General features: G+C 36.6%; 4 protein-coding genes and 1 long non-coding RNA gene across 7 annotated transcripts; 2 read left to right on the top strand and 3 right to left on the bottom strand.

The window, feature by feature from the left end:
• Positions 1 to 24,178: 24,178 nt before the first annotated feature.
• LOC126812230 (autocrine proliferation repressor protein A) lies at positions 24,179 to 43,397 on the bottom strand. The gene is made up of 14 exons (XM_050538515.2): positions 42,892 to 43,397; positions 40,943 to 41,057; positions 37,036 to 37,147; positions 36,323 to 36,439; positions 33,680 to 33,772; positions 32,641 to 32,730; positions 31,577 to 31,706; positions 31,109 to 31,229; positions 29,481 to 29,568; positions 28,471 to 28,509; positions 27,412 to 27,500; positions 26,394 to 26,487; positions 25,651 to 25,716; positions 24,179 to 24,358 (listed from the first exon to the last, which is right to left on the bottom strand). Exons 1-14 carry the CDS (start codon positions 43,079 to 43,081, stop codon positions 24,239 to 24,241), a joined length of 1,464 nt encoding a protein of 487 aa, XP_050394472.1. The 5' UTR covers positions 43,082 to 43,397; the 3' UTR covers positions 24,179 to 24,238.
• Positions 43,398 to 51,375: 7,978 nt separating this feature from the next.
• On the bottom strand, positions 51,376 to 68,978 carry LOC126812238 (aminoacyl tRNA synthase complex-interacting multifunctional protein 2). Of its 3 annotated transcripts, none has more exons than XM_050538524.2 (4): positions 68,823 to 68,978; positions 55,572 to 55,739; positions 53,042 to 53,267; positions 51,376 to 51,866 (listed from the first exon to the last, which is right to left on the bottom strand). In XM_050538524.2, the coding sequence occupies exons 1-4, from the start codon at positions 68,949 to 68,951 to the stop codon at positions 51,469 to 51,471; spliced, it is 921 nt and encodes a 306-aa protein (XP_050394481.2). In that variant the 5' UTR covers positions 68,952 to 68,978; the 3' UTR covers positions 51,376 to 51,468. The 3 variants fall into 3 exon arrangements, with proteins under 3 accessions (XP_050394481.2, XP_050394483.1, XP_050394480.2); XM_050538526.2 differs by having other exon boundaries at positions 68,921 to 68,973; XM_050538523.2 differs by lacking the exon at positions 68,823 to 68,978 and adding an exon at positions 62,984 to 63,636.
• A 294-nt stretch (positions 68,979 to 69,272) lies between these two features.
• LOC126812213 (nucleosome-remodeling factor subunit BPTF) lies at positions 69,273 to 99,849 on the top strand. The gene is made up of 22 exons (XM_050538466.2): positions 69,273 to 70,653; positions 71,972 to 72,092; positions 72,502 to 72,623; positions 74,019 to 74,224; positions 74,750 to 74,922; positions 76,225 to 76,726; positions 78,047 to 78,265; positions 79,331 to 79,714; positions 80,685 to 80,827; positions 82,381 to 84,391; positions 85,148 to 85,286; positions 85,987 to 86,321; positions 87,308 to 87,481; positions 88,793 to 88,900; positions 89,274 to 90,209; positions 91,305 to 91,581; positions 92,713 to 92,938; positions 93,074 to 93,333; positions 94,463 to 94,636; positions 95,269 to 95,464; positions 96,360 to 96,444; positions 98,437 to 99,849. The coding sequence occupies exons 1-22, from the start codon at positions 69,632 to 69,634 to the stop codon at positions 98,628 to 98,630; spliced, it is 8,007 nt and encodes a 2,668-aa protein (XP_050394423.2). The 5' UTR covers positions 69,273 to 69,631; the 3' UTR covers positions 98,631 to 99,849.
• A 2,255-nt stretch (positions 99,850 to 102,104) lies between these two features.
• Positions 102,105 to 105,297, bottom strand: LOC126812252 (uncharacterized). The gene is made up of 3 exons (XR_007675871.2): positions 105,003 to 105,297; positions 103,762 to 103,912; positions 102,105 to 102,175 (listed from the first exon to the last, which is right to left on the bottom strand). It is a non-coding gene; the product is annotated as an uncharacterized LOC126812252 (long non-coding RNA).
• A 36-nt stretch (positions 105,298 to 105,333) lies between these two features.
• Positions 105,334 to 114,810, top strand: LOC126812248 (charged multivesicular body protein 6). Its single transcript, XM_050538540.2, has 8 exons — positions 105,334 to 105,502; positions 107,077 to 107,186; positions 108,550 to 108,637; positions 109,070 to 109,156; positions 110,040 to 110,105; positions 111,391 to 111,471; positions 112,148 to 112,220; positions 113,201 to 114,810. Exons 1-8 carry the CDS (start codon positions 105,437 to 105,439, stop codon positions 113,239 to 113,241), a joined length of 612 nt encoding a protein of 203 aa, XP_050394497.1. The 5' UTR covers positions 105,334 to 105,436; the 3' UTR covers positions 113,242 to 114,810.
• The last annotated feature ends 8,155 nt before the right edge of the window (positions 114,811 to 122,965 follow it).

Below are 122,965 nucleotides of genomic sequence, written 5' to 3' on the forward strand. Positions count from 1 at the left end.
TTGCTGGAAGAACGGCTTTACATGTTGTTGCAGGGCGTGTTACAGGCCAGTACTACCGGGACAACATCTTGGCAGTCCATGTTGTGCCGTTCGCACGATGTCATGGCCGCCGTTTCATCTTCCAGGATGACAACGCAAGATGTCACAGGGCCAGGATCGTTACAGGTTACCTCCAACAACAGAACATCACCACATTACCTTGGCCAGCACTGAGTCCCGACCTCTCCCCCATCGAGCATGTCTGGGACATGCTTGGACAGAGGTTACGTCAACGTCAACAACGTCCTGCCAATGTCCAAGAACTTGCTGCTGCGTTGCAACAGGAATGGGACAATCTGGACCAAAATGACCTTAGACGTCTCATTAGGAGTATGCCACGTCGGATCAATGCTTGTTTGGCAAACAGAGGAGGATTTACCCGTTACTGACTTGGTTGTGATGCTGTGGTAACTTTACTGTTTGACCCCGGGTATCATTTTACCCTTATAATGGTCAGTCTGTGCCTTACTTAGTCTAACGATCATTTGGAATAAATCGATGAATGTGAACTTCATTTCATTTTGTCATTTGTTTCTTCGTCAGTTTCATTAGGTGACTTTAATAACACTTAAAAATCAAATATCCCCTACTTTTTTTGAATAGTATATAATATGTAATTAAGCTATCAAGTTTTTGGGACTGGGCCTAAATTTAATGGAATTTGAATTCATTGACGTGGGCAAATTCTTGTTAAAGAGAGGATCAGAAATGGCAGTCAATGGGACAGAATCTCGAGATCTGCCTGTCAATTCCGCCTGTTTTGTGAGAGTTGACAGAACATTCGTACAGTCTGTCGTCCCACGACCCACGCACTCCTGGTACTAACTGGGCGGTTCACTATAACCGTGAACTTTTCGGCAAACACAGGGCTCGAACCAGCAATTTTCGGATTAATGCGTTTCCGCTGCTAAATAAGTACTGACCTGTCTATAGCAAATAGTATTATCTATTTCTTCATCTGTGATACAGTTTTCACCAGATTCAAATATTGAACACAGCTTGGTTTCTTTATCAAACATAAATCTTCTACAATCTTCTGTAGATGAACATAACATACTACAGTGTATCAACGAACGACTTCTATACTTCATCATCATCGCATTAAAAACATCTTTTACACAACCGCTGCCTTCCCGAAAAACATGTGTTTTGATGTAATTTGAATGAAAAGTTGCTGCGACTATCCAGAAATATGACAATAAGGTAAAAGTCGGTATTAAAACTTTCCAAACCGCCATTATTGAGAAAAGCCTTTAAGAACAGTGGTTGTGTCGCATGATTGTGGAATTAGATAAAATTATTCTCAAAAACTGATTTATTGATCGGTTAATAATTATATAGTTTAAAGGGCGTTTAGCTTTATTCTTTGGAACCTTAAAGCGGAAATTTCAAATTTTTAAGTTATATTTTTAAAATTTATTAAAATAAAGCCTGAAAATAGATGGTATCTATAAACAGTCCTACTTTGTTAAAGAATAATCCTATTAATCCCCTAATTCACTATTGCCAGCTGAGAAATTGGCAAAAATATCATTTTCAACTTCAAATTCCAACGTTGGGAGATGGCTGAACACATGTTGTCAATAGGAAAACAAGGGAGGTAATTGTGTTATTATTTCCTGTGTCAATGATTTTTGAGGGTGGGAAATAATGCCCATGATCGTATAATAGTCAGTTGATAACCTACTGAGCAAAAGACATAGAAATAATTATGTTTTGACTTTCTTAGAAAATTTGAAATTCTCGCTTTAAGAAAACGAAAATGGATCTAATACAAATATTATTATGAATGTTTATAAAGTGATTTACGTTCAATTTTAAAATTATTGTAGTTTCTAATCAATTATGTTTCGTCAAATACGCAAACCATAGAGTACACGACGTCTTGTACTGATTTTAACACGTTGGATATTGTCATGGTCCTATTTTTTCTCGGCAAGATAGCAACATAAATATTGATAGAAATGGAGCAATATTGAAATCAAATTTGTGTTTCTAATTTCAAATATATATTATGCATAATATGGCTCAATGAGCAAGACGTTGACTCGCTAACATGGAGGTCCCGTGTGCATCGAGATTTTCCGACGTGGCTCCCCCTCGTCAGTAGGTTTAACGTCCTACTGTTCTGCTTCGACTGGGCTAATGAAGACGGGCATACGCCATACAGTGTGCTATGAGGGAACTTTTGCCCGGGAAAATGGCGCTATGGCCTCTTCTTATATCGAATTCCAACTGCCAAGGTATTTTTTACGTGCACGCCAATGCGTACACAGGATCCCATCCGAACGACTAGACAGCTGTCCTTGTCGGGCCCTCCTTCCTGCACCACTGACAAGAGGAAACCACATCGAAAAATCCCGATGAACTTTCTCGGTCAATGCAGATATCGAACACGCGAGCCAGCGTCATACCCACTTAGCCACCGTGGCCCCGTGCACAGTGTAGGGTGTGGTGCACAGTGTAGGGTGTGGTGCACGGTGTAGGGCAAACATATTCGTTCTGTGATTGTACTCAAAATTAAAAGTAGTATCATTTCTTGTCGCCAAATGAAATGGAGTTTAACGTCCTACTCTGCTCCGACTGGGCTAATGAAGACAGCCAAATTTTGTATGTTTGAAAAAAAAAACCAATAGGTTTCCTCATCTTTGGACTAGTAACCAGCGGCTGTCAGGCAGGATACGCCCACATTTTCGAGAGCTGGATAGAAAACAAGCTAAAACGAAAGTGATTTTTCCTACAATCAAGGGCCATAATTCAGGAAATTACAATTCGATATGCGCAAATATCGAAAGGAACCAAGATCTTTGAGTTATAAACTTACATTTCAAGTTTCAACAAAATCGGATAAAAATTGTGACCTCTATAGGGTCCACAACTTTGATATACCATATTTTTACACTATTTGAGAACGAACGGCGGCCATTTTGTCTGTCAGTTTTGGGCCGATATTCACGAAATTCGAACTCAACCGTCCTTAGGGTTTAACAGTGATATAATAAAACGTTTTTTTTAAATCGGATAAAAATTATGAACTCTATAGGGTTCACAAGCTAAAAACGCGATATGTCATATATTAAGGGGCCATAATTCACGAAGTTACGGTCTGATATGTGCGAATATCGAAAGGAACCGAGATCTTTGTGTTATAAACTTACATTTCAAGTTTCAACAAAATCAGATAAAAATTGTGACCTCTATAGGGTCCACAACCTTGATATACCATATTTTTACGCTATTTGAGAACGAAGGGCGGCCATTTTGTCTGTCAGTTTTGGGCTGATTTTCACGAAATTCAAATTCAGCCGTCCTTAGGGTGTAACGGTTATATATTAACACGCTTCTTTAAATCGGATAAAAATTATGACCTCTATTGGGTCCAAAAGCCAAAAAACACGTTTTTGCGTACAATCAGGGGCCATAATTCATGAAGTTATGGTCCGATATACGCGAATATCGAATGGAACCGAGATCTTTGTGTTATATACTTACATTTCAAGTTTCAACAAAATCGGATAAAAATTGTGACCTCTATAGGGTCCACAACCTTGATATACCATATTTTTACGCTATTTGAGAACGAATGGCGGCCATTTTGTCTGTCAGTTTTGGGCCGATTTTCACGAAATTCGAACTCAACCGTCCTTAGGGTTTAACGGTCATATAATAATACGTTTTTTTAAATCGGATAAAAATTATGACCTCTATAGGGTCCACAAGCCAAAAAAACACGTTTTTGCGTACAATCAGAGGCCATAATTCAGGAAGTTAAGGTCCGATATGCGCGAATATCGAAAGGAACCGAGATCTTTGGGTTATTAACTTACATGTCAAGTTTCAACAAAATCGGATAAAAATTGTGACCTCTATAGGGTCCACAACCTTGATATACCATATTTTTACGCTATTTGAGAACGAACGGCGGCCATTTTGTCTGTCAGTTTTGGGCCGATTTTCACGAAATTCGAACTCAACCGTCCTTAGGGTTTAACGGTGATATAATAATACGGTTTTTTAAATCGGATAAAAATTATGACCTCTATAGGGTCCACAAGCCAAAAAACGCGTTTTTGCGTACAATCAGGGGCCATAATTCAGGAAGTTACGGTCCGAAATACGCGAATAACGAAAGGAACCGAGCTTTTTGTGTTATAAACTTACATTTCAAGTTTCAACCAAATCGGATAAAAATTGTGACCTCTATAGGGTCCACAACCTTGATATACCATATTTTTACGCTATTTGAGAACGAAGGGCGGCCATTTTGTCTGTCAGTTTTGGGCTGATTTTCACGAAATCTACAGTGTTCACAAGCCAAAAACGTGATTTTTCGTACAATCAGGGGCCATAATCCATGAAGTTATGGATGTGGGATTTATTCACCGTAGAAGGTATGATTACCGAAACGTATCACAAATACTTTATTTTATTTTCTAAAATTATTGGGGGGGGGCAAACAGAGGGCAGATCAGATTTATGGGGGGGGGGGCATGCCCCCCCCCCCCTTGGCGCCGCCCAACGGGACAACATAGATTCGTTCAAATGGGACAAAAAAACAGGGTCTCGTGTACACATGGGCGTGCACGTAAACGAACCTTTGGCAGTTCAAATTCGATAGGTCGTAGTGCCGCAAAGAACACTGCATGACTTATTCCCGTCTTCATTAGCCCAGTCGGGGCAGAAAAGTAGGACGTTAAACCCCATTTCATTAGCCCAGTCGGAGCAGAAAAGTAGGACGTTAAACTCCATTTCATTTCATTTATATAACGTCGTTGCATGGAGGTGAAAAGCCGCTCGCTAAATTGGGGATTCGGGTTCCATCCCACAGTCCATAGAGAAATTTCAAACTAGATTTACTATCATCTTTTTATAAAAATGGCGCCTTTTTATTTCTTTATCACGCCATTGTGCTCCTTTAATTAGTCGGTTATATTGCTGTTTTGGTTTTTTTGGTTGTTTTTTTTTTTAAAAAAACAAATTGACACAATTTAAACCCACCCTTTTAAAACCTAAACCATATTGAATTATTAATTTTCAAAAGTGTAAATTTATTCTTGTTTAAACTTTCCAATCGAAAACATTGATAAATATTGCGAAATGTCAATAACATAGACCTTTCAGAACTTGTGTTCCTCTCAGTCCTTCGGGACTCATTATTTCGATTGTTTGTTATGTGTAGTTTAATGGTTGCCATGAAGTAATATATTAATATTTCACAAGTGCGTTAACACGAGGGCTATATCTATATATTACGCAATGTCTTGCACGAGACCATTAAACAACTTAAAATACAGTCACTATCCAGTACGTGCATTTCAATGAAATACGTCACGCGAGTCTAATTTTTCAACTAGTATAAATTTTGTACGCTTGGCACATTGCCCGTACCATTATTTGAAATAATAGTACGCCATCATCAAAGGATGACGTCACATCTGTATTTTAAAAATGTTTACCCTTCCATGTGGGCGCCTGGTGGTCTGGATGCGTAAGTCAAAAACGGGGTTTCCTTGCAGTTTTTACCGAACACGTACAACTGTTTGTTTGCGACTCAAATCGGATCTGGACACCGCATATAAAGATAATATGATAAAGTCCTGTTGTACCATTTTAGTGCTATAGGAATCACTTGCAAACCATTCAGCCATCCAACCCCCATTGATATAGTAATCACCTGCAAACTGCATTGCTGTTGTGAAAGATGAATCTCTGATAGGAATATCAGTCCAAAAATAGTCCCATTCCGTATTTAAGAGAGATGTGGGGGATGCTGCCTCGCTATGTAATAAGTCGTCCCTAACAAAAAGTTATTATATTGGTAGGCCTTTTTTAAATCCAATTGAATCCAAGTCGAGACATTATCTAGCGTTAATTTTGTGATTTTGTTTTCTTAAACATACATCATGCAAGAATTAAATCTGCCTATTGCAGGACTTTCTTTAGGGCTTAAATTTAATGTTATCTAATTTATTAATTAGGCATTAATTAACTTATCTAGACCATAATCAAATCAAATTCAATCGCTAAATTCACGGTTCAGGGTGGATCAATTTGACTAAAATTTTCAGCATATTCCCTTTACATTATCTAGTGTTTAGCTATGATAGTGGGAACCGTCAGCTCTTTATCTTATCTCCCATAATGTATCTTTAATAAAATAGTAAATAAGCAATATGAGTACATTAAAGGCTCAATACCACTCTTGTTGTAAATGAATAATATGTCCCAATCTTTATTCTGGTCAACAAATTGTACTATTTTACAATATTCCAATTAATTGCTGGTACAAATTTCATCTTAACACACCTAATTTAAAGAATTGGAAAAATTCAACTAAATGATTTGAAAAGCCTGACGTAAAGCTTTTCAAATGTGACTTGCATTTATAAATATTTTTGAATCCTCTGGACAAGTAAAATCGGATTTGATGGATAATTTACACAACAGGTAAGACACTAACACATCTAGTACTTAGAGTAAGGCTATTTTTTATTTTCTGGAGTTCAAACCAGCAAGAGTGTTATTGTCCCTTTAAGCCGACTGGACTAATGAAGAGGGGTATGCGCCATATACAGTGTGCTTTCAGGAATGTTTTCTCCGGACCGGACAGCGTCGCTACGGCCTACTCTTATATACGAATTGCAACTGACAAGAGTTCTTTTACGTACATGCAAATGTGTACGCGGGACCTCGATTGTTCATCCCACCCGAACGACTATAATCAAGCACTCAATAAAAACATTAAATGTATTTATCAATAATGGTTTTATTCAAATAAGTGTAGTTTTGTTTTAATGTATAGACAATTTTATCAATAATGACCATAAGAATACAACAATGAATCCAAAAACAAGCCAATAGTGAGGATGGTGTATCTCGCCCGAATCCCGAAAAAAGTAGACGACACATATTAATAAATTGCATATTCTATCTTTTTAAAAGACACCGAGGGAGTCAGCGCGTGCGCGTTGTATCATAAGGTCTGCCATTGAGTCAACTGGGGTGGTTTCGATTCTCCGGTTGTACGTGACAAGGAGTAGGGTCGCCTGTCCAACCTCATGGGTTTTCTCCGGGCCCTCCGGTTTCCTCCCACTCAATAATCTAACGCTTTAAGCCCCCCCCCCCTCTCCCCAATGCAAGATATACTTTCATATAAAGGTTTTTCAGAAACGTGCGCGTGATGTTGTCACATCACAGTAAATCACAGATGCAAAAGATTCCCTCAAGCGACTTGGATATGTAATTAATCTTAATTAGATCAACGGTTAGTGCTAAATGATAAGGCCAGCTCAGTTTTTCGTCATAGGTCATGAGATGTAAACAGGGTAGTACTTATCCCAACTCTAACCCTAGACCCAATGCTTACACTAAACCTAACCTATAAACTCGCCAACAATTACGTGCCCTAACCTTATTTACATCTCAGCTACCTTGACAAAAATTGAGCTGACCTTAACAAATAGATTTAGTCTAGGAGCAACGACGTGGAGATCAGTTACCATATTGAGCGCTGCACTTTACATCCGGGGATCTTAAAATAACAAAATGATATCGCCGCCATATTCATTGCATTATGGTACCGGTAAACCTTAATACACGTAATGTGACTTCATCAAATGATGTTCTGTTTCCAAAATTATCCTGCCAGTGCCAACAGGATTCAAAACTTGTGTCCGTCCTTTTGCCATTCACGTTAGCTCGACTACAGACTGGATCATCGAGATACCACCATCCCCCTTTAAAGCGGCCTGGACAATCGTGATTACTTGAATCATTGTCATAAGTTGAGAACGGCCTGCCGTTTATATTGTACGCGCCATTTGTCAGGGAATCGCCTAGCGGGTTTGTAGAAGAACTGGAGTAAAAATTGAGCGTAATTCTGTAATGATCTAGACGATCGGATATATTAAAACCATAATAAAACCCTTGAGCCCAGGACCAATCAAATGCGAACACAACTTGGAGTGTAAAACTGGGATAATTTTGGAGAATACTGTAGACATGTTCCAAACCTAACCAATGGTTTCCATGTGGATGTCCGAATCCATTCGCATACTCATCCATGGTCCTATTGAAGTCCAGTTCCAGGCAATGATATCTTCTAGAGTGTATATACGTTATTCCTTCCCAGTTAAAGATGCATTTCACTTCAATTACTGGGCCGTCAAATGACGGATGGATGAAGGACAGCATCTCTTTTTCAGGAAATAACGATTTTGTACGTCCTTCTGAGCAATCTAGAAATTAGAAGAATTGTAATCTTAAACATGATACGGAGTGTTGTTTCACACTGCGCGTGTGTATCCAGTGCACGATGTGCGAGTGACTCCATTCGCCCGTATGACGTAGAACATGGAGGTCTGCGTAATATCTTGGTCGGTGTGCACACAACAGTCAAGTTTCAAAATATTACGAACGCAGTAAGCTTTTAGGGCGTCTAAACTGACCTTAATTCTTTACCAATCATAATAGGCAAACTATTACGTTCGTATTCAAATTATTACAATATCCCCAAAACGGACATGCTATAATGATATTGCTACCTTGTATGATATGTTGACACTGATCACCATAGTAACCAACTGGACATCTGGTACAATGTAATTCATCACATACATATTTCTGTTAAAATATATAAACAATAAAAATATATTAGCTGTTTCAGAACAAACATTTGACTTTTATATATAAGATAGCCACGTAAAGCGTGGAAATTCGCCCATAGCAACTATCCGAAAGGAGATGTTGAGCAAATATAATTGGGATCAAGGATCCTTCAAGAAATTAATCACTATCCCGTTCACAAGCTTTTCCGGGCATACAATATATCTCTGGTCCTAGGATAAGAAATGGCAGTCAATGGGACAGAATCTCGAGATCTGAATGTTAATTCCGCCTGTTTTGTGAAGTTGACAGAACATTCGTACAGTCTGTCGCCCCACGCCCCACGCACTACTGGGCCCTGTTTCTCGAAATCTTAAAGATACATTATGGGAGATTCGATAACTAGTTGGCAGTTCTCACTATAATAATTAAAACCTAGATAACGAAAAGGCAATTTGCTGAAAATGTCATTCAAATTGATCCACTATGAACCGAGAACTAAGCGAATCAAATTTCTGCCTAGCCTCGGTCATCATTACTAAAATCAGTACGATAAACAGCATAGTCTCGATTATCCATTTAATCGTTTAATGGAGAAGGAAAGTTATGCAGTAAATCGGCTCACAATCCACTTAAGATCGAAGGCTAGCGATGCCATCTAGAGTTGATTATGGTCTGGATAAGTTAATTAATGTCTAATTGATAATTTAGATAACATTTCAGGCCTAAAGAAAGACTTGTAATAAGCAGATTTTGCTCTTGCATAATGCATGTTTAAGTAAAGATAAAATCCAATTTTTGTAGATACTTCAATTTTGATTGGCTAAGCACTAAAATCCCTTTAATATTATAGAATCAAATTACTAAAATTTGGATTTTATCTTAGTTAAAATTTCGTGAAACAGGCCCCAGGTACTAACTGGGCGTTTCTCCATAACCGTGAATAAGATAGTGATAATTTAATTTGGTACTGGGTCTGAGAATATATGTTTTTTCTGTGTTTATCTGTTTGTCCTTCCGGTCAGGGAAAACTTTTCGGCAAACGCAGGGCTCGAACCAAGGATTTTCGGATTAATGAGTTTCCGCTGCTAAATAAGTACTGACCTGTCTATAGCAAATAGTATTATCTATTTCTTCATCTGTGATACAATTTTCACCAAATTCAAATATTGAACACAGTTTGGTTTCTTTATCAAACATAAATCTTCTACAATCTTCTGTAGATGAACATAACATACTACAGTGTATCAACGAACGACTTCTATACTTCATCATCATCGTATTAAAAACATCTTTTACACAACCGCTGCCTTCCCGAAAAACCTGTGTTTTGATGTAATTTGAATGAAAAGTTGCTGCGACTATCCAGAAATATGACAATAAGGTAAAAGTCGGTAGTAAAACTTTCCAAACCGCCATTATTGAGAAACGCCTTTAAGAACAGTGCTTGTGTAACATGATTGTGGAATTAGATAAAATTATTCTAAAAAATTGATTCATTGATCAATAATCATATAATTTAAAGGGCGTATACCTTTATTCTTTGGAACCTTAAATAAACGAAAATGGATCTAATACAAATAGTATTGTAATATAAGTATATACAAATTGATTTACGTTCAATTTTAAAATTATTATAGTTTCTAATCAATTATGTTTCGAGAAATACGCAAACCATAGAGTACACGACGTCTTGTACTGATTTTAACACGTTGGATATGGTCATGGACCTTTATTTTCTCGACAAGATAGCGACATAAATATTGATAGAAATGGAGCAATATTGAAATCAAATTTGTGTTTCTAATTTCAAATATTATGGATAATATGGCTCAGTGAGCAAGACTTTGGTTCGCTAACCTGGAGGTCCCGTTCGATCCCTGCGTTAGCCGAGAAAGTTCATCGGAATTTTCCGGCGTGGTGCAGGACAGAGGGCCTGACGAGGGACAACTTATAGTCGTTCGGATGGGACAAAAATCGAGTTCCCGCGTACACATTAGCGTGCACATAAAGGAACCCTTGGCAGTTGGAAAACGTAGCGCCGCTGCTCGGGCAAAATCTCCCTCAAAGAACACTAGGACGTTAAATTTCAGTTCATTTTATTTCCTATTTTTCTATTCGATTTAATCTCTTCACTTATACTGTACTATAGTGTTTATTAGTTACAAAACGAAATCACCTAATATTGTATTGGATAGCCACGGTGACTTGGGCTGGTTCATTAACAAGGAAATCCCGGATTCGATCCCGATGCAGGGCCAGATCCATGGTTACACAAAAAACAAAAAAAAACCATGTAAACAACACTTTTTATGAGAAAAGTGTAACGGTCGTGTGCTTTGTCCTTTATCATCCGATGGTGGGATGGGATGGGCATTCAAAGCGCGAGATAAGGATATAGCAATATGTGATATCACAACTAATAATTTGCGTCAATGAATTTGAATTACAATGGGGTCCCATTCATTCATTTTAAAAATTGACATCAAACGGTGTGTTGGATTTCCCTCTTTAAAAAGCTCAGTGTGTATGTATGCCTACGTAATCTGGAGACGATGATGTAATCATGCATTGTCAGCTGTCAAATTTCAAACAGGATACTGGCAAACCCACTCTTGCAAAAATTCGTGGACCCGCCCTTGCTATATGAACGGACTGAGTTCGAAGGGGTTTTGCAGTCCGGTCTAGGACTGTGGGGTTAGGTACTAATAAACGGACAATGACAGTCCTTGTCATGTATAGTCCTGCAATGTAAACAACCATACGTGAATTAAAGATACATTCCCGCGTGCAAACTTTGTGATTTGATGATATATTTGGACTACAAACATATTCAAAGTAACCAATCTATCAAAAATTTGCTTCAATTCCCTCTGAAAATTTTGCATTCGCTGGGGATACCTATAGCTATAAGTAAGCTGTTGTTAGACGCAATGTCTGTCAACGTAGCTTTATTGTGGGAGGGTCCATTTTTCAGAATGTATTTATCATTACATACTTAATTCTTATATATTTCTTTCAACTTCTTTTCCGCCGTTTAATTGCGGAGTCTTTATAAGTTGAGACCCCTCAAGAAATAACAACCGCTCCCTCACTTAAGCTGGCACACAATAAGCTGGCAGATAACAGTCGGGTTGCCAGTTAGTGATACCCTGACAATTTTGCCCAGTGCTTGCTCCATGGGCGTGTTTTGGGTAATCCAATATTTTTCTAGTAAGACTGGGTGTCTATACTTTCCATATATACCAAAAATGGCATACTTTTATTGACAATATTATAACCACCCAATAAATACTTTTCTGGGAAAGTGTCTTTAACGACAGATCATTTAGTCTAATGCTTAGTCTCATACATTGGGGAAACGAAACGACCCATTGACAAAAGGATAACGGAACATAGGTCCAAAGCCGCTACTAATAACTCAGCCATAGCTGAACATCTCCAGAATCACCCACAACACAGAGTTAAATGGAATGAGGTCCAAATACTAACCGCCAACCAACAGAACAAGAAAACCAGGAAGATCCTAGAAGCTATAAATATCAGAAGACATTCACCCGAACTCAATAGGAACTTAGGGCTCTACATCCCCAGGGCATATGATGATGTAATTAAGATGCACAACATAATTTAACTATTAAGCCATCTTTGGTGGTACTAAAATCCCCCATCACCCCATCTCATTAATAAATTTTCGATATTATAGATTCTCCCAATCTGCCCCTTATATTTTTAGAGCATTTTTGATCTTGTTTGTTTTCTTAGTACATATTGTGTATTGTAATAGTTGTACTTATATAATGCATATCTTACTTAACTTCATGGATATGGCCTCACTACCTGTGCTTTATCAACTTCCCACTATCTATACATGCCACCCTTTGAAGGGCTTCATACCTGTTAATAACCCTCTACTCATGCAGTATCAGTGTTTATTAGTAGCTAATTACCTTGTTATGTTTGTTGTTATTGTTAAATATCCTTTACACCTAGATTATTTTATTACTGTTATTCTTAATCCATGCAGATGGTTTCTTATTAATTTCATATATATTGTCCACAAGTTTACTAAATTGTCATAAGCCACCATATATGTATTATTGTATTTATTAACTCCTAATAAATTTTGATTGAATGTATATCATACTAACTTGCCATAAATGCAATTTTTGTCCCCCAACCCCAACCCCCCCCCCCCCCCCGAAGCCTTACTAGACGAAATAAACAAAACCATCACAAGACCAGCTATTCTTTTTTCTCTAGGAAGAATGGTCCAGGCCTTACACTCACCAACAAGCCCCAAGGAAGAGTTGGACCGCCCTGCCATTCAACCGAACAAATCGACCAGACCGACGAAAACGACCAATATATATATATATATATATATATATATATATATATATATATATATATATATATATATTTACATACTATGTCTAAATGTTTGTCCCTGTCCAAATGTTCGTCCAAATTCATGTCTGTTTTGTTACAAATTCGTCTGTTTTGTAAACGTCCACTGGCACCTTTTTATTTTTTGCACCTGTTATCTCATGTCTCTTTCTGTTATCTATTGTCTTCTGTACATATATATAAAAACCTAATTATCCTCTTTTCTATGGAAGACCAAATGGGACAATATTCATGATTCTTGTTTCTACATTCCAGTTTGAACATTTTAGACACGAACGCAACATTCTAAACTAATGATTCTTGTTTCTACATTCTTATGTCAACATTTCATGCACAAAATCAACATTTTAAACAAAAAATTGACTTTATGTTTCATTTTCGGCGTTTTATCAGTAACTTTTATACATCATTAAATATTAAAATTAAAAAATTTTACACGACAAAGAAATGGATTCATTGGTTTCTGAAAGTATCTAAAAAAAAAATCTGGAATTTGAACTCTTATGAAAATATTTTCTACGTTTCAAAACGTCTTGAAGTTAAAATCTTGAAATGAAAATGTCCAGAAAAATATAATGAATTATCAACATTATTACACCAGAGGGCGTTAGCGTATGTGTACAACTTTGATACAAACTATAGATTTATCATCCATTTTTGCCACATTCGAAACACGCGTTGGTCTAATTTGCAAACACTATCCTATAGTTATAGTTAATATGAAAAAGTAAACAAATAACAGTGAATAGATTCCATTTAAAACACAGCATTATCATCCATTTTTGCCATTTTCGAAACACGTGTAGGTCTAATTTGTAAACATATGAAAAAGTAAACAAATAACAGCGAATATGTAAGAAAGGCCTTTGTCCTAATTTTTCTAGTTGTTTAAATTATAGAAGTTATTTGTATTGTTATTATATCTCGAGCTTAATTTCTGTTTCGTGCAACTAATTATTGTAAATACAACAGGGGCCCACTTCCACTCGTGGAAAAGTCTACTTTTGATTTCTCATCTATAGTCTGTATCAAAGTTGTACACATATGCTAACGCCCTCTGGTGTAATAATGCTAATAATTCATTATTTTTTTTCTGGACATTTTCATTTCAAGATTTTAACTTCAAGACTTTTTGAAACGTAGAAAATATTTTCATAAGAGTTCAAATTCCAGATTTTTTTTTTAGATACTTTCAGAAACCAATGAATTGATTTCTTTGTCGTGTAAAATTAAGAAATTATTTTTTAATTTTAATATTTAATGATATATAAAAGTTACCGATAAAACGCCGAAAATGAAACATACATAAAGTCAATTTTTTGTTTAAAGTGTTGATTTTGTGCATGAAATGTTGACATAAGAATGTAGAAACAAGAATCATTAGTTTAGAATGTTGCGTTCTTGTCTAAAATGTTCAAACTGGAATGTAGAAACAAGAATCATGAATATTGTCCCATTTGGTCTTCCATACTTTTCCACTAACCACATTGTAAATTATTGCACCTTGAATACATAACATGTTATTGTCTGCGATATCACCTCGGTGGAAGCGGACGTAAAATACAATTAACTAACAACAACAACAACTAAATTGTCATTTGTGCTTGATAACGATAAGAGGATACTTGTTGAAACGTCGTGCTCTTAGAATAAACTAGTGATTGTATCCCATAAAAACTGTGTTCTGTTAATTCTTAGCCTCACCTGACAACACATGACATGAAAAGATAAATCATTTAATATAGTTAGCTATAGGCAGTGCAGGTAACGAAATGAAATGAAATGGGGTTTAACGTCCTACTGTTCTGCTCCTATGCTGGGCTAATGAAGACCGGCATACGCCATACAGTGTGCTATGAGGGAAATTTTGTCCAGGCAGCGGCGCTATGGCCTACTCTTATATCGAATTCCAACTGCCAAGGGTGTTTTTTTTTACGTGCACGCCAATGCGTACACGGGATCTCGGTTTTTCGTCCCATCCGAACGACTAGACAGCTGTCCTTGTCAGGCCCTCCTTCCTGCACCACTGACAAGAGGAAACCACATCGAAAAATCCCGATGAACTTTTTGGTCAATGCAGATATCGAACACGCGAGCCAGCGTCATACCCACTTAGCCACCGTGGCCCCGTGCACTGTGTAGGGTGTGGTGCACAGTGTAGGGTGTGGTGCACGGTGTGATTGTACTCAAAATTAAAAGTAGTATCATTTCTTGTCGCCAAATGAAATGGAGTTTAACGTCCTACTCTGCTCCGACTGGGCTAATGAAGACGGCCAAATTTTGTATGATTGAAAAAAAAACAATAGGTTTCCTCATCTTTGGACTAGTAAAAATATTTAATATACATGTACCTACTATCTCGGAAGAGTTCAAGATAATCCACTCTTTATTTAGCTCAGAATCTATAGATCGTGTTTTAGTTCAGTCCTTCGGGGCTCATTATTTTGTAATGATAGGTTTCGATTGTTTGTTATGTGTAGTTTAATGGTCGAGGGCGAGACATTAAGTAATATATTAATATTTCACAAGTGCCTTAGCACGAGGGCAATATCTATAATATATTACGCAATGTCTTGCACGCGACAATTAAACAACTTAAAATACAGTCACTATCCAGTACGTGCATTTCAATAAAATACGTCACGCGGGTCCTTCATTTCAACTAGTATAAATATTGTACACTTGGCACACTGCCCGTACCATTATTTGAAATAATGGTACGCCAACCTCAAAGGATGTATTTTGAAAATGTTTACCGTTCCATGTGGGCCTCTAAGTCAACAACGGAGTTTCCTTGCAGTCTTTACCGAATACGTACAACTGTTTGTTTCCGACTCAAATCGGATCTGGGCAAAGCATATAAAGACAATGTGATAAAGTCCTGTTGTAGCATTTTAGTGCTTTAGGAATCACTTGCAAACCATTCAGCCATCCAACCCACTTGTAAACTACATTATTGTGAAAGATGAATCTCTGATAGGAATATCAGTCCAAAAATAGTTCCATTCCGTATTTAAGAAAGATGTGGAATTCAAATATATGCTGCCTCGCTATATAATAAGCCGGTCGCCATTTTGTTGTCCTCGACAATAATTTATTATATTGGTAGCCCTTTTTTTAAATCTAATTGAAACCAAGCCGAGACATTATCTAGCGTTAATATTTTGATTTTGTTTTCTTAAACAAACATCATGCAAGAAGTAAATCTGCCTATTGCAGGTTTTTCTTCAGGGCATAAATGTTATCTCATTTATTAATTAGGCAAATTGCCTTTACTTTATGTAGTTATTAACTATTATAATGAAAACTGCCAGCTCTTTATCTTATCTCCCATAATGTATCTTTAATTAAATAGTAAATAAGCAATATGAGTACATAACCAGGGGCGGATCTAGGAATTTTGAAAAGGGGGGGGGGCGCCGCAAAATGAGGGCACTGACCGCGGAGACGCGGCACGCAACTGAGAGGGGCGGGGGGAGGGGCGGGGGGTCCCCCAAGAAAATTATCCATCATTTCCTGCATCTGTAGCCATTCCAAGAGCTATTTGGCTGATATTTTGGATCCGCCTCTGATAAAATTAGAGTGGATTAAGCCGACTGAGCTAATGAAGACGGGTATGCGCCATATACAGTGTGCTTTCAGGAAAGTTTTGCCCGGACCGGACAGCGTCGCTACGGCCTACTCTTATATACGAATTGCAACTGACAAGAGTTCTTTTACCTGCATGCCAATGTGTACACGGGACCTCGATTGTTCAACCCACCCAAACGACTATTATCAAGAACACAATAGAATAATGATTTTATTCAAATAAGTGTAGTTTTATTTTAATGTTTAGACAATTTCATCAATAATGACCACAAAAATACAACATAAAGTCTACAAACAAGCCAATAGTGAGGTTGGTGTATCTCCCGAAATAAGTAGACGACACATATTAATAAATGTCATATTCTATCTTTTTAAAAGACACGGAAGGGGGTTAGCGCGTGTGCGTTGTATCATTAGGCCTGTCATTGAGTAAACTAGCGTGGTTTCGATTCCCCGGTTGTACGAGACAAGGAGTAGGGTCGCCTGTCCAACCTCGTGGGTTTTCTCCGGGCTGGGGCAATTACATTGTCAATGTAATTAATTACATTACCATTACATTGTCAATGTAATTAATTACATTACCATTACTTTTTAAATGTAATCATTACAATTACTTTTTCATTTTTAGCAGTGTAATTAATTACCATTACCCATTTCATTGAAAGTAATTAATTACCATATATGAATAAAAAATATTTTTCATAGAAATAAAAAAGGCAACCTTATTTTTCTGCCAGGAAGCGCCTACAAAATCAAACCCAAAATAATCCTTGATTCACTTAATAGATATTTGTTTATTTATGAATTGTCATTTCTAGCAACTATACCATCAAGGCAAATTTTATAGTGATGGGCAGTGGTGACAAAAACTGACTGTATGACTTGAAAATTTAATCAAAAGAATAGTTAATTAACTGTATTTTCTTTTAAGTAATTTTTTTAATTTTTGCTATCAATCCAAATAGTTTGTCAATAATATTGTCAATAATATATTGTATAATAACTGGTAAATTATTCAGCATGACTCTAAAACAAAATATATATAATAAAATGATGAGATACTTGAAGGTCATTGTTTGGTTTGTCATTTGTTACCTAGAGATTAAGATTAAAGTGTAGTAAGACTATTTATATATTTTTAATCTAACTGTTTGATTGATTGGCTTTAAATTAGTACTAATCTTTGATTACAATATACATCTTTTCAGAAATCCTCTTTTTATGTTCCATGTCTTAAAAAGGGTCCTACATAAAAAGTAATAAAAGAAAATGTTTAATGCCTTCTTTTTCTTCTTATAATTTGTTAAATCTGATTTAAATCTTTTTTAAAAATTATAATGAATAGGATTTGTGTCAGAAACACTTAATTATTTCTTTGGTGCTATAAAATTTGAGGCTTGTCATATTGGAAATATTATATATATATGTGCCATAAAATGTAATTGAAAAGTAATTGAAATCTAATTGACCATTACATGATTTTTGGAATGTAATTAATTACATTTCCATTACTCATTACTTTTGAAATTTTCCATTACTCATTACATGGTTATTACTTAAAAAATGTAATGATTACATTCCATTACCATTACCCATTACCCCAGCCCCTCCTCTCCCCAATGTAAGATATACTTTCATATAAAGGTTTTACCAAACGTGTGCGTGATGTTGTCACATCACAGTAAATCACAGATCAAAAGATTCCCTCAAGCCACTTGGATATGTAATTAATCTTAATTAGATCAACGGTTAGTGCTAAATGATAAGGCCAGCTTAATTTTTCGTCATAGATCATGGGATGTAAACAGGGTAGTACTAATCCAAACCCTAACCCTAGACCCAATGCTTACCCTACAAACTCGTCAACAATTACGTGCCGTAACCTTATTAACACCTCAGCTACCTTGACAAATATTGAACTGAACTTAACAAACAGATTTAGCCCAAGAGTAACGACGTGGAGATCCGTTACCATATTGAGCGGTGCACTTTACATCCGGGGATCTCATAATAAAAAAATGATACCGCGGCCCTATTCATTGAATTATGGTACCGGTAAACCTTGATACACGTAATGTGACTTCAGCAAATGATGTTCTGTTTCCAAAATTATCCTGCCAGTGCCAACAGGATTCGAAACTTGTGTCCGTTCTTTTACCATTCACGTTAGCTCGACTACAGACTGGATCATCGAGATACCACCACCCTCCTTTAAAGCGGCCTGGACAATCATGATTACTTGAATCGTTGTCATAAGTTGAGAATGGTCTGCCGTTTATATTGTACGCGCCATTTGTCAGGGAATCGCCTGACGGGTTTGTAGAAGAGTCGGAGTAAAAATTGATCGTAATTCTGTAATGATCTAAACGATCGGATATATTAAAACCATAATAAAACCCTTGAGCCCAGGACCAATCAAATGCGAATACGACTTGAAGTATAAAGCTGGGATGATTTTGGAGAATGTTGTAGACATGTTCCAAACCTAACCAATAGTTTCCATGTGAGTGTCCGAATCCATTAGCATACTCATCCATGGTCCTATTGAAGTCCAGTTCCAGGCAGTAATATCTTCTAGAGTGTATATACGTTATTCCTGCCCAGTTAAAGATGCATTTCACTTCAATTACTGGTCCGTCCAGTGACGGATGAATGAAGGACAGCATCTCTTTTTCAGGAAATAACGATTTTGTACGTCCTTCTGAGCAATCTACAAATTAGAAAAACTGAAATCTTAAACATGATACGGAGTGTTGTTTCACATTGCGCGTGTGTATCCAGTGCACGATGCGCGAGTGACTCCATTTGCACGTATGACGTAGAACATGGAGGTCTGCGTAATATCTCGGTCGGTGTGCGCACAACAGTCAAGTTTCAAAATATTACGAAAGCAGTAAGATTTTAGGGCGTCTAAACTGACCTGACTTGACCTTAATTCTTTCCCAATCATAACAGGCAAACTATCGTTCGTGAAATCTGAGGCAAAGCAATAAACCTTAAGTCTATTACTTTCGTATTCAAATTATTACAATAGAGACTTTTGGCAAGTGGAATTTTCCCCATCCGTATAACGTATCTGTATCGTCACGTAATACGTTGCGTTAATTTAGTTTTAGAGTTTTGGCAGATTTTCGCGCCGTCTACGTATGGGTAGCTGAGCTGAGCGTAGTTCCATTACAGCATGATGGTAGTTATCTACCAAGATCAACATCAGTACTAGTCAAGTACCTAGCCTACAAATAAATTCCTGAAGGGAGTGAAGTCGTTCGACAGTCGCTGAGTTATTTAAAAAATATATTAAAAATTAGTGTCGAATCTTATTAAAAATATACCCCTTTTACAGATTTGCAATTGCAAGGTCCCACCTCCCTAAATTTAGCACGTAGATCAACAAGCGTGCAGACAGACAGGGAAAATATGAAATCACATCAAATATACACCTTCGTGTTCTAGGATACGCATAGATTCATGAAAACGCTACGGCACATTTCAGCGTCTAAAAGTAGCAAAAAATACGATTAAAAGACGACGATGTTATACGGACCTTTTCCGTATGAAAGCTGTTCGATACGTGCTGCCGTATCCCTGTGCCGTATCACGTATGAGAAATACACACGCATTGATGACGTCACACGCAAAATCGTTACGGATACGCAATACGGATCAGGAATTTACGCTTGCCAAAAGTCTCTAATATCCCCAAAACGGACATGCTATAATGATATTTCTACCTTGTATGATCTGTTGACACTGATCACCATAGTAACCAATTGGACATCTGGTACAATGTAATTCATCACATACATATTTCTGTTAAAATATATAAACAAGAAAAATATATTATCTGTTTCCGAAATTCACCCATAGCAACTATCCGAAAGGAAAACAAATATAATAGGGATCTAGGATCCGTCAAGAAATCTAATCTCTATCGTGTTCACAAGCTTTTCCGGACGTATAATATATCTCTGGTCCTAGACTGCTGAAAATCAACAGGGTTCAACCTTTCCGATTCCAATTCTTCTCACCTCACTTTGCTAATGCTTCACACTAAATATGCAGAACGCTGAATATCGATAGAGTTTATCCCCCTCACGACATCACTGCTTAACACCAAATTTGAAATAAAAAAATCATTAAAAACTGTATCCTATATTGCGTCTACAAGGATTTGGGAAAAAGGGAGTTAACTACGGGATGAAGTTTGCGGAACACTGAATATCCATAGGGTTCATTACCGAGTGGCCCCAATACATGACAGAAAATATGTTAACTGTAACCTATATCGCATTAACGAGTCAACTGTTGACGAACCAACGGGTGACGACATAATACGACCAAAATTCAATATGGGCGAATAAAAATGCCAAGGTTTAATTCAATTGTAAATTACTAACATATCTTTAAGCGTACATTATGCAAGAGCTAAATCTGCCTTTTGCATTTCTTTTTTCAGGCCTTAAATATTATCTAAATTATTAATTAGTAATTTATTAACTTATCAAGACCACAATCAGCTCACAATGCCATCGTTAGCCTGTGATGTTTAGTGGATTTGAATACGTTTTGTGATGGATGATTTAACGTAAAAATGAATAATCGAGACTTTGTTTATCATCGTACCAACTGTAGTAATGACAATCGAGGATAGTCTAAAATTGAATCGCGAATATCTCGGTTCAGGGAGAAGCAATTTGGCTAAAATTCTCAGCATATTATGTTTTAATTATCTATTCTTTTTACTATTATAGCGAGAACTGTCAGCTCTTTGACTAATCTTAACCTAATGCGCGTTTAAGCCACGAATAATTCAAATATATAATAAAATATAAAATAAAGTGTTTCGTAAATGCAATCCTACTTAATTGTTTTACATTAAAAATTTGCTAATTGCCAATTTCAAGCTTACATTTGTAAAAATATCTGACTACTAAAAATTAGAGGGATTTTGTAGCGGTTTCTGTCAGTAGGGTCTGGTACAGTTCCTTGCGCATGAACACGGATGGTTACTACGTATCTGTTTGGTTCAATCTGGTTAAAATACAGATCTATATTTCGTTTCGGGGTTTTTGGGATTTTTTGGGGTTTTTCTTAAAAACTTTTCGCCCTATGACGTCAGACATTGATTAATCAGTTCTCACTATAATAGTTAAAAACTAGATAATGTAAAGCGAATTTGCTGAAAATTTCAGTCAAATTGATCCACTCTGAACCGAGATTTTAGCGCGATTGAATTTTCGGCCTAACCTCGATCATCATTACTAAAGTTGGTACGATAAAAGATATACTCTCGATTATCCATTTCATGATTAAATCAAGAATGAAAGTGGAGCAGCAAATGGTATCCTAATCCAGTAAACATCGAGACGTGATTATGGTCTGGATATGTTAATTAATGTCTAATTAATAATTTAGATAACATTTCAGGCCTCAAGAAAGACCCACAATAGACAGATTTAGCTCTTGCATAATGTATTTTTAACTATAGTTTTAAAATAATAATTATCATGTGTGTTTGGTTCCCCGTTTTATGATTTATTCGTCGAATTAACTGTATTAATGCACTTCTTTGCAACGGTATTTTTCAACAAACACCAACTCGATATTTTTTTACAGTGCTTTGAGTTAAAATATATGTTTTTTCTGTCTCTTTATTGTCCGTCCGTACGGCCAGGGAAACTTTTCAAATGTATGTTTTTTCTGTCTCTTTATTGTCCGTCCGTCCGTCCGTACGGCCAGGGAAACTTTTCGGCCAACACGGGGTTCGAACCCGTGATTTCCGGATTAATGAGTTTCCGCTGCTAAATAAGTACTGACCTGTCTATAGCAAATAGTATTATCTATTTCTTCATCTGTGATACAATTTTCACCAAATTCAAATATTGAACACAGCTTGGTTTCTTTATCAAACATAAATCTTCTACAATCTTCTGTAGATGAACATAACATACTACAGTGTATCAACGAACGACTTCTATACTTCATCATCATCGTATTAAAAACATCTTTTACACAACCACTGCCTTCCCGAAAAACCTGTGTTTTAATGTAATTTGAATGAAAAGTTGCTGCGGCTATCCAGAAATAAGCCAATAAGATAAAAGTCGGTAGCAAAACTTTCCAAACCGCCATTATTGAGAAAAAGCCTTTACGAACGGCAGTTGTGTTACATGATTTACTGAGCAGAGTATAGACGCGGAATTAGAAGAACATATTCTAAACAATTGATTCATTGATCTGTGTTTTATCTTGTGATAAGTGGAGAGCTAGATGGGCCTTGAGCATTAATTTTGATGGATTTGTGCGCAATATAAGAACTCACTATTTTAATCAATTGTTACACAATGGTAGATGTTATCGATACGTTATCGTGCCATCCTGGCACATGAAAACGGAATTGATTAAAATCCTTATGTTGGCTAGTGACACCCACGGTTGTCCAAGTGTCACTGGTTAGTCATTGCCATTATATAAACATATAGCTGGCCCGTGTTATGTAATGACCTTTGTCTTGTAAAGCAATCTGTACTGAACGCTTAATCTGGTATGATGCAATATAGCCAGCTGCATAATCTCTTCGACCATCCTTTGTCTAGAAAGGAATTATAAGCAGATATCTGAAGTGATAGGTTAGTTAAGACCGGAGAGCGGCTATGTAAGTTACTTGGTAGTTGGCACCCGAGGGTGCCAAGCCAAGCTAGAACCACGACTCCCTCAACACAAGCTAATTACGGAGTCTTTAACTATAAGAAGTTTCGTACTTGATATGTTTGAAGAACAATAAAAGTATTGTATGGAGTTGGGTCTTGAAGAACGAATAGTGTAACACAATTATGTTCGATGAAATCCACTAACAGGCTAGACTGAAGGCATCCGGATGCGCTTAGTCCATTATACACGTTTTTTTGTTGCTTTTTTGTTTTTTGTTGTTTCGTTGTTGTTGTTTGTGAAACAGCCATTTTTAATTACTTCCGCGTTGTCTTCTGGGATATGGTCTTCTTTGTTCTTTTAGCACTGTTAACCATGTAGTACACGACGTCGTGTACTGATTTTAAAATGTCCCCATGGTAAGATAGTAACATCAATATTGATAGAAATGAGTCAATATTGAAATCAGATTAATGTTTTTAATTTCGAATATTATGCAAAATATTGAGTAAGTAGTTAGCTCTATTGAAGGGGTCCCGCTGTGGCTCAATGAGTAAGACGTTAGTGCTGTTCCCCCCTCCCTAGCCTGACAAGGACGGCTGTCTAGTCGTTCGGATGGTACAAAACCCCTAGGTCCCGTGTATACATTGACGTGTACCTAAAAAATCCCTTGGCAGTTTGAATTCTATATAGGAATAGGCCTTAGTACAGCCAAATAACCCTCATAGCACACTGTATGGCATATGCCCGTCTTCATTATCCCGGTTGGAGCAGAACAGTAGAACGTTAAATCCTATTTTCTTTTTTAAAATAAAATGGGGTCGTATTATTTGCTTATGAATACGATAGAGATCACAGGTTTTTAACACAAAAATCTTGACTATTTATTTCTAAAAATAAATATAAATATTTTATTTACGATTATTTACGATTGAAAAATGGTGAATTAGACTAGGACACCCAAACAGCTAGCTCCCTGACAATCAGGGAAAGGAAATATATCTGGAACGATCTGAGTTTCTGTTGTAAATTCTAAGACTGAGTCGGCCACACCTGGGAATGTTACCTGGTAAAATGAAAAACAACAACAAATTAATGTTACAAATACGTTAGTTTCCATATTTTCATCACTAGCACTATACAGAAAATAAACGAGGTCCCGTGTATACATTGGCGTGAACGTAAAAGATCCTTTGGCAGTTGGATTCGGCACAATTTCCTTCATAACACACTGTATGGCGTATGCCCGTCTTCATTATCCCAGTCGGAGCAGAATAGTAGGACGTTGAACCCCCATTTCATTTCATTGCCATTTGTTCACTAAATTAGTTGGTCTTAGTCTCGGGGGTTGGATGGCGTGGTTTCGAATCTCCGGTTGTACGTGACAAGGAGTAGGGTCGCCTGTTCAACCTCGTGAGTTTTTTCCGGGTCCTCCGGTTTCCTCCCACTGCTAAAGAACCCCTACGCGCAAGCGAATTATTGAAATAAAATTAAACCATATGTTAGTCCCGAAATGAACTATTTTGTGTCGAGTGGACGTTAAATCTCTCTCTCTCTCTCTCTCTCTCTCTCTCTCTCGTCTTAGTCTCTATTATTCAGACAATTACTGTCCGTACGTTGAAGACTAGGTGGTTCTGGATGTCCGAGAATAAGTTGGACAGGAAGTTACATTCAGAAATGCCTTTACTTCCCTCCCGTTATTAGCGATAGTTAGTTAGGGACTTGGTAAGTAATGGCGGGAGAGCGAGTGGGGGAAATGGGGATTAACGTCCACTCGACAGAAACTAGGTCATTTCGGGACTAACATATGGTTTAATTATATTTCAATAATTCGCTTGAGCGTAAGGGTTTTTAGCAGTGGGAGGAAACTGGAGGACTTGGAGGAAACCCACGAGATTGGACAGGCGACTCTACTCCTTGTCACGTACAACCGGGGAATCGAAACCACGCCAGTTGACTCAATGACAGACTTTATAATACAGCGCGCACGTGCTAACATGCTCAACACAAACTAGGTCATTTCGGGACTAACACATGGTTTAATTTTACTTCAATAATTCGCTTGCGCGTAGGGGTCTTTAAGATTTGGGGGAAACCGGAGGACTTGGAGAAAACCCACGAGGTTGGACAGGCGACCCTATTCCTTGTCACATACAACCGTGGAATCGAAACCACGGCAGTTGACTCAATGACGGACTTATGATACAGCGCGCACGTGCTAACCATTCGGCCATCCAACCCCCAGTAATGGCGGGATATATTCTACATATTTTAATAGTAAGTTATCTTTGTTTATATCCAATAATCGATCTGGAAGAAATATCAGGATTCTATGATCTTAAAGGTCAATATCATTACCTGCACGAAGAAGGCTGTCCATCCAACAAAAGGTTTATCAATCTCGGCCACGTATGTGTTATTTCCCTGGAAATTATATAAGAATATTAGGTACAGTCAATATTTTTAAATAAAATTACAGGATATTTATTCAATTCTACATTTAATTTTCATAATCAACATTATCCCGAATCATAGTTTAGTCTCGGTTACCACGAATGCTACGACTTACGCCAATATATGATAAGAACTGATAGGATCACCACGATTACTCCACGATTAAAACCACGATTTTAATCACGACACGACTCTGATTAAAATACAGATCTATATTTCGTTTTTTTTTACTTTTTTCATAATATATATACTTTTGATGACCTATACTACATGAAGATCTGGGAAGTCGCTTCAGAGGTCATACGCACGGCTTTTGGACCCTATGGTGTCAAACATAGATTAATCAATCAGCGTTGACGTTTCTAGTTGTTTACCCACAGTTCTGTGCATCGTACGCCAAGAAGTCGCTGTAACAGATGGTTTCATTGGCTAATCCCTCACGTCATCCAAAACACAGGTTATATAACAACTCTTCCAGATCCTAGTGTAGTACAGACACATAAAACGAAATTTTGAACTATAAAAACGAAATGAAATATGATCAGGGTTTTAATCAGATTGGCACAGCAACAGTTGGTATACTACAGAAATGTCTGTCAGCTTTTCATTAACTATACTTTTTGAATAATAATTATCTTATGACGTACCATATCTTTGACATCATCGCGCAACCAAATTACTGGATGGGGCAATGGTTTTGATGGGTCTCCTGGTGTACCAACTAATAGTCTGAAATCTCGCCTGTAATTTATAAAAAATAATGTTATACGGTCCAAGCACAGAAACTATGATAATATAGATCTGAATAAGTGTATACATAAAATGAAGTGTTTTTCATTGGGACATCGGATTTTATATACTAATTTGTTAAACAAAGCATATGACTTGGAAGGTGGATAACTTGAATCTATCGGTTATTCCACAAATCCAATCCTGTTTCTGGCAATCATTAGTTTTTCAGTGTCGTCGACCTTCCGGCGTCCGGTCGTTTGGTTCATGTCGTGACTTTCTGTTGCAGCTAAGGGGGGTTGGATGACCGAATGGTTAGCCCCGATCGCGCTGTATCATTAGGACTGTTATTAAGTTAACTGGCGTGGTTTCGATTCCCCGGTTGTACGTGGCAAGGAGTAGGGTCGCCTGTCCAATTTCGTGGGTTTTATCCGGGTCCTCCGGTTTCCTCCCACTGCTAAAGATCCCTACGCGCAAGCGAATTATTGAAATAAAAATTGAACCATATGTTTGTTCCGAAATGACCTGGTTTGTGTCGAGTGGACATTAAACCCTCTCTCTCTCTCTCTCTCTCTCTCTCTCTCTCTCTCTCTCTTCTGTTGCAGCAACTAAATCCCGATTGGGTCGGAATTAACAAAATCTTGAATGTCGGACTTACAGTATCGAGCAAATAAAAAAAGTCACACCCAAGAATGGGAACGTCGAGTTATGATGGAATAATAGTTCCGAAGCTGTTTCTATCAATGTTAGGTTACATGATAAATACGCTATACTTAAAGTTGCGTAATAATAGTTATAAAGCGGTTTCTATCAATGTTAGGTTAAATGATAAATACGCTATACTTAAAGTTGAATAATAATAGTTATAAAGCTGTTTCTATCAATGTTAGGTTAAATGATAAATACGCTATACTTAAAGTTATATAATAAACAAACCTTTCTCCATCAAGGGTCGTGGCATAATACATGTTAACAGTTTTAGGTTTTTGGTCAGACATTATTGTGATGCGTCCACCTGTTGGGGTCTGAAAATATATTAACATCGGTAGGGTTAGGGTTAGGGTTTAGGGTCAGGAAATGTTTCAAATATCAGTTCCATCCTTGCTAACTTGAAAATATATATGAGCTAATGAAGACGGGCATACGCCATACAGTGTGGTATGGGGGAAATTGTGCCCGGACAGTGGCACTACGGCCCTCTCTTATATCTAATTCCAACTGTCAAGGGATCTTTTACGTGCACGCCAATGTCTACACAGGGCCTCGGGTTTTCGTACCATCCGAACGACTAGACAGCTGTCCTGCATCACTGACAAGGGGAGAACCACGCCGGAAAATCTGGATGAACTTTCTCGGCCAATGCAGGGATCGAACACCCGACCTCCAGACTAGCGAGCCAGCGTCTTACATCAATACAATGAGAAACCCCGGTCTAAACGTCGCCCATAGGCAGTTATTGTATTCCATAGATTTGTGACCTGTTCTGTTGCCAAATGCCATTGAAACAGTCTGTCTTTGATAATATGGGTTCAAATTGTCGAGTTCATTGAATTGTATATGAAGGGCCCCAGGGAAAAACGATCTAAGTCACTTTTTTACTAACCCCAGTTAATGGCACGATATGGTAGCATATTGTATAAACTTTCTGTGGAACAATCAATTTCAGGTAAAAACGACCGGAGTCACATTGAACCAAGGCCCCTCTGAAATAACCTCCCGGAAAAATACAAGTCCATCGTATTTATTTGACCTTAATTTGGCTGAAAAGTGCATGTCAGTTGTTGTACTGGTAATTATGATTCGTATTAAACATCATTTTGAAGTTGTTACTAAACCGAATTGTTGTTCTGTTCGCGTCAAGCATTCTCGTCCAAAGTCTGTTTTGCCTTTTTTGCGAAAAGACAAAAATGTGACTTCGATCGTTCTTTCCCTGGACTCTTCATATGGTTGGATGACAATCTGTTTTAGTTTTAAAGTATATTGTATATTAATTACCTCTTCTCGAACCCATGTAAACTTGGGAAGGGTCGTTTTCTGAAATGTATAAATATCATACAAAGGTGAATGAGTATTGGTATCTAGAAAGTGTAAAAACACTCCTAGCCCGTGCACTACGATAAACTAGGTCATTTCGGGACTAACATATGGTTCATTTTTATTTCAATAATTCGATTGCGCGTAGGGGTCAATAGCTGGCGGGGGAAACCGGGGAACCCGGAGAAACAAACGAGACTGGACAGGCGACCCCACTCCTTGTCACGTACAAGCGAAAATCGAAACCACGTCACGTGACTCAACGACAGACTTTCTGATCAAATGCGCACGCGTTAAACCATTCGACCACCATTCTCCCTTACTACTCTGCAAAAGATCAATCATCAAATTTCGTTTAAAGATAAATTTTAATCTTTTAACAAGATAGATAACACGAACATGGATAAGAATCTATCTTGTGACAAGGAAAACAGCCCCATCCCCCCGACCTTATCGTGTAACAAGGAAGATAACCCCAATAATGTTTGATTAAGGTTCATAACACAAATATTAACTTTTTTCCTCCGACAAATTAAATTCTAAATTATTTTTTCAATGTATTAGAAAAATAAATAAAGACGTTTAGAGTATTTGTAGATAAAAATTATTTCCTATCGTAATGTAAATGGGTATGAACATGAGTAAAAGGCGCCATTCTGCTCGAATCAGTAAAGTCTTACAGTAACAATATAGTGATATGACGTCATGTGTTGAAGGCAGTCATCTTTTACAGAGATATTAGAAGACTTTCGTAATAATCTGTGAAACAGATTGAATAGAATACCCACGTGACAGTGACGTAGCTAGAGTTTGTGCCGCTCCTTCCATTTCCAATCCCCTCGCGGTAAAAACCGCAATATATACACATCAATCAGTATTCTAACAAGAAATGTGAAAGGCATACCGACGGACGGACGAACGGGTGACGGCGACATAAACCACATTTAAATATAAAAGATACATGAACTTACCGTAATAACTGATAAAAAGAAAGCCCGCATTGTAAATAACAAACTAATTTCATGACCAGCACAGGAATGTTCTGCATTTGGTAAAATTCTGAAAAATGATTCATGACATGAAACGGGGTTTAACGTCCTACTTTTCTGCTCCGACTGGGCTAATGACGACAGGCATACACCATACAGTGTGCTATGGGTTACATTTCCTCTGGGGTTTAACTTCCTACTTTTCTGGGGGGTTGGATGGCTGAATGGTTAGCGTGTGCGCGCTGTATCATAAAGTCTGTCATTGAGTCGACTGGCGTGGTTTCGAATCCCCGGTTGTACGTGGCAAGGAGTAGGGTCGCCTGTTCAACCTCGTGGGTTTTCTCCGGGTCCTCCGGTTTCCTCCCACTGCTAAAGACCCCTACGCGCAAGCGAATTGTGTAAATAAAATTAAACCATATGTTAGTCCCGAAATGACCTAGTTTGTGTCGAGTGTACGTTAAACCCCATTTCTCTCTCTCTCTCCTACTTTTCTGCTCCGACTGGGCTAATGAAAGCGACTATACACCATACCGCGTGCTATGAGTGACATTTCGTCCGGACTGCATCGTTACAGCCTACTCTTATTTCGAATTTAAACTGCCAAGGGTTAATGTGGCTAGGGCCCTAGCATTAACAGTGAAAAGGGAGCATATTCTGGTCACCGTCCTTCACACTCACACAAATACAATTTGTATGTCAGTATGGTACATAGATGAATAATTTGTAATCAACATATACATGATAATAAATAAAATCATAATATCATATACTAGCAGGATACCCGGCTTCGCTCGGGGGTCATAACTCCGAAACCGGAAGTGGTAGACTAACGCCAACTGGCCTATGTTACTCCCCGGTCCGAGCTACCCCTATACCCCAAATTTCAGACTCAGGGCAGACCTAGTGTAGCGCCAACCCAGAACAGACCGGCTTCGCTCGGGGGTCATAACTCCGAAACCGGAAGTGGTAGACTAACGGCACCTGGCCTATGTTACTCCCCGGTCCGAGCTACCCCTATACCCCAAATTTCAGACTCAGGGCAGACCTAGTGTAGCCGCCAACCCCGAACAGACAGACAGACAGACAAACGACAGTCACAAATATATATATAGAAGATAGATAAAAGATTTTTTAGAACTAATGTTGCCCCCCCCCCCCCTTTACTCCAACGCCTATTTGAGGCCAAGAGAAAGACCCCATAATGGACGGATTTGACTCTTTCGTAATGTATATTTAAGGTTCTGGGCCTTTAATCACGAAAACTTAAACTAAGTTACAACCGAAATTTTAGGAAATACTGCAACTTCATTTGATATATGCAAATTGATTTTACTGGGCAGCCAACCGAATTGCAGTATTTCTTAAACTTTCGATTGTATCTTAGTTTAAGTTTTCGTGAATAAGGGCCCTGAGTTCAATTGTAAGATAATAAAATTACTTACTTCTAAAAGACATGAAATTAAATGTGGTTTAACGTCCTACTCCGACTGGGATAATTAAGACGGGCGTACGCCTTACAGTGTGCTATGAGAGAAATTTTGCCCGGGTTCTCGGTATTTCCAAAAGAAAAGAGAACATGAAATCTAAAAGCGTGAGGTGATAATATTTACCTGAGATATTTTGGTCCTTGTAATTCATTAAAGTAATAATGTGAATCGTCAGGTAAAAAAAATTCATCTCCACCAGTTGATACAATAATCTTAGGTATAGTAGCATAACGGTCATTATACGCTGCAAAATACAAACATGCGAGTATTAACAAAATTATGAAACGCACTCGAATGAAACGAAATGTGGTTTAAAGGCCTACCTGTAAGATCTTCGTGTTGTATAGTCCTCGAAAGTATTAAAAAAACGAAACGAAATATAAATCTGTATTTTAATCAAACTGACGTACAAGCGAAGAATGAAAACCAGGAATAAAATAGTGTGTTAAAGTAGAAACTCACTAATAGGTGTCTTTAGCTGTGGGGGAGGGGGGGGGGGGGGGTCCGACAGCCCAGAGAAACCCAGCAAGGTTGGACAGGGGACCCTACTCTTACGTAGGCATAGGCTAGCGTATTAAAGTAGAAACTCACCAATAGGATCTATTATATCAGCCATGGCCTGGGTATATGGGTTATCTAAATGGTCAGTAAAATTGAGTACATAATAATCTTTAAAAGCGAACGTCCAACCACCATAAGCTCGGAAATGATGATGTAGATTCTGCAAAAGTTAAAATGAAAATAAACGATATCATCTACTAATTTTAGTATATAAAAATATTTCGTATAATTAAGGTAACCATTAGATTTATTCCATGTACATTTGTAAAGCGGATTTGCTAAGACTAATAGACACACCCGCGATTTCGACAATTTGTGGAGCTAACAGTGAGGGAGAGATATGGGATTAAACGTCCACTCGACACAAACTAGGTCATTTCGAGACTAACATATGGTTCAATTTTATTTTCATAATTCGCTTCCACATAGGGTTCTTTTTAGCAGAGGAAACCGGAGGACCCGGAGAAAACCCACGAGGTTGGACAGGCGACCCTACTCCTTGTCACGTACAACCATAAATCGAAACCACGCCAGTTGACTCAATGGCAGACTTTATGATACAGCGCGCACGTGCTAACCATTCAGCCATCCAACACCCCGTGGAGCTACGGGGGGGGGGGGGGGTTTGGTTAGGATGATTTGAATAAATTCTGCACACATTGGGATAATGAAGGCGGACATACGCCATAGGGGTCATACAGTGTGCTATGAGGGAGATTTTGCCTAGGCAGCAATTGAATTCCAACTGTCATGAGCTCTTTTACGTACACACCAATGCGTGCACGGGACATCGGTTTTTCGTCCCATCCGAACGACTAGGCACTGTTACTGCACAACAAAGGGAAACCACGCCGGAAAATCTCGAGCAACTTTCTCGGCCAACACCGGGACCGGATCCGGAACCTCCAGGTTAGCGAGCCAGCCACCGGGATCGGATCCGGAACCTCCAGGGTTAGCGAGCCAGCCACCGGGATCGGATCCGGAACCTCCAGGGTTAGCGAGCCAGCGTTTGCTCACTGAAACATTAATCGCCAATTAACAATCGCTAGTATGCACTGGCTCTTCAGGTTAGCAGAATGTATAAAACAGCTTACTTGAACCATGTGTAATAAATCCATGACAATAGGCGCCATTGCGATAACTCTTTTATCCACAGCAGCTGTAGTCCATGTTGTCCAACCACGCTATAAACAAAAACAAACGATTAATGCACAGTGACTTGGTTATGCCCCTGACAATAAAATAAATATCATTCGTCCACCCAAACAGCAATGCTAACTATGCCAAATTCATTGTACTAGCAGCAACATACGAAACTTAGGTCAGCTTGAGAAAAGACACAAAGCTAGCTGACCGACATTTAAATTCAAAAATCGACGATTTAAGTCAAAAACAGTAACTGTACTTCGAGAATTTTGAGGAGCTTGTATTCTACAAGTACTTCCATTTAATAAAATAAAAAATGTTTATTTAATCTTTGTGTGTTTGAAAGATGTAAAAAAGGATTAGAACCCATTAAGTTTTGAATATGGTGGCCAATTAGTGCAGAGATCTATTCTCAAAGTTATCTGTTTGTAGAATGATGTATTGCAGAAGTCATACACAATCGACTTAAGTTTGTTGACCGTCAGAATGAAATTACCATAAGAATTACATAACACTAGATTAATACACTTAAACATACATTTTGCAAGAGATAAACCTGCCTATTGCCGGTCTTTCTTTAAGCATTAAATGTTATCTAAATTATTAATTAGACATTAACTAACTTATCCAGAACATAATCAACTCTCGATGGCATCGCTAGCCTGCGATATTTACTGGATTTGAATCCGATCTGCTGCTCAACGCTCATTGATGATTAAATCCAAATAATGGATAATTAAGATTGTATTTTTTTTATGGTGATCGAGGTTAGGCCTAAAATTCAAAATTTAATATCTCGGTTCAGAGTTGATCAATTTAACTGAAATTTTTAGCAAATTCCCTTTACATTATCTAGTTTTTAACTATTATATAGTGAGAACTGCCAGCACTTTATCTAATCTCCCATAGTGCCCCTTTAACACAAAACAAAATAAAATGTAACTAAAATCTTGCTTTCCTTTCACAACTATTAATATAAGTATTTACCTTAGATGCGCCAGCTATAAAGAATTTGTCCACGGTGTTGTTAACCTTCTTTTTGACGAAATCAGCGATAGTATCAAGCGCTCTAACAGAAGCCTGAAGTCAAAAAAATACATGCAAAAACATTCACCAAGAGCTTTCTAAAGAGAGACGAAGCTGTCATAATAATCTGTAAATGAAATGAAATGGGGTTTAACGTTCTAGTGTTCTGCTCCGACTGGGTTAATAAAGACGGGTATACACCATAAAGTGTCCTATTGGGCAAATTTTGCCCATACAGCGGCGCTACGGTTTTCTATTATTTCGAATCCCAACTGTAAAGTGTTCGTTTACCTGTCCGTCTTCATTATCCCAGTTCGGAGTAGAACAGTTGTACGTTAAAACCCATTTTATTTCATTTCGTTTACATTATTCTGTACAGCTGGCCAAAGGCGCAATAAATCAAACTAAGACTTTCAAAACATTTACAAGGTTTCATGGTTTCGTTGACTAGGGCAATAACACTGTGCAAAATTGGCACGATGCTGAATTCGACTAAGGCTTCTCTTGATGAAATTCAGCAAACTTGCAGTAAATAATTTAAAAAGTCTATCAGTAATGGCAATAGACCCGTAGTGGTGCACAACCTTGGATTGTCCACAAAACGCAAATTTATTCAATAACGGAACGAAACAAACGCGAAATGGGGTTTAACGTCCTATTATTCAATAACTAACTTTCGTGGAAAATTATAGAACAATCAGTCATGATTACACAGAAATAGTTGTCGGGGGACTTTATTTTGCGTAAAATGTCACAACAACTTTGATTTGGGTCAAAATAAAATTGGCGATTTTAGTGCGTAGATTTTCTGTAATAACGCCAGTGTTTGACTATTGATACAGCATGTCACAATTTAAACTGCAGTTGTTAAACAAGCTGCCTAACCTAATCCAATAGAACTTTTCTACAACGGCTTCTAGTTCATGAAATACTAGTTTCGTCATATTGTTCTCACTTAGATTGGGGGGTTGGATGGGCGAATGGTTAGCACGTGCGTGCTGTATCATACGGCCTGTCATTGAGTCAACTGGCGTGTTTTCGAATCCCCGGTTGTACGTGACAAGGAGTAGGGTGACCTGTTCAACCTCGTGGGTTTTCTGCGGGTCCTCCGGTTTCCTCCCACTGATAAAGACCCCTACGCGCAAGCGAATTAATGAAATAAAATTTAACCATATGTTAGTCCCGAAATGACCTAGTTTGTGTCGAGTGGACGTTAAACCCCATTTCTCTCTCTCATTTAGATTTTTCTCATAGACCTAACCGAGAAGCAGAATCAAATGTTCGGTCAATCTAATTAAAATATAGATCAATACTTCGTTTCGTTTTTTATACTTTCGATGGCCTACACTACCAATCTGTTTCACAGAGAATTACGAGTCTCGTATAATACCTCTGTCATAGATGACTGCCTTAACACGTGCTGTCAGAGCACGCGGTGTGAATCATTGGCTGAATGACGCGTGCATTGTTTACATAAGACATAACTGCTTCGGAGTCATTTTAATACCCATTTACACTAAATAGGAAATAATTTTTACCTACAAATACGTCAAACGCCTTTATTTATTTTTCCAATATATACAAAAAATGTTTTAAAATTTAATTTGTCGCAGGAAAAAAGTTAATATTTCTAGCTCATTAAGCCGCATCAATGTCATCCTTATTCACTGCGGATCAGTGTGCTACACTACATGTAGATCTAACAAGTTATAGTGGGAGTTCACGTTCTATGACGTCAGGTACCAAGCAAGTGACATTTGACCCGATTACGTCAGTCATTCGATTAACCAATTAGCGACCGCCATGTATTTTTTTATCTACTTTTGCTTTGTTTTGATTTCTATTGCCGCTAATGTCTACCCACAGTTCCGCGCAAAAAAGGTCAAACGCTCGATTCGACCCCTCATTTCAAGCAGAACACGAGTTAAATAACAACGCTTCCAGATCCAAGTGTAGTAAAGACAAGTCAAATCGAAATTTTGAACTATAAAAACGAAACGAAATTGGATCTGTGTGTTAATCAGATTGATGTTCGGTGGATTTATTCGTAATGATTGACTTCCCCAACGAGTCACTTGACCTACCGATCCGATCCATACTAGTGAAAAAAAAAGTTTTTTTCAATGGCAACGACTTGCAACAGCATCGGATACCCGATATCTTTCCACATCTCTCAAATGCTACATGTTTACTAAAAAACCCGTCCGACCGGGCGGCGTCCTTACTGAGCTGCTGCGACCGTACGGCGACCAGACAATGCATAAGGTCGCCGGCAAACGTGAACACCGCGCGAGAAAATGTCAAAAAAATTTTACTAACTTGAAAAAGTCGCTTTCTCACAGCTTCCCAGGTCAGATCGCAGAACCTTGGCGTTTGTTTTGAACATGCTCAAAACAAACACCGTGACTCGGGGATCATTGGCGACCACGGAGACCACAGCACGATATCTGCCGTTTCCATCACACTTTTACCACGCTAATGACGATCTTGACGCCCTAGCAGCGCAGTAAGGACGCCACCCCCACCCCCGATCTGACGGGGGTATTATAGACGCTCTTACTGAACGTTATAATCTTCTAAAAGATAACATAAATATTAGTTTACCTTTGTCATTGGCATTCTGAGAAGAATTTCTGGATTTGAACCATTGGATTCAACAAATGTCTTCCAAGTCCATGCAATGATGGCATCCTCAGATCTACGTTGGTGTGTCGGATCAGCCTAAAATAATTTATATAGTTCAGTGTTCAATGGTGGATATAGCGGACCACGGGGCCTTTAAATCTATCCATCACCTACTAGGTTATCAGTACCTGATTTAAGCAGACTAAAGTCAAGGACCACCAGATGACACTGTTATAAGCCTTTCTTTCACGCACTGTAGTCTTAAACTTCCGCCATCCAGGCCCGGGGGGGGGGGGGCATAATAACAATATACATTGCCCGTCAATTTTACAGCACCGCCTGAGAACACCCCCTCCCCTCGTTGCTCTCATAATTGGAATAGCCCAGGACGGTTAAATCTATTTGTTAAGGCCAGCTCAATTGATACTTCTTGATAAAGAACTGATCATATACGACAGCGTGTTCCTGAGGCATCCACCGCGACTTTTTTACAACAGCGGGATCAAGCCTTTTGAAGATGATACGACAAGCTAAACTCTTTAGATTAATCATTATTTTGCGCTTTAATTTATAACACAGATTATTTACAGACTGGATGGCACTGTAATTTATGACAGCAAATCACCCGAATAACACACCTCTATTATTACCCAATGCCTACTTAAACCAAAAGATAAACCCATACAATATACCTTAAAAACTACTGGTTGATTTGGTATCATCTTCAAGTCTGCACCAATAGCACCGGTGCTCACAGCCATGGCTGTTGTCAGGGCAACAAAATTGTCAGTTCCCGTCGGGGGCCTGAAAACGATAATAAGAACTCTGGTTATCGGGAAAATAAAAACAAAATCACTTCTTGAATAATTTTACATATTCGTATAAACATAGTTCACCGGCAGCTGCGTGTTCTGAAGCGAGAACGTCGCAGTATGTTATAGTGTGATTCAAAGGGCAGGTAACTCCATTTCATAAACGTTGATTTTAGACTGTCTATTGGGTTTCAATAACTATGGAAAAAATTCCAACATGGTTCATTCTTTATTAGAAGAAAAGAACCTTTCGATAACCTGTTCTGTAAAACGTTTACAAGAACTGGGGTCAAGATTAAAAAATCTGCAAACGACTGCTGGGGTTTTTTTTGGGGGGGGGGGGGGGGTGATGGTTGTTAGCAAATATTTCCCAATATTCTAACCCGATACTACTAAATACAACCACATACTATCCTAGTATTCTACCCCAAACTGACAGAATTCTTCAATTTATTTTATGATCAGTAGTGGAATACCGCGTTTTATCAGTGAAATAATATGTTATTCCACTGGCTAGTTGTTTTTACCTAAAATGATTGTAAAATCATAAAATAAATAGAACATTTGTCGTTTTGTCGTGAATAACATATTTTATTTTATCTCTAAGCAAGAAAACGTTTATATTTTCACGAATGCGTAGCATGAGTGAAAATATAAACGTTTTCTTGCTTAGAGATAAAATAAAATATGTTATTCACGACAAAACGACAAATATCCTCTATTTCTTCAATATTAATGAGTTAAAATGAGTTAATTCCTATTAAAGCTACGTTCCCAGAAAAGTATTTATCGGGTGGTTATTTCCAATAAAAGTATGGCAATTTTGGTATATATGGAAAGTAGAAATATCCAATCTTACCAGAAAAATAATGGATTCCCTGAAAAACACACATGGAGCACATACAGGACAAAAATGTACGGGTTTCCCTAATCGACAGACCGACGATTAGGAGTGTCTGCACGCGTGACGTCGCAGGTTGCACGCGGAGATTGAGTGTTTGATGTACATGTTGATAAACTTTATGAAGAGTTAGACGTACAACACTTTCTGAGATAAAAATCACGGGAAAAGACGCGGGCAGTGGATAATCCGAGAATTTAATTTGGCTTCGATATTTGTAATAATAGTCAGCGATAAAGGCAACATTGTCTTGTGTATGCAATGGATTCTCCTCCGACCTCGCACCCGTTGTGTCATGACCTTATTTGATCGATTCTTTATAGCCGGCTATTCCCTGACAATTAAAATGTTTTGAGAAGGATTTGAAGCAAAATCATGATGAATTAATTAGTTTGAATATGTTTTTAGTCCAAATATATCATCAAATCACCCAGTTTGTACCCGGGAATGTATCTTTAAAAGTGAAAACATTTGAAATATGTATTAATAAAGTATCAGTGATAAATGGGATGGCTGAAAATAGAAAAAGTAATTTATTTTCCACAAACAAAAGGGATATTATTCAAATAATTGTACTTTATCTCTCATTTTTTGGTAGTATTGATCCTTTATGTTCTAGAAATAGAATGATTTTTGATAGTTGATACTGGGTTATTAACAATAAAGGTATTAAAGACCGAACCAGCTGTTCGTTTATTTCATTGATTCTCAACCGGATAGTTCACCATTTTACGTCTTTATATGACCATAATTTACGGAACAGAGAGAGAGAGAAATGGGGTTTAACGTCCACTAGGTCATTTCGGGACTAACATATGGTTTAATTTTTTATTTCAATAATTCGCTTGGGCGTAGGGGTCTTTATCAGTGGGAGGAAACCGGAGGACCCGGAGAAAACCCACCAGGTTGGACGGGCGACCCTACTCTTTGTCACGTACAACCGGGGATTCGAAACCACGCCAGTTGACTCAATGACAGGCCGTATGATACAGCACGCACGTGCTAACCATTCGGCCATCCAACCCCCCACCCCCCTTACGGAAACAGTTTTGCAGTATAGTAGACCAATTAAAATGCTTAAAACGAATCAATTTCTTGTTGCAAATGACGATGTTGACATAAAAATGTAAAAACAGCAATCATTAGTTAAAAATATTGCTTTCGTATATAAAATGTTCAAACTGCAATGCAGAAACAAAAATCATTAAATATTGTCCCATTGAGTATTCCATATTACATAAACATTTTTCCGGTTACCACATGAGGGATATTTTGTCCGAATATGGACTCTATGGCCTACTCTTATTTCGAATTTCAACTGTCAAGGCTTATTTTACTTGCACGCCAATATGTACACGGGACCTCGACTTTTTGTCCCATCCGAACGACTACGGTATATGTTGTCCCTCGCCAGGCCCCCGTCCTACACCACTGGCGCGGGGGGGGGGGGGGTCACGCCGGAAAATCCCGATGAATTTTAAACAAAACCAAGCTTAAAAAGTTTTAGAAGTACATGTAGTGCACTTGAGGAGTTTCGCGTGTTCCCTAAATTTGACTTATACGTGGATAATGATTCTGGAGAATAGCGGTAACACTGCGGGAAAAATAAACTGCTATAAACTGAATTGGACTCTTCGTGATTTTCTTCGAAGATACGACCCTGATACGTCAATCTTTCAATCTCGAAGTTATTTCTCCAGCAGATAACACAATATTGATAACATGACCTTGGAGATGTCTATTTATATGATATTTGAACAAGTTCATCAGTAAAGATACGGATTTCCCGCAATTGCCACTTAAATAGGTTCAATGACAAATTTCTCTTAAAATTGATTCACTTTGTGACCTAATACTGTGGATTAAATTTGGTTTTCCCCAATTGCCGCTTGAAAAAGGTCAATGACAAATTTCTCTTAAAGGAGCTAAATCGCTAACATTTGGGACCTAGAAATTGACACAAGTGTGTCGCAACTCATATAATACTGTAATATGAATGTATATAAACTGATATACATTCAATGGTTTCCGTTTTTACTCTAATTTCAAATCAGTTATGTTCCGCGAAATAAGCCCGTAGTCTCAATCGAATGCAAATTTCTAGCGCCTGGTTATTCCAGTCTACATACGCCGTTAGGTTTGGTGCAATGTCTAGCCTCGTTCCTCGAGTCTCTTGCTAGAACTGGGGCTGAAACGCATTATAGTACACGATTCGTGTACCAATGGCAAAATGATTATTTTGTCTTAAATATTGGATATCAGAAGCCCATCCTTTTCCTGTAAGATCACAGCATCAATGTTGATTTAAATTGACAAATAATTTGTGTTTTTAATGTTGAAGATTTTGGATGATATTGAGTTAGAGACTTAGCTACTTTAAAATTGATTCATTTTGTGACCTAATGCTGTGGACAAAATACGTATGTGATTTTGTCGTAAAACTAGCAGACATCCTGTGATGATGCTGTCTTCAAATATGAACTTACCCATTGTTAGTGCTAAATGATAAGGCCAGCTCAATTTCTCGTCATAGATCACGAGATTGAAACAGGGCTAGCGCTAATCCCAACCCTAATCCTAACCGAGGACCTAGCCCCAATGCTTATCTTAACCCTAAACCACAATCTCGCCAACAATCACGTGCCTTAACCTTATTTACATCTCAGCGACTTTGACAAAAACTGAGCTGGCCTTAACAAATAGATTTAGCCGGTAAGGTAGCTTGTTTACTAATTGCAGTTTAAATTGGGGACTTTGACAAAAACTGAGCTGGCTTTAACAAATAGATTTAGCCGGTAAGGTAGCTTGTTTACTAATTGCAGTTTAAATTGGGGACTTTGACAAAAACTGAGCTGACCTTAACAAATAGATTTCGCCATCACTTACCCATTAGTATTAGATCCACCTTCAATAAACATAAACGCTGCATCAGGATATCTGATAACGTGTGGTATAGTAACTGTTAGATAGTGCCACCATATTGGTTTTTCTACAATATCCTCTGAAAGTCATTAAACACATTAACTGTTACTTTAATTAAAGATACATTATAAAAGAGCTAAATCTGCCTATTGCGGGTCTTTATTTTGGCCTAAAATGTTACATAAATCATTAATAAGACATTTATTCACATGACAAGCCCATAATCAACTCATCGGATGGTCGCCATTTTGAATGGATTGAAACACGCCAATTAATAATTTAATTTAAAAATGGATAATCGATACTTTGTTTATCATCGTAACAACGGTTGAAATGAAAATCGAGACTAAGCTATTCACAACTTCGCTCAGAATAAAGTAATTAAATTGTAATTTTCAATATAATCCCTTTTCATTGTCTATTTCTAAACTATTATTACGAGAACTGTCAGCACTATATTTAAATCTTACATAATGCCCCTTTAATATTTTGATTGAGTTCCAAATATATACAAAACAAAAACAGGGAAATGTAATTATTAAAGTACGGGGCAGGGTGGGGGGGGGCGGCTGCCCCCTAACTTTTGGGCGGTCTGACTTTTCGGGCAGACGGGTAAAGTGAAAACAAAAATTATTATTTTATCTAATTGGCAAAATAAAGTGCCCGAAATCTAATAAAACGCCAATTTTACTTTTCTTTTAATTGAAGACCATGGATTTGTACTGAATTGACTATGGATTAAAACATTTTGGCTGGAGCCACTCCACTTTGTGCGATATTTTTCGGGCATCGATCATTATTTGTGAATGCAGCTGAAATAGCCTGATTGGATGGTTAGAATTCGGGTCAGCAATGAGCGGGATTTCGGTTGCAAACCGTTTGGAAAGTTTAAAGCTGCTTAACTCACCGACTAGAATAGCAGAAATACGCATTTTCAAAATGTTCTCGGGGAGCGCGAGCCCCCCTCCCCCCCCCCCCCATCCCACAACGATTGCTTGCTTGTTTTGGATTCCGGTCAGTCACCTACGGTTGCCTGTATTTGACCACTTTGCTTGTTTGGGATTCCGGTAAGTCACCTAAGGTTGCCTATATTTGACCACTTTGAAGTTACTGTATTTACGGGCTGGAATAGCAGGAAAACGCCTTTGCGGTCGTCAAATTTTCTTTGGGGGTGGGGAGGGGGCTACACGTAAGCTCCGCTCTTTCGCCTCTCGCAGACGGCCGGCATTTCAGGTTCTGCTCCCCACCCCACCCCCACCTAACATTCATCGTGTCTGTACCCAGTACCCCTATGCATCAAGTTGACACCGGTGATTTATCTGGTTTATAAAAAATTTAAAGACACGGCATGATCCAAATATATAAATGATGAATTACACCAACCATATATTTGTCGTTCATGTTATACATACGTATAAAAATTCACACACCGTCTTCTTTATATTTTATATTATCATATTATTATTGGCCTACTTATATTATTCACCAAGGACGTTTCTCAAATATCTATTTTATGTTTACACATGTGACAGCGTGAAGACGCATAAAAGGTCTCACTATTCATTTTATCCGTGCAAACCAGTGAGGTGTTACGGTAGAGAGAGAAATGGGGTTTAACGTCCACTCGACACAAACTAGGTCTTTTCGGGACTAACATATGGTTTAATTTTATTTACATAATTCGCTTGCGCGTAGGGGTCTTTAGCAGTGGAAGGAAACCGGGGGACCCGGAGAAAACCCACGAGACTGGACAGGCGACCCTACTCCTTGTCACGTGGTAAGTAATAAGAATACAGTAAATGAGATGAATTATTGAAATAAAACTAAACCATATGTGAGTCTCGAAATGACCGAGTTTGTGTCGAGTGGACGTTAAACCCCATTTCTCTCTCTCTCTCTCTCTTATTACTTACCTGTTAACCATGTCTGTGACGTCATGTTAAGAATATACAAGGTATGATCTTCATGCACATAATGAGTGATTTCGAAATATTTATAAGTAGCATCGGGTTTATTCACATAGTCGTCTAAGGGTGTAGGCAGAATTCCCGACACCAATACCAAAACACATAATAATTTTAAGATGATACCCATCTTAACCATATCAACATCTAACAAACTATCGGTTCTGTTTTATCAATGGTCACTTGTACTTACTGAATGTTTGATAAGCTTAAAATTCACATTTTACTGGACTTCAGCCCAACACGAGTTTATTATCTTAATGATAATCATGTGTTTGAACTGACATAAATAATCAATTTCACCCAATAAAATGTTAATGGGTGAGTTCTCCAACATTTTAGTCGGGAATTAACGCGCAGTTTTTAGTCAACAACATCCGGGTATATAAATGGAATATCCGTATATTATATACATATCCTGACTAAGGAAAACCACATTCATTCTGTCACATTAATGGGTTAACTTCTGTACTACGTAACAGTATATTAAATTCTCTATTCGTCTCATTATTTGGCCTGTATAGTGGAGGAAGTGACAGGTACATGTATGTCGGCCTACATTTATTTTATTGAAGTCTAAATATAGATTTTTAGTGAAGCGCGAATTTATAATCATCTTCAATTGAAGGCTTGATCTCGCTTTAACTTCGTATAACTAGATTGTAACTGGTGTAATAATGTTGATAATTCATTATATTTTTTTCTGGACATTTTCATTTCAAGATTTTAACTTCAAGACTTTTTGAAACGTAGAAAATATTTTCATAAGAGTTCAAATTCCAGATTTCTTTTTAGATACTTTCAGAAACCAATGAATTGATTTCTTTGTCGTGTAAAATAAAGAAATTATTTTTTAATTTTAATATTTAATGATATATAAAAGTTACCGATAAAACGCCGAAAATGAAACATAAAGTCAATTTTTTGTTTAAATGTTGATTTTGTGCATGAAATGTTGACATAAGAATGTAGAAACAAGAATCATTAGTTTAGAATGTTGCGTTCTTGTCTAAAATGTTCAAACTGGAATGTAGAAACAAGAATCATGAATATTGTCCCATTTGGTCTTCCATACCAACCTCCCTTCTTCAATTGAAGGCTAGATCTCGCTTTAACTTCGTACGTCTAGATGTTGTATAACTCGCGGTCGTTGCTTCAGGAACATGATTTATAATATGAAACTTTCCCAGTCTGGGCTAATGAAGACGGACTTCCGCCATACAGTGTGTCATGAGGGAAATTTAGCCAGGACATTTTTTAGAAATACATGGTCTCTATCGTCATTTTGGCCTACATACATACTGAGCTTTTTAAAAAGGGAAATCCAATACCCCGTTTGCCGTCAATTTTTATTATGAATTAATACGATGACATTGTGATTTGAAGCAAAGCGAGAGAGAGAGAGAGAGAGAGAAAGAGGGGTGGGGTGAACGTCCATTCGACACAAACTCATTGACCAAGGCCCACAAAAGTACCCGCCGAAGGCGTGTCGCGAGCGCGGTCCGGGGGGTGTCTTTGGGGCTCTCCCCCCAAGAAAATTTTGAAAATTGACAACCGCAAACCCATTTTCCAAGCATTTCAGACCAAAGCACAAGAAGGCAAATGTTTGATTTCCTGATACAATTAGATAACAGAATGACCTAAGAGCACTATCATTAGATGAATTTGAGAATTCTAGTACATTTTTTTCCTATCTTTTCTTTCTCCTGTCCTGTCTCCTGTCCTCTCCTCCCTTCTTTCTTTTCTCCCCCCCCCCCTCTCCTTTCTTTCTCTTTTCTCTCTCTTTTATCTTTTTTTCTTTTTTTAATGAGCTTAGGCCGACTTGTCACGGACAGGTGGGCCCAGTCCGGCACTGCACAAACTATGTCATTTCTGGACTAACATCATGGTTCAATTTTATGTAAATAAATATATTCGGTTGCGCGTAGGGGTCTTTAGCATTGGGAGTAAAGCGGAGGATCCGAAAAAAAAATATCCGGGGGAACCGGGGGATCGAAACCCCGCCAGTTGACTAAATGACAGACCTTATGATACAACGCGAACGCGCTAACCATTCGGCCATGTAACCTCCCTTGAAGCAAAGCGATAATTGATAAGATGAGATAAGATAAGATGTTTATTGCATCCAAACGTCCATTATGGACAGCATGCATACATATACACTTAGACATAGTCTATATACTGTAATTTAATGATACATATTACAACTCTATACATTCATACAAACAGTATACTACATGTATATTGTCATATCACATACATATATGCCTATATCATTATCTCGGGTCTATATCATTATCTCGGGTTTTGAATGCCCATCCAATCCCAACAACTGACGATAAAGCACCGTGACACTTTTATCATAAAAAGTGTTGCTTTACAACCTTTTTATGTAGCTAGGTGGGGGGTGCTCTGGATCCGCCGCTGGGACAGCGGGGCCACGGTCTACGACAATCTGAACGACAGACTCACCCTACCTGCAGAGAAGTGACTCTGGCACAGTGAATAGCCATGATATCCGTATGACGGTATCTAAACGTCACAGGTCATGAGGTCACATCAACAAACAAATGTAAACACCATCATTATGATCATTATCAACATTACAAGACACAATGTTACATTGTAAACAATAGCCTTCTTGCAGCCTTTAGGACTGTATAATCCGTACAGAACGTCTTATCGCTTCTTCCAATGATTTTTCACAAAAATAACATCATCTACAACTCTAGATTTGACGTCGGCATATTGGCACTATTTTGTGCTTCGGTCGTGTCTATTTCAGATATACACAATCAATTCTGTTAATGTTTTTAGCGTGGGGATTGACTAAAGGTTAATTTATTTCAGTTCTAAACAAAAATTTAAAACTTTAACGCAATTTTAAAAAAAATAGCCAAATTCTGGCTGGGATTACTGAGCAAAATGGCCATTCTCTGTATACGTGCGAAAAAAAAGCCAGCTAACATTTAATTTTCGTACGCTAGTTACGTACGGGTCTACGAACGACTACTAGACAATAACGACAGCCTCCACAATCACAAATGTCAAAAATATTATAAAGCTTAGTTTTGCCAGTGAATATACTAGCTGACGATGTTATATAACCCATAGAAATATATTCCTATGATATAACCGATATCTTCCGGCGTGGTTCTCCCTCCCTTGTCATTGATACAGGACGGGGATCTGGCAAGGGCTGTGGCTAGTCTTTCGGATGGCAGAAAGTGACATATTTTTTTTAGAGCAATAATAGAATATAGACCAATATATAAATATTAATTGGCTCAACTGTAATACATTTCTCCAAATCCTACATTTGTCTTTTTAAAAATTAAAAAATGCTGTTTAGATTATGAAACAATATTTGAAACCCTTATCACCTTCGATGTTGCTTTCAGTTTTAACACTCCGACAAACCATTCAAACTGACGAAAAGCGGGTTTTTGTATCAACTTAATGATCCCGATCATGTGCGCAATCACCAAATTGAGCACACGGTGGCGACGTCATAATGATGGGTGTTAGGTAGAAGTGTGAAAATTTTTAATTTGTTCCACGTTCATACTACACATGTAAAGCGACAAGGAAGTCGACATTTTTCGTCTTAATAATAGAAATGAGGTGAAATAAATTTAAAATTGATACTGAACAATTAATAAAGAAATTGGATTATAGGGCCTACGTTGTCTTAATTTAGAAATTACATGAATAGAAGAAGTTAGTAGAACCTAATTAGACGATAGAACGTTAGAATTTTTTTTATACATTGTCTTTATTTAGAAAATACATGAATAGAAGTTAAAAATTAGACGATAGCATGTCAGAATTTTGAATTTAATATACCGCCATAGAGTAGGCTACAGTAGTGACCTCACATTCCGAAAACTTTGTAAACGTGATAGAGGCTGTCGTTTTTAACGGATTTGTTTTTCAAAACTGATGTGAAGCATTCGGGACATGAGATGACAAATCCTATCGATATTCAGCTTTCGACGAATATTGATTCCAGAGTTATCACCCTTAGCCAAAAACCGTATGAACGCGATAGGAACGGGTTGCTTCCAACCTTGGTGTGAAACGTTGTGGTCATTAAGAGGATAACCCCTATCAGTATTCAATCGATATTTAGTGTTTTGGGACTTTCCGTTCCGAAAACCTTGTGATCGCAATACATAGGCCTACTATAGTTTTTAACGGATTGTTTTCAGATGTGACTATTAATAGTAAAAACACTATCGATATTTAGCATTCTTTCGATAGTCAGTGTTCTGCAACTTTCTGTTCCGGTGTTCTACCCCCTTGCCGAAAACCTCGTGAACGTAAAAGAGGTTACCGGTTTTTAACATTTTTTTACAATTTAGTGTGAAGCACTGTGGCCATGGAGGAATGAACTCTATATTCAGCTTTCAGCGACTTTCCACCCCTCTTTGTTCCAATCATGAATGTAGCTACATTTGTTATCATAAATTTTGGGTGTGAATCATTCGGGTCATGAGAGAACGAAACCAATGATAGGTATTTGATCAAATGTGGGCGCATCGTATAAAAGATATATTGATCATCGTAGCCTCCATTGTAACCCACAGATGATTTACTTTAACTCAGAAATTGGTGATAATTTCAGAATCAATGGACCAATAAGATCAACTTGGATACTTGTGACTGCTGTCAATACATGGCACATGCTCAGAATTTTTAAAAGATGTGCGATATTTTCACTCAATCAGCATCAGCATAAGACAGGGGCAGATCCCGGAATTTTTGCCGGGGGGGGGGGGGCATGTTCCTGAGACAATGTATCTTTGGGATCTCCGCCCCGGGTTTTGAAAATTTTGGAGAAAAAAAAATATTCTGGTTCTCAAGACATTCCTTACCAAAAATCTGATGTCTGAGGGAGGTTTTATTTTTGTCTAAGGATCACGACTTGACTAAATGACTTCTCATAAACATCACATTCATATACACTTCATTTATCTTATCAACTTGTTGAATGTATGATTATCCAGTATCATTTATCTCATGTTGTTTAATGTATGATTATCCAGTACGAATTAAGATTGTTAATAACATTTATCAGGTTTGTAGAATTGTTAATTGAATCACCAGGATATTTCCCAGATTCATTAATTTTTTTTATTTTTTTTTAATTTTTTTTAATAGAGTTACTTCCTACAACCCGGGGAAACTCCCACCTGCAGTAATTAATAAGACTGTTTTTTTTTTCCTCATTTTTAAAAAATAAAAAATAGTCATGCAGTCTCTTTTTAAGTGACACGTGAGTATCTGAGAACACTGTATATTAATTTTTTTTGGCCCAATAGAAATCTGATGGGACACATCTCCCTTAACACAAAGCAGCTCGTGGTCCTGTTCTTAAAGTCAGGTATCTCCCTTAACACAAAGCAGATTGTCGGCCTGTTCTTAATGATACATTCCCGCGTAAAAACTGGGTTATAAAATGTTATATTTGGACCAAAAACATATTCAAACTAATTAATTTATCATAATTTTGCTTCAAATCCTTCTCAAAACATTGTAAATGCCAAGGAATACCCCTGCTATAAAAAATCGATCAAAAGAGGTCATGTTTGTGTCACGTGACTTACCTCTCTCGGTACCTAGCAACGGGTGCGAAGTCGGAGGAGAATTCATTGCATACATAAGACGATGTTGTCTTTAATCGCTTACTATTTATTACAAATATCGAATCCTAATCAAATTCTCGGATTATCCACTGCCCACCTCTTTTTGCGTGATTTTTATCTCAGAAAGTGTTGTACGTCTAACTCTTCATAAAGTTTATCAACATGTACATCAAGCGCTCAATCTCCGCATGCAACATTTGACGTCAAACGTACAGATATGCCTAATCGGGCTGTCGATTAGGGGAACACATACATTTTTGTCCTGTATACGCTCCATCAGTGTTTTTCAGGGAATCCAGTATTTTTCTAGTAAGATTGGATATCTCTACTTTTCATATATACCAAAATTGCCATACTTTTATTGAAAATAACCAGCCGATAAATACTTTTCTGGGAACCCATCTTTAATGATTGGAACATAAACCAGAAACAAAGCCAATCTGATTAAAATACATATCTATATTTCGTTTCGTATTTTTTATACTTTCGATGGCCTTTCCTACATTAAGATTTGACCGATTGTAGTGGAAGGTAGCATCAGAGGACATACGAGCGATTTTTGACCCGATGATGTCAGACATTCGATTAACCAATCAGCTTTGATGTTTCTAGTGGGTTACCCACAGTTCCGTGCACCCCACACCAAAAACTCCACGTAACAGACCGTTTCATTAGCTAATCCCTCACATCATTCAGAACACAGAAAGACAAGTAGAACGAAATTTTAACTATAAAAAACAAAACAAAATAGGATCTGTGTTTTAATCTGATAGACACAAAGCTTTCCTCCGTCTAAAATTAAGAGTTGATAAAATTTATTTCATATTTACAATGGAAATAATGACCAGATGTGAAATATATAAAGAGAAACAACTATTTCTTACATGTATATACAACTCTACAATTCTGTTTCTATAAGAAATTAAATGGTGTTTATATAACATCCTACTTTTCTGCTCCATCCAGTTCTATAAAGAATTTCATACACCATGTGAAGGCTACAATAAGTATAGTTAATCATGACATTGTTAATAATCGTGACAGTGGTAACAATGACAATCGAGGCTACAGAGATTTCAAAATAATATTTTCTAGGCTTAGACTGAAACAAATTGACTGAAATTTTCAGCATAATCCATTTACATTATCTAGTTTTTAACTATTACAGTGAGAACTGCCAGCTCTTTATCTAATCTTCCATAATGTATCTTTAATACATGTAATTATAATCTCTTATAATGTATCTAACCATTTAGACATATACATGTTATTGATGTACAACATTCTAAATGATTGCAGACTGATCGTTATTTACCAGTAATTTACATTTTAAAATCTTACATGTTGCATCTGATAATCGGATCACAAAGCATTCTCAGACTTAAAGATACATTATGGAAGATTAGATAACGAGTTGGCAATTCTCACTACAATAGTTAAAAACTACATACTGTAAAAGCAATTTGCTGAAAATTTCAGTCAAATTGATCCACTATGAACCGAGAACTAAGCGGGTCAAAGTTCCGCTTAGCCTCGATCATCATTACTAAAGTTGGTAAGACAATACTAATAGTCTCGATTATCCATTTAATCGTTAATCACGAAGGGAAAGTTTTGCAGCAATTCGAACTATAATCCAACAAATATCACAGGCTAGCCTTACCATCGAGAGTTGATTATGGTTTGTATAAGCTAATTAATGTCTAATTAATAGTTTTTATAACATTTTGGGTCTAAAGAAAGACCTACAATAGGCTGATTTTGCTCTTGCATAATGTATGTTTAAGTTAAGAATTTACTAAACTTTCAATCACTGTTTATGAGAAATATCTTTGATCCAGAAACACAAAACTTTGCACATAGTTACTTATTGATGTATTTGATACATTTAAACAATAAAAGTTTTATAAAGTGCGATATTTTAGTTAAAACAAGGCTAACCATTTTGAGTAAATTCTTAACTTAAGTCTGAGAATGGTATGTGAATCTGAGATCTTTATCAAGTTTACTTTTTTGTTATTCCGTTTTATTATGTTTTAACATGTAATATTGTCCTGCTCTATAATATATCTTTGTAACCCGTATTGTGGCAGTTGTGTGCTTTAGAAGTGTGTAAATGTGTAATGATAATCAAATAATTTCTATTAATTAAATGAAACCTAATAAAACTGAACAAACAAACATATTGAGATTTCTAATGATGAGTTTCTATTGTATATAGTTGAAGTCAGAAAAAATACATTTAAACATACATTATTCAAGAGCTAAATCTGCCAATTTCAGGTCTTTCTTTAGGTCTGAAATGTTATTTAAACTATTATATTAATTAGACATTTATTAATAAAACAAGACCAAAATCAACTCTTGATGGCATCAGATACTTGAGATTTTCACTAGATTAAAACAGTTCGCCATTTAAAAATTTAATTTAAAAATGGGAAAGCGAGGCTAATTCTTGAATATACCAGTGCCCTGGTTACTACAATGCACACAATTTGTCAAAAACTACAAAAAGTGATAACTTGGCACAGAATGAAGTAATTGGAATGAAATTTTCAATATTTTCATTTTAGATTATCTATTTTTGAACTATTATAGCAAGAATGGTCAGCTCTTTACCTAAATCTTACATAATGTATCTTACGTTTTCAAAAAATAATGTTTGGCTATTTGTTTCTGTCAATTGTGGACTGATAGCAACAACAGTCAACTCTTTATCGAAATCTTACATAATGTATCTTTAACAAACATAAATAAATAAGCTTTGACAAACACAAAACACTAATTTATTTTTCCTTTATTTTATTTCCTTAAAATGTGTCAAATCAAATTAGAAATAAATCAACTCTAGCTTTATATCACAGTTATGTTGTATAATTTAACCAACGAGTTTTAAAGCACTTGAAAATCCAGGCTCGGAATTGCAAGCTGTCAGCCATTTTTTAACATTTGCTGGTATATCAGTAACTTGTCCAGATTGTTGCAAGGCGGACCACATAGTAATGTCTGCTAACGAACACTTATCGCCTACGAGCCAAATATTTTTTCCGAACCGAGCATTAAGTGACCTGAGCACCGCGGCTCTTTCCTTGTTGCTGCCATCAAGATATTGTATTTGAGCTGTGTCTAGCCACTCGTCTATCTGAGTAGCCTCGATGATATCCTGCGAGTCGTACTGAGAATTAAGTAATCTTTGTAAATATCTGGCTATATTTACTTCCCCTTCTATTGCCGACTGTTTATAAGGATCCACCATTAAAACAGCTCCATTAGTTACTGTAATACAACAAGGGAGATAACTGGAGAAATGTAAGAAAATTATCTTTCAATACAGAAATGAAATGAAATGGGGTTTAACGTCCTACTGTTCTGCTCCTAACCTGGGCTAATGAAGATGGGCATACGCCATACAGTGTGCTATGAGGGAAATTTTCGACCCATTCGAACGACTAGACAGCTGTCCTTGTCAGGCCCTCCTTCCTGCATCACTGACAAGGGGAAACCACGCCGGAAACTTTCAATACAGACCTTGCCATTAGAAAACAAGGAAATAAAATGTAATGGGGTTTAATATCCTACTGTTCTACTCCAACTGGGCTTAAATAGACAGGCTATGTGGGATATTTTGTCAGAACAGCGCTGCGGCCTACTCTTATATCAACTTGCAATATATGAACAGAAAAAGATTTTATTTGAAGGAAAGTAAGCGATCATCATAACTTACAAAGTGTGGAGTTTAGCCTCCTCTACACAAACTAGGTCATTTTGGGACTAACATATGCTTCTATTTTATTTCAATAAATCACTTGCGTGTAGGGGTCTTTAGCAGTGGGTAGAAACTGGAGGACCCGGAGAAAACCCACGAGGTTGGACAGGCTACTCTACTTCTTGTCACGTACAACCAGAGAATCGAAACCACGTCTGTTGACTCAATGACAGACCTTATGATACAACACGCACACGCTAACCATTCAGCCCCGCAACTCCTGTACATTCTTTGAAATGTAACATGTCTGAGAACAATCAATGGTTGCTCTTCTCATCTTTATATTTAATATAAAAGTATAAAATGACCCCTAAATGTCAATGTTACCTGCCACAGGTAAATTTCAACATCAGCGATTTCTGCCGTAATTTTCTGCTAATAAAAAAGGGTGACGTAATTTTAGTCCTGTTCACACAAATATAGACTAGAATATGATCAGAAGGATTAAAATTACATCAGCTGGTGTATTGGCGGAAAGTTTCGACTACCTACGAAGGACTGCAGAAATCGCCAACGTTGAAATTTACCTGTGGAAGGTAACATTGACATTCAGGGTCATTTTATATTTATGGAAAGGATATGTTGACATGATTACTTACATTATTTAAACGATTTATGAAGCATTTTTCGGTGAGCTTTAACGATATTGACTGTGTCAATTTAAAAATTATATTTAAGTACATACCTTTCTTCCATATCACTGTTAAACCAATCTGATAATCTTTTCGAGATTTGACCTCACCATTATTAAATATATTAATAAGATTATCTGGTACGTCTAATACAGACGAATGAACATGAGTTGTAGCAAGAACGTTAAACCGTTTCCTCAGATCTTCGTATAATACTAACAGTGAGTAAGGTATAGAACTAGGATCAAGGTACACAACAATATCATGGAACTTTCCTTTCTGGAAAAAAAAAATATTTCATACGATATGTGACAGTTTAAAACATTAAAGCTACAATTTCATATTTTTAAGTTATTTTTTTAAAATTTATTAAAATAAAGCCTTAAAATAGATGGTATCCATAAACTGTCCTACCTTGTTAAAGAATAATCCTATTAATCGTATAATTCACTATTGCCAGCTGAGAAATTGGCAAAAATATCATTTTCAACTTCAAATTCCAACGTTTGAAGGTAGCTAATGCATGGAGGCAATAGGAAAACAAGGGAGGTAATTGTGTTATTATTTCCTGTGTCAATGATTTTTAAGGGTGGGAAATAATGCCCATGGTCATATAATAGTGAGTTGGTAACCTATTGAGCAAAAGACATAGGTTTTGACTTTCTTAGAAAATATGAAATTCTTGCTTTAAAATTAAATGAAATGGGGTTTAATGTCCTACTGTTCTGCTCCGACTGGGCTAATGAATACTGGCATACGCCATACAGTGTGCAATGAGGGAAATTTTGCCCGGGCAGCGGCACTATCGCCTTCTCTTATATCGAATTCCAACTGCCAAGGGATCTTTTACGTGCATTCCAATGTATACATGGGACCTCGGTTTTTCGTATCATCCGAAGGACTAGACAGCTGTCCTTGTCAGGTCCTCCGTCCTGTACCACTGACAAAAGAAACCACACTTTCTCAGCCAACCCCGGGAGCAAACCCGCGACCTCCAGGCTAGCGAGCCAGTGTCATACTCACTAAGCCACTGTGACTCCGCGATTTTTTAAGTTGTCTAAGAATCATAATAATTTTTAGTATGGCCTAATACTTCACAACTTCATCAGTCCTGCCCAGCCAAACTGCATCCTAAATGTGCATTTTTCTTTGGAACAACTAAACATCTGTTTTGTATTTATCAGTTTAAATGTTCAATAAATATGACCAAGTAACTAATTTTGTTAGGAATTACACATTAAGAGGCATACCGGTTATATATTTTAGGAATGTTAAGGCCAGACAATATAGGTATGTTATACCACATGGTATAGATGGTAACTTGTGTTTTCTATAGATTCAATGTTTACCACGTTATTATTATTACACCTGGATTAGGTTAAATACTTTAACCTATATACTAATGTATCAGTACCATCTTTACACATCTTTAATAAAGTCTAACGTATGGGAATAGTGCCAAAGCAGCTGTCTAAATTATATTACTTCAAGGTTCATTTTTTTTTTCCTATTTCATATACCCCTGTGATATTGAAATTTTAAATGTAGATTTTAAATAGAGAGAGAAATTGGGTTTAACGTCCACTTGACACAAACTATGTCATTTCGGGACTAACATATAGTTCAATTTTATTTCAATAATTCGATTTAGACACCTTTAATAAAGTGTAACGTGTGGGAATAGTGCCAAGGCAGCTGTCTAAATTATGTTACTTCAAGGTTAATTTTTTTTTTTCTTTCCTATTTCATATATACCCCTGTGATATTGAAATGTTGAAATTTTAAACGTAGATTTTAAATAGAGAGAGAAATAGGGTTTAACGTCCACTTGACACAAACTATGTCATTTCGGGACTAATGCATGGTTCAATTTTATTTCAATAATTCGCTTGCGGATAGGAGTCTTTAGCAGAGGGAGGAAACCAGAGGACCCAGAGAAAACCCACGACTTTAGAGAGACGACCCTACTCTTTGTCACGTGCAACCGGGGAATTGGAACCACAGAAGTTGACCTAATGATACAACAGGCACACAGCAACTAGATTCTAAATATTTAGGCTGCCAGGAAATGAAATGGGGTTTAACGTCCTACTTTTCTGCTCCAAACTGGGCTAATGAAGACGGGCCTACACCATACAGTGTGCTATGAGGGAAATTTTGCCTGGACAACGGCGCTACAGCCTACTCTTATATCGAATTCCAACTGCCAAGGGATCTTTTACGTGCATAACATTGTGTCCACTGGACCTTGGTTTTTTGTCCCATCCGATCGAATGGACAGCTGTCCTTCCCATGCCCCCACTCACAAGGGGAGATCCACGTCGGAAAATCTAGATGAACTTTCTCGGCCAATACAGGGATCCAACACCGACCTCCAGGCTAGAGAGTCAGCGTCTTACCGACTTAGCCACCGTGACTCCCCAGGAAGCAAAACAGAGGTCCACAGCAACTAAGTTATCTACATGTAAACAGTTCATAAAGGTTGTCGCAAATGTGTGCGTATAAAAATATAAACATATTTCGTAGAATTATCAGTATTTCTGAAAGTGGAACATGAAATACATGTATAGGTTTATTTCTAACCTCCATGTCTGTAGGTACGACAGCAGAATTGCTTGGTATACTAGAACTACTACATGTAGATATACTATATTTTTCCTGAAGTTGTCCTACACGACTCTGTAATACACCAAGACGCTTCAACACCTCATCTTGTCTGGTTTCTAGTCCTTCTAATGGATCCCCAGATTTCTGAAAACAAGCAAAAATAAAATATTTATCATTTTAAAAATTGTTTATATTAACTTAATCTGATTAAAATACAGATCTATCTTTCGTTTTTTTTTGTTTTTTTATACTTTCGATGGCCTCTACAACATGAAGATCTGACCGGTTGTAGTGGAGGTCATACGAGCGGCTTTTGACTTTATGACGTCAGACATTTGATTAACCGATCAGCGTTGATGTTTCTAGTAGGATACCCACAGTTCCGTGCATCGCACGCCAAGAACTCGCCATAACAGACTGTTTCATTGGATAATCCTTCACATCAATCAGAACACAGCTTATAACAACTCTTCCTGATCCTAGTGTAGTAAAGACAACTAAAACGAAATTTTGAACTATAAAAAATGAAAGGAAATAGGATCCATGTTTTAATCCAATTGATATTAACTCAACTGAGAAGTCCAACAAACCATTTCATATGTTATTTATATACAAATCGATAAAACACTTGTTAATATTGGGTTAAGAACTCTTTAGAAATGTGATACTTTTTCTAACATCAGATGAATTTCACACGCATTATGCAACAAGTTTCACCCAGCTATATTTATTAGGTCACTCGCTAGAGTCGCTACAGTCATTGTTTTTTTACAGAGAGTGATCGCGCTCGAGCACCTGCTGTTCACCTGACTGTCGACCGAGGGGAATTTTTATTTCCCTCCCCTTAAAACTGAAAATCGCTCTCCTTTACATAGGCATTGAGGGTTTATTATCATTTATGAAACCAGGAATGACCCCATTACATGCAGTTATTGATTTTAGAACTATTTCCCATGCACATAACTAATCACTCTCCTTAATATCTGATCACTCTCCTTAATTTCTAAATCACTCTTCTTATCGAAACTGGGAGAGTTTAATGAGGGGAGCGATTTTTTCAATTCTTTGATTGAGGGGAGCTTTTTTTGGCTCCACTCTGAAATACAAACAACAACGACTGTCACTATTAATAAAACAATTCCATTATATTAACAGCCATCTGAATTATGTTTCAAATGGAAATGAAATAAAATGGGGTTTAACGTCCTAATGTTCTGCTCCGACTGGGCTATTATGAAGACGGGCATATACCATACAGTGTGCTACGAGGGGAATTTTGCCCGGACAGCGGCACTATGGTCTACTCTTATACTGAATTCCAACGGCTAAGAGATATTTTATGTGCCCACCAATGTGTACACAGGGCCTTGGTTTTCCGTACGATCCAAACGACTAGACAGCTGTCATTGTCAGGCCGTACGTCCTGCACCATTGACAAGTGGAAACCACGTCCGAAAATCCCGTTGAACTTAACTTTCTCAGCCAATGAACTATAAACAAAACAATGCAACAAGTCAGGCAATTATATTAAGAGCCATCGAAGTATGTTTCAAATAATTACATGTATGACACAATATTATTATTATTATTGTAAAGCTCGTTGAGATTTTATGCCATTTTTATGCTGCTATGTAATGAGCTATATAAGAATAAACTATTATTATTATTATTATTATTTCTGAAGTATGTTTCAAATAACTATGTCTTCGGTAATTTTATGAAACCGACATGGCCAGATTAAGTTTGTATGGGGCCCCTGGCTGAAAATAACACTGGGCCCCTTGTATCAACCGTGAAAAGGGGGCATATTCTGGTCATTTTCCATCACATGCACACAATCTGATCTGCATGTCAGTATGGTAGATAGATTTGGCACAAACATTTACAACATTCAGTCAGTCTGACAGCTCTGTGGCGCTTTAAAAAAAATCACATAAAACCAAATCCTTGTTCGCAACAATCATTAGTAAAAACACCGAGAAACATAAAACATAAAAAATGTGTTGCCCTTAGGCGTTCCATACAATTAACATGGTAAATAAAATAATAATAAAATAAAAAATTATCCACATAAACAATATTATCTAGGACTTATATGGGGATATTTGGGCCTTATAGACTTCTAAAAAAAAAATCTGAAAGTCCTAACAAATGGCATTTGTACTTGAAAACGATATGACAATACTTGTCGAAACGTCGTGCTATATGTGTATAAACCAGTGATTGTATTCCATATAAATTGTGTTGTGTTTTTTTAATGTGCTTAATCACTAAATGTCACTCAGGGATAACTGAAAAACCTCAACATTTTGATAAATATATTTTTTTTTAATTTATCATTAAATCACTTTTTATCACTTTTTAATGAGGATACTTCTTACTTTATCAAGTAAATGATATAGAGTTAGTTAAAGATGAATTATGTACAGAGAGAGAGAGAGAGAGAGAGAGAGAGAGAGAGAGAGAGAGAGTTTAAGGTCATTTCTGGACTAACATATGGTTCAATTTTATTACAATAATTCGCTTTTGCATAGGGATCTTTAGCAGTGGGAGGAAACCGGAGAACCCAGTAAAAACCCATGAGGTTGGACAGGCGATCCTACTCCTTGTCACATACAACCAGAGAATCGAAACCACGCCAGTTTACTCAATGACAGGCCTTATGATACAGTGCACACATGCTAAGCATTCAGCCATTCAGCCCCCCCTCCCCCATTATGTAAAGAGCTGGTCGTTTTTGCTATAGTAGTTCAAAAATAGATAATGTAAATGAATATATTGAAAATTCCATTCAAATTACTTTATTATGAGCTAAGTTGTCACTGTTTGAAGTTTTGACAAGATATGGCATAAAAATGGTATGCTACTTGATATCAACACTAATCCTCAATTCACCATTTTTAAATTAAATCATTAATTGGCGGTCATCTTTTTATCCGTTTAAATCTCCGTCTAGAGAGTTAATTATATACTTGTCATGTGAATAAATGTCTAAATAGTAGTTTATAAATATAGTATTTGAAGCCACAATAAACACCTGTAAGGCCAGATGGATCATGGACCACTTTCTAGGGGGGGTTGGGATGGCTTAGTTGTCTAGAGTGTCACACTTCGACCTCTAGCTGGCCGGCCACCTCTGACTTGCTTGGAGACAGGGGCGTCTTCTCAACCTCGTGGGTTTACTCCGGTTTCCTCCCACAGGAAAGACCCCTGCGCGTGCGCTTAGATAATGAAAATAAAAAAAAAAGCCAACTTGTCTGCGATATCACCTTTGGTGGAAATGAAATGAAATGGGGTTTAACGTCCTACTGTTTTGCCCCTAAACTGGGCTAATGAAGAGGGGCATACGCCATACAGTGTGCTATGAGGGAAATTTTGCCCGGGCAGTGGCAATACGGCCTACTCTTATATCGAATGCCAACTGCCCTTTGGTGGAAGCGGACGGTAAACACTAAGAACAACAACAACCTGTAATTAGCAGATTTAGCTCTTAAATAATGTATCTTTAAGAGAATGGTTATTTGAGAACTTTACTGTAACTTTACAGAATCTATAATACACATCATATTATTCATAATCATATTAAATTAATTTATTTGGCAGACAGACCAATAAATAGACGAGTGGCATTGAGTGCGTCTGCTTCAACAGATAAATAGAAATGGTACTCAGTCCTTCATGTATAAATTTATCATCTCTCATGAAGTGAGAGAGAAATGGGGTTTAATGTCCACTCTACACAAACTAACATATGGTTTAATTTTATTTCAAGAATTTGCTTGCGCATAGGGATCTTTAGCAGTGGGAGGAAACCGGAAGATCCAGAGAAAATCTACATGGTTGGACAGGCGACTCTACTCCTTGTCACGTACAAACAGGGATCCAAAACCACGCCAGTTGACTCAATGACAGGCCTTGTGATACAGTGCGCATGTGCTAACCATTCAGCTATCCAACCCCCCACATTCAAATAAACACAAAAAGAAATGGTTTTAGTCCTTCATGTATAAATTTATCATCTCCCATTCAAATACAGTAACCACAAATTAAAGACTGAACTTGGATCCAAGTTACCTTTTGCCCCTTTAAAAAGGGTCAGGGTTAGTATTCCCCAAAATACTCAATTATATAAAGCAACCATTGTGGACTCTGGAAATTCCCTAATCCGCCCACTCGGCAAACCCCAGCAGATTCCGTAACTCTACATCTAGCCTCGGCTGTATGACGGTAAGTGATATGTGCCTATGCCTATACAATCGCGATGCAGTACCGACTTTTAAAAAGAAGTTATCAAAATTGCGTTGTTCGAGGAGTGTTTAGAATTTTCAGGGCAAAGTTGTCTTTGTTTGAAGAAAATCGAATAAACTTGAAAGAAAAACAGCTTCAGACTTTGAAATATTTGTATGATAAAACATTCTTCAAAGGTGGCGTCATGGGCAACATCGTTGGTAATCCGGGAACTTGAAAGTAGTTCCAATGGCGGACTTCATCATACAGCTGAGGCTAGATATAGGGTACTGGAATCTGCTGAGGTTTGCCGAGAGCCACCCGCCTACAATTAGCATCTCCCATTGTGACTACCAGTAAGTACATGTAGACCCTGTATTATAATAATTCTATGTACAAGGGTATTTGGAATAACTGGTATCCAGAGAAAACGCATGAGGTTATGAACATATTTATATATTTTTGTATGTTTTAGAAGGTTAAAATGCAGGAAGATCTTTACACTATGATTATCATCTAGAAAATGGTTGTTGTTATTAAAGACATACTCCCTATAGTGTGACTCTACTAACATTCTGGGGAGATTGACCCCTCTGACATTTTATCAGACTAAAAGATTTGTACCTATATCTATTTATCACAATATTTAGGTAGTCTAGTTAAACAGTACTCATATCAGGTCAAAAAACTTGTTTTACAAACTTCCTGTATCAGTTACACTTCACTTAGGAAAAGGAAATGCTTGATTTGGTGTGTGTGAGAGAGAGAGAGAGAGAGAGAGAGAGAGAGAGAGAGAGAAAAGTTAAACATCCACTGACAAACTAAGTCATTGAGAGAGACTAAGTCATTGAGAGAGAGAGAGAGAGAGAGAGAGAGAGAGAGAGAGTTAATATCCACACCACACAAACTAGGTCATTTATGCATTCACTTATGCATAGGGGTCTTTAGCAGCGGGAGAACACTGGAGGAGCAAGTCTTTAGCAGTGGGAGAACACTGGAGGAGCAAGTCTTTAGCAGCGGGAGAACACTGGAGGAGCAAGTCTTTAGCAGCGGGAGAACACTGGAGGAGCAAGTCTTTAGCAGTGGGAGAACACTGGAGGAGCAAGTCTTTAGCAGCGGGAGAACACTGGAGGAGCAAGTCTTTAGCAGCTGGAGAACACTGGAGGAGCAAGTCTTTAGCAGTGGGAGAACACTGGAGGAGCAAGTCTTTAGCAGTGGGAGAACACTGGAGGAGCAAGTCTTTAGCAGTGGGAGAACACTGGAGGAGCAAGTCTTTAGCAGCGGGAGAACACTGGAGGAGCAAGTCTTTAGCAGCGGGAGAACACTGGAGGAGCAAGTCTTTAGCAGCGGGAGAACACTGGAGGAGCAAGTCTTAGATTTCGTACACAATATATTAATTGCTTATAAAAATAATCAACCGGTGAATAAATTACCTGATAGGAAATTTTAACTTACTGGAAAATTGTTTCTATTTTTATATTCTTTAGAAAAACCTAAATGATTTTGTCAATGTATTATTATCTCTTTTAAAAATGGTCTATATTTCAAATAATAAAAAAATAAAACATAATGAAGAAAAATGAAATGAAATGAAATTGTTTCCCATAAAAATTGTGTTCTATTAATGTGTTTTCCAATCGCTAAATGCCACTTAAAGAGAAATGAAATGGGGTTTAACGTCCTACTTCGAATTGGCAAATGAAGACGGGCATACGCCATACAGTGTGCTATGAGGGAAATTTTGCCCGGACAGTAGTGCTACAGTCTACCAACTGGCAAGGGTTTCTTTACATGCATGCCTTTGTCTATAGGAGAACTTTGATTTCAGTACCATTTGAACGACTAGACAGCTGTCCTGCACCACTGACAAGGAAAAAATACGCAGGAAAATACTGATGAGCTTTCTCGGCCAACACCAAAAGCGAATCTGCAACCTACAGTCTAGTGAGCCAGTGTCTTACTCACTTAGCCACCATGGCTTCCAGAATGAAGAGAAATATAATTATATTTATTTCCAGTGCCAGGGTGTGGTGGCATAAATGAATCATTCTATTATAAACTTCTACACATACACTATTAATAGTCCATAATATAAAGAATAAATACTGAAGATTGCTACATGTTTTTCCTCACCTATACATGTGGTGGGTTTGGGGGTTTTGGGGGTGGGGTCTGAATGGTTACTGCATGTATACATGTATATCAATTCATAGGTTTTTTTATGCAGGATTCGTTAAAAACTGTAGCCTCTATCGTGTTCACAAGGATGTCTGAAAAGTGGGGATAAATCTGGAATGAAAAGTCACGGAATGCTGAACATCGATAGGGTTCGTCTAAGGACCCCAACGCTTCCCACCAAATTCGAAATCTACAGCCTCTATCGCATTCACTTGATTTTTGGAAAAGATAACTCTGGAACAGAAAGTTGTGGAAATACGTAGGGTTTATCCTCTCATGACTCCAATGCTTCCTACAAAACTTGAAAAACATCTGTTGAAAACTACAGAGTTGTTGACGAACATGTGATCAAATCAAATCCCACTAATTGTTTTTAACAAATAACCAAAAAAATCAGTTTGGATAAGTTTGAAAAAATATCTGAATTTGAATATTTTTGTGAGACTTACTTGACAACAAAACTGTGCATTGATTATTGTTACTTGTGATAATTTATGATTTACAGTAATTACAAGTAATTGACCAGCTAGTTTTAACAAAAAATACCAAATGAAAGAAAAAACAAACATTATAAACAGGTGTAAAAAGCCATCTAAATTCTAACACATGACACAATCATATGGAATACAAGTTACTTGAAGAGTTTATTTGAGCGACGTTTCGACGGGAGTTCTCCCGTATTTATCAAGCAAAGAATGACAACCATAGGACAATGAAGATATATATTTATACAAAATATGGAACAAAGACAAACATCTATATACAAATCGGAGATAATCATTTGGAAATCATCAAAGGGGTGGGAAGCCATAAGGGTGATAAAGACGTGAGAACCCTCGTCGAAACGTCGCTGAAATAAACTCTTCAAGTAACTTGTATTCCATGTGTCATGTGTTATTCTCATCCAGTTACTAAATGTCATTTAAACAATTTAATCTAAATTCTACTTTCTGAGTGCCAATAACATTAAAAAAATCAATTACTTTTGAAGTTTGTTTCTCTGGTATATTTTCATGAATACTTTCCTTATCAGGACAAAGAAGGGTGTATCTGGCTCGAAGACCTGCTTTAGTAAATATTTCTGTACTGTCACTCCCAAAACTTGTATTTAAATCCTGAAACAGATTATAACTACTGCTCTCTCGTGAACTAGGAATATTAGCTGTCAAGCTATGCTGACTGACAGGAACAACAAGAGGAGTAGAACATAAACTCGATATATCTGACTTGGATATTTCTCCTTCCATACAAGGACTTGAGTGATAATGAGATCTTGATGGGGCAGAAAAGTTAATAAGACTTTTCCACTCTTCCCCAGTGTCACTATCAAATCTCTGTAGATGCACATTAGGACTCCTTTCCGCACATTTTCGACGGTCTCTTTCTAAAGTACTATAATTGCTAATAATAGTTTTAACATCTTCCTCTTCATCACGAGATCTACAATTCCTCACAACATCTTGGACCTCTTGTCTTAAGCGGGAGAATATATTCCCCATCACTCCACAGACTCACATACAGAAAGATCCTTAAAGGAATCAAAAATATCCAGATAAATCAAGCCATTGTTGATATGTCCTATATCATCCTGCATGCTTTCCCTCCATCTTTTAATCCACACTACCCAAATGAATAGTGAAAGGCAGGAGATTAGGTTTCACACTTGCCTCTAATGTATATGAAGAAAAGAGCACCAGATGTGAAGCTGAACAGTGAGCTATACACAGTCAAATAACACAGGTCAAACATTTACTGCTTTAATCTTCATACACTCAACACAGGAATGGGCTAAAAGGGGTGGGGCTGACTGATCTGAATCCAGCGGTCCCAATATTAAAGAGACCCCTAAATTAGTTCTAAAAGATTGTTTTTACTTATAATTTTATGATTTTGATTATTATGTTGTATATGTTTGCGCCAAAATCTATCTATCTACCATAGGATATAATGATATATACAAATTGCATTTGTGTGAGTATGAAGGACAATGACCAGAGCCCCGTTTCTCGAAATTTTAACTAAAGATAAATTCCAAATTTTAATAGATACTTCAATTTTGATTGGCTATAGCACTAAAATCTAATATTACCTAATTAAATTACTAAAATTTGGATTTTATTTTAGTTAAAAGTTTGTGAGCCCCGATTTCACAAAGCATTCTCAGACTTACATGTAAGTTAAGAATTTACTCAACTTTCAATCATTGTTTATGAAAAATATCTTTAATCCAGAAACACAAAACCTTTTACATAGTTTCTTATTGATGTATTTGATACATTAAAACAACAAAAGTTTTATAAAGGGCTATATTTAAGTTAAAATAAGGCAAACAATTTTGAGTAAATTCTTAACTTAAGTCTGAGAATGCTTTGTGACCGCGGAGTCAGAATATTCCCCACTTTTCATTGTTGATCCAAGGGTCCTGGTGACGTTTTCAGCCAGGTGTCCCATACAATTACAAGCTTACAACACTTCATTCTTCATAAATTCTGAATATTGAACCATATTGAACTACTGCATATCTGAATAGTCAGTCGAGATATCTGAATAGCCGGCCCAAGAAATCTGAATAGCTGGTCCGAGATACCTGAATAGCTTTCCGCATTTTAGTTAGGGTGGTTTGGTGTGGTTAGTTCGGGTGGTGTGGTGTGGTGAGTTAGGGTTAGTTAGGGTGGCTTGATATGGTTAGTTAGGGTGGATTAATGTGATCTAAGTTCCATATATCTATATGTAAGACGATGTGTTTTTTGGGGGATTTTTTGGCAGTTTCTAACACAAGAAGAAAGTAATGGAAACTACAGTGACATAAATAAACTGTAAAAAATACAACACTATAGATCATTTTATTATACTTCTACCAGATGGAGTTAAGTTTATGCCAAAAGAATTCCATGTAATCAGCAAAACAGAATCGTCACTACAGAATGTATTTTAAACATGGGTAATGTATCTATGACATGGTGGTTTCAAACCGAAAACTATTATGTATACTGTTTGAACAGCATTTAGTAATTGAACACCAGAGAGAGAGAGAGAGAGAATTAACATGGTTTATTTATATTCCCCTAATTCACTTATGCATTGGGGTCTTTAGCATTGGGGGGACACCGGAGGAGCCAGAGAAAAAAAACGCACCACTTGACATCACAATGTGGAGTATAAAAATGATAATATATATTAAAAGATCCTACAATCTTAGCTAACCTCCTTTTAAACATGCATTATGCAAGAGCTGAATCTGACTATTGCATGTCTTTCTTTAGGCCTGAAATTTTATCTAAATTATTAATTAGACATTAATTAACTTATCCAGACTATAATCAACTCTTGATGCCATCATTAGCCGGCACTATTTAGAGGATTTGAATACATTTTGTGACAGATAATTTAACGTAAAAATGGATAATTGAGACTTAGACTTTGTTTATTATCTTACCAACGTTAGTAATGACATTTGAGGCTAGTCTAAAATTGAATCTTTAATATCTCGATTCAGAGTGAATCAATTTGGGTGAAATTTTCAGCATATTTTGTTTTCATTATCTATTTTTGTAACTATTAAAGTGAGAACTGTCAGCTCTTTATGTTAATAAACCAGTACATGTAATTGTTGTTCCATAAATAGTGTTAGTGTGTTACTGTCCAATAGTTTATGCCACTTAAACTAGTATCTAAATCTTATCTAATGGCAATAATCTCCCTTTAATCCAATTGAATACAAGATGGGAAATGAAATGAAATGAAATGGGGTTTAACGTCCTACCGTTCTGCTCCTAACCTGGGCTAATGAAGACGGGCATACGCCATACAGTGTGCTAAGAGGGATATTTTGCCCGGGCAGCGGCGCTACGGCCTACTCTTATATCGAATTCCAACTGCCAAGGGATCTTTTACGTGCACGCCAATGTGTACACGGGACCTCGGTTTTTTGCCCCATCCGAACGACTAGACAGCTGTCCTTGTCAGACCCTCCATCCTGCATCACTGACAAGGGGGAACCACGCCGGAAAATCTGGATGCACTTTCTCGGCCAATGCAGGGATCGAACACCCAACCTCCAGGCTAGCGAGACAGCGTCTTACCCACTTAGCCATGTGATCCCCATACAAGATGGGAGATTATCTACCATTGATAGAGAGAGAAATGGGGTTTAACGTCCATTGGACACAAACTAGTTCATTTCGGGACTAACATATGGTTCAATTTTATTTCAATAATTCGCTTGTGCGTAGGGGTCTTTAGCAGTGGTAGGAGACCCAAGAGGTTAGACAGGCGACCCTACTCTTTGTCATGTACAACCGGGGAATCAAAACCCCGCCAGTTGACTCACTGACAAATCTTATGATACAGCGCGCGCATGCTAACCAATCAGCCATCCAAGCCCCCCTCAATTGAATGAATACAGGTACTGGTGTACAAGTTCAGAATGGCACTATCGAGTAGATGTTAGTAAGTATTTATTAGAAATACTTCAGTCAACTGCACACCAATCTAATTAAAATCATTTGATATATTGCTATATGTGTCAGACTCTCGTAAACACTTTACAATTTTTTCCATTACAGTCTTAATCCAGTTGTTTGGTGCGTGACGTCACAGGGACTACATATCTTATCACTGTATACACAAAAGATGTGGACTGACGCGACAGCATGCTTCAATTAACATGCACCAAACTAAACTTGATTATCCAATCAACAATCTTAATCTCCTGACCACTAAGGTGCTAATTAATTGGTGAGATTAACAGAAGTTATTCTCATAAAAGTTAAATCACTTTTTGACGCTATGCTAATTTGTCTTACTCATTAACAGTTCTAATATGCATTCAGTTACTGTGACGTCCCTGGCGTTTGAGTGGATTAAGAGTGTTTCGATAACTGGCAAAGTTGTTTTTACAAGGGGTCTTGACTTTGAGTGAAGATGGCTCAATTAATTTTAATCTGATTGGTGATTTTGACTAAAGTGTATATAGTAACAACTGTCTATAAGTACATAAAACTCTGATTTATGTACTCTTTAAAACACATAGAATTTATACACAATTGTATAAATCTAATAAGCATTAACTTAGCTTTTCACATTTATGGTCACTAAATAGACGGCCATGCCATAAATATAAACATCAATAATAAAAAAAAAGGTAAATGACAAGCGGACATTACATTTGGCTATTTTTTAGTGCAAAATAGGTTACAGGCCCTTAGTTTGAAATTAGTCACACACTAACACTCTACCAACCGTTCTCCAGATGACTGATAGGCCCATATAATCAAGACAATTTCCTACGAAACGTGACAGAAAGCTAGAGACAGAGAGATGGGATTTAACGTCCACTTGACACAAACTAGGTTATTTCGGGACTAACATATGGTTTAATTTTATTTCAATAATTCGCTTGCGCGCAGGGGTCTTTAGCAGTGGGAGGAAACCGGAGGACCTGGAGAAAACCCACGAGGTTGGACAGGTGACCCTACTCCTTGTCATGTACAACCGGGATTCGAAACCACGCCAGTTGACTCAATGACAGGCTTTATGATACAGCGCGCACATGCTAACCATTAAGCCATCCAACTCCCCTCAGAAAGCTAGAACAAGAAATCAAATTTAGGAACATGCGCGTTAGGCAACTCAACAGTTGTTCTAAGAACCTTGTAAAAGCAAAAGGAAAATACTACTAGTATCCAGTTCTTACCTAACCAGAGTGTTTTGGAGATGGTTAATTGACCTAAACCAAAAGATGCTGCTCCTAATGGTATAGTCAATTATAAAGCTAATTAGAAAACACAGTCAAAAAACAACCAAAAAGCTAAATATTACTGTCATCACCTGGGAACGTGTCATTTGGAGCATGAACATTCGCGGAGTTCCACAAGGTATATAATTTTGCGATTATTTCCGGTATTATTATTAGAATAATTGACTATAATGTGTGCAGGTTGGGAATGCCTTTAGGTGTCATGGACAACCAGTTGGCATTATTATCGTTATCTGTTTAACCACAGACAACTCCATAGTTCAATTATGTAGACTTAGTATTCCAGTGAAAATAAATGACACAATTTTGAAGTACTGTAGATAATATTTCACATTCTTATGTGTAAGAATGAATCATATTGTATAATAGTGATTTGAGAACCTATTAATTAGAAAACATGCAATTTAAACATTAATTTCCTGGAGTTTGACAAAAAATTGACAAAATGGGAATGCTGGAAATTGTGATTTTATAGTGTCGATATAAAATTAATCACTAAGAATGCACCAATGTCAATAAGGTAATTCAAGATGGTGTGACTGTGGGTACCAAAGGTGTGGAATGGATGTCATCACCTGACAACGCCACGATGAGACCACCCCGTTATCCCGCAACGTCTGCAAGATGGCATACTAAGAGTTCTCTACATACTGCTGTCACTGTGAATGAGGCTGAGGTGATCACATGGGTTCATTAATGCTGACAGTGACAGTGACACGGTTTGTCCCCCCCCCCCACGACTATGCCAAGTCATAAGAATAAGACATTATTACTATGCTATTTACGAATTTTGATTTTCATGCCCTGGTAAATGCCCAGCTTGCAATCATGCCAAAAGTAACTATATTTCAGTTGTGTTTATGTCTAGCCAGCACTTTCCGGTCAAATCACAGTACATACGATACGTGTACTGATGTAGCTGTAGTGGAGTCAGGTACCGGTAGTTTGTTGTCATACTCATCATTGAGTCCAATCATTGTCATTGCATCATTGCGTTTTCCATTCAAGTATCAACTAAGTTCCAAACAACTTGACAAAAACATGGATATTTCAAAATATAATACCTTCACATGTTCACCATAATAAAACGGTGTCTTATACATCAATGTTGGCATTTCAATAGATTCGTGTGTTTTATAGTACGATTTCATAAAATACATACTGCATGTTGGGCCATTCATCGTGGAAGCCATGAGTTGTCAAAGGGAAGTAACTACCATTTCCAAATCGCGGGAATTATCGCGTGAGATTTCGTGATGTTAAAATTTGCCGTACTTTTCTCGCCTAACTTAATGTGAGACAAGTAATACCATTGGTTAATTTATTAAGCACCACGATAGCAATAAAAGACCTGATTTTTAGTTTAAAAAACTCCTTTATTCTATAAACAAAACCATTCTTTCAATTTCTATACGATAAATTTCAATTACAGAAAACACAAACATTTCTTAGGATCCATATCCAGAGTTCATTTTCATAACATTTTATCTATTTATAAACAGCCAATGAACGACTTCATAACAAAACCAATACTAATTTTTCTTCTTGAAATTCAGTCTTTACGCTTACAGATTAACTGTAAATATAAAATTGAGACCAGAGCTAAAGAGGTTCTACCTTGTTAGTGCAAAAAGCATATAATTGGACAAGAATTTCAAACGATCAAGATCACTATGCATCAAAAACCGAAGCAGAGTCCGTTTTTGAAAGGCCATGACAGTCACGTGACCACTATTTAGTAAAATGGCGGCCTCCAAAAATGTTCAACATGGACACTAAATACACCAAGTATTATGGACTATGTTTACATCTTACCCACATATTTATTACCATGGATGCTCAAGGTCTGTAAATTGCATAAAATAAATTAGAAATGTCAACGAGGTCAAGGCGTGCAAGGGGTCGTCCACCCAAGACCCCTTTGTCAAATAATCGAACGAACTTTCTTAGAAAACCAAAAGCTTTCAGCTCTGGAACCGATCCCAATTCTAGATCAAGCACACCACTTAGCGGTTCACCGTCTAGCTATTTCTCGAAAGGTAATGGCAGGTCACTTCGTGCCAAGAACAGGGAAACCGGTCACAGAATTCGGCAATACATTAGCCATGTGGGATTCCTGGATGAAGATGACGATAGATCAGTGTCTTCTCTGGCAGATCTGGAAGCTGACAGATCAAGTGATATAACAACAGGTGATTGCAATCCAATGGATGAGGATAACTCTGATGAACCATATGATGACACCATTGATGATGCAGTTTCAGATTACAGTGAAGATAGTTTCAGTACTGTCAGTAGCTCTGTTAGTCGGAGGAGACTTTTCCAAAGAAGACCAAGGACACCAGATGTTCCAGATGACGTAGAAATTCCAGAATTAATCCTCCCTTCTAGTTCGAAGGATCTTCTAATTCCAAATGAGCATGTTATGCTTGCTGTATCTGTATATGAAGTCCTGCGTCATTTTAGAATTATTATGAGAATTTCTCCTTTTACTTTTGAAGATTTTCTGGCTGCATTGTTAAGTGATGAACAGTGCACACTTTTGGCAGAAATCCATATATGTTTAATCAAAGCACTACTTAGAGAAGAAGATAGTAACAGCACAACATTCGGTCCACACGATCTAAAAGACAGCGTGAATATTGCATTGTATTTTACAGATGGGATGACATGGCCTGAATCTGTCCGTGCATATCTTGATAGTGACACTCATCCAGAATTTAGACGTGTGCTACCCATTCTTGAAAATCCAGATTTTCCATTTGTTTCATATGAAGATAAACTTATAGTTTTAAATACTCTGACAAATTTGTTTTTGGCAACAAACAAAGTACGAGAGGAAATTACAAATGAGGGCAATATACGATATGATGATCATTGTAGAGCTTGCCATAAGTAAGTATCAACATTTGGGAGGAAATGCATACATAGTCACTTTAACTTTAAAGTCGTATTATAGCCTCCTAAATTTTCTATCAACTAAACATAACCTTTTTTGAAGGGGGGATTGGATGGCCAAATGGTTAGCGTGTGTGTGCTGTATCATAAGGTCTGTCATGGAGTCAGCTGGCCTGGTTTCGATTCCCCGGTTGTATGTGACAAAGAGTAGGGTCGCCGGTCCACCCTTGTGGGTTTTCACCTTATCCTTCGGTTTCCTCCCACTGCTAAAGACCCCTATTCGCAAGCAAATTATTGAAATAAAATTGAACCATATGTTATTCCCGAAATGACCTAATTTGTTTTGAGTGGACGCTAAACCCCATTTCTCTTTTAACCCCTTTTAAATTAAAAAATGATCCTATCAGTAAAATACAGGTAATGTAAGTGGCGATGAGATTCTGTGCCATCTGCGTAACTAGTACAGCTGTCTCACCTAGCTTAAAGAGGGGGGGTTGGATGGCCGAATGGTTAGCACGCGCGCGCTGTATCATACGGTCTGTCATTGAGTCAACTGGCGGGGTTTCGATTCCCAGGTTGTACGTGACAAGGAGTAGGGTCGCCTGTCCAACCTCGTGGTTTTTCTCCGGGTCCTCCGGTTTCCTCCCACTGCTACAGACCCCTACGCGCAAGCGAATTATGGAAATAAAAAAATTAAACATGTTAGTCCCGAAATGACCTAGTTTGTGTCGAGTGGATGTTAAACCCCATTTCTCTCTCTCTCTCACCTAGCGTAAAGAGTCAATGGAAATGCTGCTATCCAGGCAAAATTCCCCTCATTGCACACTGTTTGGCGTATCTCCGTCTTTACACTTCGTTGATAGAGAAAAATAGGTTAAATCTCATTTCATTTCCACCTAGCGATATTGAGTATCTTATGATATTGAAAAACTGCAAAATAAAATTTTAGCGTCACAATGTCATATTTTTTATTGGCCTACCTCCAACACAAAGCCTACAAACTCGAATTGGAAGAACTGGCGAAATGTGTTTATGAAATGAAAATAATTGCTTGTGTTTAAACAACAAATTAATAAGAACATAGAATTTACGAAAGAGCATTTGAGTTTTAATCGGTTATCAGTAGATTAAAACATGTCAACTATGTTCATATGTTGTTGCAGCATTGCGTGTTGAATTGTGATGTATTCAACTGCAATTTCTTCCACATTAACCTTTTAGTCAATTTTTGCTTTGAAAAAGAAAAAAAAATAAATAATTTGTTTCTCAAGCTTATTGATTTCATTCTGTTTTATTAATTTTTTTATACTTTCAGATTAGGGGATCTTCTATGCTGTGAAACATGTTCTGCTGTCTATCATTTGGCTTGTGTTGATCCACCACTTGAAGAAGTTCCTGATGATGACTGGTTGTGTAATGTCTGTAGGGCACATCAGGTACCTGATATTAATATCACCATTATGTAATTAACAAAAACATTGCTAAATCAAACCTGGAAATAAGGCGCATGTCACAGACAATGTCAGGCACAGGTTCAGGGTTTGTCAGGCACAAAACCTCTGGTGCCTGTCATTTTGTCCGGCAATGATTTGTCTTTTTTATTGATATTTTTTTAATACATGTCCTGCACTAATTTGAAAATGTCAGGTACTATTTCATATTAGTGCCTGACATTTTGTCAGGTACATCTAAAACCGTTATTTCCAGGCCTGTAAATGTAGAATCAAGAAATTGGAAAAAAGACTTGTATGTACATATTGGAATTTAAAAATATTATATTTAATTTAAGTTTTCATTTTAATCAAGAACTTATTTCAGTATTCTTCGGGTTTTTTCTGTCAACAGGTGAAAGGTGTGACAGATTGTATATCAGAAGCTGAAAAGAGTGGATTATTATGTCGGCAGGAACCTATTGGTTATGATAGACATGGTAGAAAGTATTGGTTTTTAACAAAGAGAATTATTGTGTAAGTATATCTAGTCAAAAAACACTACCCTTTTCTCTTGTATGCAAGCCTGGAAATAAGGCACCTGTCACTGACAATGTCAGGCACAGATTCAGGCTTTGTCAGGCACTAAACCTCTGGTGCCTATCATTTTGTCCGGCACAGATTTGTCTTTTTTATTGATATTACTAGCAGGATACCCGGCTTCGCTCGGGGGTCATAACTCCGAAACCGGAAGTAGTAGACTAACGCCACCTGGCCTATGTTACTCCCCGGTCCGAGCTACCCCTATACTCCAAATTTCAGACTCAGGGCAGACCTAGTGTACCCGCCAACCCCGAACAGACCGGCTTCGCTCGGGGTCATAACTCCGAAACCGGAAGTGGTAGACTAACGCCACCTGGCCTATGTTACTCCCCGGTCCGAGCTACCCCTATACCCCAAATTTCAGACTCGGGGCAGACCTAGTGTAGCCGCCAACCCAGAACAGACAGACAGACAGACAAACGACAGTCACAAATATAGATTAATACATGTCCGGCACTAAGTTGAAAATGTCAGGTACTATTTCATTAGTGCCTGACATTTTGTCAGGCACATGTTAAACCGTTATTTCCAGGCCTGCTTGACTCCAGAAAAAATTATTGTAGAAAAGTACAGTTTGGATTAAATTACACAAAAGAGTCCAGTTCCATTCTGGTTGCCTCCAGCAGGCCGTTCTTGTAAAACTGATTTCCTTCAGGATGTACATGTAGTTCATGTGAACGGGTCACAAAAGAACAAGGGAAATAACTTCTGTTTAGGTTCCATTACACAGTCAAGTCATCTAAGCTTGTTGTGAGGCATAAAGCATTTTTATGAGAAAACAAATCAGTTTTGATTAGCCTTCCTATCTTGTTCTGTACATGAAGTAGGTTGTTGGAAGATTTGCATAATTGATTTAGCAAATGATTTGTGGTAAATATAATCAATGGTTACATGAAACCGATTAGGCTAATTTTTGCCGTAAATGTGATTGAATGGGATTTTGATTAGATAATCGGTTTCTTGTAAAAACACCTTTATTCACAGATGTAAATGTGATTGAATGGGATTTTGATTAGATAATCGGTTTCTTGTAAAAACACCTTTATTCACAGATTTAAGATTTCTGCCAATTCATCTTTGTTTACGTGACAAGGAGTAGGGTCGCCTGTCCAACCTCATGGGTTTTCTCCGGGTCCTCCGGTTTCCTCCCACTGCTTAAAACCCCTACGCGCAAGCGAATTATTGAAATAAAATTGAACCATATGTTAGTCCGAAATGACCTACTTTGTGTGGAGTGGAGGTTAAAACCTCTCTCTCTCTCTCTTCTTCTCTCACTCTCTCTCTCTCTGCTTAACAGAATAAAAACTTTTTTTTCTAATTATTTTCCAGTGAATCACCAGATGAATGCTGGTATTACAGCACTAAAGCTCAGTTAGAAGAATTGTTATTTGTTATTGATTGTGAAGAATGGGAGAAAGATTTGGCATTAGCTATAGAAGAAATGAAGGAAGATATATTGAAGCAAATGAATATAACCGAAGAGCTCACTAACACTGCCAGAGGAAATAAAAAGTCTTTTCTCGAGCTAGAAAATAGTATGTTCTCTTAATTCTATTTAAATTTTTCATTAAATAGATAAATGTCAGTTTCAGATGAATTTGGGGTGTTGAATGGCCGAATAGTTAGCACATGTGCGTTGTATCATAAGGTCTGTCAAAGAGTAGGGTCGTCTGTCCAACCCTTTAGATTTTATCTGGGTCCTCCGGTTTAATCCCACTGCCAAAGACCCCTATGCGCAAGCAAATTATTGAAATAAAATTGAACCATGTGTTAGTCCCAAAATGACCTAGTTTGTGTCAAGTGGACGTTAAACCCTATTTCTCTCTCTATTTAGAATCTACATTTAAAATTTCAATATCTCTCTCTCTCTCTCTCTCTCTCTCTCTCTCTCATATGCTATAAGTAGTGATGAGTGTCATGCAAGGGCAGGGTATGCTTACTTTTTCTAAGTGCTTTATATCATTTCTCAGCCTAAGGGTTCACAAAACAACAATTTTTAATGTGAGTAATGCAATATTACAGCCACATCTTTACTTAAAGTCATATTACAAACTTTTTAGGTAATATAGAAAAAGCCAGAACACAACGAGTTCTGAAGAAAGCACAAGAGGAGAGTGACAGGCTGGCAAAACTTGAAGAAGAAAAACAAAAAGAACTGGAAGAGAAAGAGAAGAAATTGATGGATGAACAAGGAGAGGAAATGGAGGTTTCAAGTGAAAGTATAACTGAAGTGGTGTGTAAAATATATTTATTTACAACTGCTTTAATTATTTTTTTTAATAATTTCTTTAGCACAATGAAAATAATAAATAGGCCTACAATGGGTTATTTCTCTCGATATTTCAGTTTATAACAATTCAGACTGTGTGTGCGCTGTATCATAAGGTCTGTCATTGAATCAACTGACGTGGTTTCAATTCCCAGATTGTACATGACCAGGAGTATTAAAGGTTGCCTGTCCAACCTGTGTGGCTTTCTCCGGGACCTCCGGTTTGCTCCAACTGCTAAAGACCCTTACGCGCAATCAAATTGTTAAAAATAAAATTGAACCATATGTTACTCACGAAATGACCTAGTTTGTGTCGAGTGGACAGTAAACCCCATTTCTCTCTCTCTCTCTCTCTCTCTCTCTCTCTCTCTCTCTGATATTTTATTGATGAGTTATCTCCCCTGTCCACTGATTTTTGTCCCCCGCCTTTCGAAGAAAGCAGGGGACTATTAAAATTGGTTCGTCCGTCTGTCTGTCTGTCCGTCTGTCTGTCCGTCACACTTTTTGGGACACAATAACTCTCTTCCTAATTGAGCTAGAATGTTCAAACTTGGTGTATGTGTTTATTAGGTCAATGCCATGATGGAGTTCGAAGATGAGCATTTTCCGCTTAGGGTAAGCAGAGATAAGCAATTTGATTGGTTGATGCTTTGGGACACGATAACTTTAGTTCTAATTAAGTGAGAGTGATGAAACTTGGTGTATAGTTTTATTACATCAGTACCTTGACTAAGTTCGATGATGAGCATTTTCTGCTCAGGGTAAGCAGAGCGATAAGCAATTTGATTGGCCGAGACTTCGGAACACAATAACTCTCCTTCTAATTGAGCTAAAATGTTCACACTGCTTCTAATTGAGGTAGAATGTTTAAACTTGATGTAGATGTTCGTCTTGACTGAGTTCAATGATTAACATATCGATCTCAAGCTAAGCAGAGATAAGCAATTTCCTTGGTCGATGCTTTGGGACAATATAACTTTGATTCTGTCTGATAGAGAGTGATGAAATTTAGTGTATAGTTGATAAACAGTTTGATTGCTCGATACTTTTGAAAAAAATAGATGTGCGATTAATTAATATGTGGCATCTATTTATTTGCGGATTTCGGCGGGGGACATCAGCCTCACTGTTGGCTTGTCCACTGTATAACAAAAATGGTCATTGATTTTTCTAGGTTTAGTTTTCAACAAGTTAATGTATTTGTTTGTGTATCCACAGTGTAAGTTTGTTTTTTCTTTATTTATGTGTATATTTTTATTTCTATAGGAAAATATGACTAGTTCTGCTCAGTCTACAACTGTTACTACAGCTTCTGCTATATTGACCAATACATCAGACTCCAGAGATGAAAATCAAACAGTAACAACCCAAATCACAACAACCATAACCAACACAACAACCGAAACAACCGAAACAACCATAGTTACAGAAACATCTGCAGTTCAGTCTGAAAACACGGTAGTCAATGATCAAAGTAATAATAATAATAATTCTGCCGCTACTGAGGCTGAAACCAAAGAGGATGAGAAACCGAAAGCAAAAATTGTTACTCTGCAGTCTCTGCTACCGAATGCAACTAAAGGCGCCGTGTTGAAATTGGATGATAAACGAGATGGAAATCAGGGCAAGACTGTATTATTTGTCAATCGGGAAGGAGGTAAAGTTACCTTATCTGTAGCTCCGCAGTCCAAGGCAGGTGAAAACACAGAAAAATCAGAGAATTCTTTATCAGTGATACAGAGTACAAGTACAACTACAGCATCTTTATGTGAGTTATTTGTTATATTTGTTCAGATTTTTATTCTTGTGCCAAATCAGATATAAATTGTATCATACATTTTAACATGTTTTCACAGATTTTGAGTATGTATTATTATGCTTTCGGTCGGTATATTCTTCACTGTATGGATATTACAATAACTGACACAATATTTGGTGGGCTAAATCTATTTGTTACGGCCAGCTCAATTTTGAGATGTAAATAAGGTTAGGGCATGTGAATGTTGGCAAGATTTTAGGTTAGGGTTAGGGTAAGCATTCAGGTTTAGTCCAGGGTTAGGGTTGGGATTAGTGCTAGCCCTGTTTTCATCAGATTCACGTGACCTATGATGAAAAATTGAGCTGGCCTTATCATTTAGCACTAGCCATATTTGGTTTTATAATTACTGCTATCGTTTAAAAAAAATATCCTTAAAGTTGCAATTGCAAATTTTCAAGTTATATTTTTAAAATGTATTAAAATAAAGCCTTAAAATAGATGGTATCCATAAACAGTCCTACCTTGTTAATTTGCTATTGCCAGCTGAGAAATTGGCAAAAATATCATTTTTAACTTCAACGTTGGAAAATGGCTGCCCCATGTTGTCAATAGCAAAACAGGGGAGGTAATTGTGTTATTATTTCCGTTGTGAAGATTTGTAAGTGCGAGAATGATACCTATGATCGTATAATAGTGATTTGATAACCTATAGAGCAAAAGACATAGAAATAATTATGTTTTGACTTTCTTAGAAAATTTAAAATTCTCGCTTTAAAGAAATTCTTCTCTTTTCAATAATTATCATGTGAGTACTTTTAGTGTGAACGAAGCTGTGGAAAAGATGATATTTTCTTTAATAAAATACAAATCACTATAATAGACTTTAAAAAACTTACGGTAAACATGCATTATGCAAGAGCTAAATCTGTCTATTGCAGGTCTTTCTTTAGGCCTGAAATGTTATCTAAATTATTAATTAGACATTAATTAACCTATCCAGACCATAATCAACTCTAGATGGCATCGCTAGCCTGCGATCTGAAGTGGATTGTGAGCCGATTTACTGCATAACTTTCCTTCTCATTTAAACGATTAAATGGATAATCAAGACTATGCTGTTTATCGTACTGACTTAAATAATGATGACCGAGGCTAGGCATCAATTTGAATGAAATTTTCAGCAAATTGCCTTTACGTTATCTATTTTTTATTTATTATAGTGAGAACTGCCAACTCGTTATCGAATCTCCCATAATGTATCTTTGAGTTGACAAATAGAATAATAACTTTTTTTCCACCATGAAAAATGTATTCATTTTACCTTTTCAGTTGAAAGTAGGAAAATGCTGACACGCTCCAAAACTGGTTCTTTGACACCGAAACAATTTACTGACTCTATAACGTCTACAACAACATCTGTCAAATCTGCTCATAAATCTTCATCGGATGATGTTTTAGTCATAAATAAAGATGGGGAAATCACTCGAATCAGTAGAAACAAAACAACTTCAGCAGTAGCAGTTACTCAGTCAGAATATTTTAGATTAGGTATGTTCAAGCATGGACATAACACTGTAATTCGGGTATCATTTAATCTTGTGTATTTAGCACTTACTTCTTTCACATTCCTTCAATATCAAATCTTTGTTTAAAAACTTAAAAAAATCATTTAAAAATCACCAACAAATCATCTAATTTGTACTTGTGTCTAGTTTAAAGCTGACCATTCAGTTTTGATAATGAGTGTCCAATTTACAAGTGTTTAATTTCTCTATCACTGTTAGAAAATAAACAACCCAATTGATTATTGATGTATAATGATTAATTTTTGAACAGTGGTCAGGAAATTATCAAAATTAATCAGTCAGCTTTAAACTGGACACAGGTACAAATTAGATAATTTTTGGTGATTTTAAACGATTTTTATGAATTTTTAAACAAAGATGTAAATATTAAACGAATGTAAAAGAAATTAGTGCTAGATACACAAGATTAAATGATACTCGGGTTACAGTGTAAGGTGGTACCTGTCACAGACATTGTCAGACACAAATTATCATAATACGTATATATTATAATATAAATGTTGTTTGATATTCTGTCCGTTTAAACTTAACAGTAACACACGCTTGTATATGTACATTGGGGGTGGGTGGGGGGTGGTTATGGCCTAATGGTTAGCGTGTGCACGTTGCATTATAAGGACTGTCATTGAGATAGGGTTCTTGTCAGAAAAAAACTCTTCATGTTGCTAAACCCCTTTGATTTCATTTGAAATTCCATTCAGTCAACTGCTGTGGTTTCGATTCCACAGTTGCATGTGACAAGGAGTAGCGTCGTCTGTCCAACCTTGTTGGTTTTCTCTTGGTCCTCCGGTTTCCTCCCACTGCTAAAGACCCCTACGCGCAAGCAAATTTTTTGAATAAAATAGAACCATATGTTAGTCCCGAAATGACCTAGTTTGTGTGGAGTGTACGTTAAACCCCATTTCTGTCTCTCTATAATATGTCTTTGTAAAGTGCACATGGCAGTTGTGCACTTTAGACATATGTAATAATAATGATTTTTTTTTTTTTTTTTGTTGATCTTTGAAGAATATTATCGTATTTACAGGTAATGAGGGCAACTACAAGATGTTTCAAAACCAGTATTCAACTAATACTCTCGCTTTAAATAAACATCAACATAACGAGGATAGAGATAAACGAAGACATCTGTCTCATAAGTTCAGTATGACACCTCTTAGTGAATTCAAATGGAATGGAACTGTACACGGAAACCGTATTCTCACTGTCTCAACATTACGACTCAGTATCACACAGTTAGAGAACAACATTCCTACGCCTTTCTTACATCCCAATTGGCCAATACATAGACAGAACTGGCAGAAAGCTGTACACATGTGTCAGAATCCTCAAGATTTTGGCTTGGCTTTGGCTATTTTAGAGGCTTGTATTAAACCTGTTGTGTGTAATCCAGTTTGGTCAGATCATTTAGGTAAATCTTATATCTGTTATAATTTCTGAGATTTTTAATTTTACATTGAAACAAGAAATCATTCCAAGTTAAAAAAAAAAATTCTATGCGTAAATGAATCCCACTGCTAGTCACATTAATTCCTATACGCATTTCTATTCTGCAACGGGGGTTGGATGGCCGAATGGTTAACATGTGCGCGTTGCATCATAAGGCCTGTCATTGAGTTAACTGCCGTGGCTTCCAATCCCAGGTTTTACGTGGGTTTTCTCCAGGTCCTCCGGTTTCCTCCCACTGCTACAGGCCCCTAGAATTCAGAATATAACCCGTCTATTAGTGTCTTTTGGTAGACTAGCAGAGTATTCATCAGACCAGAGACTTCTTCTGTCTTTCTCTACCTACAGAAAAACATGGTAAAGTGTATATCAATATGAATTGACCTATTATTCACAATTATGAATAGAAAGGGGGTCATTCATGTATTAAAATACATGACTATGACGAATAATCTTTTCACTCTTAGTAGTAGTAATAGGTGGAAGAATCCTTGAAACAGTACATGTCAGTGTGGATCTCGGTGATACAGTGGGGGCGAAAAGGAGGTGGTCCTTTTTAAAAATATAATCCTCCAGCAACACACTTGACAAGACTGTGGTACGAAAGTAGAAGTTTTTTATTCAAGGACGCGTTGAGGGTAGCAGCCCTTTTTTAGCCCATATGCATGACAAGCCTCAAATTTTGTAGCATGAAAGAAGTAAATTAAGTCTATCTGAGACTAATCCAATTCATTGGAATTTTATAGGGATTTTCCGGCGTGGTTCTCCCTTGTCAGTGCTGCAGGACAGAGGACCTAGCAAGGGACAACATTTAGTTGTTTAAAATATAACCCAATATATAGTTAATATATATGGCAAGGGACAACATATCGAGGGTTTAGAATTTAAAATCTAACCCAATATATAGTTAATATTTCATTTGGACATATTTATAGGGCATTGTCGACTGCAAAGAATTACTGGTACTGATAAAGAGGAGATTAAGAAGAAAGAGAAAGAAATTAGAAGAAGAACTGAAGAGGAATATGAAGGTAGACCAGCTGTTTGGATCAAATATCCACTAGGCCTTAAACATCAGGTAAATTATACATATTGTGATATGTTTTCTATTCCAAGGGTTAACATATAGTCGTTTGGATGGGACAAAAAAAAAAACAGGCTCTTGGGTCATTTTTATAAAAATACAGCTGGCAGCATTTTTGAATAGTCCACAGCCTAAGCTTTCCATCCAAAAATGCAATTCTTTTTAAATTTGTCTATGACCTGGAGTTGGGTTCGGCTCATTCACAGTAACAAGAAGGCATACAGTTTATGTTTTTGTACCCGTAGTAAAAACTGAAGTTGTGCGACAAGCGCTTGGTTTTCGTGGGAGCAGATCACATATAGTCGCTTGGGTGGGCCGAAAAAACTCAAGGTCCTTGTACACATTGGCGTGTACGTAGCGTCACTGTCTGAGCAAAACTTGCTGTATGCCTGTATTCATTTGCCCAGTCAGAGCAGTAGGATGCTAAACCCCATTTTATTTCATGATTTCTATTATAAGTGTAAAATAAATGGAATTTAAGTTTTTAATTCAGACATCTCACTTCCATTCCACTGTTACAAGATTTCCCATAAAATAGCATAAAAATCCTGCTTAGAAATGGTTATGGTTTAGACATGCCATCTTAAAGGGACAATAACACTCTGGCTGGCTTGACAGCTCCAGAAAATAAAAAATAGCCTTATTCTAAGTACTAGATGTGTTAGTGTCCTACCTGTTGTATAAATTATCCATTAAATCCTATTTTACTTGTCCAGAGGGTTCAAAAATATTTTTAAATCCAAGTCACATTTGAAAAGCTTTACGTCAGGCTAAAGATTGGGACATATTATTCAGTTACAACAAGAGTGATATTGAGCCTTTAAGGGAGATAATTAAGAACGTCATTTACATGTTCTGTGTGTTAAAGCGGGAGCCACAGTGTCTTAAGTGGGTAAGACGCTGGCTTGCTAACCTGGAGGTCGCGTGTTCGATCCCTGCATTGACCGAGAAAGTTCATCGTGATTTTCCGACTTGGTTTTCCCTTGTCAGTGGTGCAGGATGGAGGACCTGGCAAGGACAGCTGTTTAGTCATTTAGGATGTGATGAAAAGCTGAGGTTCCGTGTATACATTGGCGTGCATGTAAAATATCCTCTGGCAGTTAGAATTCGATATAAGAGTAGGTCATAGTGCCGCTGCTCAGGCAAAATTTCCCTTATAGCACTGGCATATGCCTGTCTTCATTAGGCCAGTTGCAGCAGAACAGTAGTACTTAAACCCCATTTCAGGGGGGTTGGATGGCCGAATGGTTAGCATGTGCGCGCTGCGCTGTATCATACAGTCTGTCATTGAGTCAACTGGCTGGGTTTCGATTCCCCGGTTGTATGTGACAAGGAGTAGGGTCGCCTGTCCAGCCTCGTGGGTTTTCTCCAGGTCCTCCGGTTTCCTCCCACTGCTAAAGACACCTACGCGCAAGCGAATTATTGAAATAAAATTGAACCATGTGTTAGTCCCGAAATGACCTAGTTTGTATCGAGTGGACGTCAAACCCCATTTCCCTCTCTCTCTCTCTAAACCCCATTTCATTTCAATTTTATGTTTATTCTAGGTTTGGAAGATGAAAGGAGAAGAGTATAGAGTAACTTTAAGTAACGGTTGGCAGTGGCTTAGTGCAGCACGTACCTCTCAGTATGTTCCACAAGACAGTGTCGGTTTACGCTCAGTAGCACAACGCATTCGACAGCGCAAAATAAAAGAAGCTAAGGCAGCTAAACTGAACAAAATAAAAAACAAAAAACTAGAGAGTTCTAATTCTGCAACCGAAATTAAATCCGAAGAAAAAATGGATGTTGGTTCCAGTAAACCTAGTGAACAATTAGACAATTTGAATGTGAAAATGGAAGTCGATACCAGTAATTCTAGTGAACAATTAGACAATTCGGGTGCTAAAATAGGCGATGAGGTCATTAAATCTAGTGAACAATTAGACAGTTCGAATGTGAAAATGGAAGTAGACAATGATAAAGTGATCAGTGTGACTAATACACAGGAAAGTGAAAGTAAACTAGTCATTAAGAAAGAAGAAATCGAAAGTAGTGATACTATCGATAACAAAGATGTAGTGATGAAGGTCAATAATACAATAAATACTGATAAAGAAGAAAACAAAGATAATGACGTGAAAGAAGATCTGTCTTTTACAGAAGAAGACGTGAAAGAGGTGTTAAAACATTTACCACCGAAAGTGGATGTGGAGGTTGTCGACGTCAGTCAATCTTTGTTACAGAGAACTTACTACCAAAAATACACTAAACCATATTCGCGGTTAGATTTATTGCTTGAAAAACGGCAAAAACAGGAAGAATGGGAATCAAAGCAACGGCAAGCTTTAAATCAGCAGATCGCGTGGAAAATCAAAATGGAAAAAGAAAAGGCAGCTCAAGCAACGGATAAATCTGCAGAGAAAAAATTACCTCAGTTATTTAAAATGATTAATGGAGATGTTTCGGAACCCAGTCCCTTCAGCGAGGAAGGGGATAACTATGTTTGTTATTCATTGTTGTGTCGTACTAAAGGAAAATCGTTTTGTTATTCCCCTTTATGTCGTTTAAAGTCCAAAAAAGCAACCAATAAACTTTCATCGTTGAAAATCATGAAATCCCTGGTCAAGTCTGAAGTTGTGGAAGATGAGGATTCTCAGGCTTCTCTTCCTCCATCGATGCAAGAAGAGGAAGAAATCGATGTAGAAGGTGATAAAGATGGAGAAAAATCAAACAGTAGTGCTTCGTCTAATCTCCTAAACTCCATTAAAAGTAGTCCGTCTGCCTCGAGTGATACTGTCAATATATCAATACCCGTACCTAAAACTGTCGACGAGAGTAGTGACAAGAAAACAATCATTATAAGTGGTGGTAATACGGAAAGTGTGAGCAAGACGTTAGTGAGTTTATCATCGCCTACAAAACCAACACCTACCCCAATATCAAGTTCCGCCATTAGTTTATTGGCATCTAAAGGTGTGAACATTAACCAGGCCCAGCAGGCCTTACAAGCAGCAATAGCAAAAATGTCAGTGGAAGAACTGGCCTCAAAACTCCCTCCAATCAGAAAAACTAACGCTAAATTTAAACTGGCGCGTTTTACAAAAATCGGTAAGCGTAAAGGTACAAAGAAAGCTAGTTTACCGGTGTGTCAGAAATTCCAAACTTCCCATAAAAAGAAAAGTATATTTGTGCTTGAAAGAAGTGAACTAAGACTTATGTCTAGAAAAGGTGGTATGCGGGAAGCAAGTGGTTTTAATTATAACTGTAAAATGAACAATGTGTTATGGCCGTATCCATGTCACAGACCGTGGTTTAAAACAGCGTGGAGATATAGAACTCAAACTATAAAAACTCTGGCCGCTGCTGCGTTACAGCTTCGTATATTATGGGCATGTATACGATGGGATGATATGTCTATAAAACCACCTGCTGGTGGAACTAATACAGTTTCAACAGAAACAGAAATCACAACTACTGAGCTGTTAAAGAGACGGGATGTTGGATTGTTTGGTTTAAGATCTGAATTTCAAGTTAGAAAGATAGTTGTTCCAATTGGAGTGACAAGTCAACCTAAAGGTAAATTTCTGTTTTTGATCTCGCTGTATTTCCAGCCATGAACTTTGTTTGGTAATTTTATGTATTACTTGGGACAACAGATACAGGTCCGTTAGCTTTTATGAAATAGAGAGAGTAGACTGTCTTGCAATCTGATTAAAATACAGATCTATATTTTGTTTCTTTTTTTTTTATACTTTTGACGGCCTACACTACATGAAGATCTGACCAGTTGTACTGGAAGGTCGTGTCAGGTGTCATACCAGCGGCTTTTGAACTTATGATGTCAGACATTGATTAATCAATCGGCGTTGACGTTTCTAGTGGTTTACCCAAAGTTCCTTGCACCTCACATCAAAAGCTTACCATAACAGATTGTTTCATTGGCTAATCGATCACATCATCCAGGACGCGGGTTATATAACATTTCTTCCAGTAAAACAAAATTTGGAACTTTAAAAAAACGAAACAAAATAGGATCTGTGTTTTAATCAGATTGGCTTTCTTGATCAATAGAGGAAGAGTGCTCCATATTAAACAAGCTAATGTTTGAATAATTCTTTTTGTAATGTAAATCAGTAGGATGTTAAACCCCTTTTCATTTCATTTTCTTTTTGTTAAAAAAAACAAACTCCATGTCAGTCTAAAAATGACCTAAACATATAATTATTTTACATATACCAAATATTACTGGTAACTTTTATATATTTTATTTCTTTTAAATAGATCGAAATGCACTTTTATAATCAGTAAAATTATAAATTTTATTTTTAACAGAAAAATATACGCCACAAAGAAGTGGTTTGAGAGAGCGGAAAAGAGCAGAGTCTCCAAAATTAACAGAACCAAGTGTAACAGAAGATTGGGTACCGGAAGAAACATTGGAATTATGGGAAATAAAACAGTTTGGGGAAAAGTAAGATTTCTAGCTTCTTTTGTTTCTTATGTTACTTTTCATTTTTATTGAATAGTGATCTGTTATCTTTGACTAAATCACCGCTTGTACGTGACAAGGAGTAGGGTCACCTGTCTAACCTCGTGGGTTTTCTCTGGGTCCTTCAGTTTCCTCCATTTGCTAAAGACCCCTATGTGCAAGTGATCTTTAACTCAAATTTGAAAATAAATCTGTTGATATTAGCATCCGGAAACACTGTGGTTGATTGATTACATGGGAGGGGTTGGATGGTCCAGTGGTTAGCATGTGCGCGCTGTATCATAAGGTCTGTCATTGAGTCAACTGGCTTGGTTTCGATTCCCCGGTTGTATGTGACAAGGAGTAGGGTCGCCTGTCTAACCTCATGGGTTTTCTCCAAGTCCTCCGGTTTGCTCCCACTGCTAAAGACCCCTACGTGCAAGCAAATTAATGAAATAAAATTGAACCATATGTTAGTCCCCAAATGACATAATTTGTGTCAAGTGACTAATATTTAAAAACAAATCTGTAAAAGATCCCTTGGCAGTTGGAATTCAATATAAGAATAAGCCATAGTGCCGATGCCCTGGCAAAATTTCCCTCGTTACACACTGCATGGCGTATGCCCGTCTTCATTATCCCAGTCGGAGCAGAACATTAGGACGTTAAACCCCATTTCATTTCATTTCATTTCAAATTTCAGACTTGAAAAACAAAGGGCAGCAATTCAAGAAAAGATTACCGTTAACACTACACAACAGACAGCAGCACAAATAAAGGAACGAATGGAGCAGACGTTAAAACAGCAGCGTCTGGTTATGCAACAGAAAAGACTACAAGAAGCAAATGGTAAAGTTGTGACTTCAACACCAACGACTGTGACTACATCTATAGTAACGCTTTCATCTTCTGCTGGGTTGAAGACGCCAATAAAAACTGTTACTCTTTCAACTCCTGTATCAACGTCTGCTACTGGTACACCAACCACTATACGACATTTACAACCTAAAACTATTATAGCATCAAGTGGTATTATAGGTAATACATATAATAATATTTATAATAATTTATTCAATTTGTACAATCTGATTAAAAAACAGATCCTATTTCGTTCCGTTTTTTTATAGTTCAAGATTTCGTTTTATTTGTCTTTACTACACTAGGATGTAGAAGAATTGCTGTATTACTGTAGTTCTGAATGGTGTGGGGGATTAGCTATTGAAACCATCTGTTATGGCAACTTCTTGTCGTGTGATACAAATCTATATTTCCTTTCGTTTTTTTATACTTTTGATGGCCTACACTACATGAAGATCTGACATGAAGGTCGCGCCAGGGGTCGTTACAGCGGCTTTTGACCCTATGATGTCAGACATTGATTAATCAATCAACATTGACTATTCTAGTGGTTTACCCACAGTTCAGTGCATGGCACGCCAAAAAGTTGCCATAATAGACCATTTCATTGGCTTATATAACAACTCTTCCCAATCCTAGTGTAGTAAAGACAAGTAAAACGAAATTTTGAACTATAAAAAACGAAACGAAACAGGATCCTGCGTTTTAATCAGATTGATTGCCGCACGAAGAAAATAATGAAATACAGATTTACTACTAAATATTGCCAGAATAATTGGGGATTATCTTTATGCACATTTATATTTAGTAAAATTACCTGGATTAACCAGACATGCTTGTGGACACAAGGCTTGCAGGAGTTGGCTTGGATTAAAAAATTATGTTAATACCATGTTTTGATATGCTATATTACTGCAAATTTCATCGGGCGATATCCCTTTCAATTTTAGTATCTAGTTATTTAATCATGAAACGGGGAAGTTTAATGTTGTTTTTGTTGTTTATTACGGATTTAACGTCCAATACAATGAATATGATATTATGGACAGGTTGATTTAATTAAATTATTTACACTTGAAAATTGTTAAAAACGCAAATTAAAAAAAAAAAAGGTCCTCGGATACCAAAAGTTCCTTAAAGTTTAATCTTGATTTATTCTTTTCTAGGTAACACAACAATAAGACCAGGCATGAAACTTCAACTTCCAAGTTCTACCTTAACTCTACGTCCAGCTTCTTCAGGTATAACTTTGGCACCAAAACCAGGTACAATAACCACATCCACTACTGGTGCTACAACAGCCAAAATCATAGTTCCTTCTCAAACACAAAGTCCTAAAGGTATGTTGCTCTTATATTTGTAATTTAAACTATTTCAGTATGCCTGTTGTTTTCTCTTTTAATTGTTTTAAAAATTTTGTAAAGAATTCTTCGTTTTGATTTAATGTCATCACCCTGTCTTAGCTATAATATACAGGTCACAATTCTATGGAATACAATTACTGCTTATTACTGAGCGACGTTTCGACTAGGCTTCTCTAGTTATTATCAGTGAAAATATAACAAGCAAGACAATATATACATGTACACAACAATACTTAGTTAATGCTGACCGACCAGAGATACCCCTTCTAATTACATGTACCTAAAGGGAATCTAACTTAATTTAAGGATTATAAAGTTTAATGCTAATAACAACATTAAATACGACCACTTTACCTGAAAATTAACACTAATTGATGGGTAAGTTGTTATGGAGTATATACAATGATTTGTTTAGGTTTTAATAATGACAAACGATCAAAGAAGATGAAATTTGATAAAATGTTATCAACAACCACTTTACCTGAAATAAACACAAATTGATATAGCTTGTTGTGGAGTATTTACAATGATATGATCAGGTTTTAATAATCACAACACCCTAAAAAGATGAGATTTGATTGGTATTATAACGAAAAATGTTGATATATGCATGTTGATGTAAATGATTCCACTTATATACGAAAAACCTTTAGACCAAAGACTGCACAAATCATCAATGGTTCCCTGAAGGCCGACTATTCGAAATGCCATTGAAACAATCTGTCTTAACTGATCCGCTAAGTTTGGTTAGAATTTGTGCGGTAAGCTTACGAACAAAAATCTATGTATGTTCATGGCATTAGTAACATGAATAAGCGGATTGAATTTCAACTAAATCTGGTAATAACTTCCTGAGTTATAGGATTTGATCACACTGTAGTATCTTCTGAATGCTGTAGCAACAATCTATTGAAATTAATGCAACTTAATGGATTGAACACATTAATTTCTGGTTTACAGTATAAATATATGGTTCCCTGAAGGCCGACTATTTGAAATGCCATTGAAACAATCTGTCTTAACTGATCCGCTAAGTTTGGTTAGAATTTGTGCGGTAAGCTTACGAACAAAAATCTATGTATGTTCATGGCATTAGTAACATGAATAAGCGGATTGAATTTCAACTAAATCTGGTAATAACTTCCTGAGTTATAGGATTTGATCACACTGTAGTATCTTCTGAATGCTGTAGCAACAATCTATTGAAATTAATGCAACTTAATGGATTGAACACATTAATTTCTGGTTTACAGTATAAATATATTATTATGTATATATATTTTTCAGTTGCTATTCGACCACAAGTTGTTGCTCAGGGTAGTCCAGGACAAGTGCAGAGTGTCCAAATTATCCAGGGACCTCAAGGTCAATTACAAGTACGAGGTTTGCTACCAGGTAAGATGATTTCCTGAATTTAAACATACCTACTTTTTATTGTTGTATCAATATTACTTGGACACTTAGAATTCAAGGTGGGGTGGGTGGCCGAATGGTTAAAGCGTGTGCGTTGTATCATAAGGTCTGTAATTGAGTCAATTAGCGTGGTTTCAATTCCCCAGTTATACATGACAATGAGTAGGGTCGCCTGTCCAACCTCGTGGGTTTTCTCTCTATTTCGGTTGAAGAAGCAGACTTATCAAAAAGAACTTTAGATTTGAATATTTTACAGAAACGAGCTCTCTCTCTCTCTCTCTCTCTCTCATAATAATACTTTTCCCCATACATATTTAAAATTAACCCAAATTAAAGTTCTTTTTTTTTTTTACAGGTCAGCAAATAATTCGATTACCTGATGGCAGACTTCAGTTGATATCTTTATCTTCTTCATCTTCTGGGACTACATCATCCACGACTTCCTCTCCTATACAACTCAGACAAGGAATATCTGTTAGACCACAGGGTACTGTCTCAACGCCAAATTTAACACCAAGCTCTACTGCAACACAACCGACACGGGTAATATTGCCGGGAGGTTCAGCAACGGCTTCACTTGCATCAGGTTCCTTGGGTGTCGTTTCTAGCAATACAGTCACTCTTCCTGCTAAACCTGCAGGTACTAGTCTCCTGGCAACGAACCCATCGGGTACAAAAACAACCATTCTTACCCCTTCCGTTGCCAAGATAATCTCAAAACCAGTGACGGCCGTGCAGCAAATCGTCCAGCCAACGGTATCAAGTGCTCAAGTTGTAACTCCTACTGCTACAACTTTAAAATCTCCACTTACATCACCATTAGTTGTAAAAACAGTTACTACTCCAACTGGCATCAAAACCTTCACATCACCAACACTTATAAAAGCAATAACATCATCCACGGGCATCAAAACTATTGTAACCTCACCCCAGCAGGTGACCAAGACAATTTTATCACCACAGGGAATCAGAACAGCATTACCGACACAAGTCATTAAAACTAATCTTGCTTCACCAGTCATTAGCACAGTGGCTACACCCGTACAGCAGACTACAACACCCGTTGTCCAGAAGCAAGATGCTACTCCTGTTGTTGTTACTGCTGCTGCTGCTTCTGCTACTGCTATTCCTGTTTCTACGGGTGCCAGTCTGTCAGCTATTACAATACCGGGTACTCCTACAACACTCCTTCAACAACCTCGGGTTCCTCAAACTCCATCAACCTCAACTCCAGGAACTTCAGCTCTTAATCCACAGAAATATGCCATTACACCTCAAGTTCTACAGCAAGGTAAGTGTTATTTCATTTAATTTCTATAATGAGCCTTAACTAACATCGTAAAATCATGATAAAGATCACTGGAGTAGCTTCAATTTTTTTTTAAATAATGAAAGTAATTATGTCAACATATCCTTTCCATAAGTACAACACGAACCCGAATGTCAATATTACATTGTACCTGCAACATGTGAATTTCAACGTCAGTAATTTCCGCCATTCTCCATGGGTATTTTTAACTTTCCGTCAATAAACAATCTGTGACGTCATTTTAGTACTTCTGCTCACAGAAATATAGACTAGAATATGAGCAGAAGAACTAAAATGACATTACAGATTGTTTATTGACGGAAAGTTAAGACTACTCACGGAAAACAGCGGAAATTACTAATGTAGAAATTTACCTGTTGCAAGTAACATTGATATTCGAGTTGGTGTTATACTTATGGAAAGGATATGTTACTTGCATTTTTTATACGCCCACATTGAAATGAGACGAAGAAGCCTATTGATTTTCAGCGATTTCCAATAATTACTGTCAGAGTTATGGCCCTTGATCACTTTGAAAAATCTTGTGGACGCTCTAGAGGCTGAAGTTAATATCCGATTGACTTTAAATTGAGACAAACAAGTATATTGATTTTCAATGAATCTTTATGACTTGAACAGCTATATCCATGATGTTAAAAGTTTCGTATATTAAAAGTTAGCATGGGGCAGAACTTTATAAAAACCAAACAAATTCTAATGGTTTTCTGATAATTACTTAATGAGTTGTTACTCTTAATCAGATTTTAATGTATTATAAATGTTTCATTACCGAAAAAAGTAAAAATATGTGACAACTCTTGTTGACTGCCCGGACGATATAGCTGCTGTGGGCATATGTTTCGTTGCCTGGCAACCTATCTTTTAAGAATTTAGGAAGCTTTTCTGATGACCTTTAAACTGTGCCCAAGAGTCATCATTTATATGATTGCCGAACAAAATGATTCAGGAATAAAATGATAACAATACAAACAATATTTAGATGTTGCAAATTTGTAGTGGTATAATATTATCAAAAGAGGTTAATCTTAGTTCGATTGTATCTATTTATTTCTCTAGTGGTTCGACAGGCATTGATGCAAAATCAGACTCCTGAAATACAGTCCAAACTGTTAGCGATGCAGCGACAAATACAGCAACAACAAGATAAACCTGCAGTTGTACCAGTCGTAGCACCACAACCAGTAACCAATCTACAGAACCGCGATCGGCAACTACAAACACAGTTTCAACAACAATTACATAATAAACAACAACAACTACAACAAGCTCAGGCTCTTGAATCTGCTCGTAAAGTTAAGACTCTTAATCCAGACGAAAAGGAAGCACTTAATAGGTGACTATATTTCTATTTATTGATTTAAAAAAATGTATGTTTTCAAAATCCTAAAAGTTGTTAACCCCTTAACTGTGTAGTTTTTAAAACGTTAACTACCCCCTATTGCGTAATTAATTTGACGAAAGACGTCATTTTTTGGACCTTTTTATTCCTGAATACAAATTTTAGTTGTCTGAAACCATATTAAAACTAACGGTAAATAGAGTTTTCCCCCCTTTAATTAGATTTCCTCGACCAGGCGTAATATAACATCCTACACATGCTGCGATCGTATGTTCGAAGAATAGGTTGGGGAAAATACCTCCAAGGCGTTATATTACGTCCTACACACAGTGAGTGGCAGTTGTCCAGGACGTTATATAACGCCCTACGCAGTTAAGGGGTTAAAAGACATATTATATTTTACCACCAAAAGAATGGAATAGGTTATAACATCTCTTGATAAAGACAAGATAACCTGTGTCGATATAAACTTTTAAGTAACTTGTATTCTGTTGTCGGGAGCCACAGTGGCTAAGTGGGTAAGACGCTGGCCCGCTAGCCTGGCGGTCGGGTGTTCGATTTTCCGACGTTATTTACCCTTGTCAGTGGTGCAGGACGAAGAGCCTGACAAGGACAGCATACACGAAAAGATCCCTTGGCAGTTGGAATTTGATATAAGAGTAGGCCATTAGCCCAGTTGCAGCAGAACAGTAGCATGTTAAACCCCATCCATTTCATTTCATGTATTCATTGTCAACACATTACTTAGATAATTTTGAGACTGGAGGGCAGTAATCTTTATTTCTACGGTTACAGGGGGGTTGGATGGCCGAATGGTTAGCACGTGTGTGCTGTATCATACGGCCTGTCATTGAGTCAACTGGTGTGGTTTAGAATCCCCAGTTGTACGTGACAAGGAGTAGGGTCGCCTGTCCAACCTCATGGGTTTTCTCCGGGTCCTCCGGTTTCCTCCCACTGCTAAGGACATCTACGCGCAAGAGAATTATTAAAATAAAATTTAACCATACATTAGTTCCAAAATGACCTAGTTTGTGTCGAGTGGATGTTAAACCCCATTTCCCCCTCTCTCATTTGAAATTCGTTGATATGAAAACCTCTACAACTGATGAATTTTTATTTTAATAGATTGATAATAGTAGGAAACACACTCAAAGGCATATTAGATAAAATTGAGAAAGAAGAAAAGATTGAGCAGAAGAGGCAAAGAAAAATGGAGTCTGTCGAGGAGAAGCAGAAAAGAATTACTGCAGCTAAACAACAAGGAGCTTTACTGAAGCAAAAAGAGGTATTGAAGAAAGAAATATTGAGAAAAAGATCTCTTATGGAAAAAAATTTACAGCAGGAAATTCAGGTAATCCTAATGAATGCATTTCTATGATATGCATGGGATGGATGTTGGTGTCGTAATTTTGTAGGTAATATTTATTTTGTTTATCGTATTTCATTGTGTATATGTCTTATCAGAGTTTTATATTTTTCCCTGCAGTTGGAAATAGCCGGTCAAGTGAAAAAGAAAAAGACCTCTCCAACGAAAATTACAACACCTATAACTTCTCATCCTCAACATTTGCCGTCAGCTAGTCAAATCATTCGACAGCCAGTAGCAGTACCTTTAGCAGAAACAGATAGTAATCATCAACCATCCAAGAAGAAAAAACAAAAGCTCATCTCGACTGGTATATCTAAAGCGTTTAATCCTAAGGAAAGGTTATACTGTATATGTAAAACACCATATGATGATACAAAGTAAGTTGAGTATTCTTCATTATTGGGGTTGGATAGCCGAATGTTTAGCATGTGCGCGTTGTATCGTATAGTCTGTCATTGAGTCAACTGGCGTGGTTTCGATTCCCCAGTTGCACGTGGTTTTTCTCCGGGTCCTCTGGCTTCCTGCCACTGCTAAAGACACCTACGCGCAAGCAAATTATTGAAATAAAATTGAACCATGTGTTAGTCCCGAATGACCTGGATTGTGTGGAGTGTAGGTTAAAACCACTATCTCTCTCTCTCTCTCTCTCTCTTTCTCTCTCTCTTATGTGGTTAGGACTGATATACTGTAAGATAAAACTACAGTATTATGAAAGTTTAATCTAGGGATATCAGTTCAAAAATGGTTCAATTCCGTTTTATACAAGTTATGATCAATTGTATTTTCATCAAACAAACTACAATATTGTGAAAGATGAATCTCTTATATGAATATTTCCGACATGGTTCCCCCTTGTCAGTGATGCAGGACGGAGGGCCTGACAAGGACAGCTGTCTAGTCCTTTGGATGACACGAAAAACCGAGGTCCCATGTATACATTGGAATGCACGTAAAAGATCCCTTGGCAGTTGGAATTCGATATAAGAGTAGGCGATAGTGCCGCTGCCCGGGCAAAATTTCCCTCATAGCACACTGTATGGCGTATGCCCGTCTTCATTAGCCCAGCATAGGAGCATAACAAGAGGACGTTAAACCCCATTTCATTTCATTTCTTAAATGAATATCAGTTCAATAATGGTTGAATTCCAGTCAGTATTTAGAAAGATAGGTGAAATTGAAATTTCATTCATTTATGTTGTTCGCTATAACAAGACGAAGCTATCCTTATCGGTAGCAGAGAAACCTGAAGGACCAAGTTTAAATCCGATTAAATCCAAGGCAGAATATTGCGTTGGAATATTGATTATTTTATTTATTTATTTTTTTAAACGTTCAGTAGTCAATCTAAATTACATTTTAAGCGTGCATTAAGCCATGAAAAATTTGATATTTTAGCGAAAATGCAAATGGTGCATCAGACCTTGAATGTATCGTAAAACATAGATAGATAAGAGATTCAACATAAAGCCCATGCTGATTTTCTAATACCCATGCCTTGTATTTCAGGTTTTATATTGGATGTGATCTGTGTTCTAACTGGTTCCACGGATCGTGTGTTGGTATAACGGAAGATCAAGCTAATATTATAGATTCCTACATGTGTACTGACTGTCGCAAACAAAAAGAAAATACCTCTGAAGAACTTTACTGTCTTTGTAAAACTCCATACGATGAATCTCAGTAAGTAGTTTCATTATTAAACAGCAGGATTGAGACCACTGGGATGCAGCCCCTAAAGCCCACACCTTAATCAGCTGGATTAAGACCACTGGGATTCAGCCCCCTAATGTCCACACCTTATACATCTGGATTAAGACCACTGGGTTGCAGCCCTCTAATGTCCGCATCTTAATTTGACCCTGATTAAGACCACTGGGATACAGCCCCTAAAACCCACACTATTTCGACCCCGATATTAAACCGTTACTATTATGAACATCTTGTTTCTTTAAGTAAAAATTCATTAGCCGTTGTTATTCCTGTTTTAGTCTCAAATATATTCTGCATTTCACTTTTTGGGCCCAGTCATTAATTAATCCTAAAATTAGCTTGGAATTTCCAAACATCAATGGGGAAAATCTGTGCATAGTTTTCTTCCATTATATTGCAAAAAAAAATAAAAACATAGTATAAAAACATAATGCAAATATCTTTTTTCTTACATTAATGTTTTTTCAGTCATGGCTACATATTTTTAAGACTTTCTTTTTCTGGGTTATTTAATATTTTGTCCTTTGAGCTTTTCTTGTGTATTATTTTTAATTTGATACCAAAAGATGACAGTTAACCTGATCAACTTTTTCCATCTTCAGATTTTATGTTGGATGTGATCGATGCCAAGACTGGTTTCATGGGGGCTGTGTTGGTATATCAAAAACTGAAGCTGATAATCTTGAAACTTATATTTGTCCAAACTGTCAGAAGAAAGAAAAAGATGATCCGATTGCAATGAAAATTCTCACAGATAAAGAATATGAATCATTATATCGATTACTTCGTAGTCTAAAGGTAAAAATCAAATTAAACATACATTATGCAAGAGCTAAATCTGTCTATTGCAGGTCTTTCTTTAGGCCTGAAATGTTATCTAAATTATTAATTAGACATTAATTAACCTATCCAGACCACAATCAACTCTAGATGGTATCGCTAGCCTGCGATCTTTAGTGGATTATGAGCCGATTTACTGCATAACTTTCCTTCACGATTTAACAATTAAATGGATAATCAAGACTATGCTGTTTATCGTACTGACTTTAGTAATGATGATCCAGGCTAGCTGGAAATTTCAACCGCTTAGTTCTCGGTTCATAGTAGATCAATTTGAATGAAATTTTCAGCAAATTGCCTTTACATTATCTAGTTTTTAACTATTATAGTGAGAACTGCCAACTCGTTATCGAATCTCCCATAATGTATCTTTAAATGTAATGGGGTTTAACGTCCTACTTTTCTGTACTGACTAGGCTAATGACGACGGGCATATATCATACAGTGTGCTATAAGGGAAATTTTGCCCAGACGGAAGAGTTATAGCCTACTCTTATTTTTAAATTTCAACTGTCAAGGTAGTTCGAGGGTCTGGCAATAGACAACATCCAGTGTACACATTGGAGTAAAAGATCCCACGACGGTTGGAATTCAAATTAGAGTAGGCTGCAGTGCTGCTGTCTAGGCAAAATGTCCCTAGGGTGTTAAACCCCATTTCGTTTCATGTCTACTTGTCACGTAGAACCTGTGCGCGGCCGAAAGTCATTTTAACATGACCTCCATTACAATTGTTAAAATAAATATTGGAAAATGTGTCCATCATTCTGGTATATGAAAGAAAGGTCAATTGCTTTAAGTTCCTTTAACAAGAAGAGGTGTGGTTTATCATTATTATTTTTAACATCTATTGTAGATTCATAAAATGGCTTGGCCCTTTTTACGTCCAGTTGATCCAAAGACAGTTCCTGATTATTACCAAGTTATTAAAGATCCAATGGGTATGATATTTTATATTTTGTTGTACTGTATATGTAACAAATTTAATAATAATTGAAATGTGGTTGTATGTTGTTGTTACCTCTATCCGTTTATCAGTCTGGAGGCTCAAGTTATCAAAGTTATCATCTGATTGACTTCACATTTATAAGCTTACACAGTGTTTAAGTTCATTAAAACAGAGAAGCCAATTCATTTTCAACATTTTCTGAAGAAAAATAAAATTATTCTAAGAAAAGGATTATGGAACAAGCTAGGCCTATATTTCCTCTCTCCTAATTCTGACAATTACCACCAGAGTTATAGCCCTTGATCACTTTGAAAGATCTTGTGGTACTCTAGAGGCTAATGTTCATATCCAAATGACTTTATATTTAGGCTACACAAGATAAATGTCTTGTTTCTCGGGCAACTGACAGCTGAAACTGTAGGGGGGGAGGGCGGTTAATTTTTTTTTTACCTCATTTCTAGCTAGAGGATGGTGCAAAAAAAAATTTGGCTATTGTTGAAAATTGTTGGGGCGGGAGGGCGGCCTTGTATTTTTTTTAATTTTTTTTTAATGAAAAAGTCATTACTTGTCTACGGTTTTGCTTTCAGTTATATATTATACATACTTAGAACATAAACTCAAAAATCAAGTCTACTCAAACACTGAACACTGACTGAAAGGAAAATAATTTTCCATATTTAATATTTAATTCACGTAATGTAGCTTACTAATGGTAATGGTGACAAAATAATTGAAATTGGTTTAAAAGAAAATTCCGTACGACTATTAATAGCCGTCCATAATAACGACAATATTTTAAAGAGTAAGCCTCTGTCAGCATGTGTATCAAAAATAATCATCACGGTAAACGATACTTAGATCTAAATCTAGTATCGCTGGTTTATAATGATTGACCTAATTCCAACCAATGCATGTCATCGGGATTCGGGAAATGACTGTTTCTCAGGATATTCGTTGTGTTTCTCAGAATATTTGGTGTTCTATCTGGGGTTTATATCGAATGACTATTTAAATTTAACTAACAACTGGTCAGTAAAACCATCAAATGTGTAATCCAATTATTATTTTCCGGATTATCAAAACTACCGTTAAATGTGCTAATGACCCAGATTCTGACTAAGGTATGGTGACTATCATCGTATCGTATTCGTAGCCACAAGTTATAATAATTAACTTGTTCTACGATTCATTGTTTTATAAGTAGGGTTTTTTTAAACATGGACCGACTGAAGCCGGCAATAATGAGCCGATTAAGATCAAATGATTGAAATACATTGCATTGTTGTCAATGACTTTCGGTGTTTAACACGAATCAAATTCTAGTTCACCAGGGGAGATAATTAAAATCACGTGATACAAAAATGGAGGTTCTTTCGATATCAATAAAAAAGACCCGTAAATGAGCGTTTACATCTGAATCAGTTTAATACATTTGAATGGATATTCACGTATGGGGCATGTAGATACATGCGGCATATTCTTTTTATGACTTGCTTATAGATGTTCGGGCGGGCGTTACATATTTTTTATTTTTCATCAAGACTAATAAATAGGCCGCACGCGCAACCAATTTTGCGTGCGGGCGGTGCCCGAGAAACAACTTATTTTATTTGTGTTGCCTTATATACAGTCTGTTGATATTCAACATTTTCTGATAATTACCACCAGAGTTATGGCACTTGATCACTTTTTAAAAAATCTTGTCGACACTGTTGAGGCTAAAGTTAGTATCTGATTGACTTTAAAATTACAAAATTGTTTATGCTCATGAGATGATGAAGAAGCCTAGTTAGTATCTGTTAAATGCTCCCATTACCTAAAACAGAATAAATATGTGATAATCTTTGTGAACTGTTTGGACAACTTAGATGATGTGGAATGTGGGTGTATGTTTTGGCGCCTTGAAACCGGTCTTGTTATTATATGGACTTAAGTATGTTATTATTTCATCGATATTTATGAGATTAATGAATTCTTATTTCAGATTTGTCCATTATAGAAACCCGTGTACATAGTAAAAGTTACCAGAGATTGAGTGATTTCGTTCGAGATGTTACAAAGATATTTGATAATTGTAGATATTATAATCCAACTGGCACACCTTTTTATCAGTGTGCTGAAGTGCTAGAAACTTATTTTGTACAAAAACTGAAATCGATGCATGAAAAATTCTCATAATATTTATAGAATATCGGCCGAGTTTAGTAGCAAAGATATTTGTTATTCCATGTGTATAAACTCCCATTGTATATTTAAAGATTGTTTTCTTGTCATCTCATGCATTTAGTATATTCTCATAATAATGTTATAATCATATACCATTTCTGGTTATAAGTTATAATCATATACCATTTCTGGTTATAAGTTATAATCATATACCATTTCTGGTTATAAGTTATAATCATATACCATTTCTGGTTATTTATTATTTCCAAAAAAGCGTCAATTTATTTAGTATTTGTATGTAATGTTGATAGTTTATGAGGATTTATCTAGATTGAATATTGTCCATTACTCTTCATTGTGAATAATAAAACATAACATTGTACATAAAACATTATTAACATGGGCAAGAATATTAGATATTCGACAATAAGATGTGTTGTAATTAGCTTAGCAAATGTTAAATTACAATGCACGGTTTATTGATGAAATGATGTAGATAAATGAATTTTATATCTTCTGCTGTATTAGTTAATCTCTTGTTAAATTAGATAGTAAAAAGACTATAAACAATCTGATTCAAATAAAGATCTATATTTCGTTTCATTTTTTTATACTTTCAATGGCCAACACTACATGAAGGTCTGACCAGTTGTACTGGGAGGTCGCGTCAGGTGTCGTACGAGTGGCTTTTGACCCTCTGGCGTCAGACATTGATTAATCAATCAGCGTTGATGTTTCTAGGGGTTTACCCACAGTTCTGTGCAGAGCACGCCAAAAACTCCCTATCCCAGACCATTTCATTGACTTATTTCTTACATCATCCAGAATGCGGGTTATAGAACAACTCTTCCAGGTCCTAGTGTAGTAAAGACAAGTAAAACGAAATTTTGAACTATAAGAAACGAAATGGGATCTGTGTTTTAATCAGATTGTTAAAAGACTATAAACAATGTATAATTTTCAATTTTATAGAATATGTACTATTTATGATATTTACATTTTATTACAATAAATTAGTAGAAAATGAAAGTAGGATATATCTAGTTTGATTAAATTAAAGATTTTGAAGATTCTTCTATTTCTGTGTGTATGCCTGTGGCTCAATACTTCCTATTTCTTTTGTGTGCACTGATAAAAATTTACAAAAATTATAAGATAAAACTTCATAAGATATACATTTTAATAAAGAAAGAAAATAAAAGGTCATTCAAAATATGAATGTTCATCACTACTATTGTTTTTTTTTCGTTTGTAGATCTACAGATTTCTTTACAATTGTCCAGACAAGAATTACACAACCTGTGATAGTCACTAACAGTGTTGTCACACTAACAAATAAACTATGCTGTTCACCACCGATGGGCACTTGTAGACTGATAGTAGATTTTCCCTGCAAAAAAATAAAACAAAAATACATAGATTCAGTAACCTACATACCTACATATACACACACCAAATATGTGAGCTGTTTCCACAAAACCAGGCTCTTGGTCATTTTAATAAAAATAGAGCTGACAGCATTTTTGAATAGTCCACAGCCTATAAGCTTTCCAAAAATGCAATTCTTTTAAAATTTGTAGTATCCTGGAGTTGAGTTTGGCTCATTCACAGCAACAAGAAGGCATACAATGTATGCCTTTGTGCCCCTGGTACAAAATGGAGTTGTGCGACAAGGGCCTGGGTCACATATATATATATATTTGTCAATTGGCTTTCCCAATTTTTTTCTTAAAATTGTTTGCAAAACATGCATGCGTTCTTGCTACCAAGATCCTCATCACAGAATCACATTTTCAAGATGGGTTCAAGATGTTAAACATGAATCTATATTTGGATTTACCACTTTGTACGTGGTTTTCGATTCCCTGGTTGTACGTGACAAGGACTAGGGTCGCCTGTCCAACCTCGTGGGTTTTCCCCGGGTCCTCCGGTTTCCTCCCACTGCTAAAGACCCCTACACGTAAGCAAATTATTGAAATAAAATTGAACCATATGTTAGTCCTGAAATGACCTAGTTTGTGTTGAGTGGATGTTAAACCCCATTTCTCTCTCTCTCACCTCTTTGTACAATACTTGTGTTCTGTTCCAACGACATTGACTGGAATTCTGATTGTCACAAGGTGCCAGTATTCTCTCCGTATTTTCATAATCTAAAAAAAGAAAATTCACACCATAGGGGCGTGGTGACCCATGATTTTGCATGAGTAACAGGATCTCATCAGGGTACAAAAACCCAATATTTATATTGATGTGTGGCGCAGTGAAGAGGTCTCTCCCATTGATGAAGGAGTGATGGTGGGTAAGATGCTGGCTCGCCAGTCGGGGGGTAGTGTGTGCAATCCCCACGTTGGCCGAGAAAGTTCATCAGGATTTTCCGACGTGGTTTCCCCTTGGCAGTGGTGCAGGATGGAGGGCCTGAAAAGACAGCTATCTAATCGTTCGGATGGGATGAAAAACCTATGTCCCGCGTACACATTGGCATGCACGTAAAAGATCCCTTGGCAGTTGGAATTTGTTATAAGAGTAGGCTTTCTGGACAAAATTTCCCTCACAGCACACTGTATAATGTATGCCCGTCTTCATTAGCCTGGTCGGAGTAGAACAGTAAGATGTTAAACCCCATTTCATTTCCCATTGATGATGCGTAATTTTGGGCTGTGTGGAACATGTTAAGAGCTGATTTGCAGCATATCTGAGCCATGGTAGATCATTTACTCCCGTTCAGCATTATGATTAAAATGTTAAAAACACATGATTTTGTGCATTTGAGAGGGCACACATAAACTAAAATCCATGATGCAAAGCGCATCATAGCTGCTGATGAGAGCTTTCAAATAGTGGGTGTCATTCAGATACAAGATTGTTAGCAGCTTATAGTTCGTTCAGACGCTTAAGTTGAACGGGTTTAAAAACCCTGGGGATCGTTAAACCAGTTTAACTTTGTCGTCTGAACACAAATGTGCGGCAAATAAACCAGTTTAAAAAACCCAGCTCACGACATGTCTTCGAGAAGGCTTTTTTTTTTTCGACCGGTTCATCTTGGCCGCCTGAACAGGTTGACTTAAAAACCCCGGCTCCAGCTCACTTTGAACATGCACAGTACTCAGTAAGTTACGTTCCTGGGAATATGGCGGGGTCATGCAGTGCCAGTGTTGTCAAAAGCGTGCAAGAACCGTATAAAGAATATGAAACTACCCATGCATAGTTAACTCTAATCTCCGACCAACACGGCCCTGAACTAGTTTAAAAATAAGCGTCTGAAAGGTATATTACATTTTGGACTTGATCACAAGTTGTTTAGGTGCCAATGTACAGTATGTAAATTTTCTAACATTACATTAGAGCTTACCTGATAGATGTGAACAAAATGAATATATTTTAGGGTTTTCTATCAGTATTTGAGAATACTCTGATATATTAGATGGTCTATGGTATCTAACATGTATAGGCAATGTGATAGAGCTACTGTCTGATGTTAGATTTGTGAAAATATAAACTGATAATGGAGTGGAGACATATTCTGGAGCTTCAATATCGACATCGCCTTCAACCAAAACCTTCAAATACAAATCAAACATAATTGATGACACTAAATCCCAGGTAGATTTAACCATACAGGACAATGCAAAGGGTGAACCGGTCATTCAGACCGTCGTTGACGCCATTAGAAGACATTGTATATTTGGGTGGTAGGATGGCTGAATTGTTAGCACATGCACGCTGTATCATAAAGTCTGTCATTGAGTCAACTGGTGGGGTTTCAATTCCCTGGTTGTACGTGACAAGGGTAGGGCCGCTTGTCCAACCTCGTGAGTTTTCTCCGGGTCCTCTGGTTTTCTCCCACTGCTAAAGACCCCTACACACAAGCAAATCATGGAAATCAAACTGAACCATATGTTAGTCCCGAAATAACCTAGTTTGTCTCGAGACCCCATCTCTCTCTCTCTCTCATTGTATATTTGCCTCGGATCCCTTGTTTTTAAGACGCTTAGCTCTGGTTCAATCTAACAATGGTGAAGATTCCCAAACTTATAGAGAAATCCTTATACAATGAAATAAAATCAGTGATTGTTTTCCATATAAAATTGTGTTTTTATAACAAACTTATAGAGATGGTTATCATGGTGGAATCTGGCAGATGAGTTACCTGTTCATTAATTAAATGGGCATCACCTTCAACCAAAGCCTTCAAATAAAGATCAAATATAATTGTGCAGCAAGAGAATAATAGTATAATAATTGAAATAAACTTTAGGCCAAAACACTTTTTATCTACCAGCAAATTACGGGTCAGGATTCCTGAATAAATAAATGTCCAAAATATTTGGATCTTGGGAACAACAATAATGTTAAAGATTGATTATGTAAGATTTAGATTTAATAACTGTCTTTTTTTTGCTATAATAGTTCAAAATGAGAAACGATTATTGTGTGTTTGAAGTTTTGACAAAGTAGTCTTGATTGTTAAGTACCATTGCTACGATAATTAACCATGTCTCGATTATCCATTTTATCAATAAATTTTTAAATGGTGAAGGTATTCTAATCCATTCAATATCCTAAACAAATCTATGGACAAGACACAATGCGCAGATATCACAAACAAATGTACATATCAAATAAGTGAATGGATCCGAGGGGCTAGTTGTACGCATCCACAGTGTTGTACTGTCAGATGACCTAAAGAGCTGATTACGAGCTAAATAATAAATTTGAAGCAAAAAAAAAGACCTGTAATAGGCAGATTTTGCTCTTACATAATCCATCTTTAAGGCACAGAATACATTTTCTCTCACCAGTCATATAGATAGCTTATTCACTTATCCAGAGTCGCAGTGGCTAAGTGAGTAAGACAATGGCTCGCTAACCAGGAGGGCTCCTGGCTGAGAAGGTTCTGCTGGATTTTCAATCAGTTTTCCACTTGTCAGTGGTGCAGGACGATAGGCCTGGCCAGGATTGTATCTAGTCATTTGGATGGTACCAAAAACGCTAAAGAAACCATGACAGTTGGAATTCGAAATAAAGAGTAGGCCATAGTGCCACTGTCTTGGCAAAATTTTCCTCAAAGCACACTGCATGACTGTCTTTATTAGCCCAGTCGGTGTAGGATTTCATTTATTCAATTATAAATTATATATTATACCTGCATGCTATCTGGCAGAGATGATATTTGGTCAAGATCAACATAAACTCCACTTGGTAAATTTTCAACTAACAGTAACTGACATGAAGACCATGTTAATTTATCCACTATCTCCTTCTCCAACTCAAAACTTAGCACTGTTTCTAGGTCTCTGAAATTTGATTTTTAAAGATGTGTTATCTAAGAGCTAAATCTGCAGAGATTTGACTGAAATTTTTAATATATTCATTTTTCATTATCTATTTTTGAACTGTTATAATAATTGTTTCACCTTTTGATCGATGTGTTGATGAAAATCAATAACAAATCCTAAATGCCATAACAACTTTACTTTGGCAGTAAACGCGGTCAGGCATGCAGTCCAACAGAATAAGTCAGCCTCAATGAACTGATGAACACTTGTCTACGATATCACCCTTGGTGGAAGTAGACATAAAACTCCGGGAACGAACGAACGAACGAACTGATGAACACATGTGGACATAGCAGCAGCAGCAGTACAGGAAACCGGCAGAATTCGATCTACCAGATGTGATCGCATCCAAAACTTATGGCAATGGTTTTGGTACAAATGCCCTCTTGAATTTACATAATGCATGGTCCGTTCTCAGTGCTAAAAATGTCAATCAATGCTTATTGTTCCGTCTTCCACAGAACTATGATTTTCAACATTCCCATTCTGTCTAATTGAATTTTTTTTTAGAGAGATTTGATCTTAGGTACGTTTACACAGTTGTGAAACATCATTTTCGTGTGTTATCATAGTGATCTGATGTTACATTCAGAATTGCAAGATCAAGTGTATCTCTTGAAAAAGACAACAGTAATCTTTCATAGGTGCACTTCCATTACATCTCAGTCTATCACAGTATTGCATTATTTTCAGTAGGCCTATTTAGATATTTTTTAAAACTGTTCACTAACATTATTGAGTTTAAAATCACGTATATCACCCAACTCTACCAAAATGGTTATAGGTTCTATACATTAATCCGACTCCCTTTTCTATTTCCATCACTTTTACACCGAAAAACTAGCGGTTAGCCGTCTGTACTGTGTCCACATGGATCTTCCTACTTTCTATTAGGGTTAGCCAGGATTAGGGTTAAGTTAGGGTTATCGGGAGGTGAGGGTATAACACAAAAATGGGAGTCACATCAAACATGAATGCCGATAGATTTGTGGCTTCTGAAATGTCCTACATCCCATGTGTGTTTCAGTACAATAAAAAGCCATTTTACCTGTGGAATCCTTCTTGTTTTAAAGTTCTGGTAATTTGTACAGATTTAGATTTGACTGGTGGTATTAAAAGTGGTAGGAAAAGCATCATATAAAATGGAAGCATACTGACAATGAAACACAATTTTACAAAAACAAATTCAATTTAATGATGGACAGAACTAAATCATATTGGTAATTAGGGTGGATGAAATGATGGAACATGTTGTTATTACTTGTTATGTCAAAATATAACAGAGCGTAAACAAATACACGTGCTTCCGGTTTATAGAAAACAGTCCTTTTTAACCAATAGAATACGACAGAATTCGCAACTGCGTTCCGGAAAATATACTTTTGTTGATTTCCGGTCAGAATTTCTGAGAAGTCAAAGAATGTATTTAACGTGAAATCTCTTAAATAAAACGGTGTCTAGAAGTTTTTTTAAAAAAAAAAAATGGGTGCCTTGTTTGGAAAAAGTAAAAAGGCATCTAGGGTAACAGAGCAGGATAATGCCGTACTTGTAAGTCCACACCATATCATTTTGACGGCAGAACAGTAGGAAGTTAAACCCCATTTCATTTTGACGGGGTAACGATTAAGGATTAGACCTACATGAGTACATCATAGTACATGTAACATAATGATACATGAAATGAAAGGGAAGAAGTAAGAACTTCCTACTAGACTAGGCACTACTAAATAAAGTACTAGCTTATAAACGGGTGCAGATTGTTTCGTAACTTGGCTGTACCTAGTTCATTCAATCACACCACAAATTATTGTCAATATTCCGAACTCACTCATCAATTATCATCAATAATCTAAAACTCATCAGAATGGGTTCAATAATCAACACCAGATTAAATATGAACAAAAGGCAATTAGCCTAAACCAATGTTGCAGAGGCCGCAAAATGAAAAGATTGCAAAATCGTATGGTAATATAAAGGAGGAAGCTTTGGCTCTCCTGTGTCTTGTCTGTGATATCACTTTTGTGGAAGCAGACATTAAAAGAACTAAGATACTACGACCCCGATACTACTACTAGATTACATGAATATGATGTTTCGGCCCCGCAACATTTCGGCCGCAACAAATATATGTCCTTGAAGTGACATTTCATTCTTGGGTGCCTGACATCTGGGACTTGAGAATCAGTTGAAAGGAAAAGTTGAGCACAACAGTGATAATAACCCAAAAACAATTTTATAAAATTTACAGTTCATCATCTAGTATAGTATGTGGATCATGGGTTACGGCAATATTTTAATTTTGATTGTTTAAAAAAAGAATGTTTTATATAACTGTTTCTTTGTATCTGTAATATTCTTTATAAATTAAATATCAGAACACCAATCAACACTCAATGCGACATTACTTTATTATAAAAACATTGGTGAACTAAGGCTTGGCCCTGATCAAAACAAAATCAACAAAATATTATTAAATATAAACAAATTATTCATCATTTATTATTGTCCGAAACCAAGCCCAAAACCTTGTTATCATCGAGTCCGAATGGTTGTTAAATAAGTTTGAATCATCGTCAGACTGAGTCTGAATAGTCCTTTGTGTGGAGTCTGAAAGGTCCAAAACGTTGTTATACCGGGGTAGCCACTGACTGTCAGTATCATGAGCCATGCAAAATTCAAATTTTGCGCTATGTAGATGAAATTATTTGAACAGTTAGAACTCATACACTGAAGCATTTACCCCATTTCAGTTTTTATATAGGAGCTTTTACAGGATTCCCTTTTGATCATTTTGGGTCAAATACTGTTGCTAACCTATTTCGTTTACAGAAATGGCTCAGACACCTTAGCTGCAGTGGGTGTATGTTTCTTTGCCTGGCAAGCTATTTTTGAAAACACATACATGTACTTAGCAGTACGAAGTACAAATTATCACGGCTATCAAAATTGTCAAAAAAATAAGCACACCGGCCAGATACTGACATCCCTCTTGCTACACCTTCCTACCTCCCCCCCACCCCCTTCAAAGACCCTTATAGCATAGCTGATAACAGGCTCCTGAATGTAGTACAAATTGATAGAAACGAAACAACTAACAAATTGATGAATGTTTTGTTTTTTAGCAACTAAAGATACAGCGAGATAAACTGAAACAGTATCAAAAGAAAATCACAATTCAGTTAGAGAAAGAAAGAGAGTTAGCTCGTGCATTGTTGAAAGAGGGTAAAAAAGAGTAAGTTAAATTAGTCTCGTATCAGCTAGTGTACTGCTGGTATTGCAGTAAGCTTACATGTATTTGAATTTAATTTATGGAAATTTTCAGTGATTATTTTGTTGATCGTCGTTAATTGATAACATTGATTTGAAGTTTTGTGGCTCTTATATTAACAATTATTAAACATACATTATGCAAGTTCTAAATCTGCCTATTGCAGGTCTTTCTTTAGGCCTGAAATGTTATCTAAATTATCAATTAGACATAAATTAACTTATCCAGACCATAATCAACTCTCGATGGCATCGCTAGCCTGCAATGTTTTTTGGATTAGTTTGCGATTTGCTGTTCGACTTCCATTCATAATTTAATCATGAAATGGATAATCGGGACTGTGTTTTTTATCGCAATGATGATCGAGGCTAGGTCCAAAATTCAATCGCTAATATCTCGGTTCAAAGTGGATCAATTTGACTGAAATTTTCAGCAAATTCCCTTTACATTATCTAGTTTTTAACTATTATAGTGATAACTACCAACTCTTTATCTAATCTCCCATAATGTATCTTTAACCATATGTTCAGATTAGACTGAGTTTTATATTAAAACAAAATAAAATGCTCAAACCCAAATCTTTGCTCTTAGTAGGCCAGGCCATGCTTGGATTTTCAAAAATAATATAAGCTTATTTATTTTAAATTTAAAGATGGGTTCCCGCGTACAAACTTGGTGATATAATGGTATATATGGACCAAAAACATATTCAAACTAATTAATTTGTCATAATTATGCTTCAAATCCTTCTCAAACATTGTAATTGCGAAGGAATGCACTGCTATTAAAATTCGATCAAACCAGGTCATGTTTACGTCACGTCTTGGGAGAATTCATTGCAGACGATGTTGTCTTTAATCGCTTACTATTTATTACAAATATCGAATCCTAATTAAATTCTCGGATTATCCACAACCCGCGTCTTTTTCCGTCATTTTTATCTCAGAAAGCATTGTACGTCTAACTCTTCACAATGTTCGCTTGTGACCTTTGACATCGCATCACGCGTGCAGAAGTTCCTACTCATCGGGCTTTTGATTAGGGGAACCCTTACATTTTTGTCCTGTATACGCTCCATGAATGTTTTTCGGGGAATCCAGTATTTTTCTAGTAAGATTGGATATCTCTACTTTGCATATATACCAAAATTGCCATACTTTTATTGGAAATAACCACCCGATAAATACTTTTCTGGGAACCCATCTTTAAATTCATTTATTTTCTTGCATGTAAAACACATGAAGAATTAAAAATAATATACATGTATTATAAAAACGATCTTTTGTTTAATTAGATGTTATAAATAAATAATGGTATTTATTTTCAGTAAAGCTAAACTGTTATTGAGAAAGAAGAAATTTCAAGAAGGAATGTTAGTAAAAACAGATGGTCAATTAGATAATATAGAACAAATGGTAGTGTATTTAGTTATTTTTTTCGGACTTAAAGTTTGATGTTCCAATCTCACGGGGATAAGATGGGCCTCTGCTATCCAATATTTAAGACAAATTGAACATTTTAACATTGGTCCACGAATCGTGTACCATAATGCGTTTCAGCGCCATTTGTAATAAGGGACTCAAAGAACGAGGCTAGACATATTCCAAAAGTCATACTCACACACCGAAACAGTCTGAAATTGCTGTTCTTCAGACCACCTTAAACTGCCCGAGATACATTGTATGTGAATATAGTGTTACAACCGTTGCTAGGTCGTACAGTCACAACTGCAATGCACTCAACAGGGCAGTCTAAGGAGCCCTAGTTAGGATGGTTTGGGGGTGTTCTGAGTGTTTAAAGGGTTAATAACTATATATGAATTAATTTATCATTCTTCAATTATAAAGGTATCAAATATAGAATTTGCTCAAATAGAAGCTGAAGTTGTGAAAGGTTTGGAGAATGGAAATAATTCTTTAAAGAGAATGCATGAGGTAAGTGTTACGTAAATAATTTCCCAGCGTACAGTATATAGAATTCTAAGTGATTGGTTAAAATTGTTAACAACTTTGTAAGACCATAAACAATCAAAGGTGCTTCTTTTAAAAAGAAAATATGGGTCCAAAAATTATATAATTTTATGAATTCTAGATTAAATGAGCTAAACCTGTAACTCAGTATCACCCATAATATTCGAAATTAAAAACACAAATTTAGTTCAATATTAAGGCCCAATGAACATTATAAAATCAGTGCCATTTGTAATTGATTAGAAATTATAATAAATGTTTTAAAAATTGAATGTAAATCACTAAAAAGTCACTATACACTCATTTTACATTAATATGTAGTTTTAAATACATTTTTTATGGTTCCAAAGTTATGACGATTTAAAGTTTACAAAAGTTTCTATTTGTTTCAGAAACATTAATTCTGTTTTGTTTTTTTTTGCTATCTTTAAAAGGGGGTTGGTAGGTCGAATGATTTAACACATGCATGTTTGCTCAGAAGGTCTATCATTGAGTCAAGTGATGTGGTTTCGATTCCCTGCTTGTATGTGACAACGAGTATGTTCGCCTGTCCAAGCTCACTGGTTTTCTCTGGGTCTTCCGTTTTCCTCCCTCCCACAGACAAAAAGATTCCTACGCGCAAGCAGATTATTGAAATAGAATTGAAGCATATGTTAGTCCTGATATGACACCAGTTTGTGTCGAATTTTCATCAAACCCCATGTCTTTGTCTCTCTCTCTCTCTTTAACTCAATTGATGAACTAAGTTGAAATATATTATTTTGTTTAAGTGGACAATCACAAAATTCTAATTACGCCACAGTTATATTATGGTATATTTACATGTATTATATTATTATCGTTTTAGATGTTTTCATTAGATGATGTGGAAAGAATAATGGATGACACAAAAGATAGTATAGAATATCAACAAGTAAGTGTTTTTATGTAATAATCAACTTAATGAATTTTTAAACACATACAAAATACAAAAGAGCAACAGAAGTTAATCGCTAACATAAGGAGGAGAGGAATGGTTGGATGGCCAAATGGTTAGTGTGTGCACTCTGTATAAGGTCTGTCATTGAGTCAACCAGCGTGGTTTTGATTCCCTGGTAGTATGTGACAAGGAGTAGGGTTATCTGTCCAACCTCATGGGTTTTCTCTGGTTTCTTCCTACTGCTAAAGACCCCTACGCACAAGTGAATTATTGAAATAAATTTGAACCATATGTTATTTCTGAAATGACCTAGTTTGTGTTAAGTGGACATTAAACCCCATTTCTGTCTGTCTCTCTCTGCTAACATAAGTGATTTTGTTAACTTGGGCTTGTGAATTCTTTGTGTATGTCCATATTAGTTTATAAAAATATTGGGAGTGGGGTTGGCTGGGCATATAAATAGTTTATATTTATATTCTGCCATATTATATTGCCATTCTAAAAATATCAAGTGTATTATTTGATGATAATAAACATTTTCTTAAAGTGAATTAAAAACACTTATATGGATATACTACTTCTGAATTTATTAACATGCTACGTTTCGATACACATAAAGATATCGTTATCAAGCAAATAATCATTAATTTCTTAAAGTGTTTTAAAGATATATAAAACTTATCATTTGTTGACCCCAAATCTTCAGATGAAACAGACTTCACAGGACAGAAAGTTAATGGCCTAGGGAAAAGTGTATGTTTAGATGTAGAAAATGATGTTATAAAAAAATATTTAAACATACATTATGCAAGAGATAAAACTGTCTATTGCAGGTCTTTCTTTAGGTCTGAAATGTTATATAAACTATTAATTAGACATTTATTAACAAAACAAGACAAATATCAACTCTCGATGGCATCAGATAATCAAGATTTTAACTAGATCTGCATGGTTCGCCATTTAAAAATATAATTTAAACATGGGAAATCGAGGCTAAGTCTTGAATATACCAGTGCCCTGGTTACCACAATGCACACATCTTGTCAAAACAACAAACAGTGATAACATGGCTCAGAATGAAGTAATTTGAATGAAATTTTTCAATATATTCATTTTACATTATCTATTTTAGAGCTATTATAGCAAGAATAGCTAGCTCTTTATCTAAATCTTACATAATGTATCTTTAAACTATGAATTACCTTTAGTTTAAAATTGATTCAATATTCAAATAAAGAAAAAAACAGACTGAATTAAGATAACTTGTTTTATTTTTCAGGAAATTAATGCGTTAATTTCTGGTGGTTTAACACAAGAAGATGAAGAAGATGTATTAGCAGAATTAAATGAAATCCTACAGGTTTACATCTTTTCTTTATTTTCTTTTTTCTACAAATAAAACATAACACACACACAAAATTGTTTTCACATAAAAGTGATTAACCTACATACATGTATAATCTTTTGAATTGATATTTAAATGAATCTTGAAATTGCAAAAAGATCTTTCTCATTTTCTACTCCTCTGTTGTTGAATTCATTGCCTAACAAGATTAGAACCACTGACTACCTAGATGCATTTAAATCTCAGCTAAAGACGTTCCTGTTTACAGAAGCGTTTCCATAGTTCAGTGGAGACAACTTGAAAAGCGAAACACGAAGTGCTGTTTTAGTATTATTGGGCTGTATAAATAGAGAATTATTATTATTAAATGTGTAAACTAGAATGACATCATGTAACATTATTATTAAATTGTTTAGACTGTTAATTCATGATTTATTTTGTTTTGTATATTGACTGGAATTATATACATTTTGTAATTCATCAATATTTTAAAAGACAATATTGGTGTCAGTCATTCTCATTGCTAATGTGTATACATTAAAACATATAACATTACAAGTTTCAAATCCCAATTAAATACTAACAGACATGTATATAGTTTATTGCTCTTAAAAGCGTTTTGAGCATACTTATGGATGGATTTGGCACTCAAGAAATGGACATTTATTATTATTATTATTATTATTTGTAGCAATCTGGTGAAAGTGAAGAAAATATAAATCTACCTGATGTCCCCACAGACAAATTACCATCTGCAACAAAAGGTAAAATACAGTCATTCTCTCACAGGTTGGGGAGTTGGGTTGCTGAATGGTTTGACGTATACACTTTAGATCATGAGGTCACTTATTGAGTCAAGTGGCATGTTTTCATTTCCCTGCTTATACATGACAGGGAGTAGGGTCACCTTCCAACCTCTAGTTTTCGCCCACAGCTAAAGACCCCTACGAGCAAACGAATTATTGAAATGAAATTAAACTATATGTTAGTCCTGAAATTTGTGTCGAGTGTATGTTGAACCCCATCTCTCTCTCTCACCTGTTTTTCTCCAATGCACCTATATTGGTTTACTAATCATGATCATTCTAGTAAATCATACTATTGTTTATAATTGCTAATGAAGCAAAATCATGTCTTGTATCAAGTTATTTAACTGGTCATTGATGGCGGTAACACATATTTTCTGATCACTTATCACCTTTACTATCTAAACTATTTTATATTGGGGGTCACAGTGGCTAAGTGGGTAAGACGTTGGCTCGCTAGTCTTGAGGTCGAGTGTTCGATCCCAGCATTGACTGAGAAAGTTCATCCAGATTTTCTGGCGTGGTTCCCCCTTGTCAGTGATGCAGGACGGAGGGCCTGACAAGGACAGCTTTCTAGTCATTCGGATGGGATGAAAAACCAAGGTCCTGTGTACACATTGGTGTGCACGTAAATAATCTCTTGACAGTTGGAATTCGATATAAGAGTAGGCCGTAGTGCCGCTGTCTGGGCAAAATTTCCCTAATAGCCACTGTATGGTGTTTGCCCATCTTCATTAGCCCAGTTCGGAGTAGGCCGTTAAACTCCATTTTATTTCATTTCATTTCACTATTTTATTTTGCGGTATCTAGTGACTGTTTATCCTTCTTGTGTAATGTCATTGAATCAAAATTGCTACCAAAATAACTCATTAATTAATATATCAGAAAGCATAATTAATTATTATTAATTTAAACTTTCATAATCATTTCCATTTCAGAACGAGAGAGACCATCAAGACAAGCCGTGCCTGCATCTTGAAACAATTCATACCTATGAGATTTAGTTAGCTGGTTTCTCTAAACACCTGAATAAAAATTGTGTTATATAGTATTATTGAATGCAGTTTGTTTGCATAAAACAAAATAATGGAGGTTATATTAAAATTCAATCTGATTAAAATACAGATCTATATTTCGTTTCGCTTTTTTATACTTTCGATGGCCTACACTACATGAAGATCTGACAGGTTGTAGCTATAGGTCACGTTATAGGTCATACAAGCGACTTTTGACCCTATGATGTCAGAGATTTGATTTACCAATCAGCATTGACGTTTCTAGTGGTTTACCCACAGTTCCATGCATTGCATGCCAAGAGTTCACCATAACAGACCATTTCATTCGCTAATCTTCCAGGTCCTAGTGTAGTAAAGACAAATAAAATGAAATTTTGAACTATAAAAAAAGAAACGAAATAGGATTTGTGTTTTAATCGGATTGACAAGATAATTGCATGTATTAATGTCAAAGTTTTAACATGCTCTTTTATAGATGGTCAGACTGCACAATTTGCAATTTGATCTCCAATAACAAACATTTATTTATTTCACTCTGCCTTTCATTAGTGTAAAGATGATCATACATATATACATTTTAAAATACAGATGTGACATCATAATTTGATGTTGACATACCATTCTATCAAATAATGGTATGGGCAACGTGCCAAGCGTACATTATTTATACTAGTTGCTATATTGGACCCGGGTGACGGATTTCATTGAAATGCATGTACTGGATAGTGTCTGTATTTTAAGTTGTTTAATGGTCTCATGCAAGACATTGCATTATATATTGATACAGCCCTTGGACTAATGCCCTCGTGCAATATCAATAGATTAATTAATGTTTCGTACTCAACCATTAAACTACACATTACATCTGAAACGCTAGAGAAAGAGCAGACAGCTAACTTAGGATTTAATGTAAATCAGAATGTAGTACAAGTTGTTGATTTTTTTTTTTAACTGGGTGTATTTTTTTATTTATTTATGTATATATGTGTAAAAAATTAGCTGCTGAGTTAGTTTTACATTCATAAGATTTATTATATATTCAATACAAATATAATTTTTTTGACAGGGGTTGATTATTTTTATACTTTCAGTGCTTTTTGTTCAAATTAAAATTATGACATAATTTTGATCATCTTATATTAATGCATTTTCTAAAAATCTCCTGATTTTGTAATGGTTAAAAATGTCCTTTTCTAACTAGTGAGAATTAGTATATATTGTAAATATATTGAAGTCGAATCACTATTGCTATATAATGAATTAGTACGTTACTAAAAGAAAGAAATGACCTTAAAAATGTATGTTTAAAATCATGACTTGTAAATAAATGTAATTTTTATTTATAAAATTGAAACTGTCGCATTGTTTGTAGTTCACATATAGGCCTATACACAAGTATCTAAAAGACTTATGTCTGTTCACTCACTTAAAGAGACATTTAACTGAATTGGATATGCTTGACTAGCGACATATATTTATTATAGCATTGTATCAATGCCATTTGTAGCTAAAATCTTCACTTTAAAACTAAGTGACTTGGAATTTTATTTACTTTTGATCATAACAAGTTTATGCCTAAATTGGCAAATAATATAAAATTCCCCTTAGTGTGTATCCTTTACCATAATGTGCTTCAGTCCCAGTTGTATCAAGAGACTCGAGGGACGAGGCTAGACACATTGCACCAAATCTAACAGCGTATGTAGACTGGAATAACCAGACGCTAGAAATTTGCACTCGCTTGAGACTGCTGGCTTATTTCGCCGAACATAACTGATTTGAAATTGGAGTAAAAACGAAAACCATTGAATGTAAATCAGTTTATATACATTCATATTACAGTATTATATGCGTTGCGACCCACTTTTGTCAATTTCTAGGTCCCAAATGTTAGCGATTTAGCTCCTTTAAACATACATTATGCAAGAGCTAAATCTGCAAATTGCAGGTCTTTCTTTAGGCCTGAAATGTTTTCTAAATTATTAATTAGACATTAATTAACTTATCCAGGCCATAATCAACTCTCAACGGCATCAGATTTCTCACATATTAAATAGATTAGAACAGTTCAGCCATATTTTGATTAAGCTAAAAATGGAGGAGAGAGACTTGCCTTCGAACAACCATTACGGTGGTTGAATTTATTGCACACGTCTTGTCAAACCTTCAAAGGCTAATATCTGCGCTCGCAATGGAGTAATTTGACTGAAATTTTCAAATTATTCATTTTACATTATCTATTTCCAAACTATTATAGCAATAATGGCTATAGCCCTTTATCTAAATCTTACATAATGTATCTTTAATAAATCACAAAAATATGTGACTGTACAATATGATATTACAATTTGATATGCCTTCTTTAAAGTCAAACACATCTAATGAAATCTTAATTAATATTAAGTTTTTGAACTGTGTTCAATAAATATTGGGAAATAAAATTATTGTATAAAGGTTGATAAATCACAAAAATATGTGACTGTATAATATAAAAATCTAATTGTCATTTAATATGACTGTGAGAATACATGTATTTTAAATTTCTCTAATGTATAATTGTGAACATTACTTCACAGTGTATGCATATATACGGCATTTGCGTGTATTTATTTAATGTAAATAAAATTTAATTACAAAATATGTATATATCCATTATTAATTTTGTCGTTTTGTGAAATATATTATGGGTTCTATATATTGAGGCCACAATTACTTGCGTCTTGAAGGGCGAGACTAAAGTTGGCAGGTGCCCGGGGAAGGTAACTCTAATAATTATAAATGTTACCGCTAGACGGAGTTTCAGAGGGGTGTCATGTCTGACGAAAATAATTCCGTAAACAATGATCAGAATCCTGCATCTGAGGGATCTGAAAACGTAGATAATGGCGTTCAAGACAAAAAAGTCGACGAGGCGCCACCTCACGAGACAGAGGATACGAATTCTACTGTGAAACCTACTACTAGTTCAAATAATACAGCCCAGTCCAAATCTAAAAGTAGGACATCTTTACTTTCGATTTATTAATTCTACTCTTGTTAGTCGGAGTCATAGTGCAACTAATCTAATTCCGTGATTTCATCGTTATTCGTATGGTCAGTCTTAGTGACAAAATGGATATATTCTCAGTGCATACTTTTACACCATTATTACTGTCACTGACATAAAGGGGTGTGGATTCATATTACTGTCTGATTCATCGTAAATTTTAAACGGATTTCTTCGATTATGAACAAACTACTTAACGTTGGTTATTATAAACTTACCTGTGTGTTTGTAATGAACTCCCGTTCGATAAAATCCATTGGACAACTAATTATCACAAGGATGAAAACAAGTTCTCCCTTGAAAAATTGAAATATCACAAACTTTTCTCAGAGAAAAATACCAATATGGAAGATGGTTATGTCACTCTGCGGAAGATATCATTTCGTATTAGGGGTGACAGCGTAGGAAATTCAAGTACAATTACGACAAGAATCCATGACCACTCGGACCAAAGACCACTCGGTTCAAGACCAGTCGGACCAACTGATAGACCACTCAGCCCAAACAAATAGACTACTCGGACCATACAAAAAGACAATTCGGACCCAACAGAAAGACGACTCGGATCAATAATAAAATGTTGTTTTAATAAATTGATAATTGCGTTTGTTTTAATATAATTACTCGAACCAATAATAAAGTGTTATTTTAATAAATTGATAATTGTGTTTATTTTAATATGACTACTCGAACCAATAATAAAGTGTTATTTGAATAAATTGATAATTGTGTGTGTTTTAATATGACTACTCGAACTAATAATAACGTGTTGTTTGAATAAATTGATAATTGTATTCCAAATCGCAAAATATCGAGAACCACACTTGTAGTCACGTTTAAAAAGGGGCATATAAACGTCCGGTCTTCGTATTATTATGTGCTGTTTATATTAACGCATCAAGGGCGGATAACTTGAAAACGTGTCTCCACCCCCCCCCCCCCCCCCATATATAGTAACCCAGGGGTTAGTGGGGTAGAACGGAATGAAACCACTGGGGATACCGCGAATGTGGAAAAAGTAAAATTAGGCTATCAGACAAGAACAGTATACCCGTATATGTAGAAACTGTCAAAAGTCTGGACATACCGAGTCTCATTGCAAGAGTAAAGAAAAATTAGATTGATATTTTTTTTGGGCACCATTATTAATTAATTTTAAAACTAATCGTTGATTTATTTTCCGTACACAAAATTGAACCAAACAACTCTAAATATAAGAATTCCGTATAAGAATTATTTGCTTCTTTGTATTGTGATTTAATAATAAATAAATAGCATATTGTCTAGCCTTATAATATAATTTAATTGGTCCGACTGGTCTTAGTCCGAGTAGTCTTTGGTCCGAGTGGTCTGGATACCTACGACAATTGGCATTGAGTTTGAGCGTTCGCACACATAACTACCCGCATTCCTGTATTTAGTTACCGTCTTTTACATTCTAGTAAAATCTCTGCAAATTTTATAGCTTTACTTTTTGAAATATTTTGTTCTAATTATTTGATTAGTGACTCGGATGGGATTATTTACTTTTGAACACGCATGCCGCACAAACACAACTATACATTCGTTTTACGGGCTTTATCACACTTCGGTCAAAACTGTCGAATCGAAAATTAATGTTCCGCTTCTTACGGGGTCATACGGGCTTAGTAGCATTATATACCCACCCGGGCACCCAATACGGCAATAGACACGCTGAGGGCTGCCGCAACACGCTTAAAGATGTTACTGAAGCGGTTATTATTCGATCGAAAGAATGCGTATAAAATCAAAAATACACTCAGAGAATTCGGAGGTAAGCTTCATGATCCTTGTTAAATTATTTATAACATAAAGAAGATAGGATATTTATAGTTTATTCATGACTTTATTTTTACGAGTATCCGTGCAATCAGTGATATTTTAATTGTGAAGAAAATTTGATAGACTGGCGATCAATGGTTTCCATATAAATCTCCTATGTAATTGCCTTCAATTGATATTTTTCGTCGCCCAAACCCATATACGATCAAAATCATGGCGCTGTCAAACTATCTTTCAATGTTAACCAACCCCCGCAACAGGTATATTGGATTCGACCATTACGTCACGAAGACATTGTTGACATCGACTCAGTCGAAATTACAAGTAAATTTTCAAATTTTTCAAGAGAGAAATTGTTTTCATCGTTGTGATAATTAGTTGTGCAATGGATTTTATCGAACGGGAGTTCATTACAAACACACAGGTAAGTTTATAATAACCAAAGTTAAGTAGTTTGTTCATAATCGAAGAAATCCGTTTAAAATTTACGATGAATCAGACAGTAGTATAATTATTGGGGTGCAGGTTTTTCCGTAACCTGTTAAGTCCAATATTTCATTTTGCATTCATTGTCATCAGATCTATTTGTAATATCCAATTACGTTTGGACTTTTCTGATGTCATGTAAATACGTCATTCATTACAATAAATTGGGTTTTAACTTGGGAGTGACTTAATTAAATAAACCTATTATTCTACGATAATCACCAACCAGGTAGGTAGCAAATTAAATAACCATGCCGCTTTCAACGAACCAAAAGATATCAAAAAGTAGGACACATGTGTAAAGTTCTGTATTCTAGCAAATAACAAACAGCGATTTTCTCCTTGCCACCAGGGGTGTTGAATGGTTAGCGTGCGCACGCCGTATCATAAAGTCTGTCATTGAGTCGACTGGCGTGGTTTCGAATCCCCGGTTGTACGTGGCAAGGAGTAGGGTCGCCTGTCCAACCTTGTGGGTTTTCTCCGGGGCCTCCGGTTTCCTCCCACTGCTAAAGACCCCTGCACACAAGCGAATTATGTAAATAAAATTTAACCATATGTGAGTCCCGAAATGACCTAGTTTGTGTCGAGTGGACGTAAGGTTGCAACGATATCAAATTCTGATATCGCCATTAATCATGATAACTGCTTTTGGAATTATCGCGATAAATAAAAGTCTACGATTATCAATTTTATCACGATAATTCTCTTTATCATGATATTTCTCTTTATCACGATAGTTATTTATAATCGTGATAATTGTAATTATCATGCACCATAATAAAGGATTGGTTAGAGGATAGGATTTCTAGTGAAAAATAGGGGGTAATAGCCATCTGTAATTTCTCCTCAGTTTGCAGGTGGGTTCTGTTGTCACTTAATAAGACACTATTTATGTTAATCAATCAGTCCACTACCCACCCATCTAAAGCCATCCGATAAAAAACAAAAGTCGATTCACTTTTCAATTTATTTTAATAATAATGTAATACATTATCTATTTAAAATATCCAAAAAAAGTAAACTGTTAAAACAGTAATAGCGGAGACAAAGATAAAATAAACAAAACTAGATAGTAGATAAGTGCCATTACGTGGACTTTCCATTAGGCATGAAAAATAATTCCACACAACAGACGATGTGTTTGCCTTTGCCGACAAATCAACGACATCAACTTGATCAAGATCATTATAAGCAGTCACTTGTTGTAGGCCTATTTGTATAATAGCATCGGTAGGTGTTTTTTGGACGTTCGACATTTTAATCATTAATTACAGTTTAAATTCTATTCTGTAGCAGCCGACGCACTGTGACCGAGTAAAAGACGAGAAATGGAAAAACCACCGACTCGATTGACCAGTCTTGAATATGGTATAACCGCTGTGTTAGTGTATGTTTTTCAACAATAAAAAATATACAAATTTATTAGTTTGTAAATATCTCATTAATTAAAGTTTAGTCGTATGGTTTTAAATATATGTTCTAATTACTTCTAAAATATTAAAAACCACCCAAAGTATGTTTTAAAAAATCATATCGATGAACCTGAGTGCGGATTCATAACTTGAAAAAAGCGGCTGGATGACTAAGTCGAGTTACTTGGTTGCTTTGTTTTGGCGGGTTAAACAACCAGACGTACAGTACTAACTTAACATTGAAATAAACATAATATTTTCAGTCTTGTTAACCGGGGATTCGCCGCACCGTTGCTACGGTACACCGATGTCGCGTGCGGCTTTGTTTACAAAATGTGTTTCGGGAACTTTCTCTCACCGATTTTTATTGTATAATTTTACAAGTAGTAATTAAACTATTATTTCGAATTCGATCCGGCCCCCGCACCGGTGAAAATGAACTTTGGATTTATTGCACCGACCTCCGCCCAAAAAAATCCTAAAATACCGGGGATTGCGATTATTCAACTTTGGCCGATACGATATCACTTGAAAAAAAATAATCGCGATAATGCGGCATCCCCGGGGTATCGCTGCAACCTTAAGTGGACGTTAAACCCCATTTCTCTCTCTCTCTCCTTGCCACCAAGCCCCTTTCTACAGTGGATGGACACACCCCAAGTTTCATGTCTAGAAACTAGAATGTTCAAACTTTTTGGTGTAGCTGTTCATTAATGACTGTGTTCAATAATGATGAGTATATTTAGACTTGAAAATTGATTGACAGATAATTAACCCAGTCTGTTAGAATTACATGTCCCGTAATAAATGAATATCCAGGACTCAGGAGTGATTGTTAAATGGCAGATCTAGAGGTTTCTTCATGCTAGTGAGTAGTGTTAGGATTGGGCTCGATATCAGGTAAAGCTCAATTCTCAATTCCTTGTTCATACAGTTACATGTAGGTATAACATTGAGTTAGATTCAAGTACGGCATAGACAAAATGGTGGAGGGTTGGTAGATAATGAAATACTAGAAGAATGCCCGGCTTCGCTCGGGGGTCATAACCCCCGAAACCGGAAGTGGTAGACTAACGCCACCTGGCCTATGTTACTCCCCGGTCCGAGCTACCCCTATACCCCAAATTTCAGACTCGGGGCAGACCTAGTGTAGCCGCCAACCCCAAACAGACAGACAAACTTCACAAATATTAGAATAGATTTCCAGAGATATATGAGTGTCTAGTTTTTGGTTAAAAAAATTTTTTCAGACATATATAATGTTAACAGATTTTTTTGCTATATTGTAGTTGATGTTTTACTAAAACCAGCAGGAGATGCACCAATTATGAAGAAGAAAAAATGGGCTGTTGATCGAAATAAACCTGTTTGCTGGGTCAGTGAATTCATAAAAAAATATCTGAAATTTACTGTTTCAGATTCTCTCGTAAGTATGACAGTAGATTTAATTAAAGGACAATATTGGTGCCAGATATTATCACTTTTTTTCTTTCATGTTCGCTTATCTAGTGACAGTCAATTCTTTTTATGAATTGTCAGATATCCTTTCTCAGTCTCGCACAACAACTTTTGGTCTTCAAAGGAATTATAAGTGAGCAGAAATTTGCCCATGTATCTGTTATCACTCGTCACTTCAGTCAGTTATATAGAGGGATAACTTGTGTTTTTCTTTTGCGTTTGTCACTTCCGGTTGTGGAAACCTGCATTACACATCTATCGTAGCAATGATCTCTGTTAAAATTATATTTGGAATGCGTTTAACCAGTTCTATCACATATGGGATAATGACTGACACCAATATTGTCCTTTAATGTTTAAAGTGCTGGTAGTAACTGGCTCAACTAATCATAGACATAACAAACAGTACAGGAATATATAACAGACTTAAAGCAGTGAGTCTTGTCTTGACATTAAAACTTTTTAATGACATTTAGTAATTAGACATGAAATGAAATGGAGTTTAACGTCCTACTGTTCTGCTCCGACTGGGCTAATGAAGACGGGCATAAGCCATACAGTGTGCTATGAGGGACATTTTACAGCAGCCAATGTATGCACGGGACCTTGTTTTTTCGTGCCATCCAAATGACTAGACAGCTGTCATTGTCAAACGCTTCGTCCTGCATACATGTAGCTGACAAAGGGAAACCCCGTTGGAAAATCCCGATGACCTCTCTCAGCCAATGCAAGGATGGAACAGACCAGTGGATTGTTAAAGTATAATAATATCAAATGTGTATTTTTTTTATCTTCAGTTTTTGTATGTAAATCAGTCCTTTTCTCCCTCTCCGGATACAGAGATTGGTGTTTTATTTGATGTAAGTAAAATATATACATGGTTTGTAATCATACAGCTATCTATTTGAAACAGGTTAAGTAATCATGCTCCATTTGTACTTTAAGGTTAAAGGACCTAAGTCCGTAACTCAAAATCCTCCAAAATCTTCGACATCGAAAACACGAATTATTGGTCAATTTAAATCAACATTGATGATGTAAACTTACCGGGAAAAGATGAGCTTCTGATATCCGATATTTAAGATAAAATATTTTTGTTATCATTGGTACACAAATCGTGTACCATAATGCGCTTCAGCCCCAGTTGTATTGAGAGACTCGAGGAACGAGGCTAGACACATTGCACCAAATCAATTGGAGTTATGTAGACTAGAATAACTAGACGCTAGAAATTTGCACTCGATTGAGATTGCTGACTTATTTTGGTGAACATAACTGATTTGAAATTGGAGTAAAAACGGAAACCATTAAATGTAAATCAGTTTATATACATTCATATTACAGTATTATATGCGTTGCGACCCACTTTTGTGAATTTCTAGGTCCCAAATGTTAGCGATTTAGCTCCTTTAAACTAGAAGAATGCCCGGCTTCGCTCGGGGATCATAACCCCGAAACCGGAAGTGGTAGACTAACGCCACC

The sequence above is a fragment of the Patella vulgata genome, chromosome 2, assembly GCF_932274485.2.
Source record: "Patella vulgata chromosome 2, xgPatVulg1.2, whole genome shotgun sequence".
Lineage (NCBI taxonomy): Eukaryota > Metazoa > Mollusca > Gastropoda > Patellidae > Patella > Patella vulgata.

Coding starts and splice junctions, on each gene's coding strand:
- LOC126812230 (XM_050538515.2), bottom strand. CDS start 43,081: ATGGTTAAGATGGGTATCATCTTAAAATTATTATGTGTTTTGGTATTG. Junction 37,148..40,942: donor GGTGGATCTAATACTAATGG/GTAAGTGATGGC, acceptor TATCGTTTTCAG/GCCCCCGACGGGAACTGACA. Junction 28,510..29,480: donor TCTTTTTATCAGTTATTACG/GTAAGTTCATGT, acceptor TATACATTTCAG/AAAACGACCCTTCCCAAGTT.
- LOC126812238 (XM_050538523.2), bottom strand. CDS start 63,499: ATGGGGAATATATTCTCCCGCTTAAGACAAGAGGTCCAAGATGTTGTG. Junction 53,268..55,571: donor TCGTACCTACAGACATGGAG/GTTAGAAATAAA, acceptor TTTTTTTTCCAG/AAAGGAAAGTTCCATGATAT. Junction 51,867..53,041: donor AACAGTGATATGGAAGAAAG/GTATGTACTTAA, acceptor GTTGTATTACAG/TAACTAATGGAGCTGTTTTA.
- LOC126812213 (XM_050538466.2), top strand. CDS start 69,632: ATGTCAACGAGGTCAAGGCGTGCAAGGGGTCGTCCACCCAAGACCCCT. Junction 70,654..71,971: donor CATTGTAGAGCTTGCCATAA/GTAAGTATCAAC, acceptor TTATACTTTCAG/ATTAGGGGATCTTCTATGCT. Junction 91,582..92,712: donor GAAAAGGAAGCACTTAATAG/GTGACTATATTT, acceptor TTATTTTAATAG/ATTGATAATAGTAGGAAACA.
- LOC126812248 (XM_050538540.2), top strand. CDS start 105,437: ATGGGTGCCTTGTTTGGAAAAAGTAAAAAGGCATCTAGGGTAACAGAG. Junction 109,157..110,039: donor CTTTAAAGAGAATGCATGAG/GTAAGTGTTACG, acceptor TTATCGTTTTAG/ATGTTTTCATTAGATGATGT. Junction 110,106..111,390: donor ATAGTATAGAATATCAACAA/GTAAGTGTTTTT, acceptor TTTATTTTTCAG/GAAATTAATGCGTTAATTTC.